The sequence below is a fragment of the Phascolarctos cinereus genome, unplaced genomic scaffold (genome assembly GCF_003287225.1).
Source record: "Phascolarctos cinereus isolate Bilbo 61053 unplaced genomic scaffold, phaCin_HiC Scaffold_5;HRSCAF=322, whole genome shotgun sequence".
Taxonomy (NCBI): Eukaryota; Metazoa; Chordata; class Mammalia; order Diprotodontia; family Phascolarctidae; genus Phascolarctos; species Phascolarctos cinereus.
In genome coordinates, this window is record NW_027555958.1 from 27,428,917 (window position 1) to 27,573,095 (window position 144,179).

At 44.2% G+C, this 144,179-nt stretch overlaps 1 protein-coding gene across 4 annotated transcripts; it reads left to right on the forward strand.

The window, feature by feature from the left end:
- Window positions 1-2,895: 2,895 nt before the first annotated feature.
- On the forward strand, window positions 2,896-121,233 carry TPST1 (tyrosylprotein sulfotransferase 1). Of its 4 annotated transcripts, none has more exons than XM_021007009.2 (6): window positions 2,897-3,118; window positions 7,668-7,710; window positions 46,136-47,081; window positions 80,509-80,707; window positions 107,470-107,520; window positions 120,647-121,233. In XM_021007009.2, the coding sequence occupies exons 3-6, from the start codon at window positions 46,237-46,239 to the stop codon at window positions 120,683-120,685; spliced, it is 1,134 nt and encodes a 377-aa protein (XP_020862668.1). In that variant the 5' UTR covers window positions 2,897-3,118; window positions 7,668-7,710; window positions 46,136-46,236; the 3' UTR covers window positions 120,686-121,233. The 4 variants fall into 4 exon arrangements, with proteins under 4 accessions (XP_078010857.1, XP_020862668.1, XP_020862667.1 ...); XM_021007010.2 differs by lacking the exon at window positions 7,668-7,710 and adding an exon at window positions 117,698-117,747 and having other exon boundaries at window positions 2,899-3,118; XM_078154731.1 differs by lacking the exons at window positions 7,668-7,710; window positions 107,470-107,520 and adding an exon at window positions 117,698-117,747 and having other exon boundaries at window positions 2,896-3,118.
- Window positions 121,234-144,179: the final 22,946 nt, after the last annotated feature.

A 144,179-nucleotide genomic window follows, 5' to 3' on the forward strand; every position in this document is an offset into this window, starting at 1 on the left:
TGAAAACCCAGAGAGGAGAGAATGAATATTTAGGAGGAAACAGTCCCTATTTGTAGCCGTGATCTCCCCTCCAAGCTGCCTTCCGACATCTCCAACTTTCTGCTATATACCTGGTTAAGGTGTAATTCCGGAAGTCTTTTATAAAATCTCTCTGATCTGGAATTTGGGTTCTGAAATGACAGACTCTAGATGCCTGTCTTTTTTAGCTGGTTTCACACCTCCTAGAGTCACAGTATTAAGGTCGCCAGAGCCTCAGACTATCAGCATATTCTGCCTTGAGGCCCTAACAGGTAAGTGAAAAATTTTTTCTTGGGGTTGGAGGTCATTTCAAAATTCTGGCACTGCTGGGTTTGGAAGACACGAGTTGCTGGAGGCTGATTGGAGCTGTGTGATTGGGAGTAAAATGCTTGGGGATCTCTTTGGGGGACAGGTGAAAGCTTTTAGGCAACAGGCTCAACAACATGGCTCTTAATTATTCTTCCAAGTCTCAGGTTCTGTGAGTCTGTAAACTCAATTTCAATTCCTGGTAAGATTCTAGAACATCATAGAACCTCTTGTCCAACCCATATCTTGAAAAATACGTATCCCTGCAACATACCAAAAGCGGCCATTCAGCCTATGTTTGAAGATGGCAAGGGAAGGGGAACCCTCTAGCAGATCTCAGAACATATTAATCCAAGCCCCATATTTTATAGATGAGGAAACTGAGGCCCAGGAATGTTAAGTGACTTAGGATCATAGATTTAGATAGGAATGGACCTTAGAATCCATTTAGTCCAGTCTCCTCCTTTTACAAATGAGGAAACCAAAGCCTACTAGAGGCTATAGACAGCTTACCCAAAGTCATACAGAGTGGCCATGATTTGAACCCAAGTCCTCTGACTACAAAGCCTGTTCTTTTTTCACTGTGTCATAGTTTCTTTTTTTTCTTCTTCTTTTTTTTTTTGGCAGTTGGGGTTAAGTGACCATATTGTTTCTTGAAGGCTCAGAGGATTCAAATTCCTGCTCTGACATCTACTGCCTTTGTGATCTTGGAAAAGTCACCTAAACTCTGTAAGCCTCAGTTTCCTCATTTGTAAAATGGGTGGGTTGGGCTAGGTGATAGAGAACAGCTGAAAGAACCTAGCTTTGGAGTTAAAGGATCTGGGATCAAATCTTATCTCTCATACTTATTACTTGAGTAGCCTTGGGCAAATCACTTGGCCTTGCTGAGTCTTAATTTCCTTAATTGTAAAAGGATGAGATTAGACTAAATGGATTTTGGGGTCCCTTCCACATCTAAATTTGTGATCAGATGCTCCTAAGTCACTCAAAATTCCTCCTCTGTAAAATGAGAAGTTTCATGAGGTTGTGGGTTCTTAACATTTTTGTATCATGGACCCCTTTGGCAATCTGGCAAAGCCTAAGGGTTATTTTCAGATGAATATTTTTTTTTTACATAATTGAAGGAAATGCTGCATTTCAGTTAGAGGTTATCGAAAATAAATATGTACTTTTTCCCCTCATCCAAATTGACAGACCCTCTGAAATCTACCCACGGACCCAGGGGTATACTGGAATCAGCTTAAAATGCATTGATACCTTGGATCAATCAGCAAAGGCCGTCAGTCAGAGCTTGATTTATTGCTTTGTTGATTGTCTAGACTTAAGAAAATGATGGGGAAATGTTAATGATGCATTTTAAACTAAAAAAAAGCATTCAGAATACAATTTTTTAAGACAGCCAGTTGTTAAACATTACCATCCCCCCCATCCCCCAACGTGGATCCCTTGGGGGAGGAGGGTGGGGTCTCCGGGCTGCAGTCTGAGAAGCCTTGTATTAGATCGGTTCTGAGGTCCTTTCATCTTGAAATGTACAATCCTGTGATTCCAAGTCACTTCACTTTGCCCGGTTTCCCTTTGCTCATTTGTAAAATGAAGGGTTTGGGCTAATTGAATTTTGAAGACCCTTCTGTCTCTTAATTGTAACTCCTTCTCTCTGCTGAATATCTCCAGTCTATATCTATCTTGTTTGCATGTTGTCTCTTCTATTAGACTATGAGTTACTCGAGAGCAGGGATCGTCTTTTGTCTTTTTTTTTTTTTTGGTGTCACAGTGCTTATTAACACAAAGCTTAACATTTGCTAACTGGAAATCTATGATCCTATGAATTTAAGTTACTTAACCTCCCCGGGCCTTGGTTTCCTTATCTGTAAAATGGATTCAATTCAATAAATATTTATTAAGCACTTACTATGTGCCAGGCACTGTGCTAAGGGCTGGGAAGAGAAATAAGAAAAAGAAAGACAGTCGCTGCCCTCACAGAGCTTACAATCTTAGGGGCCGCAACACACAAAAGGAAGCTGAAAAGTGTAGGAGGAGTGGGTCGGGGCTCCAGGGAATACCTGGGGTTGGACTAGATGGATTTTGAGGTCCCTTCCATCTCTGCATTTATGATCTTATGATTCTAAGTAAATTTTCCTCTTTTGGTCTCAGTTTCCGTCTCAGTAAAAGGCCAGGGTTGGTCACTAAAGGATTCCTAGGGTCCCTTTGTGCTCTACAGCTATGCTCCTAAGATCTCTAAACCAAGACTATCGGATTTAAGATAGGGGTCTCAGGGGAGAGTATCCCAGGGGGACATGACCCGACCCCAGCAGCCGCTGGGCTCAGCCCCTCCCCCCACCCGCATCACTCAGCATCTCTTCATCCCCCTCCCTCCTCCCGCCCCACTCGGTCCACTTAGACTCCAGGCTGGGCCGGCTTAGGCCCCGCCCCCCTAGGGCGGGCCAGCCAACCGGCATCCACGAATCAGCGCGGCCGAGACGTCCCGGGGGGCGGGGGCGCAGCCAATCAGGGCGCGCCTGTGATTTCCATGGCAGCCGGGGCGGGAGGTAGCGGCGGCGGTGCGAGCTGCGGGCCGGAGTCGCTGCTGAGGCGGCGGCGAGCGAGGAAGGGGTTGTGTGGGCTGCGTCGGCCGTGCCGGGCCGGGCCGGGCTGGGCTGGGCTTGGCCGGCGGCGGCGGCGGCGGCGGCGGCGGCGTCGGGCCGGGAGTCCCGAGCGCGGCGGCGTTTGCGGAGAAGCGGCTAGCGCACGATGCCGATGCCGGCGCCAGGGGGCGGCCGCTGCGCGTCCAGCCCAGGTGAGGGGGCAGCAGCCCGGGTCTGCCGGCTTCCCTGCACCCCGCCCCCAGCCTTGTGCTCATCCCCCCACTCATCTGGGCTCCGGGGTCCCCTTGCCTCTCATCCCTGGCTCTGCGTCCCTGAACCCCGCCCCCAGTCTGGCTCTCCCCCCAGGTCATTGGTACTTCGGGGTCCGTCTGCTCCCTGCCCCCATTCCTGTCTCCATCTGTGTTCCTGCACCCCGCCCCCAGCCTTGTGCTCATCCCCTTACTCATCTGTGCTCCGGGGTCCCCCTGCCTCTCAACCTCATCCCTGTCTCTGTGTCCCTGAACTCCGCCCCCAGTCTGGTTCTTCCCCTGTTCATTGGTGCTTCGGGGTCCCCCTGCCCCCGTCCCCATTCCTGTCTCCATCTGTGTTCCTGCACCCCGCCCCCAGCCTTATCCTCCTCCTTTATCTGTGCTCTAGGGTCCCCCTGCCCCTCATCCTCATCCCTGTCTCTGAGTCCCTGCACCCCGCCCCCAGCCTGATCCTCCCTCCAACCCCGTTCATTGGTGCTTCGGGATCCCCCTGTCCCCAGTCCTGTCTCCCTCTGTGTTCCTGCACCCCGCCCCTAGCCTGGTTCTTCCCCAGTTCATTGGTGGTCCGAGGTCTCCCTGCCCCCTGTCCCCATCCCTGTCTGCATCCCTGAACCCCGTCCCAGCCTTGTCCTTACCCCTCATTTGTGCTCCGGGGTCTCTCTGCCCCTCATCCCCATCCCTGTCTCTGTCCCTGCACCCCAGCCTTCAGCCTTGTCCTGCGCATCGCCTCTTCTCCCCCATTCATTTGTGTTCCGGAGTCCCTCTGGCCCTCATCCCTATCCCTATGTTATTTCTGCGTCCTTACATCCCCGCCCCAAGTCTTGTCACTGTCTTCTCCTTTCCCTCCCTCTGTGTTCCGGGGTCCCCCTGCCCCGCATCCCCATCTCTGCTTCTACTTGTGCCCCTGAAGTTCCACCTTAGCCCTTTCCTTCCTGTCTCCTCCTCACATTCATCTGCTCTCTGGGGTTCCCCTGCTCGCTGTCCCACCCTGTGTCTGCTTCCATCCCAGCATCCCCCTCCAGCGTTGTCCTCCCTATCTCCTCCGCTGCCCCACCCCCTACTCTGTGCTCTGGAGTCCCCCTGCCCCTCATCCCAATCCCTAGCCCTGTCCCTTATTTCCTCCCCTCTCTATGCCTGGGGCTCTCCCCAATTTCAGACTCTGCTCAGGATTCCAGCAGCTCATGCTTCTCATCTCCAAGTCTGGTTTGTTAAGTGAGCCACGTCTGTCCCTAAACCTGCCTAATACCTAAACCTCCCCCTCCAGTCATCCCCCTTTCCCCTCTCTCCTCCTTAGGAGCCGCTTGGTCCTTATCCAGATGTAGGGATATAGCCCTTATCCACTAGCACCCCTGATGTACATGTTCCTGCTCCAGTCTGTTCTTTGGCCTGCTCTGAGTTCACTCCTTCCTGAGAGCCCCCCAGGTTCTTTCCCCCTCCCCTGGTAGACCTGTCTTACTCCACCAGGGCTCTTGTCTTTAATCCTGTCTAACCATCTGTGCTCCATGTTACCCTCCCTGGTTCTTTCCAGGTTCCCTGCATCTGCCCTCCCCCCTCCCCATCTCTGTCTGTACCCTAAATCCTCCAAGCCAGGCTCTGTCTGGGAGGCTCCTCTACGTCCCCTCCAATCCTTGTACATGTCAGGGATATGCCTGTTATCCATTTCTACCCCTTGTCTCTGTCCCTTGTCCCTCCTCCCTGCCTCTATATCTGGTCTCTTGTCACTTTCCTTCTTCCTTGCATCCTGGTCTGTGCCCTGCGTCCTTCCCCTTCCACCCCTGGGCATGCCATATATGTCCCACTTCATCCTAGGCTCTGTCCTACACCCCTCTGGGAAGCCACGGGCCTTGCTCCAAGACTATCCTGTTCTGCGACCCATACCCCACTCCCATCTCTAGCTCTGTCCAAGATGCTCATGTTCCTCTTCTCCCAGCTCTGGCCCTTATTTCCATCTTGCGGGGCTAACTTCCCCCAGCTTATCTGTTCCCTGCACCCACTTTCCTGGCCTGTGTCTTGGATCCCTCCCCTTTCACTTCTTTGCCCTGCTCCGTGTCCCTTTGCTCCCACATCCCAGGCCCTTCCCCAGGTCACACCCCTCCCATATCAGTTTGTGCCTGACATCCCTTCTTCCCCACGATCTCTGGCTCAGTCACTGTCCCCAGATCCTTTTCCCAACTCCCAGGTTTCTTTTCATGTGCTAAGTCCCGACCCCAATCTGTTTCTCCAATCTCCCTACCATAATTACACCTCCCAATTATGCTCAGCATCCCTGCACCCCCCTTGCTTCATAGCTGTGATCCTATTTCCTTCCCCCCAACCTCCATCCAAGGCTATCCCTCTCATATCCTCACTCCTCTCTTCCACCCCATCCTGCTCCATGGCCTATAGCCCTTCTCTTCTCTTTCCCATGTATTTCTGCCCCTTGCCACCGTTCTTGTTCCAGCTGTCATGATCTGCTCCTCCCTTCTGTCCTGCCTCTTGGTTTCCTTATATCCTGGGCTGGTCCATATCTTCCCACCACTTGGTTTTTAGCTCCCTCTCCACCCTAACCAGCCTAGTCCATACTTCCCACCCCTCTATTCCTAGCTTTATCCCACATCCCATTCCACCCCTAGGCTTTGCCCTCCATCCCTCCTATCCTGGCCTGGAGTTACGGTTATCTCTCTTCTTTCACGTGTCCTGATCTCTGTCTCTTCCCGTCCCAGGTTCTGCTCCACAATCCGCTCCTCCCCCCCCAGCATCCTTTTCCTTCCTTCCCCAGGCTGGCCTCCCTGTCCCTCTAATCCCTGCTCTCATCCTGGGATTGGCTTCCTGTCTCTACCCTGTGATTCTAGTCTGTGCCCACCTTTCCTTCTCTGGGCCTTCTCTGGCAGCCCCTCCTCTCCCTCTATCCTAGGGTCTGCCCTACATTCTCCTGGCTTCAGGGCTCTGTCTAGCATCTTCGCCATCCCAGGCTGTAACCTGAATCCCACTCCCCCATACACATTGTTCCCCTTTCATTTTAAATTGTGTCCCAAATCCTATTCCTCTCCCCTCTGTTCCTTATCCCCCAACTTACCTATCATGATTCTGCTTCTAATGCTCCCCATCCCTTAGTCCTGCTTGCCCTTTGTCCCTTTCCCTCCTTATTATGTTAGGCATTCCACCCCCTTCATCCAGGAATATGCTCCTAATCCTCTATCCTGAGTTCTACTTCCATTCCCCTCTCCCAGTTTAAGCTCTGGCCTGCATCCCTCCCTCCCATCTTTGCTCCTCACTCCTGGACAGGATACCTCATCTCTTTCTTACCCTTGGCTCTTGTTTGAGCTCTTTCTTTGCCCCTGAATCCTGCCCTTCTCTATACATCCTGGCTCTGCCCTAATCTCCTGCCCCAGCCCAGAATAGAGGCATCATTTTCTGTTAATGGCCTCATATTCCTGTGGCCACCCCTTCTCCATCCCTTTAGCTTTCCCCTAAACAGGGTGCTGATCTCCATTATTCTTTGCCCAGAGGAGCTCCTCTCTTGTCCCTGTCTGCCTCTCCTTGGCCTTATTGTTGCTCTGTTAGTCTTCCATAATTTTTCCAGCCTTTTTCTTTCTTTGACATTAGGGTTTCTTTTTCTTCCTAGTAATCTTAGTTCTTCTCCTTAGATGTACCTCTGATCTGCCTGTCCCATCATGTTTGCCCCTTCTGTCTGGACTTCCTTGCCTCCAGACTCCTTCCATTTTGCAGTTGTGGCCTGGTTGGACTTGAGACATGAGTTTTCCTGTTTGCAGCTCAGCTTGGTGGTGGCTAAAACTGAACATTGAATGTTTTAATAAATGGACGACTCTGAACTAGACAGGAGCACTTGGGAGCCCTTGGTGGTGGCCAAAGGGTTAACTTTGCAGTTCATTGTCCATGCTGTTGTCTTTGACCTTGCTCTACATACCCTTTCATGTTTGTTGGTCTCCCAGTGGTTGCTGCTTTGGAAAGGGCCATGGTCACTGTTACTTCTTTCAGGAAAGTTGGTGTTGTTACCACCATGTATATTTGCCAGAGTCTTCATTGCATCTTTGGAAGAAAATTCCCCTGAATCCTCCCTCACCCCTGAAACAAGCTGTCAAGTCAAGATAACCACTAGATGTACTCTTCAGGCATATTAGATAGACAGAAAGGAGAGCTGAAAACCCCACTCATCCTGCTGGGCCCCTGTAAGTCAAAAGCAGCTATGTTTGGAAGCATCTTAACATAGTTGCCAAAAGGATTTAATTTGCTTAAGGGTCGTGGTTTGGGGGCCCTCACATCTTCTCCTCTAAGCCAATGGACAGAACGCCATACCCCCCACTTCTCCCTTCCCTGGCATCCCCACCTTTTCTTAGAAAGTGGGAAATTGATCCGGTATTGGATTAGTTAAAGTTAGTTGGAAAGGACCCTAACTAGACGGTCTGTAAGGTTGCTTTCCAGCTCCAGAATTCTAAAAGCTTAAGATTTATATCATTTAGTAAATATTGTAAAACCTCTCTTGAATTCACAGCTCTGAAGGCTGACCAGCTGCTCCTTTCTGGGCTGCTTTGCAGGTCAGTATTCTTACTTGCACTGTCATTCTTGTTTTTAAAACCTTCTTAAAGTTTTTATGAAACGGCAAAGACTTTTTAAAAAATTAAGATTATTTTGGCACAGTCCAAGTGCTGATTGATTTAAGGCTAAGGCTGTGCCAGTACTAGGGTCAGCTTTACTTAGGCCTTTACCTGTTAAAAAAATAAGTCGTTCATTGATTTTAAATATTTGGGATTTGGTTTTGTTTCCTTTTGCGTTTTAAAAGAAGGAGCTCTTATGTTAGTTTGTTAGGGTTAGGAATTTAAACATAGTGTTTGTGACCGGTTGAAAAGTTCATTGTAAAGTAAGACTTGGCAGACATTGTAAACGAAGAGGCATGATGTAATTATTTCTTCTAAACCATGAGATAAGTTGAAAAAATCGTGCATGCAATATGTGAGAGGCAATAGAACTTCATTGATCTCACCAGAGAAGGGTGGTGGCGATTCAGGGACACTGGTTCTGAAATTCTATTATTCTCGTCTCAGAAAATATCCGTAATTTCTCTTGTCATTGTTGTCATTGATGTAAAAACTTCCTAATCTCTCAGGCCTGTGATAGAAAGGATATCTCCTGGACGATTCTCTTTCTTCCTGTCTGCCTTTCTTAGCACGATCTTGTAAGCTGTTTTTCCCTTCAGTGGAGAAAAGGTAACTAGAAGCACCTCAAGATTTGGGGGGCCAGAAGAGTGCCAGATATTTGGTGTTGCCATGGATGCCTTTGATTTATTTGGTGAATATTTATGAGCATCCGCTTTGTTCTTTGTACTTCATTAGGCACTGTGGGATATGGGGAAAAGTATAAGACAGAATGGACCTCATAAGGAGTTTATAGTCTAGTTTGGGTAAGCAAATCTGACATGTGAAAAGTTCTGTTTATAATCAATTATGGTCATTAGACTTGGAGTCAAAAGCTGTGGTCTTAAGTATCAGTTTTACCATTTACTATCTGTATGACCTTGGACAAGTCAGCCTCTCTTAATTTCAATTTCCTGTGGAGGAGGTATAATGGTGCCTACTGCCCTTCCTACCTCCAAGGGCTGTCCTGAGAATCAAAGGAAACAATGGGTGTAGAAAGGCTTTCCAAACAGTAAAGTCTGTACAAGTGGAAAGTATGATCATTTGTTTCAGTCAAGTCAAAGTGATGTATATCAGATATGATTTTCCCGTAGAAACAATTTTATAATAGGAAGTTATATTGCTATATATTATTATATTGCACCAAGGATTTAGTGCCCAACTTTTTATAGGAATGATTGTCAGCAAACACTAGTAAACTCGTGTTTACTCGAGAATGCATTATCTCCACACTTTCCGATTTCAGTCAACACACCATAATTCTTCTGGCATCCCAGGTGCATGATCTCAGCATTATCTCTGATGCTTCATTCTCACTTACCCCTTGTATCCAGTCAGCTACCAAATCTTGTCCTTTCTAATTCCATGACATCTCTTGTACTTGCCAGTCTTTTCCAGTTCTCCAGCTACCATCCTAGGTCAGGCCTTTATCGTTTCTCACCTGGATTATTGCAGTAGCTTCCTGATTGGTTTTCCAGCCTTGGGTCTCTCCACTCTAATCCATCTTCCGCTCAGGGGCTAAAGTGATTTTCCTCATCATGTAGTTCTGACTGTTTACTCCCCTACTCAGTAGATCCCTATTACCTTTAGGATGGAAAGGAATAGCATTTATTTAGCCCTTACTGTGTGCCAAGCACTGTGCTAAGTGTGGAGGATAAAAATAGGAAGGCAAGACAGTCCCTGCTCTTAAGGGGCTCACAATTTAGTTGGGGAGTTAACACATATAAGAAAGTTCAACTTCATGACATGGAAAGGCCAGAGGTCAAAGGTCCAGAGGTCAAAGCAGCAGAGACAATGGTGAAGCTCCATGGGCCTTGGGGATCAATAGGCAGGACAGATGGTTTCTGATCAATGATTGTTGAGAAAGGGGTAGTGAGCCCAAGGGTTAGAGTGGAATGTGGCTGTGGGTCACTTCAAGCAGAAGTGGAGAAAAGTGGTTCAGTATCCAGCCAAGAGTGAGCATACCTGGGGGGAACTAGGCAGTGCCATTTGGGATGGAGAAGGGGAAGGGTTCTCCAAGTCCTGTTCCTGCTGATTTGTTGGGCCTGTTGGTGGATGGGGCTGGCGGGATCTTGAAGGGGAAGGAAGGTCCCTGGCTCCCGATGGGGTCAGCTGCTCCAGGGGGTTAGCAAGTCTTCCCTTTGGTGGGATCAAATATAACCTGCTTTGTTTGGCTTGTAAAGCCCTTCACGCCTTGGCCTCAGCCTGTTTTTCCTGCTCAGTTATACATATTCCTCTTCTTACACTCTCCAGTAGTCAGATTGGCCTTTTTGCCCCTTCTCCCACAAGACACGCTGTCTCCTATCTCCAGACTTTTGTACTGGATGCTCCATTCCTGGAACATACTCCATTCTTGCTTCTCCGTCTAGCAACCTGTGTTTCCTTCCACAGTCAACTCGACTACCACCAAGCTTTACTTGACCTTCCCTGACCACCAGCAACTAGTACCATCCTCCAGGTACCTGTAATGTGTATATATTTTGCATATGCTTGCAGGTACAAGTTGTTTTCCCTCATTAGAAGATAAGCGCCTTGAGGTATGGGACTTTCACTTTGTCTCCCCACCCCCTAGCATATTGTTTGACCCATTATAAGTATTTAATAAATGCTTACTGAGTGAATGACCAACTGCTTCAGCAGCTATAAGAGATATGTCTACATACTGTACAAGATACTAGTTCCTATCGTGTACCTAAATTAAACAGAGCGAAGCACTAACCATTTATGTCACAATGTACTTAATATGATACAGTATCTACTAGCCAAAGGACCTTTTGTCATTTCTGCCTTAGGGGTATTATTTTTATTGTTATTATTGCAACAGAAGGCCAATCAGCACTTTCATCCATTCAGAAAGGCTTCTCTGAGGAGATTTTGACAAGTATAATTAAAGAGACTTTGGGGAAAACTTAGGATCCCATTAGCTGTCGTTAGAGTGTTGGATCTGGAGTCTGGAAGGCATTAATTCATATTCTTCCTTAGACATTTACTAGCTGGGTGGCCCTGAGCAAGTCACTTAACATCTCAGCCTCAGTTTCCTCATCGGTAAAATGGGCATAATAATAGCTCACAGAGTTGTGTGAATCAAATGAGATAACATTCGTAAAGTGCTTTATAAATTTATATAAATATTATCTATTATTATTTTTGGCTTTTTAAGAAACAGATCTAGGGATGCCTGGCTAGTTGTCCTCTTTTTCTTTTACTTGAAGTAAGCACAGGCATTTAAGATGAAAGTTGTTGGTTTTCCTGCAATTTGAATTCTTGAAATTCTGTCTCAGAAACTCTGATAACTTTACTTTTTAAAAATTAATTTATTTTTAATTTTCAACATTCGCTTCCATAAGCTTTTGAGTTTTAAATTTTCTCCCCCTCTCTCTGTGCCTCCTTCCCCAAGGCAGCATGCAATCTGATACAGGCTTTACACATACATTCCTTTTAAACATATTTTCACATTAGTCATGTTGTAAAGAAGAATTAGAACCAACAAGAAGAACCACAGGAAAGAAGAAACAAAACAGAAAAAGAGAGGAAATACTATGCTTCGATCTGCATTCAGACTCCATGGTTCTTTTTCTGAATGTGGATAGCATTTTCCGTCATGAGTCTTTTGGAATTGTCTTAGATCCTTGCATTGCTGAGAAGAGCTAAGTCTATCAAAGTTAGTCATTGCATGTGTGACTGTTACTGTCAGCAATGTTCTGCTCACTTCACTCATCATTAGTCCATACAAGTCTTTCCAGGTGTTTCTGAAGTCTGTTTGCTCATCATTTCGTAAAGCACGGTAGTATTCCATTACATTCATATGCCATAACTTGTTCAGCTATTCCCCAGTTGATGAGCATCCTCTCAATTTCCAATTCTTTGCCACTGCAAAAAGAGCTGCTATAAATATTTTTGTACATGTGGGTCCTTTTCTCATTTGTATGATCTCTTTGGGATAGAGCCCTAGAAGTGCTATTGCTGGGTCAAAGGGTTTGCACATTTTTATAGCCCTTTGGGCATAGGGTAACTTCACTTTTGTTCTGGTCTTCTGTAAGGTATTCCTCCTGCCTCATCAGTGCCTGAATCAATAGTAATTTGCACTAAGATCCTCCGTGTTGTTTCACCGAATTAAGAAGCCTGAAGATTTTTGTTTGAATAGGGCGAGACCTGGAGCACACAGGGAGCTGAATCTTGTCACTGTGATCATCACCATCAAAGATGGATTGAGGGCCTACTTTGATCCTAAAGCCACCAGATGAGACATCTTTCCTTCTCAGCCACAAATCCCAAGCAGCAATTTCTAACACTGGACTGAAACCATCACTCGCTAGGGTGCTGATTTTTCCTTCTATCGGTTATTTTTAAGGATTGAATCCGGGGCAAGAGAGCATAATGAAAGGAAGGAAGCAGGAATTTAGGAATTTATTGAGTACCTACTATGTGCCAGGCACTGTACTAAGCACTTCACAAATATTATCTCATTTGGTCTTCACAACAACCCTGGAAAATAGGTGCTATTTTTACTCCCATTTTACAGTTGGGGAAACTGAGGCTGATTTAATATGCCTGATTTAGACATAAAAACAAATAATAACAAGAAAGTAGGTCAGAACGTATATATCTAAATAAGTGTCATTCCTTTTGAAGTGTTTACAACAGGAAGCTCTCTAGTTTTGGAACTTGGGTCTCTTTGGGGTATTGCCTTCAGGGTCCTAGGTGAGTAGCCAAGGAAGTCAGTCTCCACACTCTGTAGTCACAGGACACTCTCCTTCGGTCCATTGGATTTTCCTGTCCTCCCCTCCTGTCTCTCTCTGTTTTCCCATCCCCTTTGCATAGATCGGCTCTGCTCCTTCTAGCCTCCCACTGCCGTAGTGGCTAGAGGCCTTCTCCCGCACAGCTCCAGGGAGCTTGACCAACACTGTTCGGGCTGTGGAGGTGAGAGCAACAGTCCTGCAGGACGCGGGGCAGCGTGCTAGTTTGTTCCAAGTTATGCTGGTTGTGTTGTTCGTTGCTAGGAGCCTCGGCTTGCAATCACATGTACTTGTCGACCTCCTTACTCTTTCTGCCAGCATTGTTACCTTAAATAAGAAGACTTTACTGTGAACAAAAAAGTTTGAGAACCAAGAGATAGACTGAGGTTGGGAGGAGGAAGGGGGGCGTCTTGAGAAGTAGCTGGATCCAGAAATTGCTGTCAGATGTGCTTGTTTGCTTTCTGTCATATAGATGGGATCCGTATGAATGGAAATGGCTAGGAGTTGAATGGGGCAAGTGGAAGAATAGCTCTATGATTAGTTAAGTTCCATTTCACAAACATATATTAAGTACCTACTGTGTGCAAGACAGCAGTAGTTCGGTGGTGTAGACAGAGAGCTGGTCTAAGAGTCAAAGTTCAAGGACCACCTCTGACGCATGCTACCTGACCTCTTGGCGTTCCAGGGCAGCCTGCTCAACAGAATGGTTGCTGATTTGTTTTGATAGAGGAAATTTTCTCTCTAGTAGTTCCTTATATCACTGAAATCACAGATTTTATTAATATATATATTAATATATATGGCACTATGCTAGAGATACAAAGACAAAAATGAAATAAGTTCTGTGCTCAAAGAACTTACATTGTACTGGGAGATACAACACATACATGGGTAAATATAAAGTGTGTATGAGTTTGAATGAGTGAGAGAATACCAATAACTGGAAGGGGGAAGGGAAAGGCCCATTGTAGGAGGGGGCTCCTGAGGTGTGCTGGGGAGGAAGCTGGAGATAGAACAGGCTAGAGAAGAGAAGAGAGTACAGATGTGGGAGAGCATTTCTGCAAGGGCCCAGAGCTCCAGGAGGTGGGATTCCTTGTACAAGGAATATCTAGCAATTTGGCTAGAATGGAGTGTGCATGAAAACACGAAGTGTGTCTAGAGAGGTAGATGGGGACCACGTTGTGGAGGGCTCTAAATGTCAGGCAGGGGATTTTATATTTCATCCTAGAGTCAAGTGGGAGCCATTGATGATTTCTGTGACAAGGTCAAATATGTGTTTTAGGAGTATCTGTTTGGCAGCTGTATGGAGGATTGGTTGGAGAGAGGAGAAATTAGGCAGTTAATAGATTATTACAGTCATTCAGGCAGCAGTGGGTGAGGTTCTGCTCTAGAGTAAGGCTGTGTGAGTAGAGAGAAATAGATGGATATGAGATGTTGTGGAAGAAGGCTTGACAGGGCTGGGCAAACCATTGGATATTAAGGTTGAGTGAGAGGGACGGTTAAGGTTGACCAGAGTTGTGAATCTGAATAACTGGGAGGTTGGTGGTGCTATGAGACAGAAATATGGAAGAGGGATGGATTTGGGAGAAAGTATCTGTTCCATTTTGGCTATGTAGAAGACATCCAGTTGGATGTGGGTCTGGAGTTCAGGAGTGAAATTAGGTGCCAGATAGATCATATAGCTCATAGAATTATGGGAGTGCAGAGGAGGGAGTGATCTGGAGTTGGATTAAGCCTTGAATGATGGGTAAGACTTGAGTAAGTCCTAAGAGGGGAGATGGTATTCCAGTAACTTAGCAAAGTTTTTCGATTGAGTGGCAGATACTTGCAGAGAACTATACTAGGTGCACATAGGACATTAAAATAGGTGACTCAGACCTTTCCATTAACTCCCAAATATTCTATAAACTTGAAGGCACCAGAGAATAATTACAGAACAAAATATGTCAACTATACTGGATATTGTAAGTATAAGAACAGAAATACTGGAGGATGCAGACAAAAGTACTGATTTGCATTGGGATAATGGGGGAAGGTGAACCTTACCTGGTCTTCAGGCTTGCCATAAAGTTAGAGGTGGGAGGGGGGTAGGAATGTGTGTCCCAGGTGAAAGGATTGCCTTAACAAAAGCAGCTGGAATATATTAATATCTAATAATTATGAATATCATTGGGAGTGAGTGAAATGAATTTAAAAGCGGTAGATAAGCAATATATCAATGCATGGTTATTGAATTGGGCTGAATATGGATTTTGAGTTTAAATGATGAAATTATAGTCATTTCAAACCCAATTGGAAAGGTGGGGAAAAATTTAACATCTCTGCTTACTTTATTCCCTGAACTTCCTGCATACAAATAAATGGTGCTGATATTTATATGCTTTTTGCAAGTCCCTGAAAAATCAGCCCTGATGGGCTTAATTGAAAATGGACTCTAGAGTTGGTCTTAAAAGGTATTATACATAGACATCTTAGTGTTTGTAGTTCAGTCATTTCAGTGGAGTCCAACTCTCCATGACCCCACCCATTTGGGGTTTTCTTGGCAAAGATACTGGAGTGGTTTGCCATTTCCTTCTCCAGTCTCAGTGTTTAGGAGGGCATAAATCTACTGTATTTATTTATTTGCCTTAGTCCAAGTGTGTTGTCCCCAATAGTTGTGGTTCTGATGATAACTAGCATTTCTATAATGCTTCAAGGTTTACAAAGCACTTCTCATGCATTGTTTCATTTGAGCCTACTGACCCTTGGCGGTATGTGCTAGCGGTATTATTATTCTCATCCATGGAGGAGGATGTTGAGGCATGTGGAGATGAAATGAATTGGCCATGACCATTCAGCCAAAATGGGGCATTTTTAAAAGGGAAAAAAGGGGTAAATACATGGGAAGGCTGTCGTTTAGTCATTTTCAATCCTGTCCAACTCTTTGTGATCCTTTTTTTGGGGTTTTCTTGGCAAAGATACTGGAGTGGTTTGCCATTTCCTTCTCTAGCTTATTTTTCAGATGATGAAACTGAGGCGAACAGGATTAAATGACTTGCCCAGCAACTAAGTGTCTGAGACCAGGTTTGAACTCAGGAAGATGAGTCTTCCTGACTTTCAGGGCTGGTGCTCTATCCACTGAGCCACTTAGCTGCCCCAGGGAAAGTAATTATACACAATTACTGTATGCCTTTTCCCCCCCCACTGCATAAGTTTTGAAAGCATTTGTTTCAATTAAAACGTAGATGTTTTATTCATGTCATCATTTTCTCTCTGTCTTTATTGCTTTATTACTCTCATTTTCATTCTTTTGCTAACAACATGATATTGGACTCTTAATTAGGTACAAGCCAAATTTTGAAGGAAAATGTTATTTGAACCAATATAGTGAAAGACTCTGCGTTAGGTGCTGTTTGTTTTTCACCCCACCCTCCAGGTCATTAACTGATGAAAACAATATCAGGTGAAAGACAATATTTCTATAGAACTGGGAGTCCCTGGGTTCCCAAATCCATTATTCAGCTGCAGAGCTGCTCTGTTGAGATCCAAACCTTCCCTGGATTCCTGAGCATCGCAGCAGAGTTGTGAGAACTGGAGACAAGCACAATCTGCTTCCTGTTTTAGTGGCGGCTGAGAAAGAAGCTAAGGAAAGAGTTGGTTACTTGGGCATTTCAGTGTGTTAGTGAAGTGAGGAGCTCTTTCAGCACCAGGCTCACAGTACTGTGGGAATCTGGTGACTTGGCCAAAGCTGCTTGGAACTGGGCAGTGGGCTAGGGTCTGCTTTCCTGGAAACGTGACTGACCCTGAAGAAGGAGGCAATCATTAGAGGGTTATGATGGAGGAAGAGCAGGGACCAAAGAGGATGTGGTTTATGTTTTGGGTATTCCTGAGAATCAAACTCATTTGTTATAACCCTGACATTTAGAGACAAGGATAGCATTCATGTAACAGGAAACTCTAGACTCTGTGTGTGTGTGTGTGTGTGTGTGTGTGTGTGTGTGTGTGTGTGTGTGAGAGAGAGAGAGAGAGAGAGAGGGAGGGAGGGAGGGAGAGAGAGCGAGCGCACATGAGCTGGTCAGTCAACAAATAATTATTAAATATCTGCTAGATGCTTAACATTGTTAGGCATTTCTAGGGTGTATGTAGGGGAAACAGAAATATAAGATATGACCCTCAAAAAAGTTGCAATCTAGGTACTTGTAGATACAGTGAATTCAAAGTACTTATTGTCACTTGTCTGGCAATTAATCAAAGACTGCTTTTAAGTCAACACATATTTATAGTTTAAGGCATCTTGCAAGACTTTGAGATTACAAAGGCTAAAATGAAACAGCCCCTGCCCTCAAGGAACTTACATCTGAGACAGGTAACTATAATGCAAAGTAGGGTATTATGGGCACAAGGAGAGATCCTTGAAGTACTCTAGGAAAATTTGGGGAAGGATACTTATCTGGAGGAAATAAGAAAGTTTTCACGGAAGAGTCCTGCCACTGTCACCTTGGACAAGTTACTTAGCTCTCTGGGCCTCAGTTTCCTCATCTGTAGGATCATTGTCTGTCTTATTCCATATTCGTGCATGTATCCTAGGTCTCAATTCTACACCCTCTCCATTCCTCTCTTTATTTTCTCCTTATTGGAGTGTTCATCAGGCCCCGTGGACTCAACTATCATCTTGATGCAGATGACAACTAAATCTACAGAATCAAACCTGACTCTTCCACTTAAGTCCCACATCTCCAACGTCCTGCTGAACATCTCCCCCAGAGGTCCCATAGGCACATCAAACTCAAAGGGTCCAAAATAGAACACATTGTTTCTCCCTAAATTCCATATTTCTTTTTAAAAATATGTCTTTATTGCTTTTTGCAGGTATTTTTTTGCATCACCAAAATTTCTCCCAGTTTCCTTTTCCTTTCTCCTCCCTTTCTCCTTCTCTCTTAAAAAAGAGAAAAAAGGCTGATTAACACATTGAAAATATCCAAAAATACATGCAGTGTATCATAGCAGACTTCCAGCCTCTGCAAAGGAGTATTCTGGGGATGTCTTCTCCTGTCTCTTCTTTGGAGCCATGCTTGTTCTTTGTTAAATTCACATCATTCGCTGTTAATTATTTTGTGTTTGTTGTCTCTAACTACATGGTTGTAGTCATTGTGTATGTTAGGTTTTTTTGCCTCTGCTTATTCTGTTTTGCTTCTTGTGAATGATCGTGTCGGTCTTTTTATGCTTTTCTGTATTTGTCTTTGTCATTTCTTAAAGCACAGTGATACTCCATTACATTCATGTACCACAATTTGTTTAGCCATACCTGGATTGTTGGGTAGCCAATTTGTTTCCAATTCTTTGCTACTACAGAAAGTGATGCTAGAAAATTTTCTTCTTACCAATGACTTCTTTGAGATATAAGCCCAGTGATGAAATCTCTGGGTCAAAGAGTATGGACATTTGACCCTTTATTGGTATGCTTTTAAATTACTTTCCAGAATGGTTTTATTAAACCATTAAACCACCAACAATGCATCAGTGTGCTGATCTTCCCACAACTGCCTCCAGCACTGACTCTTCCTATCATTTGTCATCTTTGAAAATTGTCAGGGTGTGAGGTGAGACCTCAGAGTTGTTTTGATTTGCTTGTCTGTGATAATATTAGTAATCTGGAGCACTCTTTCGTCAGGTCATGAATTATTTGAAATTCTGCTTTTGAGAACTTTATTCATATCCTGTGACCACTTAGCTATTGGGGAGTGACTTTTGGAAATGTATGGATAGGTAGGTGTTTTGTTGTTGTTTCGTTGTTTTCCATTGTGTCTGACTCTTTGTGACCCCACTTGGGGTTTTCTTGGTAAAGATCCTGGAGGGGTTTGCCATTTCCTTCTCCAGCTCATTTGACAGATGAGGGAACTGAGGTAAGCAGGGTGAAGTGACTTGCCCAGGATCATACAGCTAAGTGTCTGAGGCTAGATTTAAACTTGGGAAGATAAGTCTTCCTAACTCCAGGCCTGGTATTCTATCCACTGTGCCACCTAGCTGCCCAGATAGGTAGGTAGGTAGGTAGATGGATGTAGAAATATCTATACATATATCTATATAAATATATACATATATAAATGTATGTATGTGGAAAGATACATATACATCAAAAGTCATATATCTAATCTCTATCTCTATCTCTATCTGTACACATACACGGATGTCAGTTGTTTGTGTATCTTCTATGCCCAGCCTTTATCTGAGAAATATGATACAAAGACTCTTTTTTTTTCATCATTCAACTACTCTTCTCATCCTAGGTGCGTTAATTTGTTTTTCAGGAAGCTTGTTAATCTCATGTAATTAAGCAGCAGAAAATCAATACCTGCTTTGTTGCATCTTAGCTTTAGAAGCTGCATTGAGTGTACGGTCATCTTTGAACAAAAAAATCGTGCACCAACTCTCCCTCCATTTAAGTCTTGGCTCGGAGCCTTTTCAAGTTAAACAATTTACCATCAGTGTAGTAAGTGGCCTTGATACCATTTTCATCTTCACTGAAGGCACCTGACAACATGGCTGAAAACATCATGCTAAAAAGCATGGGAGCAAGCTCACAGCCTTGCTTCACTCCACTGGTGACTGGGAAAGCTCGAGAGCAGCCCTCACACCAGAGGTACTAGTCTTCCCTGAACACACTCTACTGGTCAAACCCTATGTACGCATTAGAGAAATCACTGTGGCTGCTAAATGGGGGACGGGCCAGAGTAGGGTAGACTTGAGGTTGGGAGACCCCAGGTAGGCCATTGCAATCACCTAGAGATGAGAGGGGCATGTGTGAGTAAAGAGAAGGGGTTGGTTACAAGAGATGACATGGAGGTAGAAATGGCAAGATGTGGCTACTGACTGGTTATGTGGGGTCAGAGACAGTGAAGAGTTGAGGATGACCCGAGATTAGAAAACCAGGAGCCTAGCGAGATGTTGGTGCCTTTGACAGAAACAAGGAAGTTTGGCAGAGGGGTAACGCTGTCACCATGCTGCCTCCTGAGAGCACTGGCTTCTCGGAACTCCTCCACTACCACTGGCCTGGACTAGTCAGGTGGCTTGTCTTGTATCATCACTTAACTTTTCACGTGTCTATACTTGGTCCTCCCAACTGGATTATTGGTTCCAGTTCCTCAGTCTATGAGGGAAGGGATGGTGTATTATCTGTCCCCCAGAGTAAATGCTCAATACTTACTTATCTGCTGATGGTTGAAGTGACAGCTTGGGGGCTCAGTGCAGGAACACCAGGGAGGTGGCTATTTAATGACACAAATGGGCAATAGCGGCCAGTGACAGAAAGTACTTTGACACCAGGAAACTTTTTAAAAAATAAATTTGATCAATCTCTTTTCTTCTGACACCACTTACATTTCCCAACGTACACCTCCTTCTCCTCCCTCCAGAGAGGCATCTCTTATGACAAAGAATAAAAAAAGAGGGAAAAAAACTTTGCTGAATCTAAACAACAAATGTCCATGTAGTGTTCTACACCTGTGAACTGTCCCATCTGCAGAGAAGGTGGAGATGTAAATATCTCTGTGTATTTCTTCTCTGGGATGAACCCTGGCCATATAGCATTAGATTTTACTACTCTGGAAATGCATTGTAGAAGGCAGCTAGGTGGCACATTGGATAGGGACTAGACTTGGAATCAGAAAGACTTATCTTCGGGAGTTCAAATCCAGCCTCAGGTACTTACTGGCTGTGTGACCCTAGGCAAGTCACTTAACCTCTGCTTGCCTCCATTTCCTCAACTGTAGAATGAGATAACCCCATTTACCTTGCAGAATTGTTGTAAATCTCAAAGGAGATGATATTTGAAAAGCACAGTGCCTGGCACACAGTAGGTGCTACATAAATGCTTATTCTCTTCCCTTCTCCTCCCTTCCCCTACTTGTAATGCCTTTTGCTTTCAGTCTTTATTTAACTCTTTAACTTTGTCCTGTATTTTTCTCTTGTTTCTCTTAATTAGATAAGCTTTTCAAAGGCAAGGCCTTTGTCTCATATTTCATGTTTGGCACCTAGAGTAGTAAACTTTTTCACAGATATTTGTTATCTGCTCTCCTGTGGCCAGATCAAAGATCTGCCCACGTCTGCTTGGCTGTCTTCATTCTCAGAGGGACTGCTTTCTGTGGTTGGGGCAGAAACTGAGAGTAGGAGGGAAGTAAGGGCTAAGGTGGGAGAAGCAGGACACAGGGAGGTAAAGGAAAAAAGGACCTTTTTGGTAATAAAAGTTCTATGGACTAGTAGCAGTTAGCCCCGGCCTGGTGGCTAGGAGACACTTAGTAAGTCTTCGTTACAGTTAGGTGAAGAGCTTTCAGGGGCATGTGCCCCTCTCTGTTTCCCTTCCAGCCCAGCTCCCTGCCCAGCCTCTTAGGCCCCCTGTCTCCTGCCTCCTGCCTCCTGCCTTCATTAAACCCCAGTTGATAAGAGCTTTGACAACAATTGTTTCAGTGTCTTCGTTGGTAGGAGGGAGAGTTCCAAGGGTGAGAATGAGTGGGTGAGTGAGGGCGGTGACTCGAGGGTCTTAGATTTCTGAGCATTATAAGGGTCGTTCTTATGGAGTCAGGCCCTTCTGGTTTGAAGTTCATCCCTTATAACTTATGGCATTTCATTGGATTTCAGAGTGGATAGAAACAGAAACCCCACAGCTCTTTAAAGGCCAGTGGGGGAAAATCCCAGTGTTATGTCAGTTTAAACAGTTGTACTGTGCCCAGAAATAAAATGTAGAGCAGCAGACAAATGCTGAACACACTGAAGAAACCAGTTCTTTTATCCTTTTAAAAATGTGGGGCTGGGAAGGAAACTCTGGCTACATAAGGGCAATTCATTTCAGCCCTATTTCTAGGCCTGTGCTGAGGAAGACTGCTGGAAGCTCATTCTTCTACATACTTATTATAAGATAGTTTTTCTTCAATATTTATTTGTGTGTTTGATATTTGTGTTTGATAAATACATATTTACTTTAAAAAACTTAACAAGTCTATGGGAGTTGCAGCATGGTCGTGAACCAGGTAGTTAAACCTCCTTCTGGTAATGAGAGGTCTGGAGCCTTAGCATTAGCTAGCAAATCTGTTCCATCCACAAAACCCCCCTCCATCCTTGACCTTTTGGACTAACATTCCTTGTCACTTGCAATGACACCAGTGACACTCTTGGCCAAGGGAAGAGATGGGCATACTTCCTGCTCCCCACTTCTACTTTCAAACAATTCACCTACCTCCCTACCCCTCTATCCCAATGCCTTTCTTTGAGGTCCATGCCGTCCTTTTCTACAGCCCTCTCTGTATTGGAGTTACTCAGCCTCCAGCCTTCAGATACCCGACTTTCCCAAGAACTGGCTCATGGTCTTCCTCTCAATTCAGGCCCCTGCCACCAATACTTAGGGGCTTTGATGTTCATATTGATGACACCTCTGCCAACCTGATCATACCGATGTTTGAGTTCTTCAATTCAAAATGATCTCCTTTCCTATCCTACTTTATTCACATATGGCCTACGACACATTTTAGGCCTCAGCATCTCATAGGGGTAGAATAGACGTTAGAGGCCATCTCTTAGAACTTTGAAATGCTGCCCTCTGACTACAGCCTTTTCTTCTCTGACTTCTCTCCCATTGGCTCACTCACACTTTGCCCTTTGACCCATCCCTGTCCTTCTGTCCATTTGCCTTTTTCCCCATGACCTGCTTCTTGAGTGTTTCATTAGCTTCTGCCTAGGACCTTTTACCCCGCTCTGATCTTTGTTGACCTGTAAATTGTCACCTGTGAGCTCTTGGCCCCACTATCTGATTTCTCTACTCTTGTCCCAGGATTCCTGGGCATGGCTTATGGAAGTGAGCTTAGCTCATCCTCAGCAAACTTCCACCAGTCCTTTGTTAATGCTCAGTGGTTTGTCTACGCTATGCTTCCCAACTCCTTATCTCATTTCCTGCAGTTACTGCTCGAAACCTTTTCTTCTCTCCTCTTGCCATGACCCCCAATTTGTACCCAGATCACTCCCCAAATTCCTCTCAGCAGATAAGAGGAACTGAGGTTCAGGCATGAAATGACTTCCCCAAGGTCACTTGGTGACCCATTGGTGGACCTGGCACTAGAATCCAGAACTTCTCTGCATCATTGCACAAGCTTCTCTCTTTTCTTCCTTACCCTGGCCTGTGGCTGTTCCCCAAGGTTCTGTTGTTAACTCTTTCCCCCCCTACTCTTACACCTACGATGTCACTCACACCCACAACTTCAAATACCACTTCTATGTAAATGATTCCTGAGTCTGTATTTCTAGTCCTGACCTCTCTTCTTAGCTACAGAGTTACGCTTGCAGTTGTCTTCAGAACAGTTTCTACCTAGGTGGCCCAGTGGCATCTGTCCAGTCTTAGTTTATGATGTTTTTAGTGGTTGTGTGGGCATAGAGTCAAAAAGACTCTGGTGGCTGGGAGATACTGCTGCCTGATTCGTTTATTGTCTTTCTGACCACAGGCAAGTCACTCAACCTCTCTCAGCCTCAGTTTCCTCATCTGAAAAATGTGGATAATAATAGCATCCCATTTGTATGGTTATCATGAAGATCAGGTCAGATGATGTATAGAAAGTGCTGTACAAACCTTGTGGTGCTGTGTAAATGGTAGTTATTATTGTTGTTTGTCTTATTATTTCTCCCTAAACCTGGTCATTTTGACCTCACTATTTCTGTACATGGTACTACTATTATTAACACAGCCTCAAAGACAAACCCAAGGTTTTGAATGTGTGAATCTTCTTTCCTCTCACCTGGGGTTATCTTTGAGTAATCCTCCTTCCCCACTTCTTATCCAGTCAGTTACGAAGTCTTGTTGACCAGGCCAGCATCTTTCACTTTTGCCCTCTTTTCTTTATTCCCACTGTGACCATACTCTTACAGGCATTCATTTCTACCTCCCCAGAGTATTACAATAACCTCCTAACATGCCTTCCTGCCTCCATTTGGGGTCTTCTGGATGCTCCCTCATGTGGGTGATTGAAGAAACAAGTTTTGAGCGATGTGGAGCCAGAGGCAAAAACGCTAAAAAGCAGAGCTAAAAAAAGCCCCTTTAGGTCTATTGGTGTAAAATAGTTAGGCCTCACTTTGTAGAATGTTAGACCTGAATACAAGTGGCTTACTTTCCCTTAGCTTTTGGACTAATGATGTTTTTATTTAATAATCTTTTTAAAGGCATCTTAAAGATGTAGTTGTGGCATTTAATAGAGTAATATAAGCAAACTTCATTTTTTTTTTTCTGGCAATGGGTCTGATCTGGCTGGCTGGAAAGGAGCAGTCCTATTAATAGTAAGATTTCTGGCATCTCTTGTAGATGTGTTTATCACAATCTACCAGTCCTCCCTTCCCCCATTTTTTTTTTGTTGTTGTTCCAATGATGAAAACAAAAGGTGACTGACATGAACTCCCTAGAACTCCTTCTTCTCTGGCTCAGATCAGCAAATGCCCAGCCTCAACAGGTCTTGGTATTCCTCATTAGCACCTGCTCTGAAAAGACTAAAAGAAAAGCCCCACTGCACTGAAAATGATAGAAACACATCCAGTTTTTGTTACATTGGAATCTTTAGGTCGAGGATGTAGTCATAATCAACCTTTCTCTGTTCCGCAATGTGGGGAACACAAAGACGTAAGACGTGGTCCCTGCCCTTTGGGAGCTTCCAGTTAGCACAGGGAGAAACAGGCCTAGAATGAGGAAGACTTGTCTTCCTACATTCAAATCCAGCCTCAGACTCTTACAAGCTGTGTAACCCTGGGCAAGTCACTTCACCCTGTTGGCCTCAGTTTCCCCATCTGTGAAATGAGCTGGAGAGGGAATAGCAAACCACTCCAATATCTTTGCCAAGAAAACCTTGGATGGGGTCACGGAGAGTCAGACATGACTGAAATGATTAAACAACCACCACAACAAAAAATAATACAAGACAACAGTAGAAGAGATGCTACATTGGCAATAGATGATTAAATATCAGACGAGAGGTGCAGACAAAGAAGAGTTATAGGAGCTCCGAGGAAGGCGAAGTTGTGGGAACCACTGAGTGAGTCTTTATGGAGGAGGCCGGCAAAACTTATCACTGTAGGACTTGGATGGATAGAGGAGAGTTGGGGAGGGTAGAATGAAGAGTTGAGCTACTGGGGAAGGAATGAGAAGTAATTTTAAGAAATATCCTCAGAGAGGTACTAACAAGTAGGCTCAACAAGTTGAAGCAAAGGTGACTAAGACATTCTGGAGAAGCGCAAGTTCTCTGCTGTTTCTTTCTGCTCTTCCCTGATAGGCCCTTTACTTCTCTCCTACTTCTCTTGCTGTCAGAGCATCCAAAGTATGTAACGTAACTTTCTGCCAATGTTCCCCCCATCTCCTCCCCCCAGGATTGTGGGACCTGGAGCGCCATGATTCTGGGTCCCTTCCAACATCCTTTCATTCCACCTGACTTGGCTTCTGAGACTCAAACCAGGAATTCACCTCCCTCTCCCTGTTCCACTCTATGAAAGTGTATGCAAACCCAGTTCACCAAGCAGTTAAGCTAGAGGGAGGTTGTTTGCAATTAAAAGGGGGATACACCCAGCAAACAAAAGCATTAAGAGTAGGATAGTTGGTGTGGCAGTCTGAAGGCCTGAATTTAATGGTACCTCCATGGTACCGTTAACTAGCACTGTCCTCTCAGGCAAATTAGAGGCAATGTGGTATCATAGGAAGAACATTGATCTTAGAATACAGTTTTATATGATCTTGAGCAAGTCCCTTATCATATTTGGCCTCATTTTCTTTATCTGTGAAATGAGGGGCCTGGTCTAGATCTTCCCTAATGTCTCAAACCTTCACATCTAAGGTTATCTCATATGTATCTTGTGCATATCTATATATGCTTGTCTCTGCTGTTAGAATATGAGCTCCCTGAGGGCAGGCTCTCTTTGGTTTTCACTTTTGTATCTCCAGTGATTAGCACAGGCCTTAGCACATAGTAAGTGCTTAATAAATGCTTGTTGATGGATTTCTTCAAAATTCAACATGGTTTACTTTTCAAGAACACATATTGTGAGACAGTAGTGTTTCCACCTGAGTAACTGTATACCACAGAAGTAGGTGCCATGAGGCCTAGACTATTTAGTAACTATTCTATTTAAAGGAACATCATTGAGAACAACTGAATAAACCTCAAGATGCTGATTTCTTGACCTAATACTTCCTGTGTGTTAGAGTAGAAAAACCAGGATCCCAGAATCTTTATAACTGGGCCAGTGAGTTAGGTCTACTCCTAATGCCTATTTACACCGAGGTCTTTTGGAGGAAACTTACCAAAATAAACCACTGGTACACATTCCTTTTCACAGCTGTTGCTCAGAGAGTCAGGAGATCAGGTTTCTGGTTCAGTTCCTGCCTCTCTCTAGCTGTGCAACATTGAGTATGTCTCTCCTTTCTTGGGCCATTACCTTTCCTCCTCCCCAAAAGGAGCTGATTGTACGGGATGGTGCCAGGCGTCCTGTCCATCGCTAACATTCTGTAATTCTTGACTGCCAGCTTAGTAGTGGGGGTGGAGAGTTTGGATTACGATAGAAAGCAAAAATGATGAGTAACCATCAGATTCAACTGAGTCCCTACAGCTGGGTCAATGAATTAGGACTTTTCTTTTTCTTTTCTTTTTTCTTTTTCTTTCTTTTTTTTTTTGGCTAGGCAATGGGGTTAAGTGACTTGCCCAGGGTCACACAGTTAGTAAGTGTTATGTGTCTAAGGCTGGATTTGAACTCAGGTCCTCCTGACTCCAGGGCCGGTGCTCTATCCACTGTGCCACCTAGCTGCCCTTAGGATTTTTCTTAATGCCATTTTCACCCAGTGCTTTTGCAGGAAACTTACCAAAAGGAAGGATTGGATAGGTGTAAATTGCCTTTTACAGCTGCAGCCAAAAATGTGACAACAGAGGACTCCCACATTTGTTAGTCACTCCAGATGAACCATTAATCTTAATCATCCAGAACCCTCGCTACCCCGTTGTCTTTAGCCCTAGCTCAGCAGACACTTTATCTTCAGTGTTCTGTGCATGAGGAAGATTTCAAAGAAGCAATTTCCTTATTTTTGTGACATGGAACTTCAAATGACTCTTCGTTCTGAAGGTTATTATTATTATTTTTTGTTAGGAGTGGGTTAATTTGTCATCTGGGAAATGAATCGTTGACATTTTACCAGAAGTTGTGTCTTTTATGTAGGATGTTAAAAATTTATTCTGAATATGGAGAGAACCAAATTCCTGCAAAAAGCTTTTGTGTATTAGGGTGATTTCTCTGTGTGTGAATGTTAGTGATTACTGCCATCCCTCCTAGAACTTGTATTGTGCAACCTCAAACACAAATGGTACATGCTGACGGAATCATCACCATGTAATTAGCTCAAATGAAATCAGATCTTACTTGGAGCAGATGAACTCCGAGTGCATTTTTCTTTTCTCAGCTTAAGTGATTTTCTTTGGCTCACTTAGATATTAAATGCTTTTGATTTTCTTACCTCTTTATTAAAGAGAAGCTAGGAGGGAAAACCAGCATACTTTTCAGATGTACAGTTTCCTAGCCTCATTCCCTTGCCATCCTCTACAAAATGGGCTCTCCATCAAACCCATCCAATACCTCCGCAATTCCAGAATCCCTCACTGCTGTGTATTGCTGCATTTCCACAATCGATCACAAAGCTGCACCTTCTCCATTCTTGGCCGTCTCCTCTTCTCTAGAAAGTTCAGCTTTTTGAATACTCATTTGTTCTGCCCCTCCCAACGCTTCCATTTCTTGTCATGGTGCCCCCTCAGAATGTTACTAAACTGAGTTGCTTGTCTTTCTGAGGAAGGCTCTCCAGCTGTAGCTCTTGAAGCCTTCCCCTGGATGAAACATGACCCAAAGCCACCCAAATCCTTTTATACCCTCAGCAACTCTCCCCCTTCTTACTGTTCTCAGAATATCAACTGTGAGAGGAGCCTTAGAAAGCCTGTATTTCTTTTTCTCTTGGCTTTGAATGACTTTTTCTGCTCCTGTTTTCCTGTTCCATCACCTAGCTATTACCTACCCCTCTCACAAAACTCTCCCCAAACAACTTCTGGTTAACTTTCTAACCCAATCTCATCACAAACATCTCTGATTGTTCTCATGTTTTGAAATGCTGCCCTTGAGAACATTTGACCACAAGTAGAATGTAAGCATTGTAGGAAAGCTACAGTTGGACTTTAAAGGGTTTGTAAACTGCTTCCCACGCTTAGGGAGCTCTCAAAGCAAAGCATTTTAATTCTCCTAATTGGAGATTATTTATTTTTGGGAAGCAGAATGGCTAGTGGGTAAAGGGAGTCAGCACAGGGCCTGGGAAAGGCTGGGGTGTAGGTCTACCTCTGACATGTACTCGTTGGGTATTCAATCTCTCTAAGACCCTAGGGCAGTGCTCTAAGACCATAAGTTGCATCAGTGGAAGGAATTTCCACACTGGGTGAAATCACAGGTTCAGATCCCCCTTCTCCCTCTAAACAAAACCTCATATCAGTGTGTGTGTGTGTGTGTGTGTGTGTGTGTGTGTGTGTGTGTGTGTGTTTGTGTGTGTCTGTATGTATGTGTCCCATACCCAAGCATGCATCCTAAGGCATTTGATTACCTTTCTAGTAAGGGAAACATGGCTGGTAAAGGGCAAGAAATATTATTCTTTAGAACCAAAGAATCACCTTGAAACCTTCTTTCCTCTTTGCAAGGGCAGCCAAAGTTAGCATTCCAGATTTGGGCTGTTGTCTTAACAAGTGCTTTGAAAGGAGAAAAAAAATTCCTATCTTATTTTGAATTCCTAAACTCTCTGGCTCCCCAGCATGATTTGTTAGTTCTCCCACATGCTACTACCTACAGAAAAGCAGACATGGTGAGGTAGAAGCACTGGGGTATCAGCTTAAATCTGTCTTTTTTTTTTTGGCTTTGTTACAATAAAAAGTAAAAGAATTTACCAGTACTGTTGTTCTTCAAGCTTTAAATTCAAGATTTGGTGTGCGTGATCTGGGGACCCAGATTTGAAAAGTTCTTTAGGCATGGAGAAGTAGAATAAGGCTTTCAACTGCTGGATTATTTTCGAAACCATCCTTTGCAGAATAATTATTCAGCACTGTCCCCTTTAGCCTCTCCAGTGCTGGCTTTGTCTTCCATTTTGCAATTTAATATCTTGGCTTGCAGAGATGAGATTTAGATTTGAGAGCTGCCAGAGAAAGGGTCTTAATTTACTATGGTTTGCTCTGTGACTTTGGGAAAGGGAAAAGTTGTTTTTGGTGGGAGTGAAAAACAATAACTGACTCAAAAAGAGGCCTGATACTCAATAATTTGTCAATGGAGAACGGTTTATATTTTTACACTTAGTAATGTTTACAGTTAGTGAGGGCAAGTAGAATTGCTCAATGTTAGGCAAGTATGTTAGGTGTGGGATTTCAAGGAACATAGACAACCCCAGACCTGCCTTGAGTTAATAAGAGGATTTATTGAATATTCTATAAACCATGTAGTTGTACAGATTGAAAAAAAGACACATATACCTCATACTCTGCCATTCTTGGGCTTTGGATGGCCTCATTCAGAGAAGTGAAGCTCAACATATATATGGTTAAATCTCAGGCAACCAGGTTGGCTTAGGTTTTCCTTGGCCCACAGATATCAGGGGCCTGTGAGGTTTTGTATTGAGAAAACTGAATGTTCCAATGTCAAATGAGCAAGCCCTCATGCCTTTGAGAACACTCCAATTACGAGTAGGTCAAATAAGTCTAAAGCCAGGGGTTAGTAGAATTCTTTTGGGCCTGCCCTCATGTATATTCATTCATCAGTCACTATAGTGACCTCTCTCTGCTTATTCCTTTTCCCTTTTCTGGGTGAAGAGGCCTGATCTACCAACAGGCATCCACAACAGAAACAAGTAAGCATTTGTTAAGTACCTATGTGTTAACTGCTTCAGAGGAAAAAAAAATCCAAACAGTTTGTGCCTTCCCCAAAATTTGGGAGGAAAATTAAATACAAAATATATGCAAAGTAGATAGAAAGCCATTTTTAAAGGTACCAACCTAGCTACTAGAAAGAGCCAGGGTGGTTCCTGTAGGAGGCAGCAAATTCGCTCAGACTTCTGAGTTTTGTTAAGGAAGGTTTTCTTCTAAATCAGCAGACATTAGTGAATGAAAAAAAAATTTATACTTTCATAGTACTTCTTAGTTTCTAAGGGGTTCTCTTGACAACAGCCCTCCTCTGCCTTTGCTTGCTTCATGCCTGTATGAATGTGATCAAGTCATTTCATCCCTTTGGGCTTCAGTTTCCTGAGGAAGGGGTTAGACTAGATAACCTCTAGGGGTCTTTCCATCTCTGAATGAATGAATGAATGATTGAAGCTTTTGCTAAGGTTACTGTGGGCATACAAATAGAAAAGTAAGAGACAGTCTTCACTCTGAAGCAGCACATAGTCCAAGGAGGAGACGAAACTCATGAAAGGTTTCAGCTTCAAGTCAGATGGAAAGGTCCCATAATTCCTCTTTTTTTTTTAATATGGTAAAGATAAATGTTATCAATTACAAATGAAATTATGAGGAAAGTACAATGTACAATTCAAAACAACTGTTATTACAATGGATACTGTTACCAAGAAGCCTTCTGTATAACAAAGCTAAAAACTCTTCTCATGTCTCCAGAGGCTCTGTAGAAAAAATTCTTTGTCATAGCTCTAATTATAAAATGTACATTACATAATTCTGTTCAACAATGCTTTCTCTGGCCTTTGGCTACTTAATAGTTAACTCTATACAATGAAAAACACCTTATCTTGCTTTTCAGTCCATCAATTAGCATTTATGAAGCATGTACTATGTGCCAGGCACTGTGCTGAGCACTGGGGTTACAAAGAAAGGCCAAAAGAAAGAAAGAAAGAAATGAACCTCAGTTCCTTTTCTCAAGGAGCTCACAATTTAATGGGGGAGACAATGTGCCTTTGGTCGGTAGAGGGGAGAGAAGTGGTTGCTCTGTGCTACAGTTGAAATACTTATTCTCCTTTTGTCATATCTCCAAGAAGCAATTAAATTCCCCTTTTTTCTTCTTCCTTTAACACCCTGGCCACTGAAACCTCATGCCACACAGAAAGGCAGCAGTTGGCCTTGTAAGAAGACGTGAGTTCACGCCCTGGTTCTGCCAGCCATGTGACTCTGGGCAAATCGCTTCACCTCTCTGGGCCTTGCTTCTCTTAAGCATGAAGAGAAGGGCCTGGTGATTTCTAAGGTCCCTCCCACCTATGAGTCTGAGTTCATAAGAAAGTCTGGTGGTCAAGGAAGAGACGTGAAAGGCTGGCTAGCAGCATTGTTTCTGGCTGCATGCTACGAGGTGAGCATGTGGTTTCTGTCAATATATTCATTTAAACAAACTTCTGGTGAGATAACTAGCATGTAAAATTCATTAATAAGGAATTTTGACTAGAATTAATTTTTGAAATATTGATGATGTCTTTTGTTTTTATATGTACTTTCATTTCCCAAAATATCCCTTCCCCTGAACCTAGAGAACCATTCCTTTTAACAAAGAATAAAAAGGGAAGAGAAAAAAAAAAACCAGTTTAGCAAAACCAACCAACACATCAACCAAATCCAGTGCTATATTCAGCATCCCTCACCCATTGTCTCCCACCTCTGCAAAGAAGAGAAAGAAATATAATCTCATATCTCTTCTTTGGGGCCAACCTCCATAATTATAATATAGCAGTTGGCTTCATTTTGGTTCTTTCTATTTATGTCATTGTAGTCCTTTTGTATGTTGTTTTCCTGGTTCTTCTAACTTTACTTTGCATCAGTTCATATAAAACTTCCCATGCTTCTCTGTATGGTTAAACAGGGGTTAACCATCCCTAGTAGAATCTGTTTGGATCTCTTTAGAAGAAAGGTGTTTGTGGTGCTATGATTCTTGTTCACTCTGGCATTGCTTTGTATCTTTGACCATGGGTGTGTTGAGGATGTTTTAGTATTGAAGAAAGCGTGCTTGTTCATAATTAAAACCTTTCCTGGCCTCCTTAGTCCCATTCCAAGGGAGACTTGCGTGTTAAGTTTGAGGCACAGAATGTGGCACACAGTAGGTAGGCACTCAGTGTTAGAATGAGTAAGTGAACACTAGTGATCTCAAAGGTTGTGGCTGGGGGAGGCTCGTATGTTTCAGACTGCTTGTTATCTGCACATAGGGCATTATTTCTTTTGGGTAGGAGAGCCTCAGGAAATGACACTTTGGGACTTAAATTAGTTACGGTATTTAACAATAAAATCCTTAGAACAACTTCAGAAAAAGGCAAGCATAGCTGCTTTAGGGCTAAAGAGAAAAACTTCAGAAAAAAGAATTCCAAAGGCTAGATTCTGAAATGCAGATATACAATTCCTTTACCTCCCTCCCCAAACACCCTTCCCTGCTGCCTTCTGTGTTCTCCCAAGTCCCCACATAGGCTTGGGGGTGGGGAGGGAATTATAGATGGAGATTATTGCTAAAGGAAAAGTGGAGGGATAAGGAGAAAAGCATTAGGACAAAGCTAATTTATGACCCTCTCCTCTCACCCGGGCAGCAGGCACTCCAGTGAAACACCACTCTTATTGATGTATGGCTTTTCAAGTCTTGCAATAAAGTACCCCATTTTTTTCATTTTTTGTAGCAGAAACAAACTATGGTGCAATAAATTGTTGAATCATAGAAAAATTTTTAAAGTAAATTTTGTTGTTTGTTATTCTGAACTTGACAAAGAGCAGTTAACAGTCAAGGAAAGTTAGAGATGTAAGGGACTTTGGATATCATGGAGTCTGGAAAAGGAGGATGAGCAGAAGAACTGCAGCCGGATCAGGACATGGAATTGGGAAGGTAGGCTTGATAGCTTCGGGATTTGTGAAGAAAGGCAGAAAGTGCCTCTGGGGAAGGGAAGTGTGGGAGGATTTGAGAAGCTGAAGGAAGAGAAGAAGAAGAAAAAGGGGAAGGTTTAAGTTGGAGAAAGGGGATGGCTTGAGATGGAGGAGGAGAAGGGTTCTAGCTGAAGGGAGGAGTACATTGGTAATGTAAGGAAGTGGCTAGTTAGTTAAACAAGGGAAAGGAAGTTGGGTGGGTATGGTTGTTAGGTTGCTAATGAGGTCAGTGACAACTCCCATAGTTGAAAATCTCCAGGAGATATATTTTTGTAATGGATTTTGGGGTTTTTTTCTTACTTTCTCAGTGGGGAAGGGAAAGGGAGAAGGGAAGGGGAGAATTTAGAACTAGAATGAAATTTAGATTAAATTTTAAAAAAAGAAAAAAAATTTCTGTAGGAAGTTTATCATAAAAGTTGTCCAGGGATCTGTTAGCAAGAACCAAAAAGGACTGAGATCTCACTTCCAGCAGTAATGAGTTTTGTGGTGATCTGCATAGAATATGTAATGTTTGTATCTCTTCCATGGCCAAGTGACCATTTAAAATGTGGGCTGATCTCCAGAGACCCAAGGAATCCTCCTCCACTTTCCAGGTTCCCGGGGACCATGAAGTGTTCTTGAAGCTCACACATACACAAACCAAGAGGGTTTCACTGCTAAAACAAAGAAGGCTCAGAAGAGGCAAAGTAGGCTCCTGACCTTGACTAGGAGTGAGAGGATAGCCAAACACAAGCAAGAGCCACTGAACATTTGGAGCTAAGAGGCAGATAGGAGGATTTTCCTACTGGGGTAGGGGAGGGCAGTGGGGAAGAGCCGTGCCCTTGGAGGAAAAAAATTGCTATTTGTTCTCCAAGGAATGTCAGTGAGAATCCACTGGTGCTGCAAAGTGAAAAGTCCTCTAGTGATGGTTGGAGATCCAGAGGAACTCAGAGCAGTGGTTGGTGAATCCCTGCTGAGAGGCTCTGAGACAGCTCTTTGTGGTCCTGATGACAACAAGAGAGAGATCTGCTGGTTTCCTGGGATATTTATGCAGTGCTTGACCTCTCAAGAATTGTCAAACCAGATCACTGAGCACTCTTTCTACTTTGAGTTATTCATGTGGGTACAAATGATACTGCTAGGAAGACTCTGAAAGCATTGTTAAGATTACAGGCTTGGGCAGAAAACCAGGGCACAATCACTGTGGGTGACCAAGGCCAGGGCTTCAGAAGAGAGACTGGATAGATGGTTTAGCAGATGGTGGCTGAGAATAAATTTTGGGTGTCTGCACCATAGCTTCAAAGGAGCAAATGAGTGAAAGATCATTTATTAAGCACTTTCTATGTACTAGGAATACGAAAAGTGACAGTTCCTTCTCTCGAGGAACTTACATCCTAATAATAGGTGAAGATAACACATATAGGGGAGGGGCAGCCAGGGAAGGGAGTTTTGTTCAGCGGAGTTACAGGGATTCTGAGTTGATCCATAGGGCAGTCAATTCACACACTTCCTCTAGAAGCAATAGATGGTACTGGACTTGGAGTCAGGAAGACCTGAGTTCAAATCCAGCCTCGAGAACTGAGTAGCTGTGTGACCCAGGGCAAGTCACTGGTCCTAGCCAGAACACTATAAATATATTTGTTTATTATTAATTATTATGTTTATTATTGATAATAATTGAGTCACCTCACACCCTCAGAATGTCAGTAGGTGATTGACTCACTATAGATAATGATTAAAATCTCTTAAAGTCTCTCCCTATTTCTCTACAGTATTAGTCCTTTTCTTAGTCTGTTCTTCAATCAATGTAGGAAACAATCTTTTCCTACTAAGTTCCTCATAAAGGGACATTTAAGATACGTCCTCTAAGAAAGAAGTCCCTCCTTACCCTTCTCTCTGCTTTGCGTGGATTGTTGGGTGCTCACACTTCTCCATGATCAATACCCCTCCCCTTGACTCTGTAAGAGAGAGCAGTGCTTCTACACACAAAGCTATTTCTCAATTGTCATTTTCACTGTCCTACACAAAAGCAAAGATAGGTTCTGCCCAAAGGGGCTTGTACTGTTTTTGCTCTTCCCACCAACTTTATCTTTCTTTCTGAATTAAATTTTATTTCTTTTCCAGTTATCAAGCATTTGGCTTTTTTCTACCTCCCAGGCACTTTGTGATGTCAAACTACATTGTTAAACTCCCAGTTCATATGATGTTAAGCTACACTGAGAGGGTCAGCATTCTGTACTAGAGATATGGTAGTCCTCCTGTACATTGCCCCGCTTAGCCCACATTTAGAATATTGTGTTGTCTCCTGGAAAAGGGATCTAAAAACTTGTTTTGTTTGGCCCCAGATAACATAAATAGAAGCAGTGAATGGGAGGGAGTTGTGAAAGGGCAATCAGTAAGAGCTGTCCTAAGGTGGGACAGGCTGCTCAGCAGGTCAAGGGGCCCCCCGCCGCTACTCTGGAAGCCTTTAAACAAAGGCTCGGTGATCCTGTTCTGGGTAGTCAGGGGGATTCCTGTTTGTGTTTAGGTTTGACTAGATCATCCCTGAGGTCTTGCCTAGCCCTGAGATTCTGTGATTTGAGGAGTTTACCTCAAAATCTTTTACTTTTTTGAAGTACGTCCTGAATGCATTCAACATTGAGTTTTTGGCTTGAGTTACTCATTTGTATATTTAACAAGACATCTCCTTCCCAGCAGAGGACCAAAGAGAAATGAGATTATCTTCTCCAAACATTAGAAATGGGCTGTTATAATTCTGATAGAAATAGCAGGTTCCTATGTCATTGGTTTTCATTTTCTCATAAATTTTCCTAAAAAAGAAAAGAATGCCATGAAATGCCATGAAAAAAAAATCAAAGAAACAGGATCGGAAGGCACACATTCCCCATGCTGTCATTCTTTATTCTGTGCTCATAATGAGGAGTTGATGTGTATAGAGCTGGTGCCAACAGTCATCTGTACCCAGGATTAACAGGTTATATATACAGCCTCCAGAATTTCTTTTCATAGGATGTGGTATGAGTCATTTCTTTGAGACTCACAATTGAAAAATACCAAAGGAGAGCCAGTTACACAGAGCCAAATGCACATGGACCTATTAAGGTGTTTATCTTTAGTAGCTTTTTGGGGAGGGGGGATCATTATTGTCCAGTGCCTTGTACATCGTGTATGTGGTTGTTCAGTTGTTTCAGTCATGTCTGACTCTCTGTGACCCCATTTGGGGTTTTCTTGGCAAAGATTGTGGAGTGGTTCGCCATTTCTTTCTCCAGCTCATTTTACAGGTGAGAAAACTGGGGTAAACAAGGTGTAGTGACTTACCCAGGGTCACACAGCTAGTAAGTGTCTGAGGCTGGATTTGGGTCTTCCTGACTCCAGGCACGACACTCTTTCTATTGCACCACCTAGACCCTCAGTATTTGCAGATCTGATTGGCTGCTGCTCTCATCCACTAATATCAATGGGTCCTATCTTCATTATATTGGTCTCATGTATATGTATGTGTCTGTATGGTGCTTTATGCCTTACAGAATGTTTTTCTCACAACAAACAACCGCATGAAATAGATGATGATGGTAACTGGGACTGATCTGTTGCTTTAAAGTTTTGCAAAGCACTTGACATCCATTGACTCATTTGAGCCTTACAGCAACATTTGGGGGTAACTACTAAAGGGTTTGTTATCCCCATTTTATAGAAGTGGCAACTGAGGGAGGCTCAGTGAGAGTGTGACCTGCCCGGGTTGACACAACTTTTAAGTCTCAGAGGCAGAAATTAATTTTTAAAATTTTTTTTCTTTTTTGGTTAGGCAATTGGGGTTAAGTGACTTGCCCAGGGTCACACAGCTAGTAAGTGTCAAGTATTTGGTCTGAGGCCAGATTTGAACTCAGGTCCTCCTGACTCCAGGGCTGGTGCTCTATCTACTGCACCACCTAGCTGTCCCTGTTTTTTTTTTTTATTTTTATTTTAGAGGCAGAATTTAAACCTAGGTTTTTCTATCCCTAGAATCTCCCAGGAAGTGTTGGGCATTTGTCTTCTGGATGCAGGGCTGTTGTTCTCTCTACTATATCTTCTCCATCTTTCTGCTTCTGGGATCCATGAGGTGACAGAGTAACCATGGGCAGAGGTCACAGGCAAAACTGGAATCTCAAGTGGGCCCTTGATGGCTGTATGCTGTTGCCAGAGAGACATCTAATTTATTGTATCTGGGGCTTCTTATCAAGGATGATCTGGGGCATAATTCCTCACTTTTCCACAGTAGCAATGAGGAGGCTAACACTTAAAAATATAAATATTGAAAGCCAAAAGAGAGACAGCCTAGATTTTATTTTCCTCATACGAATATAGTTTAAGTGGATGTATTTTGGTAATTTCAAAATCCATTTACAGACTAAGTGACCTACAAGTTAAGAAAATAGAGTTCACATTATTATTCCAAGTTGTCAGAATGTAATTTTCGGAATAGCTCCATCATAATAGAAAACTAATACAAGGTTATAAATGGAATGTTCTCTCTCTATTTAAAGTGTTTGTAATTGTATCCATCTATTTAACGGTTTCTTAGATTTAGCAAGTCATCTTTGTGAATACATCATTTCAAGCAATTTCATAAACAAAATCATATTTCTCATGCCTTTCAAATCTGTCATTGCTTGTCACTGAGTGAGTAAAGAATTCCATGGAACAGGAAAATCAACATGTTGCCATATTTATCATTATCCATTGAGCTGAACCATTGACTCATCCCACTATGTACTTTGCTTCTCATTTTGGCACTGAGTGACCCATGAGATCCAATTTGTTCATTGATTGGTCATCCTTGACCACCTCTCAATCCTCTTGCTAAGTATTTCATCTTTAATACATCGATCACCCCAACTTAAGTGTATTGTGTATATCATATATGGTGTTCATTTTGTGTCCACTTTGAGCAAGGTTTATCTCTGAGCCACTTAGGTCAGTGGTCTCCAAAGTAGAGTGGTGAAGTCATGGCAGGGGGTGGGGGTGGGGGTGGATATGTTTACTCTAGGGGATTATGTGATCAACCCTATTGGAGGATGGGAAGATAGGTCACTTCACCCTATGCAAAGATATCCAATTATAATTATATGCACCCTTATCCTCCAGTACTATACCATTCCACTCCCTCCCTCTGTTGTGTAATCTTCCAGCCCCTCCCAATCTGAGCCAGCCCTTCACTCTTTAAGGTTAGTTACTACCTAAACTAACCACCCCAACTCCAGATCACCTTAGAGCACCCCTGAGAGGAGCAGCCTCTTTGCTCTAAGGTATTGACCAAGAGTTAAAAGTCCTGCCTGTTTCCCTCCCCCACTTTTTTATGGGAGTATAGAACAGAATAAATCACAAAGGATGAGCCAGCATGGATGGATTGTGATGTGGATCTCAGATATCCTTAGATCATCTTTCCTTCCAACTCTTCTCCACCCCCCCATTTTTCACAACTCCACCTCTATTACTGTCAAGGGCACCAGCACTCCTGTACTTGCTCAAATTTTCACGACCTCATGGGCCATTTCTCCTCACTGCCCCCAACCCCAGCCAGCCAATCACTTGCCAAGTTTTGTCCATTCTGCCTCTCCCGCCTCCAGCTCCTTCTCGCCACACACCCAACCCCTACCCTACTTCAGTCCTTCATCAGTCCTTTCCTCTGGACCAGGGGTGGAGAACCTGTGGTGACCTTAGTCTAAGTTTTACAGAACAAATCCTTTTATTAAGGGGATTTGTTGTGTGACATTTGGATTTAGTCAAAGGGCTGCACTTGAGGACCTACAGGGCCATGGTTCTCCACCCCTGGGCCCTGGACTATTGTAACAACCCTCCATTTAGTCTCCCAGCCTCCAGTGTCTCCCTTCTCCACTGCCACTTCCGTCCAGCTGCCAAAATGATTTTTCCTTCCTTAAAGCATAGGTCTGACCATGTCTCTCCACTTCTCAATAAATTCCAGTGGCTTTCTATTGACTCTGATATCACGTATTATTTCATCTTTGTTTGATCCTTTTAAAATGTCTGTTTTTTATGTTTTATAATGGCCATCCTTATTCATATAGTGGCATAGGAGCATCTAGCTTATAAATAAGTAAGTATGCACACGTTGGGAGTGCTTGCTCTACTTTATTTTTAGTGATAGAGGCAAGATCAAAAAAGTTTGGAGACCAACTGAGGGAGCTGTTTGCCAGCCATTGTCCCTCAGTTTTTCCTGTCCAGGTGTCAGAAAGTGCCTCCAAGGTAACCAGGACTTGTTGGGGGAGATTGTATCTTCTTATCAGATGTCTTTGTGGATATTGATTTACCCTGGCTTCACTAACAATTTGATTTCATTTCTGCATCTGGTGTTTGCCTGCTCAGTGATGTAAACATACACAGGCTTCAGTACCCCATCCTGCGAGGAGTTCGATACTCTTGTGATTTCCCTTGAGTCAGATCCTTTTTTCTAGTGCACAGATGCACTGCGAGACCTTGATGGTTTTTGTATTTTTCTCAAAGTTACCAGATGCCATGTTTGTGATCAGTGGTTGAAAGGAAACCTGACTGCTGTCACTGGTAGAAGTCTCTAAGTCCTTCTCAGTTGGGGGAAGAATATGATTCATGTGAAAAGCTTATAGCTTTACCAAAGAAGAAAAAGAGAGCTAATTTTCAGGATTTATTTTTCAGAAGTAGGCTATTTCTGGAGATTTTCTATGGAATCCCAGAATCCCAAGATCAGAAGAGACTTCAGTGGTCGCAGAGTCCAACCTGTGGTATTCTGGTAGTGCCCTCTGCAGCATCTCTGAAAAGTGTTTGTCCAGACTCCCCTTGATGCTTGGGGGGCGGGTGGTGAGCAGGGAGGGAGTCAGTTACCTCCAAAGATCACCTATACCTGAGGGTGATGGCCACTGTTGAGGTACAGACATGGTACCTCTCTGAGTGCCAGATGAGGACTATTTGAGAGCCGGCCAGTCTTCAGAATGCATTGATCTTCTAGGGACACAGTGCCCTAGCAGTTTATTTTTGGTTCTGTGACTGCAAGATGCTCTGAGGAGTTTATGATCTATAAAACTCCTAACAGAGCTCCCGTTTAAAGATCTCGAGGCTGAATTCTGTTTTAAAGCCAGGTTCCTTCTATAATATTTACTCACTTATTGTCAGTCATAATTGAGGCTTTGAGATATTTAAGATTATCTTTAGGAGGGGCACATCTGTTCATCTCATTTTAAAAGCATGAAGGCCAACGTCTTCCACTCCGTGCTGTTATGATGCCTCATGGAGGTGAGCCTGGCTTCTCCAGGGTGTGCCAGCAAAGTGTGCATGCTGGCAAGGTCCTGCCATGTAGGAAAGGCTTTGGTTTGGACACAGTGATCACCTGTATGCTTGCCATTAATCTGCCAGCATAGTTAGGTTTGAAGGGGCATATCACCGGGTTGTCCATTGGGTGATAAATTTTTAGCCATAGTAACCCTTGAGGAAAGTCTGCTGAGTCAGTGGTCTTCAAACTTTTTTTAATCAGGCATCCCTAACAATACATTTTTTTTCTTGGTGGGTATTCTGGTGTGTGTGTGTGTGTGTGTGTGTGTGTGTGTTGGGGAAAGTGATTTTTTTCAATGGCACTGCACAGTTAATGCAGTTGGAGTTAGGTTACAACTAACCCAAGGGGGCCAGTGCCTAGATAGATGGAGGAAGGCTGGGGACTTTCACAGCTGCTGGAGCCGGTGGAGTAGGGGAATATTGACTTGAAATGGGCAAAGAGTAGGTATGATTGTGTTGGAGATAAGCCCCATGGTTGACTATAGTGGAGAGGGAGGCATGTGACCCATCTTCCTACTTTCTGATTCTGATTCATGCTCCCACTCATTGGGATCATGCCGTGGTCCTCCAGGGAGTCCAGGACCCACTAAGGAGGCTGTTGTACTAACATACCATGTGCCTTGGCAGGGGGTGCACCCACACCGATGAATTCACGGATCCTTAAAGCGTTGACGGGCTATTATTATCTTAAGACAGAGTTTTATGAAATCATTCTATAAATATTTAAGTTTTGTCATACTTCCTTTCCAGCACTACATTGACTCACAAAGCCTAGAACTCAAAATCTGGCCTTCTCTTTCCAATCTCAGGGCTCTTTCTGCTGCAGGATCAGAGTATAAGACAGGATCATTGCCCAAGGCACTTAGCATCCAGTTCGAGAAACATGAGAGCTGTATCTGACCCAGAATTGCACAATACAAGCATAATGTATCACAGAGTGCTAAATTACAAGGTCTGTAGGCTGTAGAAATCCAAAGGAAAGTGATCTGCCCTCTCGTACACAGAAAAAGCTAAGTGTCCCCATTTCCAGCCTGGTGATGATTCTTTGTGGTCTGCTAAAGCTGTAGGGCTGCCCACTTGTTCAGGAAAATGAACAACCAATAGAGTTCTAATTCTCTTTCTCTACTCTAACAGCCAGGAACAGAAAAATAAGTCCAGACCTGCTCTTACGCTTCTTTCACTTAATGCGGTCTGCACATGACTTGTTTTTACTTGACTACTGTTCCCTATGTGCTCCGCTTAAGAGAAAGAAAGGGTAGGTAGATGAGGAATGAAGTTCTGTGTACTCAGCCACAGGGGAGGGATCTGTGGGGGGGGAGGGAAGTGGAAGGGGAAATTAACTGGTAAGTGACAGCAATCGAAAAAAAAATCAATAAAGCGTTTTAAAGAGAGAGATAGCCTGCCATCTGTGAATGGCAAACCCTGTTCCTGAATGCCCTTTATATCGGTGCACAAATAGACTCAGCAGTAATGGAGTGTACCTATTGCTCCTGCAACGTCTTCCGTTGTACACTGTCCAGTTGAGATTGGGGCAGAGCTAAAACTGTTGTCTTATTGCCCAAAAGCTTCCCCGTGGTCATTTTTTTTTGCTATATGTTTATTTTATTTTATTTTATTTTATTTTTTAGGCAATTGGGGTTAAGTGACTTGCCCAGGGTCACACAGCTAGTAAATGTCAAGAGTTTGGTCTGAGGCTGGATTTGAACTCAGGTCCTCCTGACTTCAGGGCTGGTGCTCTATCCACTGTACCACCTAGCTGCCCCATGGTCATTTTTTTTAAGGGAGCTTGAATGGTGCTCAGTCAGGCAGTTGTTTTCCCTTAGGTGTTCCGAATGAAATGTAAAGGTAACCCTTACAGGTTAGGATGTAGTCTGATAATGTAAGTGATCCGTTTTTTAAAGGGAACACCAACTTCTAAGCCATGTTGATTATTACCATTAAAATGCCGTTAAATAATGGCAGCCTAGGCTAGTTGAAGTGAAGAGAACTGTTTCAACCTGGTAACATAGCCTCACTGTCCACAAGAGAAGATTTCAATCTGTTGATGTCAGTTCACCAACAAGCAATTTAGTAAGCACCTACTATGTGCCGATTCCTGTGCCTCAAATACTCTTTGCATCTCAGTTCAACAAACTCCTCGGTCAAACACAGGGATGGTCATCTCCTTTATCTCATTCCCCCCACTCCCACGTCAGTGTGTAATTCTGAAATTCCGTTATCTGACTGTCATTTCCTGGTCCTTACTCTCTCCCAAGGGCTCACTCCTCCTAACCCCGTTCTCCATCCCAATCAACATCTCCAGTCACACCTCCCCAGACCATCACCCCTGCTCTGGCCTCACTGACCTTCAAAAGCTTGACCCTTTTAGTTTCCAGTTCAAGTCACCACTGTCTTCTTCCCGGGAATCCCTTGCTTCCTTGGCCTGGTGATGTTTGGCCCTTTCCAAACGAGTTGGACATTGATCAAACATTGAAATCAAGGTGGTGCACAATATGTGCATGTGTGTCACTGTCGATAGTCAGACAACCCCCCCCCCCCCGATTGTTCTCACCATCCACCCTCACTGCTTTTGCTTTAGAACTGTGGAACACTAGTCCATCAAGTCCTACAATCATTCTGACTGGGCCCACTGAGACTTTGTGACTTAATGTCGACTGAGCCCTCGCTGCTGCCCACCAGTTCTTTCATTCTTCACTGGTTTACTTTCTAGCATACTTTCATAGGTTCTATTCCAAACTGTCTCCCTTCATGCCACGTATAGCACCCCTCCCCCTCCCTTTCACCGAAGGGCCTAGACTCATACTTCCCTGAAAATAACGAGGCCATGCATGAAAGCTCCCTGTCTTCTGTGTTTCCCCATTTTGAATCATCCCAGCATCCTTCTCTGCTTCTTGGCTCCAATCTTGGAGGATGAGGTGGTTCTTTCTCCTTGACAAGTCACCTCTTCTACTTGGGCCCCTGATCCCAACCCTTCCTGTCTACTCCACTAGTTTGCTCCTTCAATCATCCCCTTTCCTCTCCTATTTTTTAACTATTCCTTTTCCACTGGTTCCTTCCCTACTGCTGTCAATCATGCACTGATCTCTTCTATCCTTACAAGTTCTTCACTTGGAGTCAGGAAGACCTAAATTTGAATCCAGCCTCAGACTACCCATGTGATCCTGGGCAAGTCACAGGACTATTCTCAGCCTCGGTTTCCTCATCTATAAGAAGCTCTGAAAACCTTGAAGTGCCATGTGGACCACAGTGACAGAGCTGGGGGTTAGCTATTACCATCTCCTGAAGCTGTCATCCTGTGTCTTCTCCTTTTCACAGCTCCTCTACTCATTGCTTCCACTTTTTACCTTCTACTGACTTCTCAACCTATTTCAGTCTGGCTTCTGTCCCTTCTACTCATCTGAAAGAGCTCTCTCTCCAAGAGCATCAGTGATCTTTTTATGGCTACATCCGATGGTCTCTCCTTAGCCCTCATCCTTTTTGACCAACCATAGCCTTTGACACAGTTGAGAACGCCCTTCTTCTGGATGCTCTCTCATCTCTTTTCTGTCGTATTTAACTTCCTCTCTGTCAGACTGATCCTTCTTAGTCTTCCTTGCTGGTTCATCATTCCTGGTCCCTGTTTCTGTACTCTCTTGGTGATCTCATCAATTCTCATGGACTTCTCTGTGATCTGTCTGTGGATGAAGTCCCAATGTCCACATCCAGAGCTCGCGTGAGCTCTCTCTTGAGCTCCCGGTTTACATCTCCAGCTGTCTGCTGGACATCTCCACCTGGATCTTCTATTGGAATCTCAAATGCAGCCTATCTGAAACAGAACTTATTATCTTTTGCCTCTTCCTAATTTGCCTATTTCTTTTAAGAATACCACCCTTCTCTTTGTCTACCAGATCTCACTCCCCGTCTTTATTCAGTTGTCAAGTCTCATAAATTCCTTTTCTACTTATGTCTCAAATCCTTCCCCTGACTTTTACTCATACCCCAATTCCCCCAAAACCAGGCCTTCATTATGTCTCCTTGGGACAGCCTCCTCATCGGTCTCCCAGAATGCCGTCTCTCCCCTCTCTTGCCTGTCTTCCGCAGAGTTGACAAATGGATACTCTTAAAATTTTGGTCTGACCATGTTCCTCCTCTGCTTATGAAGGCTCAGTGCCTTGTGTTGCCTTTAGGATAATCTACAGATTCCTTGGTTTGGCATTTCAAGCCTTTCCCAACCTTGTTCCCGGCTCTGTGTCTAGGCTGATTACACGTTACTCTACCACACACGCGCTTGGCCTTACAGCCAGATTGGCCTTCTTGCTGTTCCCTCTACACTCTGTTCCATCTCTTTGCAGCCTTGTCTTAGCAAAGACTGTCAGGCCCGCTGTCTTTAGTCCCTTCCCCCCTTGGAACTCTTAGATCCTTTCCAAGCTCAGCTCGAGGCCACATCCTCCAGGAGGCCTGCCATAATTCTCCTGTTGTTAGTGCCTCCTCTTTGTAAATAGCCCGTATTTACTTACCTCTAAGAATGATTGTGGGTCTTGAGAGTAAGCCAAATTCCTTCTGCCTCCACCCCTCTCCCCCACCTCTGCCAAGTAGAATATGAGCTTTTTGTCTTGGTGTGTCTAGACTAGTACCTGCACATAGTAGGTTCCAATAAATTCTTGTTGATGATTGAATAAAGGTTACCTGGGTAGCTTTTGAGCAAATCTCCTAACATTTGCAGATATCAGTTTCCTCTGCTGTAAAATGAAGAGGTTGAATGGGAAGATCTCTAAGATCCTTTGTTTGTATAAGAGGTGTAATTCTCTGTTTTATATTTTCAGGATGATTTTTTTAAGTACTAAGGAATTGTTGGATGGATACTGTTTTAAAGTAATATTTTTAGATTATATTCTGTGCAGGAAATCTTAACTTCTTTGTTCTTCCTATTACCCGCAGGATCAGATAGAAAATTCTCTGTTAGGCTTTGAAAGCCCTTCCCCAACAGGAGTCTTTCTGCCTTCTCAGCATCCCTCCCTCCCACCTGCCATATGAGCCAGTGACCCTGGGCTCCTCGCTGTTTCTTTCAGAAGAAAAGAAAATCTTCACGTCCTGACTGTAGGCATTTTCACTGGACATCTGGTGGGATGCTCGCCATTTCTTCCCTTTGGCTTTCTTTGCTTCCCTCAAGTCCCAGCCAAAACCCCACCTTCTGTAAGAACCTGGAGTCAGAAGGACCTCAGCCACTGACTAGCTGTGTGATCCTGGGCAAGTCACTTCATCTCTCTTTGCCTCAGTTCTCACATCTGTAAAATGGGGATGATAATAACGGTCCCTACTTCCCAGGGTGGTTGTGAGGATCAAATGAGATGATAGTTATAAAATTCTTAGCACACTGCCAGGCACATAGTAGGAGCTATATAAACATTTGTTGTTATTCTTTGTGCTGTAGACTACAAGCAATTTCATGACAGGGGTCAGTAACTAGGTAGAAAACATGTCCTCTCCACCCCCACCCCCGAGTTTAGGGGATATAGAAGCTTAGATTTTTTTTTTTGCATTTATCAAAATTGATAAAAGTGATTTTTCCTTGGTGTAGTGGGAAAAATATATTTGGAGGCAGCAGACCTTCATTAGAACTCCATATGTAGTATTTACCAGCTAGGTGACCCTGGACAAGTCACTTTTACCTCTGGGCCTCAGTTTTCTCCTCTCTGAAACAATGGTCCTAGAGGAGATGTCTTTTTTTTTCTTTTTTTTTAGGCAGTTGGGGTTAAGTGACTTGCCCAGGGTCACACAGCTAGTAAGTGTCAAGTATCTGGTCTGAAACCATATTTGAACTCAAGTTCTCCTGACTCCAGGGCCAGTGCTCCATCCACTGTGCCAGAGATAGTCTTTTAAAGCCTTTCCAGCTCCAACACCTAGTGATGCTGGCCTGTTTCCTCAGGACAGTAGATAGCCACATGTCTCATAATGTCCATAGCATTTTGTGGAGGGTCTGTGTTTCCTCATTTGTATTTCATTCATCTTCCTGGGCACTTTAGGTGATTAGCTTAGCTTGCTACAAGGCAGTTGATGTGTTTTGTGTGCATGACCATATGTAAGTTATGACCCCATGCTATGTATACATGTAGCTACACAACACACATACATGTATATGTGTGTATGTGCTGGCACACAGTTTTCGATTTGTCACATGAAAACAGCTTCTGATTATTGTGAGTTACTCCATTTTTGCAAAGGTTTATCTTGGTATATTTTATATGGAGCCAAGAATATTGCAACATTCAACACTGTTTCAGTTATTCTCCACCTGAAATGATGCTGGTAACAAATGTAGCATGGTATGTAGCATGGTAGTTGGCCCACAGTTGGCATTTAATAAGTGTTTATTGATAATTAATTGAGGCATGCTGATCTTAACCAGGTGGTAAAACTGATTTTTTTTTCTTTCTTTCTTTCCAACAGATGTTGATCATCTTCACAAATTAGAGTCTCCATGGCCCGGACGTTATCTAAAAATCATTTTGAGTAAAAGATCCATTGAGTAACGTGATCACAGCATCAAGATGGTGGGAAAACTAAAGCAGAACTTGTTATTGGCATGTCTGGTGATCAGCTCAGTGACTGTGTTTTACTTGGGGCAACACGCCATGGAGTGTCATCACCGAATAGAGGAGCGCAGTCAGCCAGTCAGACTGGAGAGCGTCAAGGCCACCGCCAGAACTGGCCTGAGCCTTCAAACCAACAAGACTGTCACCTACCACAAGGACATGCCTTTAATCTTCATTGGGGGAGTGCCTCGGAGTGGGACCACACTCATGAGGGCCATGCTGGATGCCCACCCCGACATCCGATGCGGAGAAGAGACCAGGGTCATCCCTCGAATCCTGGCCCTCAAGCAGATGTGGTCCCGGTCCAGCAAAGAGAAGATCCGGTTGGACGAGGCCGGCGTCACCGACGAAGTGCTGGATTCTGCCATGCAGGCTTTCTTACTAGAGATCATTGTGAAGCATGGGGAGCCAGCCCCTTATCTGTGTAACAAAGATCCTTTTGCCCTAAAGTCATTAACTTACCTGGCCAGGTTATTCCCCAATGCCAAATTTCTTCTTATGGTTCGAGATGGGCGTGCATCTGTACATTCCATGATCTCTCGAAAAGTCACCATAGCTGGATTTGATCTTAATAGCTACAGGGACTGTTTAACCAAGTGGAACCGTGCCATCGAGACCATGTATAACCAGTGTATGGAAGTCGGGTATAAAAGGTGCATGTTGGTCCATTATGAACAGCTTGTCCTGCATCCTGAGAGGTGGATGAGAACTCTCTTGAAGTTTCTCCACATCCCATGGAACTACTCCGTACTGCACCATGAAGAGATGATCGGGAAGGCAGGGGGCGTGTCTCTGTCTAAGTGAGTAGAATGTGATGCTGGTGCTCCTCGCCTGGGAACCAGTGAATGGGAGGGGATCTGAGAGCCTCTGCAGTGCAGGATCCACTGGAACCCGACCATGAATCCCCCCTGACACTTGACAGCCTTGTGATGGCGGGCGAGTCTTTCTGGGCCTTGCTTTCCTCCATTAGTAATTAGGCAGATAATACCTGCAGCACCCGTCCACCTCACAGGGGTGTAGCGAGGATCCATGAGGTAACACAGGCTGAGGGCTTTGTGTAAAAAGATCCCATGGCTCTGGTGCTACTTATTATTATTATCACTGGCCGTGGTGGACACTGCTTATTGTTGGTAGAAGGCCCAGCTGTTGTTTTCCTAATAACAACAACAACAATAATAATAACTGACATATAGCCCTTTAAGGTTTACATAGTGCTTTCTATACATTATCTCATTGGATCCTCACAATAGCAGAGTGAGGTAGATGCCACACCCCGGGGCAGTGCTAGCCCCATTTTACAGATGAGGACACCGGAGGTCAAAGAACAAGTGACTTGCCTGTGGTGACACAGCTAGTCAGAGTCAGAAGCTGGATTTAAAGCCTGGTCTTCCTCTAACTCCAAAGAAGGCACTCCTGTCCACTGCCTCATGCTACCTCACTGATGACCCTGTTCACCTCATTCATGTCTGAACATTTTTGTGAATTAAGGCCGTTAGTTATTGTCCTTTAGTGTTACCGTATCAGGAAATATGCCTAGTCTGGTGTTGACATACAGAAGGTACCTAGAAAACACTGACTAATGGAATCATGAGAATTTTTACACCTGGAGAGAGCCTTAGAGATTATTTAATTCAATTCCTTATTTTTTACTGCTGAGGTAACATAAAAAGGCTCAAGAGACATAATTTCTGGGTAATTTAATCATTTTATTAATAAGACCAGCCCATTTAGTAGTGGTCTCTTAGACCAAAGACAGTCATGGCAGTGGGCTCCCAGTTTATATGCCCTTCAAAAGTAGGTGTTCCCCAGGGTGGGAATCAACCCTGATTGATTAACGCTTAATGAGAGAATAAATATTAAAATGAGGGTCTGGAACTGAACTTTGATCCTCTATTTCTAAGTTCCCCCAGTCTTGGGCAATCTATTCAAAGAATTTATGCCCCACCCAGGCCTGAACAAAACACAATGCCTACTCAGCCTGGGTGGAGTCTGAACAAGAAAGTTAGTCCAGTCTCATTAGCAGCAATGTCCTTTAAGAAACTGGGCCTTTTAAAATCAGGACTTTAGGAAAAGGGAAATCCTTGGTTATTAGTAATCATTTCTCTCGCTGGAGAGGAAACTGAAGTCCAGTCACACACTTTGTCCAAGTTGGGACTAGAACCCAGGTATCTTGTCTTCCAGTCCTGTTTTTTCCTCCATGCCACGAAGTCTTTCTGGAAGGATTGCTTCAAAGATCCAGCATCCTCTGGTATTGAGTCTTTGAAATGCTTGAGGATTCCTTTTTAAGAAGACAGCTCCAGATTTTAGAGGTCTTTTCTACACTGGAAAAAGCTGCTTAGAATCTAAATCCTCTTAGAGTCATGACATTTTGGCTCCTGTCTTAATGAAGTGACCATCAAAAGGTCCTTGGATTGCTCAGATAATCAGTTATGGTGACTTATGCTTCTCTACATTGAGTCCATAAGAATAGAAGCAATTTAAAAAATGCATCCTATGTCTCTAACCCATTCTCAGTGCCCTTGGGGAAAAACGTTGGCAGTTGCTAAATTTCAGTTTTTAAATGGCCAGAAACCCTAGAGGGACTATTGATTGCTAAAATTGGTCATCTCAAAGGAACAGCTGGCTGCTTCCGGCTAGCTGTGGGTTATTGATTGTTAGAAATGATCAGAAATCATCACTTGAGTGCACCTAGGTCAGAATTGTCAGACCAAACACGGAGATTTACCTGTCCAGAGTCACAGCCTGTAGGGCAATCCAGACCATTTTGTATTTTCCTAACAAAGCAGAACTTGAACTGTCCATGGCTGGTCTTCAACACAGGGTACTCACAGGGCAAGGTTTCTCCACAGGAGATTATTGTTGCCTCACATCCACGTGTTCATCTTCATGGAAGATCTAGATGTAGAGTCTGTGCTTCCCCTGTAGAAGTAAGAAACGTGCTCCTGTTCAAATGCAGAAAGCAGAAGGAAAATGCCTCAGCCAAGTCATTGTAGTTATTGAGCAACTGCAGGAAAGTATAGCATCTGATTCCATGCTTTTGCAACTGGGAAGATGGATGCTGTGCCAAGGGGAAGATGGTGTCATTGACTCTCAGAGCTAGAAAAGACAGCGATTATCTGAACAGAGAGTCCCCATCCCATCACTGGCTACATGCCCATTTAGCCCATTACGCCTCCCCTTAAAGACCACACTACATTCCACTTTCAGACAGTAACAATTAGATTTTCTGTGACTTTCACCCATTGCTATTGGTCCTGCCAACTAGGTCTTGACTACTCTTCAGATATTTGAAGACAGCAATGATACCCTGTCCTCCCCCCAACCCCACCTCTCTCTCTCTCTTCTACCTCACCATACCCCAGTCTTCTCTTTTCCAGGCCTAACTCCCCTAGGTCCTTTGATTACATGGTCTCCAGTCTTCTCATTCTCTGAAGGCCAGAGGTTTAGTGGTTTGCCCAGGAAAATACAGCCAGTGAGCGTGTCAGGTAGGATTGGAATCCAGGTCTTCCTAACCCCAATTCCATGTTTCTCTTGGTTCCATTACACTGCCTTCACCCAGTATATCCTTCTTAGGCAGGGTAGGGACTGAATAGTGGAGTGGAGTAGGAGGTTGAGGCTGAGGAATTTAGACTTTAGCCCATAGGTGATGCAGAGTCATAGAAGGGTTCTGAGAAGAAAATTGGGTGGTAATGTGGTGCTTTGAGAAGATCAGTCAGGCAGGAATATGTGGGCTGTACAAGAAGGAGGAGGGAGAGAATCATGGAGGCAAGTTAGGAGGCTTGTTATGCTAGTCCAGGGGCTGGAGCATGGTGGTGCTATGGTGGTCACCTGTCTTCAGTCTTTGCCTTCTTGCTCAGTTGTCCAGTGACTGCCACAGGGATGGGCCTAAACCACAGATTTGGCTTTTAACTCCTCATTATCTCCATCCGGCATTGCTGTCACACTGGGCTCCCACTCTTGGCCGTGTGTTGCAGTTAGGCTCCCGTTCTGTCTCTGCCATGCCTTGGCATCTTCTTCCTAGAATGCCTCTTCCTCCTGCCTCTGCCTTCTCAGGAGCCACCTCTTCCAGGAGGCCTCTTCTGGTCTCCCTGATAGTTCTCTCCCCACAAGAATTATTTTCTCTTTACTCATGTAGATCTTGCATATAATCTGTGTACATTTTTCCTGAGTAGACTTCATGATCTCCTCAAGGGCAGGAACTGTTGGGTTTTTGTCTTTGTCTAGTACACAATTTCTAGCATGTAATAGGCACTCGAAGTGCTCGTTGAATTGTATTGAAAGAGATGAATTCCAGAAATATTGAGGAGAAAGAAGTGATAGGTGACTGTATATAGGGTAACAGAGGAGGAAGAGAATGATGGAGACATTAGCAGAAAGAGAGAATACAGAGAGAGGAGCTGAATTAGGGAATGAGGTAAAGACAATGAGTCAGATTCAGCAGGTCTAAAACCTTAGGTAACAGGGTGACAGCTACCTCGAAGCTGTCCAGCAAGCATTTGGCCTTGTGGGACTGGGCTTAGGAAAGAGGTTAGGGCTGGAGATAAAGATTAGGCGTTGTCCACATGGAGGTGATAGTTGACCCTGTGGGAGTGAGTGATATCTCAAGGGAGACAGGATATAGAGAGAGGAGAAGAGGGTCAAAGACAGAACCTTAGGGAACTCATATCTGGGGGTCAAGGAGAAGAACTAGCAGAAAAGATTGAGAAGTCTCAGCCGGGGCTGTAGGAGGAGAACCAGGAAAGCTGATGCAGCGTCATAGGAGTCAAGGTGGATGAATCAGCAGGGCCGCATGCTACAGAGAGGTTCAGATGGATGAGGACTGAGAAAGGGCTACTGGATTTGTCCCTTGCTCACTTGTGATCTCCAAAAGAGTTGTTTTAATAGAATATTGGGCACAGATGCCAGAATGCAGGGGGTCCTCAGGAGAGTGAGTAGTGAAGAACTAGAGGTAGTGGGTATAGACTATTTGAGAAATTTGTAGAAAAGAAAGAAGAGGAAATGGGAAACAGGGCAACAAAGTTAATTGGATATTGGTAAAGGGAGCCATCTTGGAAAAGTAGGTGAACCTTTTCCAAGAGGACCTGTTTATTCACTGGCAAAATTACTAAGATCTTTTCCTTGCCTGCCCTTTCCAATAAAATTTTCTCCTAGGGGAATTTTCTCCCAGGGCTTTGGGTTCCCCATCATACCACTGACCACCAGATAGAAAAGAAAACATCAACTATCTAACTAAGGGTAGGGTTATTGTATATAGACCTAGCATAATATACCAATCCAATATGTCCGTGGATCTAGGCTCTTCTTAATGTGGGCTCTCCGTTGCAGGTTGCAGCCCAATCACACCTTTAAATTCGGGGAATGTAGCTTATGTCCCTGTCCTCCCATAATTCCCCATAGGGGACCCCCTCACCTTTTGGGGGTCTCCTTTTGGGCCTTTTGACACTCCTTGGGTACCAGTGTCACACATGGGCTACTCATCCTTATTCCTTGCCCTTGCTCCATGACCAGTCATCCATGCCTCGATGCCGTTACCACTCCGTTGACTATAACTCACCATCATTGGTGTGGCAGTGCCTTTTTTATGCCCCACCACACATCTTCATTGTCCTTTGGGTGACTCAGTTCTGATTCCTTGGAGATTGCAGTATTCCATCATTTGACTTTTTGAATGGTATGATATTAAATCCAGAGGGCTGGTGCAGCCAAAAGCTATTAGCTATCTGATTCATCTTTTCTCCCTGCCTCCTCTCTCCCCTTTCCTCCCCAAAGGGTGCTGCTTCTGGTTTCATTAGGGAGATCATATTTTCTACCCATTTGTTCATGGCGTAGATGGGAGCTTGAACAGCCAGCACTCAATTGATTAAAATATTGAAGGGATGAAAAAGCTACAGAAAAGGCTGGTGAGTCACCAGGAATATGGAGTTTCCAGAGCACTAACCCAACCCAAGAGCATTGCTTAGCCAGTAAGCCTCTATTATTATCTAGAAAGCCTCCAGAGGAAGGTTATAAAATTGAGTTAAGGTTTTCTTGCCTAGAGCAGTAATTCTAGCTGTTTACTGGATTCATTGTGTGATTCTGTGATCCTTTACCACCCCACCCCACCCCTACCAAGGTACTGTGTTGTATTTTAAATACATAAAAAATAGTTTACTTTGAGAATTTAAAAAATTTCAGTATTCTTGAAATAATTGGAAGCACCCTGAATCTTACAAAGTCCATGTTCAAGAATTGTCAAAGTTGAGTTATGTGCAGTGTGGAATGTGTGTCTAAGAAAACTTTTTCTCTGTAAATGGTCCCCTATGTGTAATTTGAATACAGAGAATAGAACAGAGTCATAGAACAGGCAGGAGCTGGACCTTTCATTTAATTCAGCTTCTTCATTTGACAGGTCATAGGATCATATAGTTTAGAGGTTAAGGAAATAAGCTCATGCAATCTCCTTAAACTAATAGAGGTGAAAACCGAGTCCCTCAGAGGTGAAGTGACTTGCCCAGGGTCTCACAGGGAAGAAGTAACAGAGCATGTTTTGAATCCAGGTCATCTGATGCCAAATCCAGAGTTCTTTCACTATTCTGCACTGTCCAAAAGACTGTCAGGATATACAGTTATATTGTATGCACACAGTTGGAGAAATCTGTTCTTTTTTCAGGCCAGATAAACAAAATTATGGACTAGAAGTGGAAAGAAAATATAACAATGATTATGTAACATTGAAAGAAGGGAGCAGTAATTTTGGACACTTGGGGTACCAGATTACCTTCTGCAAAAGTTGTGGGAAGGGAAATTGAGGTCATCCAGTCCAGGGGTGGGGAACCTACGTACTTGAGGCCACAACATGTGGCCCTCTAGGTCCTCAAATGTGGCCCTTTGACTGAATCCAAACTTCACAGAACAAATCCCTTTAATAAAAAGATTTGTTCTGTAAAACTTGAACTCAGTCAGGCCACACCCAAGAATCTAGAAGGCCACATGTGGCCTGGAGGCTGCAGGTTTCCCACCCCCGATCTAGTCTAAGCCACCTCATTTTCTAGATCAGGAAACTGAGACCTGAAGGCAAAAGTGGCTTTCACAAGGCCACACCCAGTTAGGAGGCAGCAGAGCCAAGATTCAGATCTTCTGATTCCATGTCTAGTGCTGATGACAAGTGCCTTTGCTCTGTCTTCTCTGAGAGCCTAATGGATGTTCTCAGCATAGTCCTTTTTGTAGGGGCAGGAGGAGATCTTCTCTTATTTGTTGAGTCCTCACTAAAAGGCCATCCTTTATCTCTTTGTCCATCTTCTGTACTCCCCCAGCCTGTATTCCTCTTCTTACCATCGTCCATATGTGCCAACTGTATCATCATATACATGCTCAACTGGTGCTTCCTCTTTGGCATCGTGCATCTTCTGTCAAGCAGATGTATTGTGTGCTATCCTTGTTTCATCCTTGACCAGTGTCACACTCCCCCAGTGCCAACATTTCCAGGGCTGACCACCCCAGCCTGCCTTTCTGCTTGTTCAAGTAAACAGTCATACCTCATGAAAAAAACCATTAGCCTCGGCTTTGGAAGTATTCCTGTGACTTTCTTGGACTCAGACAATTCAGCAGACCTAGATGATTTCATGGTTTTTAGGAACCCAGGCATCTGAAGAACTGTGCAGATCATATTTCGACTGTTATATTGGGGGGTTTTTTGTATCTTATCATTTTTGAACCTTCCCTAAACTGTTTCCATTTTAATGGCATGAATCATAACCAGTATCTTCATGACTTGATAAGAAATGAGTTAAGCACATGCAGGCACTTCCTTTCTTATCTGGGTAATTGGTTGTCAGAGTGTCCCTTTGCACCAAGGCTGAATTTGTGCTCTGAGAATTGATTTTTCTTCCTGAGCTGACTTTGTAATGAATGCAGGGAGGCTGGTGCTGCAGTGAATAGCATCTCACCCCTTAATCCTGTCAGCCTAGCCCTGGAGTTAGGAGTCTAAACTACGGTGGATCAGGAAAGCAGCTCTAGTTATTTTGCCCCCCCAGGCCTGATACCCCCCTGGCTGAGGTCATCCCTAAGTCAGAGGGGGTTCTGTGGCAACTCCTCTAGCAGTGGGGAGAGGTTGGGATCTAGCCGAGTCACAAACTCCCTGTTTAGCCCAAACCAGATCTGCACTTCTAGGATGACCTTGAAGGTGCACTGGCTTCCCAAGGATCTCTCAGACCAGGGGTGATCCAGACTCTATTCCCAGGAACTAAGATGGGACGGAATCACCTGGGCCAGAGGATGCATAGTAAGAGATCAGTCACCGTCGCATTCAGCCTCCTTGGCTGCCTCCCCATGGTGCCATTTTGTGGGATGACTGGAATCCTCTGATTTGGACTTTGTTACAGTGCCCAATGAGGCAAGTAGGTGGGCAGTGGCTAAAGCAATGGGCCTGGAGTCAGGAAAACCTGAGTTCAAATGTGGCCTTAGACACTCACTAGCTGGGTGACCCTGGGCAAGTCACTTTACCCTCTTTAGCTCAGTTTCCTCATCTGTAAAATGATCTGGAGAAGGAAATGGCAAATCATTCCAGTATCTTTGCCAAGAAACCCCCAGTGGGGCCACAAAGAGCGAGCTAGGACTGAAATGGCTGAAGAGCAACAGCACAGTCCATTAGCAGTAGCTGAATCACTGTAAATGTTCTCGAAATCCAATGACAATGAGTGATCAGGTGGTATAAAATCACCAAATTAGATGATGTGTCCTCTTTGAGTAAGTTGCTGGTCACCAGATAAGCTCACTGTCATGCTTCGTGTGTGTTATTTCAAATTGCATTGTCATGTTAAAGCCTTTTCATTTCAGCAAATCGGGCAGATTTTGAAATCCATATGCAATCTCTGTTGCTTTTGTTATTAACGCTTTATGTCAGTTAGTTTTCAAATGAAACTTTCTGTTTGGGCTATATGTAGTCCTATCCCCATGATGCCTAGCTGTTGAATAGCATTTCGAGATGACTCTGGCATCTTAAATTTCAGTCCATTTAGAAGTGAAGAGTGGCTAGAGTGGAAGGGACACTAGAGTCCGTCAGGAGGCCACAAGGCCTTGGCCCTTTCATTCTTGGGGCTTTTTTTCCCCTTTGGTTTGACTTTGTGACAAACAGTTGAACTTCTCCAGATGTTGGCCTTTTCTTGTCTAAAGTGAAGGAACTGCACTAGATCAAGGGTTCTTTACTTGGGGGTGGATGGACAGATTTCAGGGAGTCTGTGAATGTGGTTGGGGAGAAAATGACATCTTTATCTTCACTGGCCTCTAACTGAAGTTTTCACATTTCCTTCAATTATTTAAAAACTTGTCTCTAAGCAGGGCTCCATAGGCTTTACCAGACTGCCCCAGGGCTCCAGGACACAGAATGGTTGAAAATGTCTGGTCTGAACCACATCTGAAGGCTCTTCCAGCTCTAAATCTGTGACCGTATGGCTGGCTCATTGCTAAAGTTCTCCACTGGCTGTAAAAGTCCACGTTCTGTGTGATTCAGCCAAGAGCAATGAAGTTTCTTTTGGAACCTGTCAGATGAAATGGAGTTCGGAGGCTTGCTCCAAAATGTTCCCTCATTTGTTTTTGCTCTCTTAAAAATGAAGATAATCCCTTGAATTTCAACCAGTGATGTATAATGATAACAAAATAATAAGGATTGCATTTCTGGAGCACCTGCTAGGTACCAGGGGCTGTGTGTGAAGCACTTTACAAATATTATCTCATTTGGTCCTCACAACAATCCTGAGAGGCAGGCTATTATTATCATCCCCATTTTACAGAGGCAAACAAGTTAAGTGACTTGCTCAAGGTCATATAGCTAGCAGGTATCTGAGGCCAGCTTGGATGCAAATTAGATACGATGCAAAATTAGTAGCTGAATTAGAATGGGACTGATGTTTGAAGGACCTTCACCTGGCAGGGGGATGGACTTCCTCTGTTTCTGGAGGGCAGAATTAGAATCAGTGTCTAGAAGCTGAAGACAGGTCGATTATGGATTCATAGAAGGAGCTTTCTAACAACCTTCTGGTTAGCTGGAGCTGTCCACTAGTGGCTAGTCGACTCCCAGTGACCAAGATGCTCCAGGAAGACCTGGACTTTTGCCAGAAGGGCTGTCAAGGGTTTTTCTGCATTGGGTCAGGGGGCAGCCTGGGCAGATCGAATCCAGGGCTCTGAGACAAGTACCAACCAACTAAACTTCGTGTGTGGATTTACTAACCTCTACTTACTCATTCGTTCAACAAGCGTTTATTGTACATCTGCTATGGGCATAGCATCGTCCTGGTCGGCTCTGTCATTTGCTGTGGCTGAATGTTCCTTTTAAAGATATGCAGTTAAATTCCTGTCTAGTACTTGTGATTTTATATGAATTTTCCTTTGGTCATAAATCCTATTTCATATCTGACATGTCAGATTGACCTGAAAGTATAATAATAACTAGAAAGGTCGTAAAATGATACTGTTTTGGAAAGAGCTGAGTTTCTAAGAGGTGCAATTCATTACCACACCGATGAGGTTTATGTTAGGCCTTAGAAAATAAATTTGACCTGGCGTTTATCAACTGTGGCAAGCCTTTTATACAAGATGTTATCTCTTATTGGTCTACTAATCCTAATGATCTTTTGATGAAGAATAGAAAGCCAGATGGACATTTCTACCCAGTAGAGCACTTGGCTTCAGCTTTTATTTTCCCTGACTTCTCTGTCCCAAGCTAGAGTTTCTTCTGATGACTGCAGCTGTCATGAAAATTTCCCTAAAAGGCACCATGCACTAGTAGCCAAACAGTGCTCTAACCTGTGGTGACCCCACAATAGTGAAGAATTCAGTTTTACAAGTTTGGCAATAATGCTTATATTCATATAAAATATCGGGTACCCAAAGTGAAGGCAGTGTAGTTTGGTTTGGGCACCTAGGTGGCCCACAGTGCACAGAACTTTGGGCCTGGCGTCAGGAAGACTCGTGTTCAAATCCAGCCTCGGACACTTACTGGCTATGTGACCCTGGGCAAGTCACTTTACCCAGGTTGCCTTAATCCACTGGAGAAGGAAATGGCAAGCCACTCCAATATCTTTGCCAAGAAAACCCCATGGACAGTATGGTCCACAGGGTCACAAAGAGTTGGATGTGACTGAGTGACTCCACAACAGCAATAGTATAGTTTGGCAGATATAATAATAATAATAATAACAACGACGACGACGACGACGACGACGACGACGACGACGACAACAACAACAACAATAGCTAACATTTATATAGCACTTTCAGGTTTTGAAGCACTTTACATATATTATCTCATTTGATAGAGAATGGGCCTGGATTCAAGTCCTGCCCCTGACACACCCTTGGTATATAGCCATGGGCAAGTCACTTCATCTTTTAGGGCCTCCAGGGAGCCCTCCGAGACTCTTAAGTTAGGAGAGTTGCTGGTCTGCATTGGTGTAGAGCATGGCTAGGGAACCTGTGGCCTTCTAGGCCCTTGGGTGTGGCCATTGACTGAGTACGAGTTTTACAGAGCAAATCCTTTTATTAAGGGGATTTGTTCTGTGAACTGTGAAGTTTGGATTCCATCAGAGGGCCGCACTTGAAGACCTAGAGGGCCACATGTGGCCTCGAGGCCGCAGGCTCCCCACCCCTGCTGTAGAGAGTTTCCATAATAGGAGTTTCCACACTTATGAAATGATCACAGGTCTGGATTTTAAATGAAAAAAATTAAAGTTCCCTGTTCCCCCAACCCCCAAAATGATTGAAGCAGATTCAGAGTGCCACATAGCAAACAAGCAGGACAGGAAAAACCCCCAAAATCCAACAAGCTAAAACAGAGAGCAGTTCATAGATTTTGAGGTCTGATAAAGGCCTAGAACTCCTCTGATCCAGCCCCTACTCTTTTACAGATGAGGAAGCTGAGGCCTAGAGAGATTAAATGACTCACCCCAAATGTTCCGCTTCTTAATCTGCATTTGTAGGTGGGCACTGGGCAACATATTGCAATAACCTGACACTGAGGGCCCTAGTGCCACTGAGTGGGCATTCCCCATTGCAGTAAGCTCTGCTTGCCACCGAGTGAGGCTGTGCCTGGATCTATTATAAACTAAATATATAAACCCACATAGCTAATTCCTTCAGGGGCTGCATTCATGTTTCCTTCTGCCTGTGTTCCATAGTCACTATTTTAGGGAATCACTTTCCTTCACATTTGAACCGAATCCTCTGTATCCACTATTTTGGGCACCTCAGTCTGTGAAGCGTAGAGAGATAGACTGTCCAACATCTGCCTTTTGTGGCAAGGATACGGGAAGCTTTTCAAAGCCCCACTTGGTCATTCCTAAGTCCTTTCCTTTGCTGGTGTTTCATTCATCACCCTCTCCTAATTTAGAACCAGGTTTTCTATCTGGCCCCATCCATCTTCCTAGTCTAAACACTGCACATTTTGATGCTTTCTTCATCTACTGGGGAGAAAAGACCGTACCTATGTATGACAAAAACACTGCCCTTCCCCCCCAAACATGTGGATTGTGCATGCCTGTCTGGCTGCAACAGCAGTGATGTATAGTACATGTGGGCGCTTTGAATGTTAATATTATGGAGAAGGAAACAATACTGAGATAGCCAAGAACAAGCTGGATTCAGTGAGGGATACGTGTGGGACATAGAGGTTCCTCATTGATGGGGGGAGAGGTAGATGCTTAGGATAGGGACACTGGGTTGAGGGCGACCAGGCGAGGGATGGAGGAAGTGGGAGAACAGAGAGCACTGCCTGGGTGGCTAGTCAAGGAAAGGAAAAGAGGAAAGTTAGTAAGAGTTGGCAACTGGGCAGAGTGCCTGGTGCCCAGCACGAAAGCAAATCTAAGGGATTTCTAAGGGCAGAGTGCAGAGCAGGAGTTTAGGGGCCGTCAGGGAAGCGTTTTCAAACTAGGATTGAGCTGCCAGTCCAAACTAGAGACTACTCAGAAAAGGGACTTGTTTCTTAACTGGTCACAAGAGCTGAGAGAGAAAGAGAGAGAGAGAGAGAGAGAGAGAGAGAGAGAGAGAGAGAGAGAGAGAGAGAGAGAGAGAGAGAGGAGGAAGGAGAGAGAGAGAGAGAGAGAGAGAGAGAGAGAGAGAGAGAGTGAGAGTGAGAGAGAGAGAGAGAGAGAGAGAGAGAGAGAGAGAGAGAGAGAGAAGGAGGAGAGAGAGAGAGAGAGAGGAGAGAGAGAGAGAGAGAGTGAGAGTGAGAGAGAGAGAGAGAGAGGAGAGAGAGAGAGAGAGGAGGAAGGAGAGAGAGAGAGAGAGAGAGAGAGAGAGAGAGAGAGAGAGAGAGAGTGAGAGTGAGAGAGAGAGAGAGAGAGGGAGAGAGAGAGCGCCCTCCCCTTGAACCTTTTCTTACAGATTGCCCTCCATCTCCATGGTGCAGTTTGAGCATCCCTAATTATTGTCTCCCTCATCAGAATAGAAGCTCTATGAGGCCAGGGCCTGGTTGGGTTTTGGTTTACCTTTCTTAGTATCCTCCATGCTTAGCTCAGTATCTGGCACACAATAGAGACTTAACAAATGCTTGTTGGCTGAGAAAAAGAAAAGCAAGTATAGTCGAGCTAATAGGAAAGGATCACTTCCCATGGACCGTGCCAGAAGGAGGATTGGCCTGGGAGAAAGGACGCTTAAGTGCTGCTCCTGGCTGTTTTGCAGCTTCTCTGACCTTAGAAAGTCCCTTCACTCTCTCTCTTTTTCTCTCTCTCTCCTCCTCCTCTCCTCCTCCTCCTCCTCCTCTTCACTCTCTCTTATCAGCCAAATATCTATCAAGTGCATAATTTTCATGAGGTCTGTTTCCTTCTCCATAAAAGAAGGGGGATGACCTGATAATCACTGACTACTTCCCTGATCCAGTGTTCTGTGTCTGCTGGAGTCCACCTCAGAGGTGGGCCCAGAGGAACATGGACCCGGCTGGGGGGTGAAGAGATCAAATAATGCTTCACTCCTAGTCACATTCACGGGGTGATGAGAGTCTGTAAGCATCAGCGTGATGGAGTAAAAAGAGAACGAGAACTCGCGTTAGAAGATCAGCTTGTACCACTTAATGGCTGTAAGTGATCATCACACTTATGCAAGTATACGTGTGCGTCATACAAAGAGCGTTTAACCCTCTGAGCCTCAGTTTCTTTATCTATTAAGATGGGATGATAACATTCCTACCTACCCCCAGGTTGTTGTGAGGTATGTGCTTTATAAACTGTAATATATTTCTGTGTGTGTGTGTGTGTGTGTGTGTGTGTGTGTGTGTGTATGAATATAATTTGTGTAGTATGTAGGTTTTAATGTTTTATTAGAGGGCAGCTAGGTGGCACTGTGGAGAGCGCCAGGCCTGGAGTCAGGAAGACATGAGTTCAAATACGGCCTTAGACACTTGCTGGCTGTGTGAACCTAGGGTGAGTCCCTTAACCCTGTTTACTTCGGTTTCCTCATCTGTAAAATGAGCTGGAGAAATGGCAAATCTTTGCCAAGAAAACTCCAAATGGGGTCATGAAGAGTCACACACAATTGAAAAAATGACTGAACGACAATGTTTCATTGTGCTATGGAGGTGGGGTACTGGCTAAGGTAGATTCTCCGATAGTGGAAAGATATTAATATTGGCCTGACAGCAGACATCTGCTTTCTGAGGGCAGCCTGGTTCAATATGGAGATCCCCATTTTATGGTAGGCTGGCCACTTTGTGAGGGATTCTTTGACCTCAGCAAACCATGAAACAAAAGTATAAAATGGCCCTTGGTCCCTTCTATTTCTGCCGTGATAGTGGCAAAGTTAGGGAAAAGAGGATAGAGGCTACTAAGAATCACAGTTTTTAAAATATCCACACACATTAACTTAACTCTTGGAACTCAGAACGTGGGGTTCTTGTCCAGTGGCCATCGAGTGGACATACCATCGGAGGCACTCACTTTGGTCAGCCTTAGTATTCTAACTGGAGAACAAAAGGAAGTTATAGTTAAATAGAAGAACTTGAAGGTTCTCCTTGAAGGGGCAAAAAAAAAAAGGCATTGGTGGACTTGGTTTTATCATACTTTCAAAGGCCTTAAAGGCCACAAAAGACATGTGGTTGTCCTGCATTTCAAGTGCATAGGACGAGCATTGGCAGAAAGACCGTTATCAAGAGAATTTAGTGTTGTTTCTTGCAGAGGATGAGGGGGTGAAGGAGCTCCGTGAAGAACTCTATAAGACCCTCAACTTAAACGAACACATACGTTAATAAGTGGTGACTTCAGTGCAAACAATGGGATGGTGAAAATCACATTTGAGAACACAGCCCAGGTGTAAGAAATGAGAAAGACCGAAGGCTTATAGCAGTGACATCAAACTCAATAGAAATGGGGGCCAGTAAACCATATGAAAGGATCCTTGCAAGCCACATATTGGCTTGGTTTTAAAACATAATATTGTCGATGTTTATAGTATTTTTGTTATATATATTTCATGATATAATATGATAATATGATAATATAGTATTCTTTTGTTATTTATTTCCCCATTGTGTTTTAATCTGGTTCAGGCTGCCCTTTGCTTTGTGGGCCATGTGCAGGATCGGACACGTCTGACTTACACTGTAGAGACCACGTCTTGGATCCAAGATTGAGAAGGAGTAGCAGAGCAGGCCATGTTGTCTTGGGAAATTGATGGCCCCTGAAGCAAAGGCCCATCTTTGTCATCTCAGCCTTTTGCTGGGTATTCTATCTGGCCATAATTCATTGAAAATCACCATCGCCAAAGAATGAAAGGCACAGGTTTCCCGAAGCTCAGTGGAGAGGTGAATGGTGGGTTTGAGGAGCTTGTAACACACAGGGTGTCCCAACATCCTGGGGCTGCTGTAAGCTTTAATAGTTGAATAGTAGCTAATTAGTAATGCCTGTATTACTAACAAAGAATTGCATAAGAGAAGCACTATAATGGACATCATCAGAGGTGTGTGAGCAGAAAAGGAAGGGAGTCCAAGCATGCCGTGAGAGCAAAGGATAACAGTGCACAGCCTAAGTCTTACAGCAGTATCCATGCAATGTCAAGAGATTTAGAGGAAGGCCCCCATCGTGTGGGCGAATCTCCTGTGGAATATGTATGGGAGGTAGGAGAGGATAGGGCACCATCTGTGTTGTTAGGAGGAAGATGCGCACCAAGGAGATCACGAAATCATTGATTGTGGTGTTAAAGTATAAATGTGAGACTCGATTGTTATGTTCAAAAAATGGTGGAGTTGAAAGGTCATGAAGAGATCACCTCAGCCAAATCTCTCACTTTTAGGCCTTGCTTAAGGCCACCTGGCCAGGGAATGACAGAACCAGCATGTATTAGAACCTGGCCTTCGGGCTCCCACTCTTTGATCCTTCCTCTGCCCTGTGCCTCCAGAACCTGTTTTGTTTGTGCCCTGACCTAAAGGAGGTCCTTGGAAATCTCGCTTCAAATCCTCTGCGACGCAGGGCTACCAGCATCTTTGTACCCAGAGATTTGTACCCCTTTAATGGCTGACGGCGTATCTGATATTGCACATGAGGAATGAAAGGGGAGAAGCCAGGAATCCTAGGAGTGTGAGGAAGGAACCTCAGATTCCCTGGTTGGAATCAGTAGGAAAATGCCCAGGTGGTAGAAAGAACCAGGGGAGAGGCCAGGGAGAGCCACGGGCCAGGCCTGACCGCCGGACAGCAGACTCTACTTCTTACACTGTTGTTTTGTTCTCTTTATTCCATCTTCAGTGTCCTCTGTGACTAAATCTTCAGTTCAAAATCAACTTCAAAACTAGAACATGGCAGTTATTTGTAACTCTCCCAGGTTAATGGCCAGGGATGATTCTGTCACCAAGCTGTGGCTGGGCCTCTAATTTGATTTTGTTTTGTGGCAAGGCACCTGAAACAGAGCTGGCCCTCATCATTACTCTGCTTTGACCTGAACTTCTCCTTGTAGCAACTGAAGGAAGAATGTATTGCTGCATGGAGTCCTTCTAGTAAGATGCCCTTGGCTTTGACCATCTAATGGCAGGTGACTAACTCAGGAAAGAATCTCAATCTCTTCTCTCTCTCTCTCTCTCTCTCTCCCCTTTCTTCTTCTCTCTCTGTCTTCCTCTCCCATTTTCTTTATTTCTGTCAGTCTTTTTCTGTGATGTCTGTCAAATATTTATTAAGTGTATAATATGTGGAGGGCACCATGCTAGGGACTGATAATACCAAGACAATATCAAAATAATCCATTATACTCTAATGGGGAATATGGCATGAATATAGATAAATGTAATTCAGGAAACACAGTGAGAGGACAGAGATGAAAAATTTTGAGAAGGTATTAAGGAAGGCTTCACAGAGGAAATGGTGCCCATCTGAGCTGAGCCTTGAAGGAAGAAGGATTCTGAAAGGCAGTGTTGAGGGTATAATTCAAACGTAGTAGGCGCCTGGTACAAATGCTCAGACTCTGGAGACCACACACTGCATCTGAGGAACAGCAAATGGTATAACGTCTCTGGAATTTACAATGTCTGAATGAATGAATGAATGAATGAAGAAGCATGTATTAAATGCTGTTTGTCAAGCACTGAGCTAAATGGTGGGGTACAAAGATAAAAAAAGCCACCTCCTGCCTTCAAGGAGCTCACACTCCAATCCCATAGTATGGGGAAGGGGCCCTAAGAGCACATGAGTAGGGTGAAGAGCTGTGGGTCCTTAGGGTGCATCAGCAGGTCAGCTGACAGTGCCCAGGAGCCTAAAGGACAAAGTAGCAGGGCTGATGGTGAGGCCTAGAAGACCTTAGGGCACAGTGGCAGAGCCGATGGTTCTTCATCTTTTCTGAAGGATTGTAGTCGATGACTCAGTGCTCTTCCAAACTGATGAACAGCCATATCCCCTCTGCGGAGAAAGGAGTGATGTAATAGAAGGCTAAAAAGGGATATTGGAACCTGATTGTTACGCCTCTAAATGCCTGGATGAGAAGTTTCTATTTAAGCTTTGAAAGAAAGGCAGTGTGGGATACTGGAAAGAAATAGACTGGAGAAAGAGGACCTGGGGTCAAATCCTGCCTTGGACACTACTGTGTTACCTTGGGCCTGTCATTTGACTTCTCTGTACCTCAGTTTCCTCATCTGTAAAATGAGGAGTGGACTATATGATCTCTAAGACCCCTCTCCCCTTACACACACACACACACACACACACACACACACACACACACACACACACACACACAAGCTCTGAAGATTTTTACAAAGTCAAGTCAATAAGCATTTAACTCCTTATGTTGTACCAGGCACCGTGTAGAGCAATGAGAATGCAAATACGAGCCCAAAGAGAGACTCATGGGAGCTTACATTCTAACAGGGGCAGACCACACATGAAAGGAAGCTGGAAATGGGGTGAGGAGAAGTTATCTGCACAGGAGAACAGCAGAGAAAGTCCAGAAAGGAGTGAAGCCATGGCTGGCCTGGGGCTTTCCTTAACGTGGAGCTTCTGTGAAGAAGCAGCGCATTGTAGGAAGGCACCAGGGGGTGGAGTGTAAGAGTTATCTGTCCAGTGTGAGAGGTCCAGGAGCAAAGTGAACCTCCAGGGTGAGGAGGCTACTGTGATATAGTGGAAAAAGCCCAAAGAAGGCTGAAGACATGGTTCACCTGGGGGCTTTTTTGAAAATGGAGGATCTGAGGGGAAGCAGCCAATGAGAGGAAGAAGAAGGGAAGTGGCATGTTCAGATCTATGTCATAGCACGGCTGTTTTGGCAGTTATGTGCCGGATGGATTGCAAGCTAGAAGAGCCTAGAGGCCAGTGGTCCAGGTGATAGATGCAAGGGCCTGGGAGGAGGTGGGGAGGGGAGGGGGCTGCAAATGAAAAATGAGACAGATGTGGGTGGGGTTTTGGAGACAGAATTGACAGGTGTTGGTAGCTGTTTTTACTACAAACAGCATTCATAACCAATACCAATGAACAATCTCTTGATCTTATAGAAAAGACCAAATATCACATACATTTCACCATTTAAAATTTAAAAATTTATTTCTGAATTTAAAAATTCACAACAATATCCTCTTGGTCTCCATCTGAAGCTCTTTGTATGTTTTTTAAGCTCTCTTGCCTTCTGGGTTCTTACATTGTAGTCAGTGTATATGTTAGTTTTTGTTCAGCTATTCTATGTCACTTCATACATGAAAGTCATTTCTTGTTTCCCTACATTTTCTGTATTATATATACTCACACATATATACATATGTGTATGTATAGTGTCCTATGTATGTCCTTTTCTCCCCCTGAGGAATAGATCTTCTTAGCAGTATTAATTCCTTATAAATTCTCAATGTCAGAATTTTATCTGATATATTTATGACACATTTTCTTTTAGAGATATTACTTTTTATCACACAAAATCTTTCCTTGTTGAATAAGATCCATTGTTTTTTGTTTCTATTTATTTTCTATTTGTTAAATTTTTTTTCTTCTCCACAGTTGAGAGAAATGGCTCTTCTTTTTCTTCTACTTTCTTATTGTCATTTTAAATATTTAAATCATTTATCTAAATGTAGTTAGAGCTTTTTGTAATGTATGATGTGAGATATTAACCACCACCCCACTTTTTACCATCCTCTATCCAGTTTGACCAATGGTTTTCTGTATCTTTGTTTTTACCTAGGTATTTTAAAAAAATCTCTTCCTTCCTTCTCTTTGGCTATTTTTTTACAAAAAGTTTTAGAGCTCATATTGCTTCTGGAAGAAAAGGAAAATTAAAGAGAAATAAGAATCCATCCTTTTAACTCTCCATATTTATGAAGGAGCAGAAATCTAATGGTTCTGGTTCTACTGTCAAATCAGAAAGAAAATCAGGACCATCAAGTACTCCTATGAATAATTTTACACATGGCTACATCTGTTTTAGAGGAAAGTTAGATCAAATTTAATATTCAGTAACACTTCCTTTTTTTCTCACACTGGAGAAAGTTGTTATTTTGTATCAGTGAATTTTCTGGATAACTGAAGCATGCCCCTTTAAATACCAAAACTTTTTATTCTTTTTTTTTTTAATAGAAGTCTTTCAAAGGTAGATTGATTGCACACTTTCCCTCCTTAAAAAGAACATTCTAGATACAATTTAATCTTTACTTAGTGACTTGGGACCATTATTGTTATCATTTGTTTTTGTGAACTCAATAAATATCCTCACGCATGAACATTTCAATCTACAAAGACAAGAAAAGGAAAATAGTATATGAAACTGTGAACTTCTATTGTGTGCAATTTTTAAAAGTATATAATACACTTAATATGCTTGTATCCAGCCTCTCTTGCTTATCTGTATCCCTTCTGAACTTTTTTCTGCTCTCTAATGTAATTTTTCTCAATGTTTCATTGACATTTTTATCTTTCTTGTCTTTTTAGTTTTGCATCATTGTTGCTACCCTTCCACTCCTCCAACTTCCCCCACAAATAAAAGTCTTCTGTCATAACAAATATAGTCAAGCAAAACAAATTCACCAGTTAACTATATCTGAGAATGTTTGCCTGACCCTGAACCTCTAGTCAATCACCTCTCTGTCAAGAGGTGGGGACTATGCCGCATCATCAGTTCCTATGTTGCTATGATTTGTCATCTGAATGGTCAGAGTTTCTAAGTCTTTCAGAGTTGTTTTCCTTTATATTCTCATTACCATCATCACTGTATAAATTGTTCCTCTGGTTCTGATAACTTTACTCTGAATCAGTTCAAACAAGTCTTCTGAGGTTTTTCCAAATCCTATCCCATTCATCATTTCTTGTAGTTAAGTAAAATTCATTCCATTTATATTTCACAGTTTGTTCAGCCATCCCCCCAGGAAATGAGCAGCTATTTTATTTCCTGTTCTTTGCTGCAACAAAAACTGCTGCTCCAAATATTTTTGTACATATGAGCCCTTTCCCTCTGTCTTTAGCTTCTTTAGAATATTTTTAGAACCATTATTACTTATAGAATCTTATCTCTAGAGGTGGTGGGATACCAAAGGCCAAGTAGTCCAACCTCTTCATCTTACAGGTAAGAAAACTGAGTCCCGGGCAGAAGAAGGGATTGGAGGACCTTTGACCAAACTTCCCAAGGTCCAGGATCTCATCTGGTGATATCCTCTCCCCAGTGCATATTGCCACCCACCTGAGGGGACGCCTTCACAAGATGTTGTTTGGAATTTATGCTCAAGTACCGTGTGTATGTGATCCCTCCGCTGTAGTGCTCTAGTGCCTTACTGTGATGTGAAGGTGACCCTGGGCTCTCGAGGATCATGTCAGCAGAGAAGTCTCCCAGAAAGGTTTTCCCAACAGAACTGAGGCCTTGGCTAATTTTGGAGAAAGGGTCATCACCTTTGCCACTAGTGGATGAGTTGTCTTGGTTCATTCCAAGCAACACCTGTGAAGGTGTCCACTCAGGTGGGTTGTGATCCCTGTTGGGGGAGAGGGTACCACCAGATGAGGTCTTGGATGCTGGGAAGTTTTCCCAAAATAATGTCTGGCTGTGACAGTTTTTTTCCTGAGTTTCCCACAATGGCATGCGGCTGTGATGGCTTGCTGCTGTTGTCAATGTGCCTTCCTCTGGTGGCCGGTTCTCACCCTCTGATTTATTGCTTCAAGCATCTTGTGGTGTTTGGAAAGCAGATCCCAAGTTTGTTAGAATTGTATGAGAAGAAAAGACATCTCTGAGGATCTGAGTGGAGTCAAGTCAAGTCAGCAAGCTTTTATCAAGTACCTACTGTGTGCCAGGCACTATGCTGAGCTCCAGGGATGCAAACAAAGCGAAAACCGGTCCCTGCTCTCAAGGATGCCACAGTCTCATGGGAGAGAGCGCGTGAGCTTTTGTGTAAGGACTTCCCATGATGCTCCGGGGTCTTTTGTGTTTGTTTTCAAGCTCTCCATGATGTGCTGGATCACGGAGATTGTTGGACAAGGGACTTCCAGATTAGTGATGTGTTAACTGTATCATGCAGCTGTCTTGTTACAGCTAAAAAGTGCAGTAGGCTAATGTGTACACCACAGAGGAAGAATGAACCATACCATGAATAGATTTTGGCTCATACTTTCATTATGAAGTTTGAAGTAGCCATCTCTTTGATGGCAGTAATGGTAGGTTGGCATTTACCCTTGGGGGAACACTGCCCCCTTCTCGACCCTTACCTTGTGACACCCTCCTCCCCATCCCCATCTGTTCATCAGTCTTCCATTGAGCCTCTACCAGACCTTCTGGAGGCCTTCCTCTGATGCTTTTAGCCCTAGAAGGCATCTTCTGTTATCCTTCCCTTTGCTCTGTGGCTGTTCCAGCTGTGCACTTTGCCAGTCAGACATTTATTTTAATGATAATTTTTTTTCTTAATATAAATTTATTTATTTTTAGTTTTCAATATTCACTTCCACAAGTGTTTGAGTTCCAAATTTCTCACCCTTCCCCCCACTCCAAGATGGCATGCATTCTGAATACCCCTTCCCCTGGTCTGCCTCTCTTCTATCTCTCCCCTCCCTCTTCTCTTATCCCTTCCCCTTCTATTTTCCTGTAGAGCAGGATAGACTTCTGTACCCCATTTCCTGTATTTCTTATTTCCCAGTTGCATGTGAAAACATTTTTTTTAAAACATGTGTTTTTAAAACTTTGAGTTCAAATTTTCCCTTCCTCCCTCCCCACCCACCCTCATTGAAAAGGCAAGCAACTCAATATAGGTTGTACATGTGCAGTTATGCAAAACACTTCCATAGTAGACATGTTGTGAAAAACTAACTCTATTTCCCTTAATCCTATCCTGCCCTCCCATTTATTCAATTCTTTCTTTTGACCCTGTCCCTCCTCAGAAGTATTTGCTTCTGATTACCCTCTTTCCCAATCTGCCCTCCTCTCTATCCCCCTGCTCTCTTGTCCCCTTCTCCCCCTATTTTCCTGTAGGGTAAGACAGATTTCCATACCCAATTGAATGTGTATGTTATTCTCTCCTTAAGCCAAATCCTATGAGAATAAGATTCCTCATTCCCTCTCACCTTCCCCTGTTTCCCCTCCACTGTGAGAGACTTTTCTGTTTTTTTTTGTGAGATAATTTACCCCATTCTACCTCTCCCTTTCTTCTCCGATCATCCTCTCTCATCCCTTAATTTTATTCTCCAGATATGACCCCTTAATCTTCAACTCACCCTGTGCCCTCTATCTATCTATCTACATATACATACATTAATTTTTTTCCTCAACTACCCTAATACTGACAAAGGTCTCATGAGTTACAAATATCATCTTTCCATGCAGGAATGTAAACAGTTCAATCTTAATAAGTCTCTTATGATTTCTCTTTCCTGTTTACCTCTTCATGTTCCACTGAGTCCTGTATTTGAAAGTCAAATTTTCTATTCAGCTCTGGTCTTTTCATCAGGAATGCTTGAAAGTCCTCTATTTCACTGAATGACCATTTTTTCCCCTGAAGGATTATACTCAGTTTTGCTGGGTAGGTGATTCTTGGTTGTAATCCTATCTCCTTTGCCCTCCTGGAATATTATATTCCATGCCCTGGTCCTTTAATGTAGAAGCTGCTAAATCTTGTGTTATCCTGATTGTGTTTCCACAGTACTTGAATTGTTTCCTTCTGGCAGCTTGTAATATTTTCTCCTTGACCTGGGAACTCTGGAATTTGGCTACAATATTCCTAGGAGTTTTCCTTTGGGGATCTCTTTCAGGAGGAGATCTGTGGATTCTTTCAATTTCTATTTTGCCCTCTGGTTCTAATATATCAGGGCAGTTTTCCTTGATAATTTCTTGAAAGATGATGTCTAGGCTCTTTTTTTGATCATGGCTTTCAGATAGTCCAATAATTTTTAAATTCTCTCTCCTGGATCTATTTTCCAGGTCAGTTGTTTTTCCAATGAGATATTTCACATTGTTTTCTAATTTTTCATTCTTTTGGATTTGTTTACAGTGTCTTGATTTCTCATAAAGTCACTATCTTCCAATTGCTCTATTCTAATTTTTAAGGAAGTATTTTCTTCAGTAATCTTTTGGACTTCCTTTTCCATTTGGCCAATTTTTCTTTTTAGGGCATTTTCTCCTCATTGGCTTTTTGGACCTCTTTTGCCATTTGGGTTAGGCTATTTTTTAAGGTGTTATTTTCTTCAGTATTTTTTTGGGTCTCCTTTAGCAAGCTGTTGACTTGTTTTTCATGATTTTCTTGCATCTCACTCTTCCCAGTTTTTCCTCTACTTCCCTTACTTGCTTCTCAAAATCCCTTTTGAGCTCTTCCAAGGCCTGGGACTGATTCATATTTTTCTTGGAGGCTTTGGATGTAGGAGCTTTGACTTTGTTGTCTTCTTCTGGTTGTATATTTTGATCTTCTTTTTCACCAAAGTAAGATTTATGTCTGACTCTTTTTGCGCTGCTTGCTCATGATCCCAGCCAATTACTTGAGTTTTAAACTCTTTGTTAAGGTAAGAGTCTGCTTCCAATGTGGAGAATGTATTGTCCCAAGCTTCAGGGGTTTGTGTAGCTGTTTTCAGAGATACTTGTAGGGACCTGTAAATTTTCAGTTCTTCCAAGGTGGTATGATAAGGGGTGAGGTGTTTACTCCTTTCCTGGCCTGTGACCACAGGTATTCCTTTCTGTCCTGTAACTGGGAGGAAGGGTTCCTCTGCACAGCCGCTGCAAGCTCTACCACGCCAGTGTTCCTCCTCACCCCAGCACCGCCGCCCAGAACTGTGACCCAGATCCAAACAGGGGCAAAGCAAGAGATTCCTGCCTCAGCACTGGCAAAGAGATCCCTGCAGTCCCTCTCTGATCAGCCACTGGATTCCCCCTCAGTCTGTGGGCTGGAAGCTCGGGAAGCAGCTGCCCCCCCAGGGCCATGCTCTTGGGGAATGGAGCTGAAACCCCACCTTCCTGTCTCATCACCGACAGAAACAGACTTTTCCCACTGACCTTCTAAGTTGTGTTTGGCATTCGTGGATTGAGGAGTCTGGAAACCTCCACAGCTGCCGGCTCCAGATTTGCTGCGGCCTGCGCACCCACGCTGCGCTGAGCTCCCAGCCCGGCGCAATACACCTTTCTGATCAATCATCCAGTCTGTCTTGGGCTGGAAATTTGTTTCACTCTGTCTTTTTGTGGGTTCTGCTGCTTCGGAATTTGTTTAGAGCCATTTTTTATGAGTATTTGGAGGGATTTGGGGGAGAGCTCAAGCAAGTCACTGCTTTCACTCTGCCATCTTGGCTCCGCCCCCTTAATGATAATTTTTGACACTTCTCAAATGCACATCACTGCAGGTAACATTCTGCCTCTGCTGATGCAGAGCTTGTATGTTTTCTTTGCCTTTTGAGTTGCCTGCACCGTTGGCACCTCTGAGATTGTGATGCGCCATGATTCATAGCTATATAATCTCACCAGGAGAATATTAGATAGGCATGTGAAGCAGGGAGCAGCTTGGGATCACCAAAATCACTGGACACCTTCCCAAGAGAGATCTAGCCCCAGCTTTTCCTCCTCCTGTTTCATTATGGACCCAACTCACTTTCAGTCTGTCTGCAGCATCTGTCAGCAAAGAGACATCATGTGATCATTAGACTGTGTGAGCTCCTTGAGAGCAGGAGCTGTTTTTTGTATATCTGTGTCCTCAGCACTTAGCACAATGCCTGGCACATAGCAGGCACTTAATAAATGCTTGATTTGACCTGGCTCGTATTCTTGGGCTGCGAGGTGGTGCAGGGGATAGAGCATCAGGCCTATTAGGAGTCAGGAAGATCTGAGTTTAAATCTGGCCTCTGACAGTTACTAGCAGTGTGACCCTGGGCCAGTCATTTAACTTCTTTTTGTCTTGGTTTCCTCGACTGTAAAATGGGATAATAATAGCATCTACTTCCAGAGTTGTTGTGAGGATCAAATGAAATAATGTGTATAAAGCACTTATCAGAGTGCCTGACACATAGTAGGCTCTTAATAAATGTTAGCTTTTACTATTATTAAATATTCTTTTATTTCTTGGGCCCTTGTGTGACTATGAAGGCATGGCCTGCTGTAAAAAATCGCCTTCAAAGTCCCTTCCAATTTACTTTTTCTGTTTATGTGCAGGATGCCTTCAATGCATATGCCAACTATCCTTATAAAGATTTGACCAGAGATGAGAAGGTGGGCAAATGGGTCAATATTGGCTTCAACTCAAGTTGAACTTTCAACTATTTTTGGTAAAAGTATTATTCATTTTCTTTTCTGTTCTGGAAATTTCCACTCTTTCAGATGTCTTGAAAATTAATAGCCAAATGCTTTTAAAATCATGTCACCTGCAGCACAGATTCCTGCTATATCTATTTGGTCAGGTGTAAACATCTGCTTTTCCAGGCTTCATGTTGTGAAGTTCCAGTTGCCCCTGCCTTCCATAGTGTGGCAAAGTCCAATATGGCAGCACCATTCTCATCAGTAATCAGAATAGGAGGAGTATAGAAATGTGGACAGATCCCTTTCCTTTTCATCTGTCTTCCTTCTAGCTTCATCCATGTTTCCTTAGCTGACTGTCACATCAAACCCTTTGCAGGATTTTTTCCCTTCAGTTGTTTTTTCATGGTTTCTCAAAGTAATTATACCTCACAATCTTCTGTCATCCTCCTCAATGTTTCGCATGATCTTAAAGAAAATGTTCTTAAACACTTTAAAAATGGTTCCTACAAAACCCTTTTTTTGGTGTGTCTGGATAGTTTAATGTCTACTCCATATCTGGATAATTCTTCCATTAGCCAGTCCGCTCCGTTGGCTAAATTTTATGTCACACCTTTTCTAGCTCTTTGGTTTTAGCTCCTAAGGATTTGGTTTCTTCTGGCAGTTTCTCCCTATCATAACTCAGACCTGTGGTTTGGCAATATGACTGACTTTAGCATTTAGCAAAGATGCATGGGAGGTCTGTAAGAATAATGAATGACTTATAGGAGTAGATTGCTCTGAACTGCCCCTCTGGGTCATTCACTGAAACAATTTGTTTCCCTGGTAAATCCTTAAGAGATTGACCTGCCACTTTGAAGGTTGCAAAGAAAGGAGAGGGAAATTTTGTTGACTGGGAGTTCTGTTGAGGGATTGGCTCACTTATTAATAAGGCAATGATGTCATGTGAATGTTACTTCTATATCCCTCTCAATTAGAGATCAACTCTCCAACTAGAGTGTAAGCTCCTTGAGGTCAAGGACTGTGGTCATATATTTTTCATGTCTACCATAACCTCAAGTTCAGTGCTAAGTGTTGGGGACATGATCCTGACAATTCATGATCTGGAAGGGGAGAGTCACAGATGCGCGTGCGCACACACACACACACACACACAACTAAAACGAAAATCATCATAAGGGCATAAGAAGCTGGGTATCTCAAGATGCACAGGATCCCAACTAGCAGAGATGGGAAGGGGGGGACAAGAATGAATGATGTGTGCAAAGACAGAGACAGCAGAATAGTGATACATAAAGAGAACAGCCACAAGTCCAGTGGTCGGATTGTAGGAGATATAGAGGAGATTCATGTTAAGGATGCCTAGAAACACAGTTGCCTAGAAGTCTGCTGCCAAGCTGTAGCCAGGCCAAGCCAATTCAGTTTTGTTCAGTAGTCAGTGAGAAGCCCCTGAAGGATTTTGAGCACAGGAGTAACGTGATTAGGCCTCAGTGTAAGGAGGGATGGATTGAGGGGAGAAGAGCAGGTAGGAAGCTATTGCAATAGTCCAGAAGTAAAGAAAGAGGGACTATGCAAGGGCAGCAGTAAGAAGAAAAGGCCCCCTGTGAGATGTACTGGAGATAGAATCAGAAGAATCTCATTATTTGCTTCTTAACTAATACAGTAAGTGTGAAGTTCCATTTCAATTAGCTTCAACAATAGATGTCTTTAGAGGGGATCAGCTCCCTTTTAGTCTTTCTTTTCAAACTAATTGAACAGCTATTAAGTGCATCCTTTATTAGCACTGCAGATACAGAGATAGATATGGCACAGACCCTCCTGTCAAAGAGGAAGAAGCATGTCTACAAATCATACAAGGGAGACGGAAGTAAGAGCAGAGGAGAGGAGGTGCTGGCAATGTTAGGAGAAAATCTGAGAAGAGAGATCACTTTCAAAGGTTCAGGGAAAAAGTTATGGAGGAAGAGATAATGGAATGAAGCCTTGAAGAAAAGAAAAGGAGAACTCTATCTAGAGACAGAGATTGTAAGGAGGCCATTCCAAGTATGGACAGTGACAAGATGAGTACAGGCCACAAAGAGTAAGCTCCCTGAGACCAGGGACTGGTTTTCTTTTTGGCTTATACTCACAGCACGTAGCATGGTGCCTTGCATATGGCAGGTGCTTAATAAATGCTTGTTGGAAGGAGTGACTCAGTTTGGCAAGGACATGGCACACTTGAAGATGACTTTTTTTTTTTAGGCAGTTGGGGTTAAGTGACTTGCCCAGGGTCACACAGCTAGTAAGTGTCACGTGTGTGGTCTGAGGCTGGATTTGAACTCAGGTCTTCCTGACTTCAGGGCCAGTGCTCTATCCACTGTGCCACCTAGCTGCTCCCTTGAAGGTGAATTTTGTAAGGCAGGAAAGGTCAGTTGGAGCTAAATTTGTGGAGGGCCTTCAATGCCTTTGGTAAGCAGTGGAAGCCATGAAGCATTTTGAGCAGGGGAGTGGCAGGATTGGAACATGGAAGGACTATAGCAACAGGGTGAAGGACAGATTGGCACAGGGATAGACTGGGAATCAGGATGATCAGTTAGAAGGCCATTGCAATAACCTGGGTGAGAAGAGACAAGGGCCTGAATTCGTGGATACAGTTAGAGTAAATGTAAGATATGTCATGGAGATAGACTCACTAGGCCTTGGCAACTGATTGGATGTATAGAATGAGGAAGAAGCAAGGATCAAAGTTAGACCAGAGCTTTTGAGCCAGGCTGACTGATAGAATGGTGATGCCTTCAATACCACGGTGGATCCCTGGATCCTACACCTTTCTCATCTACGTGGTGACTTTTCCCTTGGTCTTTAACAGAAATAGAACACGTGGGGAATGGTCAGGTTTTTTAAGTTAAAATCTGTTTAGTCTTGGACATGTTGACTTTAAGGTGCTGGCAGGACACCCACACAGAGAGAATAGGATTGTAAGATCTCAGATGTTGAACTGGAATATATCTTTAGAGGTGTTTGGGCCCAACCCTCTCTTTTTACAGATTAAAAAACAGAGGCACGGAAAGATGAAGTGATTTGCCTAGAGTTGCCCACCTGAGAAATGTCTGTGGCAGGATTTGAACCCAAGTGTTTTTTACTCCAGGTCTAGGGCCCTGTCCACTAATACAGGCTGCCTCTCCAGTGGGCAATTAGAAATAAAGAACAGAAGTGTTAGAGAAGATTGGGGGTTGAAATAAAATTTGAGAGTCACCTGCATAAAGATGATCATTTTACCTAAGGGAGTAGTTGAGAACTCCCAAGGGAACAAGTATAGAAAGGGAAGGCCAAGAACAGAACATTGGGGGTGGACAGGGCTCTCATTTTTAATTCCAGGAGGAGGGAGATCCAGCAGGAGGGGAGTGTTCATAGGGGGAGAATGATGAGCACGTGGAGAATTGTGTTTTTCAGTCTTCATCTCTAATTACAGATCTGCTTCTTACTTGATTAATGACAGAGTAGCCCCAATCATTGTTTCAGAGTGATCTACCGAGATTTCATTCATTCAACAAGTTACCCATGAGTGATCTCGGAATTGCCGTATCCTGTGCTCTTTTCTCAGTCCTCATCCTGCTTGACCTCTCTGCTGCATTTGGCATTGCTCAGCACCCTCTTTTCCTGGAGGCTCTCTCCTCCCTGAGTTTTCATGACACCACTTTTTGCCTGGTTCTCTCTCTCTGTCTCTTCCTCTGTCTCTCTCTCTGTGTCTCTCCCTGCCTCTTCCCTCCCTTTCCTTCTCCCTCTCTGTAATCTAATCAACTGACATGGACTTAATTGTCATGTCTATGCAGATGACTCACCCATCTATATATCCAGCCCGATCACCAACTAATTCCCTATTAGCTATTTCATTCAGGATGTTGTGGAGACATTTCTGACTCTCTATGTCCAGAGCAAAGCTTGTTTTCATCCTGTCTATCACATCATCCAAATCTTCGACTCAACCAGAGTTGCCTCCTTTTATCAAAGCTATCAGCATCTCACAAGCCTACGAGGTTCAGAGCCTTAGTGTAATTCACTGAGCCAGATAGTCGCCAAATCTTGCCATTTCTACCGCCACACGCTTTCTCTTTACTCACACAGCTCCTGCCAGTGTTAGGTCTTCATCCCTTGTTGCCTGGACTGTTACCACAGATGCTTAGTAACCCATGTAAAGCATGCTGCCATCCTTAAAAGTGCTATAATAAATAAATGTGCCTTTAAAGGGAAAGACTCTTCTCCTCCCATCTCAGTCCCCAGAAGTTGTACATAGCAGGCACTTAGGAAATGCTTATTGAATTGAATTGGAGTATAGTAGAACTAAGTGCATTTTTCCTTCCAGGAAACAAGTAACAATCAGAACTGCCCCCAGCTGGACCAGCTTGCCTTGGGACGTATTGGGCGGCCCCTCACTGGAGGCTCAAGAGGGTTGGATGAGTGACAGTTGGGTATTCTTGGTTCAGGCTTGTACATGCTGGCCTAGGTGGTCTTGGAGGTCCTTCCCTGCTCTGATTCTGAGAAGAGCTTCCTGGGAGGCCTCTGTCAATCTAAAGGCAAAGGCTTCTGAGGAAGCTCGATGGGGACAATTCCTCGTTTTTGCTTCAGGATACTTTTCTTGGTGGTGTTCAGTCCCTTTACTGGGACATGACAGGACATCCCATACTGATTTCTCTTGTCTCTGAGCTGCTGTCGGTCTTCTTGCCCTCAGTACCCATTCATTATGTGCTATTTTAAGATGCATTTTATTGATATCTTTTGTTTTCACGTTACCTGTGTTTCCCACTAGACCCCTCTCTCACCCTCTTGCAGAGAATCATCCCTTCTAAGAAGTATTCATTTTTTGAAAGTAAAAAAAAAAGTTCAGGAAAATAACCACCATATCAGAAAAGTCTGACGTTATATGCATGTTCCACGCCCTTGGTTCCCTCCCTCTGCCAAGAAGGGAGGGAGGAAGATTGTATTTCTTCTTTAGGGCCAACCGAAGTCATTCCAATTTTGCAGCCTTTGGTTTTGTTTGTTTTATTGCAGTTGTCTTTCCATTTGAATTGTTGTAGTTGTGCAGATTGTTTTTTCTGGTTTTGATTACTTGACTCTGTATCAATTCACTTGTCTTCCTTTTCTCTGCTTTTCTGGCCAAAGTAGAACTCATTGCCTTTCGCTCTTCTAAACTTCCCTGTTCCTCCAGAGGATGTGACCATCTTCTTCATCATCCAGGTTTACAGCCTCAGTGTCATCCTTGACTCCTCACTCTTAGCCCACATAGCCAGTCTGTTGCCAGATCTTCTTTGTTCTACATTCACAACATCTCCTGTTTTTTATGTCCCCTTCTCTTCACTCACACAGCTACCACCCTCGTTCAGGCCCTCCGCCTTCTAAAATTGGGCTCCCTGCCTCTCAAAGCTCTCTCCACTCCAGTCTAGAAGCTGCCAAATTGATTTGGTCTGACCATGTCATTCCATGGTTTATCGACCATGTCAATAAACTCTTGTATTTCCTTATTCCTTCCAGTCTTTCTAGTCATTTCTAGTCTAGTCATTTACTCCCTTCGGGTGCCCTGAAATCCAGCTACACCGGCCTCCTCAAGGCTTCTTGCACATGACAGTCCACATGTGTGTGGATCCTTTACACCGTGTGATTATGTAATGTCGTATACACGTAAAGATGCATAAAATCAGAGAGTTGGTTGGCAGAAGCAACTGATTCAATACGACTGGTTCTATAGTATTTTCACATCTATTAATCTCCCCATTTAGACTATGAGCTCCTTTGAAGGCATAGGCCATATCCTCTATATCAAGGGTGCTTAACCTGGGGACCGCGAACTTAAAATATATATCATTAGGCATTTTATTATTGTTAAATTGGTATATGAATACCAAGTAAGTATTTAATTTAGTTCATTATTATTAAATATATTTGGTTACTATATTTCAAAATAATTGCATTCCTTTTATAATACTATGCATTTTATTTAATGCATTTAAAAACATGCTTCTAAGAAGGAGTCAATGGGCTCATAGACCAGACTGTCCACCAAAGCAAAGGGGTGCAGGTAGGGGGCCCAGGGCTCAGAAAAAGTTAAGAACCCATGCTCTGTAGAAGGAGGCAGTGTGGTATAGTGGCTAGAGAGCCAGCCTCAGAGTTAGAAAGTTCTGGGTTCAAGTCCTACTTCTGACCCACTTGCGTTGTATGAGCCAGCTGGGTCCTTTAGCCTCTCAGTCCCCCCAGGACACTCTCCAAGTCTCAATGCCTGGATGTTGCTGAGCAGTTGGTAAAGGGATTTTCCGTACTGGGAGTCCCCACACCAGTGAAATCACAAGTCAAGATTAAAAATCCCACAGTAGGCCTACAGTACAGTGATCCCATGGGGGCTGAGAAATATTCATGTCTTAGCATTGGGGGTTATTCCCATGGGCACTGAAATGACCCCTCTGGAGCCCTGGTGGCTTTATGAACTGTGTACTGCCCTTTGTGGGGTACTTTCTGCCCCATTTCTTCCATTTAATCATTGTCTGGTGGAAGTCCTCTCTGGGGGGAGGTGCACCGGCTAATTTTATAGAGGTGTTTTTCCTCCCCTACCAGTTCCTGGCATCTTCTTTTCTCTATCGCTCATTTTTTATGAAACTCTTTTAAAGAAAGGCCTTGTCGGAAAGGCGTTAATGATTACTAGCCAAGGAAAGGCACAGACTTACACCAAATCACAATGTCATTAGCTCTTAACAGAACATGTCTTTGAAATGAATCTTCCTGTTTGTAGGATGGGATGAAGTTCTCATTAGCACCCTCTGTGTATTCACTGTGTCAGGGCCTCCGCTCTCCAAATTCTTCTCTGCCCCCTCTGCCTTCCTTCACAGAGGTGATCCCCCAACTCAGCAGTTTTCTATCATTAGGTTACTAAGCTACTGGATAAAATTCTATAGTCCTGGTTCTAACTGGGTGCAAAGGGAAGTCATTGTACTGGGCCTCCGCAGGATGTAAACATCAAATTAGCAGAAACCAGCCAACTCTGAATCTTCTAATTGGCTCTGACTTTTCTACCTTAGGTAATGATTGCCCGAAGAAATATAGCTATAGAAATCTAGCAGAAGGAAGGGAATCTGCAGTTTTACATTTGCAGCAGAGTAACCTGGTGTTTTCATTAGCAACCTTATCTATTGTGCTTTGATTCTCTAGATATAATTAAAATGTCAACACAGTTTGTGCAGATGTTTTTACTTGTTACATTTTTCCTGTTTCTACAAGTTTGAGATTGCCAACAGCTTCAGTTGCTCATTTCATTTTTTGACAGGCCCTGTGATTTTCATCAGTGTAGGAAGCAGTGTAGGGAGAAGGGTGTCTACCAATACGGAGGGGCACTTTCTCTGCAACTGGTAGTCTTAATGGAGGTGCCCAGAGCACTGAGTGGTTAAGTGACTTGTCTAGAGTCACACGATCAGTATGTGTCAGAGATGAGACTTCAGCCCAGAAGTTCTGACACAGAGCTCTCTTTCCACCAGGCCAGGGGTTCTCCAATTTGTTGGTCTCAGGATCCCAAAGGGTTTTTGTTTATGTAGGTTAGATCTATCAACAATTACCATATTAAAAATTTAAAAGGATGCATTTTTAAAAGAACAATAATAAACCCATTACATAGCAACATAAAATATGTTTATGAAAAATAACTATATTTTCCAAAACAAATTTAGTAGCATTGTTTTACATATTTTTGCAAATCTCTTTAGCATATGGCTTAACAGAAGGCAGCTGGATTCTCACATCTGCTTCTGCATTTGGTCTGTTGAGATATATTGTGGTTGAAGTATATGAGGAAAATCTGGTCTCACACAGATGTGTGGTTGGAAAAGGGAGGAGTATTTTACTAGGTTAACTACCAACTTAGTATCATTATAAAAACAGCTTTCACCAAGTGAACCGCCTGAAAACGGCTCAGGGATTGTCGGGGGTTCTCAGACCATGCTTTCAGAGCTGCTATACTCTGAATGCCATGTTGCCTATCAGTTGGCCTTAGGACATTTTCAAAAACAACCAATAGCTGACTGGTTCGGTGCCTACGTTCCCCATAGCTTAGTAACCAGTCATTTCCCTTTGATTTTTAATGTTCCAAACAAACATTCATCCATGTTCTTTTGTTTTCAGGGTAGAGAGGTCGACAGACCAAGTCATCAAACCGGTCAATGTGGCAGCACTATCAAAGTGGGTTGGAAAGATACCCCCGGATGTCTTACAGGACATGGCGGTGATCGCTCCCATGCTGGCCAAGCTCGGATACGACCCACATGCCAATCCACCTAGTTACGGAAAGCCTGACCCCAAAATTCTTGAAAACACAAGAAGGGTAAGTGAGACTTGAAGAGTTTTCTGAGAGGTTCTATCTCAATGTGGGCCTTGAAATTTCTCCCTGTTTTGTTTTATAAAACCGTACGCTCATCTTGACCAGAAAATTACATTTGTAGAATGACGTCTTGCAGGAGAGCTCTCATTTCAGTTGGAGGCTAATTCTTCTGGGTCTCTGAACCCTTAAGAACTTTCCCAAGAGCCTGCCTTCCATCACTCCGTGGCTGCATCTTGTCAGACATCTGGAGAAGCTGTACACCCCAAGAAGTTTGGTAAAGAAAAAACCTGCAGTGACCTTTGCCCAGCTCCTGGCAGGGGGGCTCACTCTGAAGGCCATGTGGTCAGTGTCATGTCTGATGCATCATCAGTCTGCATAAACATCTGGGTTGGGAGTGAAGCCCTTCTCAAGTGCAGCCGCTGCCTGGATTTGACCGCCTAGTTATGGTGTTTGCAGGAGTATAAGACACTCATGTCAACACCTGGCAAGAGAGGAATGACAACAAATTGAAATCCCACTCCCCTTTCTTTTACTGATTCATATTCATGTCTTTCCGAAAAAGTACTTTCATCTTGGTTCTAGGTAGCTAGGTGGTGCAGTGGTTAGAGTACTGGGCCTGGAGTTGGGAAGACTTGAGTTCAAATGCAGCCACAGACACTTACTAGCTATGTGACGTTGGGAAAGTCATTGAACCACTGTTTGCCTCAGTTTCCTCATCTGTAAAATGGGGATAATGATAGCACCGCCTTCCCAGGGTGGTTGTGAGGATCAAAAGAGATAATATTTATAAAGTACTCAGCACAGTGCCTGGCATGTAGTCGGCGCTGTATAAATGTTAGCTACCATTACAAATGTCAGCTACCAATGGTTACTTTAGGAAGGAGACAGTAGTTCCTGGGGCAGAGCAGTGAGTGTGATTTAGCTAGACATCAGTCTAGGTCTACCAAAGTTCTGCTTGATTAAAACATTCAAGATCCTTGGGTTTTGCCATTGTTTTCTTCCTCATGCGTATCAGCACCTCACCTTTTCTCACTGTTCTCATTTCTCTTTGTTCTCCTTCCTTTTAATTCCTTCATTTTAACCACCAAATACATTTCCATTCTGAAAGGTTAACACTATTGCTTGGCAGTGATGCCCTTTTCAGACTTGTTGCTCTGATTTCGCTTTCTCATTATAACCTTAGGACTGAAGGGGACGTTCTGACTCCTTTTTTTCTCTTTCATGTCATCTCTTTTGTAATAAAGGAAGAACTTTCATTCACCCTCTTCCATGTACCTGAGTCAGACTTTTTCTGCCAATCTCTGGAGACAGAGATGCTCAAACCCATGGGAGAGGGTGTAGGAGAGGCGAGTGGAAGGGCTTTCTTCAATATGTGAAAGACAATATGCTAATTTATTGCAACTGTCTAGTCCCCAGCCTTGTGAATGTCAGGAAAATTGGTAATTCATAGTTTTCTCCTTTGCACAATAACCAAGTTAGCATTTTGTAAACCGAGATTCATGTGCAAATGGTATTTTGAGGTTCCCCAAGCAGTTGACATTGCATTTTTTCCTACATTCTGCTGAACAAAGTAAAGCAAGTCGCAATGTTCTTGGCTTCCTTGGGAACGACTCTGTGGTTTGACTCCATGTGACAGTGGCATTTGCTTCTGTCTTGCTTTGTGGCTTTGGAAAGGATTTCAGAAGGCACAAGCATAGTGCAGACAAGGAGGTTTTCTCTCTCTGACTGTGGCTGGACATGGCAGATGTGGCATAAAATCATTCAGGGAAAGAAACAAGAAAGAAATAAGTGTGAGAGCTGTCGTCCCAGTCTAGAGGCCTGTGCGTTGGCGAGCTCTTTCTTGTCCCTGGGTGCGGCCTCCTTGGCTCTCCTGATCCCGAGCTCCCCCCATTTTGAGAAAACTGGGAGGCATGCCTCAAAATTGCTGCCAAGGATTCATGCGGCCACATGTGAAACGAGGTGCCCGAGGAGCGCAGCCCTGGGAAGGGGCAGGAGGAACAGTTCCCCTCATTCCTGGGGGAGTGAGGCGTTCTGCAGCACCCAGGATGGGTGCAGCAGGCCTGGAGGCCGGCTCTTTGCACAGTGAGCCTGAAAGTGTAACTGCCTGAGTCAGCACATTGTTTTTGAAAACCTCAGCTGCCTCAGACCGGAGCTCACCTCATTTGACTACACCATCATATACTTCATGACTGCCCATCTTCCCAGGGCATACTGGAATTGAAATCCACGTTTTCTCCCAAGGCTCCTAGAATCTTACAGTTGTAGTACATTAGAAATAAACAACCCTTAGATCCAGCAACTGGAAAACGTCCCCATGTTCTCCTTATTGCTTAATCATTACACCCCGATACGAGATCGTGACAGAAGTGGTTACTTCCATTAAATATGACTCATCTCACGGAAAATGTGGGCAGTCTTGGGCTAACCCCTCATTTCCTCCAGACTTGTTGGCTTTCACTTTTGAAGAGCTTTCAAATTCACCCGGTCTGAGGAGAAGAGGACTTGAGCCATTCTCTAGATTGGGAAATCTCTCCCAGGTGTGGTAAACAAGGGCAAAGAACAGTTTACAAGGAACAAACAGTGTGGTTTCTGAAAGAGTATGAGCCCTGTCCTAGTTACGGTAACCTGAGGGTTGGACTTTCTCTCTGTCCAGGGTGTCCTGGCTCGAAAGCACAGCCTACACGGAAGTGTCCGGAATGGTAGGTGTGTGTTTGCTTCTCTTTACAGAGAAGAAATCTGTGGGAAGTGCTGGAGTTGAAAAGTTGTCTGTTTCTCACCGTGTCTCGCCCTACTCTCTTTGGCAGCAGCCCCTCCAATCTTTAGTGACAAACGGTTGAGTTTCACTCATCCGGCAGCTGCGTGCTGAGGGCCTGCACCATCTTGGTGCTGTGGATGTTACAGAGGTAGAAGACACAGGCTGTTACTTCAGGGAATTCAGCTTAGTTGGGGACATAAAGCACATGAGAAGTTACTAAGCCCCACAAGGCAAACATAGAATTGAACTATTAGACCTGTTTCTGTTTTTGTAAGATCAATGAGGTTAAGCACAGACATTGTTATATCAGGTCAGTCCCATGATCTACATACAAGCCAGGACCCTTTTGCCAGCAGAGGCCCCAAGGGAAGTGTTTGCCGTAGGGTTAGCCTCCCTAGCAATAACCTTTCCTCATCTTTGGTCTGGGCCTGTGAGAGTCTGGCAACTGTCAGGGTGGAGACTCCCTCTGCCAGGGTAGGACTCCTTGAATTAGAGACGAGTTATACAGCTAGTTATGTGATGAAGACTGAACTTGAAGCCAGGCTGGCCAGCCCGCTATCCGCCACGTCGGTCAGCTGGCTCTTACGGGGTACCCCAAACGTCTCGCCACAGTTTCCAGCTTGAATAGCTTGGGTGGCCTCAAACTGCATCACGGCTTTTGGGAGCACCTTGTACACCCCAGCTTCTCTCCAGAGCCATTGAGGCCTCGTCTTTCCTAAACTTGGCCAGCTGCTTAAAGGCAGTTGTGTTTCCTGCCATTAATGCCTAGTGCATGGGATCATAGAGCTTTTGAGAAGACCTTAGAAATCCTCCAGCTAGTCCCTTCATTTTTCAGAGAAGGAAATGGAGGCTGCAAGAGGTTCCTGACTTGGCCAAGACCACACAGCAAATTTCAGACCAGCTTCTGGAACTCACTGGGCCTCTGTAACAAGGAGCTCCCTGTGTGCTGGACGGCTTTCTTTTATTGGGCCAGGTTTCCAAGGGGCCCTTTGTCCTTGTAGTTCTGGCTGTAGTGGACAAATGCATGCTCATTTTTAATAGATTTTCACCATTTCCTCCCCCGCCCCACATTAAATTCAACAAACACATCTGCTGATGTTCCTTGGGTAGGCCCAGAGGTCCTCTCACCCTCCCGGTTAAAGCTCTCCTAGAAGCAGCTGTTCATCCCCTGTCATCATTTTCCTGATAACTTTTCTAATCATGGATGCCTTTGGAGGGCAAGCAAATGGTGGATGTGACTGAGTTCCAGCTCACTCTCTTTTCCTTTGGAATTTCCAAAAAGGTGAACATCTTGACTGTACCCGTGAGTTGCCGCTTCCATTCGTTCTGGTATGTGAGCATCAAAACATGCCAAAGCTGATTCAGCCCGATGTGGGTCTTCACGTTACTCAAAGAGAACAACTGATCTCGGGTCCCTTTACATAAGCTCCCTCTAATATATTTAAGAGAGAACCAAGCATACAACTTTTCCAAGAACACCTCTATTGTGTAAATAAAGTGACTGCCAAATCCCGGCCAGGACAGGTTTATTTATTACAGGACTCAGGATACTGTGGAGGCATCAGCATAGGCCTTCAGGAGGGTGTGAAAAGGAGAAGACGATTCATGGATTTATTTAGTTTAGAGTCTTGTGTGGAGGCTGGGATTTAATCCTAGACAGTCTTTGCTTTCATTTCACCATAGCAAACACCATTAGTCAGTGTTTGGCTTCTCTGTTGCTCTAGGTCACTTGGGCTCTGGTGGATGAAAACTGAAAATTGGTCAATGATCATAGAATAAAATCCATCACTGTGGCAAAGTCCCTTCACAGTGGGCCAGTGGCACTTTAAGGTCCAGTCTGAGCAGGGTCAACTGTTGGTTTACAGATTCAGTAGGAATTCACTTGACTTGGCTGCTTTTTTGTAGAAATGTGTGCTGGAGCAGCAGGCAGACCCATGTATAAGGTTTTCTGAATGATTATTTAATGATCGTGAAATATTGGGAGATGGATGGGATGAATTTATCCAAATGCCCCAGTCCCACTTCATCTTTATTGCAAGAAAGGAAGGTCCCTTGGTAACTGCTTACCCTGTGTCAGCAGCGTGTGTGTGTGTGTGTGTGTGTGTGTGTGTGTGTGTGTGTGTGTGTGCTGCAGCTAGCCCCACCTATAGCATGGTGCCCCACCTATAAATGTATCCTCAGGATTTTCTTTGGTACCTGCTTAGGGTGGAATGAATTAATGGACAAGGTCTTATTTTCTCTTTTTGCTTCTTTTGGCTTCCCTTTACTGAAGGAAGAACATTCTCTGTGGAGACTTTGGAGGTTTTGGAACAGGAGGAATGTGGAAAAATACTGAAATTGGAAGGTCCCCCCGACTTTTGACTGGTGGATCTTGCATGGTGAACTTGGCCAACAGCTCCTTCCTTTGAGGGGCCTAATTTTTATTGGCAGAATCAAGGGAGAAAATGATGAAAGTGTCCTGTGTTCATGCCTCCAGGCCTAAATTTACTACCGGGTGATTAGAAAAGAAATACTTCCTTATCTTCCTCATGGGATCTGACTATTTTATATTTGTAGCACATTCTGAAAGGATTTTACTCTTTTAGTCAACATCCTGGTCTTTGGGATCATTGTTGGAGTGCTGAAGACCTGGTAGGATTACTTCTTTAAAAAGAGCTCCATGGGCCCGGTGTGAATGAATTATCTCAGGCCATGGCATTTCAGTATAAATAGTAACTTCAATTGAGTGATTTTAAACACCCTGATTGTCAGTGTTTACCTTTGACAAACAGAAAGAGGTGGGATTTCAGCTTTGGTGGGCCCTTAAGTAGTAGCCCCAGCTGGGCCAAGCTGGCCCTCCTCCAGAGGTCAGAGGTGGGTACAGACCTCATGGCCACTGTGATTGATTGGGAGCAGCAAAGCCTGGGAGGCATCACCATCTTTGTAGGTAGGCTCCTCAAGTGTCCTCTTCACTAGGCTGAGGGGACGATGTCACAGAGACCAGGGCGTGACACAGGAGTCCTGGGTTGTTGCTCCTGACGCCATCTGTTCTCAGCAAAGTATCTGGTACGACTCATTTATAACTTCATGAGACAGTGTGTCATTGTGTTCTTTCTTTCAGTGGAATTTGCATCTTAAATCTGATCTCTCATTGTGAAAATGACTTTGATCCTCTACCGAAAACTCTTAGAGGTCACCTAGTCCCAACACTGCCATTTTTCAGATGAGAAAATTGAGATGCAGAGCAAGAAATGATTAGTTCTTCAAGGTTGCTCAGATAGTGGCAGAAAAGAGACTAGAACTCAGGCCAGCTGTCTCCCAGTTCAGTGCTCCTTCCCCAATGACAAACTACATTTGCACCTTGTAGTAAAGGCAGCCTCAGTCGGACATGCTACCAGCTGCTTTTGCAAGGCCCCTACCTCCATGCTCCTGAAAGTGCTTTGTTTTCAAGATGCTGAGTTACCTCTGGAAGGTTTGTTATTTGTTTAGTTTTAATTACCTTCTCACCTTCATCCCCAGAAGAAAAACAAAAAGCAAACATGAAACACCTTAGAATCCACAGTTTTGGATGTCAGAAGTTAAGAGTGTTTCCCAGGAAACTGTAAGACAGAGTGGAAAGCCGCTGCTTTAAGCTTGGTTATCCAGGGCCTGGAATTAGGTGGCTATATGGGGTTTGCATAAATTATAATAACTCATGAAAGCTTTAGAAGAGACCAAGGAGAGGTCCAAGTGATGCATCACTGCCTGAAGAAAACACTCTGTGTTATGTCCACATCATTTTTGTAGGTTTCAATTGTCAAAAAGCAAACGATCTGTTCAACATGGCAGGAGAACTCCCAACAGTTGGGATCATCTCCCCGGAACGCCAGTCAAGCTTATGTTCCTCCTGTCATTGGAACTCCAGTTGAATGCCTCTTGACTGGAGAGCTAGCCAGCCGACTCAGCCAGGACTTCTGTGCACCTTTGTAGAGCTCCGTGGGGTGGACCTTAGAGAGAATCCCCTCCAGCCTCCCCACTTCACAGATGACCTTAGGAAGGCGTGTTGCGCTCGGCTGACTCCGCCAACATGTTAGCTCAGGCAAGCCAGGGGACCTCTTTGGCCTTCAGTTTCCTAATCTACAAAATGAGGGTTGGGTTGTGTGATCTTTCTTCTACTGACCTCTTGATTTTTGTTTAAACACGCCTCCTTCTTCTACAGGCTGGACCAGTAGTGTCAAACGCAACTCAGAATAAAACTGTACATAAAGATTCCTGGGGGCCACGTATTAACTTAGAAAACCACATATGTCTTATATGTGTATATATATATTTATATATGTATATATATATAATTAATACATCAACACATTGAAATCTGATAGGAACTACATTTTCATCTGGTTTGGGGCCATATTCGGGGCCCCATGTGGGCCACATGTGGCCTGCTGGCTTCATGCTGGACCCCTCTGGTCTAGGCTATGCAGATTTTTGCTGAGTAGCTGGATGAATGAATGAAGAAAAATTCTTATAATCCAAGGTTTCTCTTAAATTAGTAACCACTATTCCACGAGTTCTGACAATGTCAATTAAACTACCCCATTTTGCAGTGTAAAATAACGAACACATTACATACAATGTCATTCCTACCATAATGAGCTATAATCCTCATTAACTTGAACTGGTGGCTAAATGGTCTCCTAGTCTGTCAATTACCTCTAATTAGATTTTCCCATTTGCACTATCATATAATTACCAGGGCTTGCTGTAGACAGTCTAGGACATGTTTTGACTTCAGGCTCTCTTTCCAGAACTCAAGCCACCCCCACCCCCCCCCAACAGACTCCAGTGTTCATATGTTTACGTTTCTTTTAACTCTCCATTTCATTTTAAAACACTTCTGAGCAGAAACGAAAGGACAGACATACAGCTGTAGCTCCATGTTGTACATTGTCCGCCCAAGAGTAACGTTAGTATCTGAAAAATGGTCCTCTAGTTGACAGCAAGAAGAAATGTGATAATGTGCCACCATTGTAGCTAAGGCTCTGGTCAGTGATTCTAAGCACTGATGACTTTATCGTTCCATAGATTATAGAGGAAGTCAAGGCTACAGCAGCAGCAGATGCCCGTTTCTAAGTTAGTCACTACATCTTCCCTAGAGATGTTTCCAGGCAAAGGATAACTGCAGTTTTCCCAGGAGGAAAGTGAATAATTACTGAGCAATTATGGGGTGCATACAATAGATAATTTATGTCTTCAGTGAGTATTTGTCTTTCTCTTCCATCTAGGGGGCCTACTTTGTTTACCTTGTGATAAAAGCCAGCCCTTTGGAGAACATTCTGGATAAGTTTCCACCCAAGAACCCTGCTCCTAGTAGGCAGTGAGAAAGGAGGTCAGGTGCTTGTAATCCTGGGCATCACAGCCACGTAGCTCTAAAATTGGAAGGGATCCACTGAGCCCCAAGAGATTCTTCACCTTTTTTGTGATAGACCGGCAAAGCCTATGGATTCTTTCTCAGGATAATGTTTTTAAATGCATTAAGACACGTAGGATTACTAAGGAAACCAATTGTGTTGAAATAAAATTGTCAAAATACATATTTTTAAAAAACAAGTTCACATGCCCTAGGTTAAGAACCCCAATCTAGTCCAACTCTTTTTATAGAGGAGGAAAGCAAGGCCCAGAGAGAGGCCAGTGTGTTTTTTTTACTGGGCCATCCTGCCTCACTCATCAAGGGGTGATTGGAAGATGAAGGTCTTGACTCTGCTATTAATGGCCATGTGACAGTGGGCACATTTCTTAACTTTCCTGAGTTTCAGTTTCCTTATCTACCAAAAGAGGTATATTTTTCCTACCTTTGCCACAGGGCTGTTGTGAGGCTGAGATGAGATATGTGTAAAGTATTTTATACCTTAAAAGTATCTTATAACAGGAGCATAGATGATGGGGTATAATGGAAAAAGTGCCAGATACTGAGTCAGGAAATTTGGGTTCTAGTCCAGGTTCTGGTCACCTCTGGTCTCTCAGCTGTGGTTTCTCATCCTTAAGAAGAGTTACGCTAGAATGAGCTCTTAAGACCTTTCTAGCTCTGAGAGTCTACTGTGGTTATTCCATTCCATCGCATTCTGTTGTTCTTGGATGGTGTTGGCTATTTCTTCTTAGGCATTATATACTTTCTTTTTTTTTTCTTTGCTTGTTTTTTTGGTTAGGCAATTGGGTTAAGTCACTTGCCCAAGGTCACCCAGCTAGTAAGTGTTATGTGCCTGAGGCCAGATTTGAACCCAGGTCCTCCTGACTTCAGGGCCGGTGCTCTATCCACTGCGCCACCCGGCTGCCGTGGTGTTATATACTTTCAATTCAGTTAGCTGCTTCTATGGGTACCAAGATAGCTTGAGTCTGGTTGTATAATAAGTTCACCTTTCTTTAGGCATAGGTAACTGAGAGTACACAAGTCAGCAAAAAACCGGACCGGTTCTTCTGTAAACATAGTTCTTTATTAATACACTAACACAGATTATTTCTATTTGGGGGCAGCTGCATGGATTCTAGACAGCGGTCACTAGTTCCATCCTTCCTTTTGGTCTTACTAAAGCGAAACTCTAGAGTAAGATGCACGGCTGGTGTTAGCTGCTTAAAGGCATGATGGGTATCAGAAGGAATTTTCTCACTTTAAACCAAATAGCCGTTCCTGGGGAAGTAGCTGCTGGTACGGAATTAGAATAGCTTGAAAAACAAACTTGGCCCAAGGACTCTTACTGGCTGGCTGGTTGGCTAGCTAAGACTGTGAATCTGATTCACAAAAGAACTAAAATAGGCTCAGGGCATGGACTGCTCATAAAAGAGCTCCTACCACTCTCCTCAAAAGGAAGAGACTACATAGCAGCTGTGTTTGGTTCAACAAACAACCAGAGGGTAACTGGGGCAGGGAAAACAGCTGAGCAGATGACCACCAGTGACTTACAGCTCCGTTCAGATATCGCCAAAATAGTAGCTTTGGAGGCAGAGAAGTGTTCAAGCTGGAATGCAGATCTAGGACTGTGAGTTGTCCATGTTCCCTTTCCCTCCAAGGAATCTGTGGGAGAGTCTGTCAGTCAGAAAGTCTTTATTAAGCACCTGCTGTGTGTCAGGCACTGTACTAAACGCTGGGAATGCAAAGAAGGCGGAAAGGCTCCCAAAGAGCTCCCAGCCTGAGATAACAGGTGACCAACTACATTCAAAGATCTGGGATCAGTTGGAGAGAATCAACAGAGGGAAGGCACCAGCACTGAGTCATGAGGACGGTGGGACTTTAGCTCAGACGGGAAGAAGGCCAGGGAGGCCAGGAGGCAGGGATGAGGAGGACAGTTACAGGTATGGGAGACAGCCAGTGTAAATGCTTGGACTCAGGAGATGGAAGGTCTGATTCAAGCCCAGCAGTGAGGCCCGGTGTCACTGAAGCAAAGAGTACTTGGGAGGGGGCAGGGTGTAAGGTCCGAGAAGACCAGAAAGGTGGGAAAGGGCCGGCATTCAGAACCAAGTAGAGGATTTTAGATTTGATCTTGGAGGCTAAGAGTGAAGCTGACAGCATAGGTGAGCGGCAGCAGACTTGAGCTTTCTTTCACATGCCTCTATGTGTCTGAGAGAAATTTTCTTTGTTCCTTACCCTGCTATTCTATTTTAGTTCCATGTCTAGCCTTGAATTGATTTGCCTTCTGATTTTGTCTGGTAAAAGAGAAATATCGGTGAAAGCTTGTGAGCTGTGGTTTTGAATGGATGATGACCCAAATTGCACCTTAAACTTGGGTGTAGCTTTCAGTGACTCATGTTCAAGGGGAAACATTTATCTCTAAGAGCTAAAGAGAAAAACAGGATATACAGATGAGAGCAAAATATAAAGACATGTGAATACCTACACACAGACTGGTAACTTTTTCATTAAAACTCTATCAGTCATTATTTAATTTTTTTTTCTATTTTAAAGAAACTTCTTGTCTTCTTTTACTTACATGATTGTAGGCAACATGGCCTAATAGAAGTCTGGGCTTGGGGGTCAAGAAGAGCCAGATGTATACAGGCTAGCTGTGTTACCATGGACAAGTTACATGGCCATCAGGGCCCAGTTCTCTGAGGCCACAGAATTCAGAATAGATGCCAGTCTGCACTGGTAGAGGGAATTTCCTCAGTGGGAGCTCCTCATGCTCATGAAATCACAAACCAAAAAATGTGTTACTATCTGAAGACAGGCCACTTAATACTTGTTATATTCCAGCATTTAGCAACCCAGCCTATTCTCTGGGCCAGTAGATATCTAAATTCCCAGAATTATCCTACCCACTTTATTTATGGGCTTATAAAAGTGAGGACATTTCATAATAAAAGGTTTTACGGGCAGTTGGACCCTTTATCTGCCATCACTTGGTCCCTCCGGAGATCATCTTGCTTAGCTCCAGCTCTCAGTCCTATTTGCCCTTTCAGGAAGAACAGAATGACAATGGAGGCTTGTGTCGTTAGCGTGACTCATCTGTAAGTTAATCAGTCGACAGGCGTTTATTAAGCGCTTGCTTTGTGCTGGGCACACTGCTGATTGTTGGGGATGTACACACACAAAAAGGGTGAAAATGGTGCCTGTCCTCAGGGAGTTCACAGTCTAATGGGGAAGACAATGTTGAAGTAAATAGGTACCTACAAGACACACGTAGAGGAGGTGCAAAGGGTAACCTCAGAGGCAACTACTCCTGCCTTTGCCTCTGAGGTTGCACTTTCCATTGGTAGTTGGGAAAGCCTCTATCAGAAAATGGCAGTATTCAATTATTTCAATAAATACGCATCAGTATGTTGCTTATCTGCAGTTTTAAATTCATTTCACACACTCCCGTTGGTGTGCGTGACAATCACATATTCACATATTCCGGCTGCTTTTACTCATGCCCTTCCTTTAATGGGAAATGCTCGTTCCCCTGTTTGGACGGGATGGCTTCCCAGATCTTGTCCATCTGTGATGCTATAGTATCGTAGGATGCTGTCCTTTCTCTACAGTATTCATAGTTATCCCTCCTAACCCTCCCCCCATCCTGATTCATGCTGTGTTACCATTATAAAGCAGGCTTTCCATCAGTTTTTATGACATGCTCCAGATAATTGGTGAAATATCAATTCTTTCTTAAATGGGCCACATGCTTTTTTATTTCTGCAATTTAAAAACACAACTGAACAAGACAGAGTATCTGTTTTTAGGGTAATACAATGGTTTCCTTGTAGGAATAATGAAGAAATCTTGGATTTCAGTTGTCAGAGTAGGATTGTAGGTAGGGAAGAATGCAGCTACATTAATATCTTATAGCAAAAGCAAAAGTGATGGTCCCTGCTCTCAAAGAGTGTACATGTTACAGTGTGAAAATAAAACAGGAGCAAAGTAGTCTCCAGGGGCATGGTGTTAAGGTCTGGAAAGTCAGAACCAGAACCAGAGCCAGGAGGCAATGCAGGTAGGCTTTCTGCCTCCCAGCTCACGAGTGGGAGAAGGGGGTCAGCAGGGGGAGGTCCTGGAGGGCTGAGGAGCTGAGAGAAGTTCCAGGGTGAAACCGTGGCTGAGGTTTGGTGGCAAAGCTTGGAGAGTCAGAACCGAGCCAAGAGGGTGCCTTACCGTGTCTTCTTTGAGGCCATGCTTAGTCATTATAATTTCCCAGCATTCAGTCCCAGTTTTGTTCTTCTTTCAGTTTACGTTGTTATTGATGTGTATGCTGTTTTCTTGGTTCTGCCCACTCCACATTGCATCAGTTCAGAGAAGTCTTTCCACGCTTCTCTGCATTCCTCTTTTTCATAGTTTAAAGAACAGCAATATTCCATTACAGTCATAAACCACAACTTATTTAGCCATTCTGCAGCTGGTATGCATGAACTTAATTTCCAGTTCTTTGGTACCATAAGAAGTGCTGCTATAAATATTTTGGTGCATATAAGGCCTTTCTAGCTTTAATGCCTTGAGGAATGTGCCTAGCAGAAGGATCTGGAGGTCAAAGGGTATGGACATTTTAGTTACTTTCTTGGCAACGTGCTTTCTATTAGGGTTGGATCAGTTCACAGCTCCACTAACAGGGTATTAAAAATTACATTAAATGGTCAAAGGATCTGAATAGGCAGTTTTCAAAGGAAGAAGTCAAAGCTATCAATAATCGTATGAAAACGCTGTAAGTCAGTTTTAATTAGAGAAATACGAATCAAAGCAGTCTAGAGGTTTTACCTCACACCCATCAGACTGGCAAAACCAACCACAAATGTGAGGGGGGTTTTGGTAAAATGGGGACCGTGGTGTATGTACTCTTGGTGGAGCTGTGAATTGGTGCAACCCTTCTGGAAAACAGTTTGAAACTGCCCAAAAAGTTACTCGGCTGTACATACATACCCTCTTATCTAGCTATACCACTACTAAGCTTATACATAACACCAAAGAGATTTTTTTTAAAAGAGAAAGAAGGGATCTATACAAACAATAATATCGATAGCATCTTTTTTGGTAGTAGCCCCAAACTGCGAAGTAAGGGTGCTGACCTGTTGGGGAATGGCTAAGCAAATTATGGTATGTGAATATAATGAAATATTATTGTTCCAAAAGAAGTGATGACATGGACAGCTTGCTAGGAATCTGCGAAGACCTCTGTGAGCTGATGCAGAGTGAAGTGAGCAGAACCAGGAGAATGACATACGGTGACAACAAAGTTGTAAAGAAAACAGCTTTGCAGGTTAGAATTCTGGCCAGTACAATGATTAACCCCTAGTGCAGATGAAACACCCCCCCCCCCTCCTGCCAGAGACTGATGAACTTAAAATGCAGAAAGCATTTCCAGGTGTGGCCATAGTGGGGTTTTTTTGGTTGTTCATGGAGCAGTGGGAGGGGCATATTTTAAATCCATGTAAGACAAATGAACAAAACAAAAAATTATTTTAGAAAAGAAAGCTTGGTCTAAGATGATTTTTCTTTGAATACTCATAGGGATGGATGACTTAGCAATCTTTTTAGGTGCTATGTGCTCTGTGGTCACAGGAAAAAGTTTCTTTGTCATACTCCTCACAAGGCGTTTTTAAAGAAAAGCCTTCCTGACCTTTTTGGTTTTAATGTTTGCCTTCCAGTAACTCTACAGTGACCCACACGTTGGGGGGTTTCCTTTTTAGGAATCACAGAATAAATTGCTGAGTTTGGACTGGAAATTCACATTCCAACATACCATTGTGGAAACCTCATCCAAGGGCCAGGACATGAAAGATTTCTAATTTTTTTTCTTAGAAAACACTGCTGAAATAGGCCATTCTGTTGCTGGGCTGCTTATTCTGGCATTAGATGTTATCTCTGCCCTTCCTTTGAGAAATATTAATAATCGCAAGGCACGGCTGTAGCCTTTGGAATTTGAGATGAGTTTGAATCTCAGCTCTGACACTTAGCGTGCCCGAAGGCAATTTACTTAGTTTCCTAAAATGGGAATAATCTTTGTACTTGTAGTCACAAGGTTGCTGAAGGGAAGTAGTGAAACTTCAAGTGCTGCAGAAAACGGAAAACGTTATTACTGTCACTCACGACCCCGGACCCAGGCCCTGGGCTCAGCACTGGGGTGAGTAAAAGGGTCCTAGCTCCCTCATTGGCACTTACGGCCACAGTGTGCATCAGGTACCACCCAGCCCATGTGTCACCCCACAGAAAATGCATAACACCACAGAGGACTCATAGTGGCCCACAGTGAGTCCCACCTTCACTTCAGGGACCTCTGCAGGCCTCTAGACTTATAGCACTACCCCAAGGGCTTGAACTCTCCTTGGAAGAGACAGGCCAGCCCTCGGCATTCTGGGGAGTCACTTCTTCACCCTAGGGACCCTTGCAGGCCGCCAGCTTTATGATGCTACCCAAGGACTCCCCGACCAGGTCCCCTAAAATAAATTAATCTGGCAACCTCTTGCCCATTAAACCTGCCCTGTCCAAATCACTCCTAGCAGTAGCAGAGAGGGAAGTCCAGCATTGGTTTCCTCCATATGGTGGTGTGGTCCCTTCCTGCTCCAGTTCTGGGGGCCCACATGCTAGATCCTCAATCCAGAAATTCTTGGGATTCCTCCAAAAGGCTGAGATTCAGGAACTCCCAGCTCCCTGCCACGTTTCTCTTTTCCTGGGGCTGTGTAACTGTGAGAGCATGTGCTGCAGTGACTGTCTGCCCCACGTGGCCATCAGCCCCCAGCAGAGGCCCGGCAGCTCCACACGCCTTCCCCCTGCCCCCTCTCCCTTCCAATCCAGATGTTCTGGTCTCTAGTCTGGGTTTAGGGCTCTCTCTGGATCTCTCCTAAAAGGACTCAGAGGCTGAGCCCCACCCCCACCCCCATCCTAACAGCTGGAGCCCAGCAATCCATCCTTAACTGCTAATCCTCAGTTGTTCTTCCTCAATGAGGTGTGAATGAGCACACAAGTTCTGTAGGGCCAGTCTGAAATACTCTCAGGGAAGTGTCCGAGAGTAAGTGCCCGCCTCCCCTTAGGGAGGTACCTCTCCTGAAGCCTCATCGGGTTGATCAGGAGACTTTATACACCATATAAATGTGAAATGGTATCATTTTGTGTGTCTGCTCAAACAGCATTGTAAATGCAAGTCTCTCGAGTGAAGCTGGCAAAGCAACCAAAACATTGTCAAGGCCAGAGAGATTATGTAAGGGTACGTATTATCAGTGCATATTGTCATGTTTATATCTTGGAGACAGTGAGTCACTGCAGGCCTCTTGGGGCCCATAAGGGACTGAAAGTTTCAAAATCTGGATTCCATCCTGCATCATGAAGCCTAATTGGACTTACTTGTTTTCTCATCAGCGAAACCACCAAGTCATCTAAACCTTGACAAGAAACCCTAGGAAAGACGCTGGCACACCCAGGTTTCAAAATGAGGTGGTTGTCTCTTTATTTTGCTTTAAATACATCATGGGCGGACTTCAGTTTGGACACTGGATTCCATATTCATTCATTTGTTCAGCAGATATTTCGTGAAAGGCAGCAGGGGACGGAAAGAATACTGAAAGTCCTGGGTTCAGATTCCAGCTCAGCCACTTACTGCCTCTGTGGTTCCCTCAGCATAAAAGAGAGAATTTGATTGGAAGGCTTCTGAGGTCCCTTCCCGCTCGACATCGATCATCCTATAGCTCCCCAGACTTGTGTTCAAATCCCAGTTCTTCTACTTACCGGCCAGTGACCCTTGGGCAAGCCCGTTTCCTCACCTCTAATTTGTGGCGTTCTGATCCATATTTGAAGTAGTTCTATCGCAGGGCTGTTGTGAAGCTCAAGTAAAATAATAATGATAAAACATTTTGTAACCATAAGATACAATATAATGTGACCCTGCTGTTCTTGAGCACAAGCTATACACTCTGAAGGAGACAAAGCATTATGAGGGTCCTGCCCTGTTTCTAATCCAATTGCAGATGACTGCTAGGCCCTAATGTCAGTCAAACTCAAGACCACCGGGTTAAATCCCAGTGTTTTTACCCCCTGTAACTTTATGTGTATTTTGGGGAAAACTGAGAGTATTGGGGCATGTTGGAACCTTTTAAATTTTGTATTATTTTGAAGGATGGATTTTAGTGAAGGCTGCAATTTCAATCCGTTCACAGATGACATGATTGCTTTTTTATGTGTCCAGTCTCCTGCACTTAGCTTCGGGAAATGTTGGTGCATTTATCATGTTGAAATTGGAGAGATTTTTTTGGTTTTTATTTTTAAAAATGTGGGCAGTTGGAGTGCATTTAATCCCTGTTTCATTTACAGGGCTCAGAGATTTTGTGGTTTATGTAGCACATATAAGGAAGCTCAGCCAGGCCTCATTGGTTGGTGACATTGCCCCTTAAACATCAGAATAATTCAGATGGTTTTGCTCTTCGAGACCAACAGGTTTCCTCATCTACAAAATAAGGGGATCAGACCAGCCGAGCTCCAGGGTCCCTTCTAGCTCTGAAGTCTTAGGATCCCAGGTTTGGATCCACTAATGCTTCCGTCAGATGCCCCTGTGACTCGTAACTACAGTAAGAGCTTGGCTGTCTGTAATCTCCAGGGAATGAGTCATTCTAGAGGGCCTCATTTTCTAAATTGCTTTATGCTTCAAGACTTTTAAGACACTTAGCTGTCCTGGATAGGAATCTTTATAAAACCCACTGTACTATTCCTTGGCTACTTAAACAGCGGATATGAATTGTGGTGGGATGAAAAAAGTTGGAGGACTTGGGTTTGAATGCCAACTCTGGTACCTTTGTGACCTAGGACCAATCACTGTGCCTTCCTGGGCCTTATCAGTGATGTAAAAGTGTGTCCTGTTCAATAATAATAATAATAATAACAGCTAACATTTATGCAGCGATGACGGTGCTGGGCACTGTGCTAAGTGCTTTACAAAAATTATCTCATTTGATTCTTGCAACCTTGGGAGGTAGGTGCTGTTATGATCCCCATTTAACAGCTGAGGAAACTGAGGCAAACAGTGAATAAGTGACTTGACTAGGATCATGCAGCTAGTGAGTGTCTGAGGCTGGATTTGAACTTGGATCTTTCTGACCCAGACCCCAATATTCTATCTACTGCCCCTGTTGTTGTTTAGACTAGTGCCAGTCAGAAGGAGCAGAGATATTGAAATGTAAAAAAGCTGAAAAGGAAATATCCATACCTGAGAAAGGATCAGAGACTTGCATGGCTCAGTCGCATATGAAGAAGGCACTGGGGGCCACGAACTTGCTCTAGGCCTCTGACCCTGGCCACTCATCTGCACAAAACCCAAGGGGAGTCTGGGAAGCATAACTGACCTGAGCACCATAAGTAAAAGTGAAGTCCCCCACTGAGAGATGCTTCCTCTGAGCCAGGAAGTATTATTGAACTGGCAGGACTAGACCTCTCTGCCATCCTGCCTGGATGTGAGGAACCTCAGAGCTTTAGCTAATCCTACGCTAAAAGTTGTTTTCCTTGTTGAAGAGAGCACTGTAGGGGAAACAGTGAAGGCTTCAGTTTTCCCTCAGAGTGTGAGCCCAGGGAGTCTAGTGGACTGGCCTGTTCAGCAAAAACACCCCACCTGGTGAAAAGGCCACCGACAGAGTCCAGCTTCCTGGTTCAGCCCAGCAGTGGTGGGGAGCCAACCCAATCGAGCAGTAGAGTAACTAGGGAACTCACCACCACAGATGCCGTACCCCACAGGGAACTTTGTGAGGCCCCTCTAGGAGAAGACAGGACATCATCACCCAGGAGGTATGAGTTGTCCATTCTGTGCTTTTGTGGGAGAGTGCACCACAGGTTTGGGAGGGAGGAAATGCTTCATAACCATTGTTGGTACTGTGAAATTTGAGTAAACCTCTTGCTAAGAAATATCTAAGTGTACTGGCTTCTTGTTAAGGGGGACTTGTAAACAACAGGGAATAAATGAGTTAGCTGATTAGTCACCCACAGGATCACCCCTTAGAAGTCTGAGAGTTTCTCCCTCTGGGCATTATTATCACAGTGCTGGTACAAGCTAGAGGGAGCCCAGAGGGAGAGTTAGAGGAAGTGATGTGAGATGGTTTCTGTGATCTCTTCTATGTCCATCTCTATGATCCTGTGAGCCTACAATGTAAACATTTGGTGATGATTTAGGGTCCTCATTAGGCCATCAGTATACCTTGGAGTATAATAATGCTCTCAGGGCCTTCCCTGGAGCATGCAATGAAGGCCTTTGCCCCTCCACCCAATGGCTCTGCCCTGATGTGCTGTTGGAGCTTTGGGGTCAGCTTTATATAGTGTCTTCTCCTTCTTTTATTGGTGACCAACGTCTTTCGCTGCTGTCATCATGTCAGTCTTAGCAGCATCTCTTCCCTCTTGTCTTCCAGAAACCAGACCACCGAGTTTGTTAGAATTACACAAACAAATACAGATCGAGTCTGTGGAGGACCTCACCTGTGATAAATGTGCAAGCGTGCATATTGCGACATCTAACTGAGTGATATTGGGGGTTTTGGGTTTTTGTTGTTGTTGTTGTTTTGGCTTTACTCTTGGTACTTGACCATGAAGACTTGGATTTCAAACCTGGCTCTGTCACTTAAGAGCTTTGTGATCTTGAAGAAATCGCTGACCTTCCATAGCCCTTCCTTCTCCCGGGCTCGGAATTTATAGGCATATAGGTGAAGGTTGGAGGTCATGCCGAGGATGCCCACGTACTCCCTAATGTGCCAACTCCCGTACTCTCTCTGCAGCCCACCTTGCCCTGTCTGGTGGTGCTTCTTAGCAGAACCCATTTCTGATAGTGGTTAGATAGGTAATCTGCCCTCCTTTCTGCCACCAGGAATCCTCTCCCCACCCTCTCCTACTTGGGAACTGCAGTCTGGTCAGAGAAAGTCAGCTGGACATCTCTGCACACCCCTTTTCCCTGACTCCTCTGGCCACTTTGTTTTCCATGGCTTAGCCAGTAATACATGACTCTTGTTGGTAATATCATACTAGTAACACAACTGCCTTTTATATAGTATTTAAAGTTGGCAAAGCACTTTACATATGCTATGTCATTCAATCTTTGCAACAACCGTGTGAAGTAGATGCTATGATCCCTAAGACAGGGATATCTTATAGACAAGGAAACTGAGGCAGACAGAGGCTAAGTGACTTATTAAGGGTCATACAGCTAGTAAGTGCCTGAGGCAGAATTTGAACTCAGGTCTTCCTGACTTCAGGTCCAGTGCTGTATCTACTGGGCTACCCAGCCGCTCAAGCAAGGTGTAGGCATAGAAAGGAGAAAAGTTAAAACTGAAGCACTTCTGAACACTAATCCTTAAACTTCACTGCATGTCCTTCATGGCAAAGTACAAGGTGGGGGAGCACATGGTCCAATTGGGAAGCAGCTTTTTTAGCCAAGGATATAAGGCTGAAAAAATTAATCATTTTAGAGGATTTAATTAACAGATGCCTTTGCAAAGTTTGTGTTTTTAAAGCAAAGTTAGTTGTAAATTTTTTAAAATTCAGTTTATTTACCTTATGGTTTCATTAGTTAATGAATAAAAATAATGTCCTTAGTAACTGGTTGTTTGCCTTTCATTAAAAAACAGTCTCCTGGCTACACACTCCAGTGACATGTACTGTGCACACCTGGCAATAGCCATGGTTTTCCTGTAGTTATAAGAGAAGCTATCAGAGAAAATTTTGCATCAGCTCGTGGGATCTGAGGACTAGACATTGAAGCTGGTTAGCCTACCTTCGTTTTCAGGACGAGGAGATCCCGATGTATTTGGTTGGAAAATACTTAAATTGGTTTTGTCCATAAAATGGGAATGCCAAGACTGGCCTTCACGAGATGAAGCTGTTGTGAGGATCAGACATGAGCTAACGTATGGAGAAGCTCTGTATAAATATGAGCTCTTACCAGGTAACTGTGTTCTGTGTGAGTGAGGTGCTTGGTGAGTTGGAAACTGAAAATGCCCAAGTCATCCTTTTTGGGGCTCACTTCTAGAGGCCCCTCCTCAGTTACAGAGGCCCCTTGGACAAACGTTAGAACAGCTTGTGACCTGGTTGCCTGGCCAGTTCCAGGCTGTAGGGCTATGGTCAAGGCTGGAATTAATGACCCGGTGCTCCAGGAACTCCAAGCCGATTTCGGCTGCCAAACATAAGGGCGTAGAATGACCGGATTTGCTTTTTCTATCAGCCCTTTCTTTCCAAGTATTATCTGTTGCCAGCCAAAGCTTCTCAGATGGAAACATATGGTCAGTGCCACATACAAAAGCTTCCGGAGGGAGCGTTCCTTTTCCTGTGGCCTTTTCTTTTATGGTGCTGCTTGGTGTGGACTCCTGCTCCCTGGGAGGATTCAGAGCAGCCCTGTAACCTCTCTCTGACCTCGTTAGACAAAAGCCCGGCAAGCCTGTGAGAGGAGGGAGTGGGGACCTGAAGAAAGTGCCCCTCCTGATGCTCAGGCACCAAGGTTCTCCCTCCACCTGACTCCTGCCACTGGCGATAGTGAAGCCAGTTAATGGAAGGCCGGCCAGTGTGCGTGTGGACAGAGTGGGGTCGGGAAGACTGGGTCTGAATCCCACCTCCAGCTCTTACTCTCTGTGGAGCCATGCTTGTTCACATGAATCTCTCAGATGAGGATGGCGGTCCCTTCTCTGCCTCCCCCATGGCTGTGGAGTGGGGATCAGTTGAGATGAGATTTAGGAGAGTCTTGAAGACCTGGCCTCATGGCCCACTGTAAGACATCACTCTTGGGGCAGGGGGAATGTGGAATGCGATGCTGCCCGCTTGGCTTAACTCTGGGCCATGGGACCCAGAGAACTCTTTCTGTGTTGTCTAGAATATGCTTTTTGTTTTGTTTTGTTTCCTCCCTCCCTTCCCCCACCTGGAGAAAGCAGTGGTTTTGGCTTCTTCCCTTTCAGGAATGCAGGGTCTTTGTCCAGTTCTTTAGGTTTTAGAGCTGGAAAGGATCTTAGAGACCACCATTGGATAGGTAAGGTATAAAGAGGTCCAAAGCGGGGAAATGTCCTGTCTGGGATCACACAAGATTGTAAGTGGTAAAGCCAGCATTCAGACCTCCATCTTCTAATGCCTGATGTGGCCTTCTTTTCACTCCCCCACGTGAAAGCCTGTTAAATGTTGTTATTTGAGCCACACTATCTTCCCAGTACCTGGAGTTAGCAAGGTTTCTGCTGTGAGACACAGATGTAGAGCTCAGCTATGTCCAGCTAAGCTGTTCTTTTAACCAGAGAAAATACCATCCATGGCCTTCCTGTTTGGTTAAGCCCCGGGTCTGGTTTCTTGTGGTAGCCACCAGCCTTGTCACTGGAATGCACCCGTCTTCGGTGGGAAGAGCAGTCCCTGACTTTTAAGGCTGGCGCACCCCCCTGCTTCTTATCCAGCTAAGCCTTTTGGGCTGTTTCATGCATGCATCGGACACCAAACATTTGTCTTGTTCTCCTGTGAGCTCTGCCCTGCTGGAGCTGGCATCACGAAGGAGCTTATGCTACTTGATGCTGCCAATGGCATCCTTTTTCGTGCCGCTCTCGCCTCAGTTGGCTGGGAGTCCAGTACCTCCTAAGGCTGCCCATTCCATTTCTAGACAGCTGTAATCTTTAGGAAGCCTTCTCTTCCAATGAAATCTGCTTTTCAGCAGATTGCTCAGCTTCTCACTCATTGTTTCTAGTTCTGCCCTGGGGCCAAGCAGAAGAAATCTAATCTCTCTTCTCCATTACCCTTTAAATACTTCAAAGATAGCAGTCCTGCCCCCACTCAGATCTTCCCTTCTTTAGGAGACTACACAGGGTATCCCCAAAATCTTAGGGTAGCTTTAAGCTGTTAAAGGTCGTGACCACTTAAATATGCTGCTACAAGATAAATCATTTAAATTATTCCACAGAAATCAGAGTGAGAGGAATAATGAACCTAGCTCAAGAGTTGTGGAAAAAGGTTTTCTGGCTCCCAAGATGTGTACTTCTTGTCTTAGGGCCTTCCTCTATCCCTTCCCAGACAAGCAGCCTGCCCTGCACTTGATAACATGCTTATGCCATGACCGGCATTTAAGTAAGGCAGATGTTGGAATCTCAGAGTTTATCCGGACTGCCATGTCTCCAGATGTAATTACTTAGGTATTTTCCCTCCTCTCTACCACTACTATTCTTCTGAATAGAATTATACATATTAACTGTTTCTTAAATGAACACTGTTTCCTTTCAAAGGCTCCTGATTACATACGGATTAGAAGTAGACTTTAGCCCCAGGATGTTTTTATCACAAATCCACCCATTTTCGTTCTCTTAGGTCTTTCATTTTGGAAAGGCCTTTTCTTTTTAAATTCATTGACAAGAATAATGATGAAATGTAATCTAGACAGCTTTTTATGACATTTAAGAATAGCACTTTTGTTCCTTGAGCTAAAAAAAAAAAATCAAGAGATACACCCGGGAAAGATGTAGTTAAAACAGATGGCTGAGCTAAGGGTACAAAGGAAGAGAAGGTAGAAACCGAAAGACAGAAAGAAGGGAGCACTTGGTATGCTTGATGGCAGGACAGAGCATTGCCTCTGGAGGCAGATCACCTGGGTTCAACCTGTGACCTTTGGTAAGTTTCTTCATTTGTAAAATGTTGGATTGGCCTAAATGTCCTCTGAGGCCCCTTCCAGCCCTAGAGTTTTAATCTTGTGGTCTACCAGATGGAAGAAGTATTTGGATTCTCATTCTTAAGAACGGGAATTCATTCCTGGGTTTTTGGACAAAGCTACCATTGTTTTCTCTTTGCATATGGAGGCAGTTTGGTCTAGAGACCAGGGTGCCGGCTTTGAAGATGACGACCCGGTGTGACTTTTCCTTCTGCTACTTTCTTACCACCAGTGGGATTTGGGACAAGTCACTTTACTTCCCTCTGCTTCTGTTCCCAAATCCATGAAATGAGTAGTCAGACGGCATGCCCTTCAAGTTCCTTCCTGTCAAAGTGCGATGAGATGCTGGGCCACCCTGGGAAGAGGTACATCACTCATTCAGTCAGCAGGTGTTAACTGAGAGCTTACTGCATTCACAGCACCATACTAGGGAGACCCTGGGAGGTCCCGGCCCCCAGGGAGCAAGGTCTCCTTGAAGTGTAGGCCAATTGAGGACAGACAAACCAAGTTCCTCTCGGGAGACATCAGTAATGACATCACACTCTCTAAGTGGGGCCCCACCTGAATTTCACCTGGGAACACTAGCCTTTTGTTCATTTCTAGCTCTCACTTAGGTGTCTTCACACAATCAAAGTTACGTACAGCAGAGAATTCAAAGAGTTCATGCTGGAGTCATGAAGAAAAGTCAAGAAGGCTTGGTTATCTTGTGAGCCCTATGTTTCTCAGAAACCTATCCCATCATCCAGACTTATGAGTGTTGCCCAGGGCTTGAAGCCCTTTCCCCAAGGGAAAAGAACTCAAGGCTGGTAGAGAGTCCAGCATCCCTCACCTCCTTCACGACCCCCTTCCTTTGCAACCTACCAGGATGCATGACTGATAATAGCAGCAAAGGTAAAGGTCTGGCTTTACCTGTCCACATCGTGGTTCTATGCCCGAGTGCTCCTCACTTCCACCTTTCACAACTCTTCATCATCGTCCAGGAGCTCTCTTATTACTCTGCGGCTCTGACCAAAACCCCCTTCTTGTGAGATTGCTGCTAATGCTGTTCCATTCCTTTATAATTGCCCTCCTCTGCTTCCTTGGAGAAATGTCTCAACTCTCTTAGAATAAGACTGGCTGGGTCAATACACCTCCAGCTCTGTGTTATAGGCTTGCCTATCAGTACACAAAAAGGCCCAAATAGACAGCTGTCAGGACCTGCAAACTTGCCTTACTCAATAAAGGTTCCTCATCCATACATCTAGCTTAAGTAAGATGACTTAATTCTGTTTTCCTATTTCCTGATTTTGGGTGAAGCCAATATGCTCCCTTCCCATCCACCTCTGTGACCGTTCTCTCTCTGGACATTGCCTTGAGGCTCCAGAAAGAAAGCACCAGAAGACCGGTTCTTCAGCGTTTTAGTGTCATAAACCCTTTTAGTGTCATAAACCTATGAGTCCTTCTTCTTTTTTAAATGTATAAAATAAAATACATAGGATTACCAAAGAAAATGATGCTATTGAAATAAAGACGTATTTTTTAACTCTACCCTTGAAAAGAAGCCCTGTACTAGAGACATTAGGGGGAGAAACCAAGTTAGCCATTTCCACTAGCATTCCTACCCCCTCAGCAGAGGGCTGAATCTTTTACTTTTTACTTATTAATTTCTCATATTATTTGGAGAGAAAGAGAGAAGACGTCCACGAGTGAAAAGTTAATTAACTATATACAAGATATAACGCTATAAAAGCTCTTCAGTAGCAGGGACCCTGGCTTATACATTTCATGCTTCCCCTCTCTTCCATCCATCCACTGTACACAGCAGACATTCCGGGCTTGTTCACTAATACCCCAAGGCAGTCAGTGCTAAATGACAAGTGATCAGTCAAGATGAGAGTTCAGAAAAGTGAGTGGGACCGGTCAGAGAAGGGACATGAACGGGGCCTCAGGGTTTGAGTCTGAAGCTGCTGGAAGCTTGGAGTTAGCATGTTCCACTTCTCTGTAGAGAATTCTAATTCCCTGCATTAGTGCTGGCCCACGTCCAGCTTTCTGAGCTCTGATGAAAATAGCAAGGCCTCCGAGTTTTATTGGGCTGGAAAGCCGTGTTTGATTTTAAACTGTAATTAATCCCTCCGAGATTTGGAACATTGTCTTGTGAATTATTTATGATATATTCCAGTAAATGTTGAAGGAGAGGGCTTCTAATTGCCAGATGAGGGAAAACTGTTTAATTTGAGGAAATAACCATTGTGGAGATTATATATTGAATTGTTTTCATTCATCCTTCACAGCCCCACTTTGCCACTATGTGGGGAGCTTTGGAGGTGACCCTGGGTCTTCAAACTTGGGTCAGTGAAGCACAAGTCATGGCAGGGAGATCTCGGGTTTAGGCTGGTGTCTGGAAAGCCACCTTGCTAAGTTTATGGAGGCTCCAGCAGGTGGTGAATTTGATCCTCCACAGCAACTCATAAAGGCCGTCTCCTAAGGTGGAGTTTTCCACCTGGTGAAGCACATCCTCTCCTTGGGGAACATGAGGCCCTCTAATGTGTCCTGTAATGCAACGGCCAAAATTATTGGATATTTTTAAGTGCAGCTTACTCCCCCATCAATAAATCCACTTTGTTCAGTGGAAAAAAATTGGAGTCAATAAAAACGAAACTGACTAAGCAAATAGGGTCCAACTAAGTAATGTGGTACAAAGGAAATAGCATTGACTGGAATCAGAGAACCTGGGCTTAAATCCTTTCCTTCTCACTGATTTTCTGTGTGATCTTGGGCAAGTCACTCTCTGGGCCTCAGTGTCCTCGTCTGTAAAATAAAGGTTTTGGACTGGATGACCTCTAAGGTCCCTTTCAGCTCTAAATGTCTGATCCTGTGACAATGAATGCAGTTCAGTGATTGTTTAACACAGTATGGGCACAAGGTTACGTCTGACCAGTGCTGGGAAGACTCAAGACACAGATGACTTGTCAGCTGCTTCAAACTGCATTCAAACGTGCGGTTTGTAAACTCTAGATTCCGCGGTTTTTATGTGGAAGTTAAAAAGTACCATCTTTTACAATCTACTACGTTTCTCAATGCCATTCATTTTGGTAAGTGCAATATAATTATACTGTTTCCCAAAACTGGCTTTCAAAAAAACATAGCTTTTTAAAAATTAAGATGAGAATGGTTGTAGATAGTTATGAGAAATGTACAGTAATTAAAATTAAATGGTATTTTATTTTTATTGTGAAGGATTTTTATCCACAAATATCTGTTTATGTTTTTTTTTCATTGTATGGCTAGAATTTATTTGAGTGTTTTAAAATTGTATGAGATTTCTAATTTCATTTGAAGAAAATGCAAGATAAGAACTATTTGTTTAGGTTATTTTATAAAAGTAGCAAAGCACAACTTTTTTTTATAGAAAGGTGGGGTATCATTACATGAAGTTTGGAGCCCGTTGTACTAAGATGTCCAAGGGCTGTGAGTTGTGTTGGGGCAGTGAAGTCATAGATCCTTAAAGTACTGACACACGTCACCCATAATTTCAGCAGACATAGGAGTGTCGGGTAAATTGACTTTGAAGGAAAGAACCTCCTTGTCAGAAAGGTCAAGTTGAATTTAAACTAAGCATCATAGTTTCTCAGTGTGGAGAAAGAAGCTGCTGGAAATCTGTCCTGAAGCTATCGATTTGTACTTATTTCATGGCAAAGACTACCCAAAGCTGACTTTCTTCCTTTGGCAGGCTTGATCGGAACTCGGGTTTGGGAGCGTGGGGTTTTCGGACACTGGGAACTCTCCCGGCCAGAAGTGGAGCCAGAAATGGCGTGGGAGGGAATTAGAGTTGATGGGAAGCTAGCCCAACCTTTTCCATCTGCTCTTCTAGGACTCCAAGCCCTTGAGCACCAAGCGTGGACCTTGGCAGGCCTTGGGAAGCGAGAGGGGCTGCTGCCACCCAATACCGGCCCGTGATCCTCCCAACATTGTCTAAAGTGTTGCCCACTTTGTTTTTTCAGGTCTATAAAGGAGAATTTCAGCTACCCGATTTCCTTAAAGACAAACCACAGGTATAGTATCCACTTCCACTCTTTGATGTGTGACAGATGGATGCTGTGATTGCCCACCAGAGGTGATGCTGGGTGGTGGTGGCGGACACTGGTGCTCTGCGTGTAAGCGCTGAAGTAATACGCCCTAGCCAGCGGTGTCATCTGGGTTATATCCTAGAGCTCAATTTAATGGAAGTTTGAGCTTGACTTGATTTATGGAAGCATGACACTGCCGTGAGCAAACCCATGTCCATCCTCCCTAAGATGAGGAGAGAGGTTGGGATGACCGTTGTTATATAAACCTCCCGGCCCTGACTGTCAGTGACCTCATGGACGCCACACCCCTCTGATGCTTCTCTGTGTGTGCCTCATTAGGGAGTGTCTATACAAGAAGCACCCCTTACACACACATCCTGGGGAAGGGTGATCTGGTGCAGTGGAAAAGACGAAAGAGCTCAGGATTTGGAGTCCTGGATTCAAATTTCAGTTCTGACATTTCTTACCTTTGTGACCCTGGAGAAGTCTCTTTGCTTCTCTAAGACTCAATTTCCCCACCTGTAAAATGGGAACAGTATATCCCCTGCCCCACTCCCAGAGTGGGTGTGGGACAATTGTAGCTCCCTAGGCTTGTGAGCTGCTGCTTCTTCCTCAGCCACTGCCACCATCATCATCCTCCACTCCCCAGATTGCTGGAGAGTGCAGAGCTTGTCCTCTGTCTCGAGTCACGGCAGACCCACCATTGTTCCAACTCGTGTGCCAGCCCCAGAACCAGAACTCAGGAGTGCGGCCACAGCTCCCCCTCTGTGGGGTGGGCCAGCCCCACGAATGTGTGTCACGAAGGGGGGAGCACCTCATTGATATCGAAGATAACTCATTGAGCTAGGCTTCTGTGCACAGGCCTTGGGGGGCCATGAGACTCCCTGGCATCAGTGGAACAGGGGGCTCTGCCTCAGAGACCCCATGGAAAACCAACCTGCAGAAAGTGAGGATTAATAGGTCCATAGATTTAGAGCTGGAGAGAAACTCAGGCCAGATGGGCCAGCCCCCTCTCCCCTCATTTTATCAATGAGGAAACTGAGGCCAGAGGAGGGAAGTGACTGGCCCATGGTCACACAGGTAGTGACAGAGCAGAAGCTTGAACTCAGCACTGTTTTCTGGCATGCCCCATCCCCTCTTCCAAAGGAACCAGCTTCACTAAGGAGAATGACCCAGGATGGGGTTTGCCTTCTCTAAGCATAGGCTGCTTTACTTAGCTGGGAGAAGGGCTAAGAGATGCCCAGAGAACCCAGAGAACCCAGGCCTAGGGGTTCTAATGACCTCCAAGACATTTTCTGACTGACACACAGTCATTCACTAACCCCTTTTGTCCTTCTCCATCGAAAAAGCAGTCTGAAGTATTTTTAACTAACCTCTTTGGGTCTGAATACTGCGTTGTGGAATCATTTGAAATGTTAAACTGATATGAGAGGAAAAACTTCTGAGATTTAGTCACTGAGCAGAAAAAAGCCGTATTTCTGCCCTACTCCTTTCAAATACTACTAATAATGACAACAGGGGAAGCTCAGTGGTGCACTGCTAGACCTGGACAGAGGCCTGGATAGAGCTCCGGGCCTTGAGTCCAGAAAACTTGAGTTCAAGTTCAGCCTCAGACTTACTAGCTGTGTGACGGTGGACTGAACCTCTGTTTGCCTCAGTTTCCTCATCTGTAAAATGGAGAAAATACAGCACCCACCTCCAAGGGCTGTTGTAAGGACAAAATAAGGTCATGGATATAAAGCACTTTATAAACCTTCAAGCAGCCTGTCAATGCGAAATATTATTTCTACTACATCCTTTATTTTGTGAATTACTCATATTTTCCAAAATCCTAGGATTTCCTCCTATCCCCTTGCCTCTGCTTTCCCATGTACTGTGTCCCTTCCTTCCCTACCTCCAACTCCTTCAATCACCCAGAACCCTCCTGCTTTTGTCTTTTTTTTTTTTCTGCTTTCTTCTTACCTACCCTATAGAAACCTTTTCTCAGGAAAGGCTCTGATATCAGTCATTTATACTTTAGTATGAAATGAATCTAGTACTGCTTCACCATAGGAATATTTACACTTTCTGCAGTAACTAAGGACAGTACACGTAGTCTTTGTTCACTATCAAAGGAATTTCAAGCATCCTGGAGCCAGATAAAAGAAGCTTCCTGGCTCTCTGTTCAGAGCTACACCTAAAAAAAAAAAAGCCTTCAGGACAATTTAGAATTTCATCAGTCACCAGATTGGATGGTACTATTAAAAAAAAATTTGCTGCCTATCTTGGAGGCTGATAAAAGAATTATAAAGTGCAGAGTCAAGATCCATTGTCCAAATCATTTCAGAGAGCAGGGACCATCAAGACCTAGACAGTTTCAAGACATCCCTAATGAAATGTTTTTGGACTATGAGCAGGGCGGCCTGTAAAATGATGGCACCATGTGAACAGAACCCTCATTAGCATGGACAGAACATATTTGCTCCCCTTTTCTCACAAAGCCCTTGTTGCAGTGCTACGACTCACACCTCACTTCAGCCTTCAGCTCTTGGTAGAATTTTTAAAAAGAGATTTGACATAAATCTTCACCAACCACGTGATTGACTAATGAATGCCAGAGGGCTGGGGATTGTGCTCCGTTGAAGTTCTGGCCTAGACTCTTTTGGCTGGGAGGCAAGGGGTAGAATTTGGCTATGGCTCGTTTAAAATTTTTTTTTAATTATGCAATTAACTGTAAACAATGTAACAAATGTGGATCTATTTAATACTATTCATACATAAAAGGAATCCATCTAACATGTCCATAACAACTCTTCAGTTAGCCCTTCTGTTTCTACTGTTTTCTGTTCATTTAGCTTTGTATTTGTATCTGGCAGTGATGTATTTCCTTTCATATGGTGGTAGTCAGGGCATGGACTGTTCTGGGTCTGCTTTGTTGCTTTGCATAATGTCATCTAAACTTTTCATAATTTCTGTATTTCTTCACATGTAGTATTTTAATGGCATCGTGGTTTTCTATTACATCATTATACCAGTGTTCGTTCCCCTGTTCACCAACTGCTGGATATCTAGGTTATTGACATTTCTTTCTGTAATCCATCTGTTGGCTGGGCACTAGCACAACACTGTGGACCAGATTCTCACTGGGGGGCTTTTCTCTCAATAATCTCTGTGACACTGGTTCCCATTTAATATTTCTCCTGGGAATAGCAGAATTGATCTCCTTTCTCTCTAAGGACCCTTAGTTCTTCGGCAAGCATTTGGGCTAACAAAACGTTGGACATACGACAACTTCTTCCCCATTTGGGCAGTATAGTGATCTCTCTTCAAGTAGAGGTGAGACTGGACCTCTCCTTCTCTTTGCCCACTTTTTGTCATAGAAGCCATAAATTCCTTTTTTCTCTTTTGTCAAGAGTCTGTTTCTTTTCTCTCCCCTTTCACATCTGACTCTGCTTCCTAGGGATGGTAAATTTGTCTCCTTCTCAAGGCCACATGAATGCAAAGGCTTTTGGCCTGGTCACTGTGTACCCTTGGTTTGTACATCTTTTCTCTCTTAGGAGGGGCTCTCTGGAGCATCCCCTCTCCTTCAGAGGCTCTCTTCTTTCTCGTGGTCTGGTCTGTCTTCACTTCCTGTGCCATTTCTTTTTGGGGAGGGTACCCTTTCTCCTGTAAGAAGCCAAATCAAAGGCCCAGCACAAGGGGATCAGCTTTGCCATCCATGTGCCATGACCCCAAAGCTGTGAACAAAGCCTCATGTGGGGCAATGAGAACCTAGAATGGGGAGAGCCATACCTAAGACAGAAAAGAGACTTACCCTACTCCCTTGGACACACAGCTGGGCATGCCCACAGGTTTGCATTTAGGAATAATTTTTTTTTTTACTTTTCTTTATGAACCTCTTAAGGTCCAGCCTCCATACTGAAGTTATTGGGTGCTGGGACTTGTTTGTGACTGCATACATCATCACTCTCTTGGGGCTGTTTTCTGAGGAGAGCCAATGGGAGTGAATAGCCCCGTGCCCAGTGTTTGGTCCCAACCTCCACATGTGTTTTTTCCTCCTTCTTTCCCTGATTGTGGAGAAGGGTGCTTCTATCTAAGATGGTGGACTTCAAAAGAGGAAAGTATAAGTGTTCCAAATCCTCCAAACTCAGAGGTGGAAATGGCCATAGAAAGTGGGGAGAGGCAGAGAGTTATCTTTAATTTCCCCCCAGAGCAGCTACTGTCAAATTTCTTGAGAAGTGCCTGTTTGTTGAAAGTTCCTATAGCACTCTCATCTTCCATTGACTTCTGAGAACCAACCCCTCGCCATGAGTTAGGACGCCTGCTGTCCAAGAAATCTTTTGGACAACTGTTTGATTTCATCATCACATGATCTGAGGCAGGATATGTAGACTCACCAGGTGATGTGGACCGAGGAAGGTGGCAGCCTATAAATTATAGCCGTTCAAGAAAGTCCTGCTTTTCCAACTTCAGTAAGAAGAGTAAGTCTCAGAGGTGGTATTTCCTTCTTTGTATTATACCCTCAAACACATCTAAAATCAGCAGGCATTGGGAGAGCCAGTCATATACATGGTTCTCTATCCATCCTTTACAGTGGCGGTCAAAGTAACCTTCCTAATGGGCAGGTTTGACCTTGTCACTCCGTTGCTCAGGAATCTTTAGTAGCTCTCCAGTGCCTTTGGGATGGAATGGAAGGCTCTATACAAACGGATTCCATCCTTATTTCACTTTAGGTCTCCTTCACACACTGCTTCCCAGCCTCAAAATGGCTCAGTGTAGGATGGCCCAGTGCCTCTTTCCTACCTGTTAAACCTGTCATTTTCCTTCAAAGGTCAGCTCAGGTGCTACCCCTTCCACAAAGCCTCTCCCCTTTCCTCCTGACTGAGAATGTTTTCCCTCAGCTTTTCCTAAAGGACTTTGTCTGACTCTCCCCTCCTACCACTCTCCTTAGACTTGCCTGTGGATGGGTGGGCTGCCCCACCTCCATTAGAGGGGCAGGAGACCGTGTCCTTTTGCACCTTTATGTCTCCAGCACTGATCACAGTGCCTTACACAGAGTAGGCACTTCATAAGTGTTTGGTGACCTAGACAGGAGGATGTATAAATGCAGGTCCTCGAGCTGACCCTTGGTGGAGGTATTGGGGTCCCTCAGAGCAGAACTTACCTTTCCAAACAGGGAAGACTGGATGGTTTCTGACCTCGTTGTATTGAACACCTCCGTTCTCCCTGGGAAGTGCTCCCTGTTATTGGAGTGATTGTCACTTGCCTATTTCATAAGATCATAGAGCGGAAAGGACCTTAAAGGCCATTTAGTCCGACCTTTGCATTTTTATAGCTAAGGAGACAGTGGCCCAATGAGAAAAAGTAACTCACACAGGGAGCTCCCTGGCAACAGAATCAGGATTTGAGCCAGCCCTCTGATTCCACAGCCATTGCTACTGTACCATGTCGCCTTCACGCTGTTATACAAAACAGTTGGTTTCCATCACTTCTTCCAGACACAGAGTTGATTTCAGAACCAGCAAGAGCCTCAGTACCAGAAGGTCCTGTTCTCTGATCCTCCACGTCCCTGGGATTGGGCCCTTTGGAGGAATGCTGAAATCTCCGGGGATTTGACCTTAATTACCATTGACTTTCAGAGGGAGTTGTCATGCAGCCTCTCCCCACAGGCCTGGTGTCCTTCTTCCTCTTTCACTATATTTCTGTTAAAACCCTTTAGACCTTTAGCAAAGACATGGCTCTGGCAATGTTAGAGAGTCTCTAGGTGACTGCAGGCAAAGCCTGCTTCCCTCTTCTTGTCAGGAAAGGGGGGACTTCAGGTGGGCAGGAGGCCTGCATTGTCAGAAGGGTCTATGTGTCCACTTAGATTTAATGACTGGGTTGCTTACCTGCACCTCTTTGTTACAAGGCAGGTGTAATTGGCAAATGAAGCAGTCGGTTTAAAAAAAAAAAGCTGTAAAACACTAAGACAACAAACAATACAAAATGTTAACAGGCCCAGGACAGAGTAAAATCACTCATTAATATGAATCATCATTCAGCAGACGTGGCTTCTGAGAAGCCATTAGAGAAATGCACATTAGAACAACCCTCAGGTTTCACCGCCCAGCCAACAAATTGGCAAAGATGACAAAAGAGGGTAATAGGTAGGGCTTTGGGGGGTGGGTGGGAGGTGGGGGGCGGTTATAGAAAGGTAAGTTAGTAGAGCTGGAATTGGCCTGACCTTTATGTAAAGCAATTTGAATTTGTGCTAAGAAAGTGACTCAAATACCCCAGAGATGCCGCTGCTTGGCCCCTGTCCCGAGGGGTCCATGTTAAATGCTTGTTGTGGTTGAAGAGAGAGGCCCTGACCCTCCAGCACACTGATAGCAGCACATGCTAAGAAAGCAGAGACCTGGCAGTGAAGGCGCTGCCCATCGATTAGGAGGCAGGCACGGTGAAGCTGGAGGTGGTAGCACCATCTGTCCTATCTGTCTCCCCACTAAGAACATTTATTTTTATGTGCTCCCATGACGCTAACCCTGGGCTTCCTGAGGTGGCGGGAGGAATGTCACTTAGCTCTCCTGCTCCTCCCTGTAACAGCCAGCCACATTCTACAGAAGCGGCTGTCAGTCGGCTGCTCGCCGACTGGTGTTGCCAACATCTGGTGTTGAAGGTACTCCTTAAGGAAACAGGAGCAGCTACCAGGTGGCCATTGCTTCAGGGGCCCCAAAGTAAGACCAGCTTCTGCTAATAGAATATGACAAGCCTGATTCTGTGAGTGCTTCTTGGGAGCAGGGCCTGCATTCCAGTGGAAATTCTATGCTATGCACTTGTTTTGCAAAGCCAGAGGGACTCTGGCTGGAGAGATAAGACATGGCAGCTGACATTTTTATTGGGGGCAGAGGGAGTTCTACTGCTCCATCTCTCCTCCTCTAAGGGGCCATATTTCTAGAATAAGTTGTCTACCCCCGTGCTTACAGTGACTCACCACCGATGCTTTTTTTTGCAATCCTGATTCCACCTGTACTACTCTACTGAAATTGCTCTCCCAAAGAGCATCAGTGGTGTTCTAATTGCCAAGACCAGTTGCCTTTCCAGAATCTTCATCCCCAACTTCTTGATCACCTCCTCCCCTCCCTTGGCTTTGGGGATACCACATTCTATTGGTTCCCCTCCTACGTCTCTAACCTTAGCTTGTCCATCTTTACTGTCTGCTCTTCTTCTTCCTGATCTTTTAGTGAGGGCATCCCCAAGGTCATAGCCCCCTTCTCTTTCCATATTTCTTTGACAATCTCCTTCATTCCTACATCTTCAGCTACCACCTCTGTGCGAGTAACTCAAATCACATCTACATTTGCAACTGCCTACGGTGTATAGCCACCTAGGGCCTTGCCCATACCACAGACTCACTGTGTTCAAAATGTTTATTATTTTAGGCCTAAAACCTGTTCTTCTGACTCCATTTTTTCTGTCAATGGCACCATCATTTCCCCAGTCTCCTGTGTTTGGAACCTTGACTCTTCTCTTTCTCTTGTACCTCCTGTCAATCAATTACAAATACTGTTGATTGTACCTACACAATTTCTCCGTCCTGTCCCTGACCTGTCCATTTCCACTGCTATCATTCTACTACAGACCCTCATTATACCCGTCTGGAATCTTGTGTTAGATCTGGTCATATCACTCTGCTCAGCCCTCTTGAACGGCTCCCTCTTCCCTTCCAAGTCAGATTGAGTCTCCTTCAGCCATCATTAGAAGACCTTCCATAATCTGGCATCCTGTCTCTCCAGACTGATCTCATATTCTTCCACTCCACATACTCTGCAGTCTAGCAAACTGAACCACTTGCTATAATTTGTGCCGTGCCCTGAATTTGCCCACCTCCATCCCTCTGCTCATATCTATCATCTCATCTCTTTGCCTTTGAGTTTACCCATCCCTTAAAGCTGCCTCCTCAGACTTCTCTGATCTCAGCCACTTATAATTTCCCCATCCTCATCACTTCTCACTTATGTATATATATTTTTTCTTTTGTGTTACAGATATCTGCATATATGTCCTGTCCCCCATTAGTCAATAAGTTCTATGAGGGCAGGGACTGTCTCATCTCAATTTTATGTCTCTGCCACTACCTAGACCTTGCTGTCTACTCTGTGAGTGCTTAGTAAATACTGGCTGAATTTGAATTTTATTGCCTAAAGATCTTTAGCTTATTATGAACCAGCTGAAATTTGGGTTAAGGAGGCCTGGCTTAATCAAATACATTTTTGTTGGTGAGCTCCAGTTAAGGTGTTCACCCAGCTCTTTGTATGTGGGACTAATCGGAGGTAATCCTGAAGTCTGAACATTGTTTGGTTTTATCCTACAAATCATTTAGGTTCCTAGAAGAGCTGTTAGGATAGAATTGGTGTCATAGCCTCCCTTCCCTTGGGAGGAAGTGTTAGCAAGCCTGGCATAGGAGAGAGCAGCCTCAGAGCCAGAAGACCTGAGCTTACATCCTATGACAGATGCTGACTGTAGGACCCTGGGCAAGTCACATAACCTCTTAGTGCGGCAACTCCCAGAGACCCTAAATTGCATAGAAAGTGTATTCCCGCATGGATAGAGGGAATTCCTTCAGCTGGGAGCTCCCTTTACCAGTGCTTCTCTAGCTTTTCGGTCTCGAGCCCCATTTACACTCCTAAAAAGTATTCAGGACACAGAGAGTTTTTGTTTATGTGCGTAATATCTCTTGACATTTGCCATATTAGAAATTAAAATTGATAAATGTTTAGAATACTTATTCTAAAATAATAATAATAAATCTATTATCTGGTCACATAAATTACTTATTTTATAAAATATGTATTGTCCAAAACAAAAAAATTAGGAGAAGAGTGGCATTGTTTTCCATGTTTTTTGCAAATCTGTTTAACGTCTGGCTTGGTAGCAAACATCTGTATTTTCATATCTGCTTCTGCATTCAGTCTTTTGCTGCAAAATGTTTGAAGCATATGAAGAAAACCTGGCATCACAAATACATGTGGCTTGAAGAGGGAGGAGTATTCTAAGAGTCAAATAAGATTTTAGGATTATTATGACAATAGGTTTGACTTCACAAACTCCCTGAAAGGGCCTTGGGGACCCCCAGAGTTTCTGGGACCACACTTGAAGAGCCAGTGCACCAGATTAATGAAATGACAGGCTTAATCTCTGTCCTTTGTCCTGTTAACACGAAAAGGAAAATGTGGTTTGAAGGACACCAAAAAAGTCTGATCTGGAGGAGATACCAAGGAAATGGGGGTGTGTGAGCTGGGGGCAGTACGAAAGAGAGCTTGCAGGATAGGGCTGAAGGGGGACCACAGCGGCATCCCATTGTAGGTGCATAAACAACAGGCCCTGTCATCTCATGGCAGTCGGATCTCTGCCCTCTAATCTTATTTACGGGGTTGATTTGCTTTGCCAGCCCTTCATCACTCGGCAAGGCGAAGGTCAGCCTAGCCAAGGCCTCATGCCTCAGCGTGGCATCTCAAGCCATCCGTCTGACTGCAGTCTGTCATTTTGGATTTAATTCCCATTCATCTCTGCTCCACACACTGTATGCCCCAGCCGAACGCGGCCGTAATCTGGCCTGTGGGTTCTCCGCCCCCGTGCCTGGCTGGTCCCCTCGTCTAGTATGCGTCCCCTCCTGCCCTCCTCCTCTCACAGTCCCCAGCCTCCTTCCAGGCCTGTCCACCTCGTTCCTCCTCCTCAGACTGTCCTGTGGCCCCTTGGCTATTGACTCCTTTCTGTCTCCCAGTACAGTATCAGCTCTTTGAGGAAGAGGGACTGTCTCAGGTTTCATTATGGGGGCTCAGCAAATGCTTGCTCAGTTGATTTGAACGCCTGCAGCTTCCATTGGGGCTTAGCCAGCCAGGGTTTGCTGCTTCCTGTTGGAGCCTTCCCTGGGTTTGAATCCTGGCTCTGGCATTCGTTAGCTGTGTGGCCTTGGGTAAGTCACTTGAGCCTTCTCGGCCTCAGTTTCTTCATCTGTTAAAAGAAGTAGATGAACTCTAGGGTCCCTTCCAGCTCTAAATCTGCTTTGAGCCTTTGATCGTTGCCTGGGCCGGATGGCAGACATGGTGCCTGGCTTTCCTGGCTGCTGCTGCTGCTTCTCTGGGGTACCAGGTCTTGCACCGATTGACTGAAAGGTGTTGAAATTATTCTCTGCTTCCCTTAACAGAATGAACCCGGCGAGTAGAGAAGAGTGGAGACATCTCCGTCACACCCCAGGTGATGGTCAGAGGCCCTGAGGGTGCTTTGTATTTCACTAATTTGGGTTATTTGAACGTGATAATTATTAGCAGACAGTCCAACAGGGCTGCTCTCACAGACTTGGGGGATCGGACTACCCCGGCTCCCACCTTTGTGACGGCTCCAGATTAGACACCGAAGAGTGTTAGATCTGGAAGGGACCTAGACAACATCTGGCCCAAGCTACAGCAAGAGAAGAGACCTGGGTTCAAATCTCACCTCCAGTCCTTGGTAGCAGTGTGACCCTGGGCAAGTTGCTTAACTTCTCTGTAGACCCTTAGTTATCTCTTCTGTAAAATGGGTATTGGGTAATACCTGTAAGACCTGCTTCCTCAGGTGATCATTGGATAAGGTTACCTAGTCAGGAAACTGAGGCCTAGTAACAGCCTAAGATTGTGCAGGTATCAGGCCCAGGGCAGGGGATCAAAGCCAGGTGCTTGGGGTCCAGGGGCAGCATCCTTCCTCTGTCACTGTTACCATCCTGCTGGTGAGGAGCAAGTGAGAAGACGTTTGGAAAAGGCCGGGCCCCCAAGCGTCCTGCAGAGAAGCCCGTGTTGGCGCTGTCCTCTCGGAGCAGAACTGAAGGTCTGAGGGGGCTCCCAAGGCCTCGGCCCTGCAGCCTCCATCCTGGAGTGACAGCTGGCAGGCTCTGGCTTCAGCTTTTTGGATTAACTTTTCAGAATCATTTCTCCCCCCAGCTTTAGCTTGTGAACTGCCCCGTGCTAATGAGTCCCATGTGAGGAGCCAGTGGCCACACATTACTTACTGTAAGGGAGTGTATGCATTCAGTAATAAGCCCTCCTCGGTGTGTGCAGCAGCGTCTCTTAGGCAGTGGGCTGGTTCCTCTCATTTTGCTGTGGAGTCTGTGCTCACCCTTATTATGCAAGTACCAGATCTGTCCCCAAGTAGGGGCAGGGGGCTGGAGGGCTGGCTTTTTACAGTTTGGGGGCCAAAGATGAAAAGTCACCCCCACTCAGAGGCCAGGAGTTCTGGGGGCCCCACGTTGAGTAGGGGCGTTTTTGTTCAAGATGGTGCTGTGAGAGGCGGGCCCTGGGCATGGGATCTGAGGACCTGTGTCTGAATCCCTGGGTGACCTGGAATGAGTGACATCCTTCTAGCAGAATGAGGGGTGTGGACGAGATGATCCCCAAGTACACTTGTGGCTTGAAGCCGTGTGATCCTCTTTTCCTGAGTGCCCCGGGGTGCCCAGCCATACCCACTGAGAGGGAGGTGGACAGAGCCCAGAGCAGGGCTTCCTTCTTGGCTCTCTAGACATCCCACAAGAAGTTGGGATGGGCTGAAGGGGACTCACAGTGAGGAGACCCCTCCCCCAGGGCAGCTCAGCACCTGCTCTGCAGTGTGCATCTCAGAAAGCTGCCTAGGCCACTGAGAGGGCTCATGGCTCCCCGAGCCAGGCAGAGGGAAGATTTGAACCCAGGATTTCCTAGATCCAAGGCCAGCCCTCTGCTCACTCCACCAAGCCGCTTCTCTGGGAGGCTCGTTCTCATGGCAAACTAGGGCATACTCCAAGCTAACAGTGCAATCAGAGAAGTGGTCCCTTGGGTGAAGCAGCTGGAGGGGCGCAGGGTGGGCTTGGCAGACCACGAGCCGTCCTTTCCTAGGCCATATTTGAGATGATTTGGGGGGCCAGAGCTGTGACAAGCCCCAGCAGGTACTGCCAGCTCTCCTGGAACGTTTTCCTTTCCTGATTATGACCTGTCCTTTGGAGATTTTCAGTAGGTTGGTGCACCCTTACTGAAGGCTGGGCCTTCAAATAACCAGCCCTGCAGAAGGACAGAGGAGAGGGGCTCCAGGGGTTCTTGTTGAGGCTGTCAGGGTCCCCACGAACCGTCTGGAGGACTGTTAGACAGCCCCCAGCTGCCTTCCTGGGAGCTTATCCAGCACATAATAATATGTGGCCATAATGACACGTGGCCGAGTGACTAAAGGCTCAAGTAATGCCTTCCAGCCCTGCCACGTTTCCTAGATGAGGGAAACTGAGCCTTAGATGACCTGCTGGGGTCAGCGGTGGAATTTATACTCAGGTCTCTCCTAACTCAGAGCTGAGCGTTCTTAGAGACTATGAAATGGACGACACTGGGCAGGATTTGGAGTTAGTCCCTTCCAACTCTGCAGTTCTGTGATTCTCAGTAAGAAACGGTTGAGTTCCACTCCAACCCTCGTGACTGTGTGGCTATGAATAAGCCCTTAGACTTGGAGTCAGGAGGACCTGAGCTCAAATCCCGCCTCAGATGTGCTCAAGCTGCGTGACCTCGAGCAGCTGTTTGCTCATCTGTAAAATGGGGATGATCATAGTACCTGCCTCCTAGGTTGTGGTAAGGATCAAGTGAGGTAACATATGTAATGCAGAGTGCTTTGTAACCCCCTGGGAGCACTCTTAGTATCACCCCCGCCCCTCTCAGGCCAAGTATCTCTAAGCCTCCAGCACTGCTGTGTTCCCACCCCCTATCTGGGCATGGTGTGGGGGCGTGCCTTGGCCCACGTGGCCCTGAGGTCCCTGCCGGCTCCCAGGGTCTGTAACAGCCCGGTAGAGCCATCGTACAGGGCTGCAATGAGACCGAAATGAGATTTTGTGTCTAGGTCTGAGTCCAATCCCCTAAACGCTTCTTAAGCGCCTACTGTGTGCCAGGCATTAGGCTAGGTTCTGTATGTTTGTATGCACTCATATGTGTATGTATTTTTATTTACACATGTACACATACATACATATTGACAAACAACGTGCTTTGCAAATCTTAAAGTACTCTATAGACTTCAGTTTATCATCTTTGCGGCCCCCTTTATTTCCCTGCCTCAGCTGGCTAGGTTGCGGGATCTGGGCATCCCTGTAACGATGTTCTCTCTCCTCCCACCCTAGGAAGGAATTCTGCCTTTTCAGGGGATGGGCGATCTCTAGGAATGTCCATCTGTCCGTCCATCCGTCCATCCAGTGGCTGAGACTTCCCCACCTACATCTTCAGCCTCTTTCTCTCTCGTCCGTCCCCTTCCCGTGCGTGGTTCCATCAAGCGCATTTCAGCTGTCACAAGTGAGTTATTTCCCTACCAGGACACTCGTGTGCCTCAGTGGTAGCAGAGTAAGCTATTACACAGGGTAATGATATTAGCAGGGATAAAAGGTCAGGAGGGAAAAGACGCCCACCTGGGCCAGATCTCTGCAGCAGCTGCTCGGACCCATGTCTTTCCTTAATCTGATTCCAAACCTTCGACTTGTAAAATGGATTTCTCTAAAGAAGATTGAAGGAACTTTTGGAGCGGGTGGTCTGTGCTCGTCCCGAATAGTTTGTAGAACAGTTGTTCCTGTTGAAACCTTATTGATGTGGATGATGTTAAATAGCTTAATTATTTAAAGAATTATGTGTTATTTCTGAGAGGGTGGGGAATCATGTACATTACAATTCAAGGACTTTTGTATTTTATTTTTCAAAATAAAAGCTTTAAATGTGAGGCTTTCCAGTGGCGTCCATCCCTTCTTTCTTACGCGTTGTGTAATGCCAGGGCGGTTTTGCACCGATCCGAGCAGAGCCATGAGCTTTCTCTCTCCTTTCCCAGCTCTGTGTCTTTGGGATGCTTCCACACGAGTCTGCCGTCTTGACCTGAACAAGTCTTCATCTGTTAAACAAATAGCTTGGTTCAATGTGTACTTTTTTTTTTTCCTATTCTTTGATTTCCTAGGACTCTGTTCTGAGCCAGAGAAGTTTCCCTTTACCAGCTGCTGTCAAGGAACAATCTTGACCAGCCAGATCATGGTCTGGCAGACAAATTTAAAGACTTAATTTTGACCAGCACTTTATTTATTTATTTATTTTTATCACTCCATGTGAGCCTGGACTATTCCCTTCACTCCATCCAGTTAATCTTCCTAGAACACTGTCTTCATTGTGCTAGTGCTCTGCTTAAAGGGTTCCATGTTCATGTCTACCATGACGTGTCTAAACTCTGTTGGCATTCGAGGCCCTTCACAATGTGACCCCTCCTATCCACCCAACCTTATTTCCTACCACTCCCCAAATCATGCCCCCTTGCCCACCATCCTGGACATTCCTGCCTCATTGCCTATGCCCTGTTCTTCCTCACTTGAAATGACCTCTCTTTCATCCATCTGTCATCCATCCATCCATCCATCCATGCATCCATCCACATTTAATCCATCCCCGCAAGCCCTACTCCAGTTACACATCTTCCATTAAGCATCTAATTATCTCTTACTTCCTACTTTTCTGAATTCCTATAGCACATATAGCCTGGAACCACTGATGATGAGAAGGTTCCATTTACACATTGCTTAACCAATTAAGAGCACTTTCCTATGAACATTCTCATTTAATTTACTCAGCTATGAAATGAGGGGCTAGATTAGATGGCCCCTCTAGATCTCTTCCTACTGCAAATCCATGATGCCATGTCACATCTGCCCCCCTGGGCCTTAGTTTCCCCTTTTGTAAAATGATTCAGTTGGACTATGGTCCTGAGATCCTTTCTGGCTCTCAATCTATGGACCTATGACCCTCACAGTGACTGTGTGAGATAGGCAGTACTTTAAACATCAAGGATTTCATCAGTGTCGCTATTTCCTCCGTGGAAGCAGATTGCAGCTTCTCACACCTTAGTGGACCAAAAGCTTTGTGTGACCAAAAAAATTCAAGGTTGGTGGTCAACTTTCTCCTGGTGAGCTTCTCCACACTTGACTAGGCTGGCCACCAGTAAGAGCCAGAGGCCATTTCGGGGCTGTCCTCCAGGTCTTCCTCTCTGGGAGGACCTTGCTGGAGCTTACACTCCACTGGTATAAATGTTCAGCACTTGGGTTCCCATCCACACCAGCTTCTGTGGAGTAGTAAGTAAGGGAGTGATTCTCATTTAAAAGATGAGGGATGGTGTGAGTGAATGAAGGGCTTTGCCCAAGGCAAAGGAAATGGCAAACCCAGGCCTTCTGACTCTAATCCCTGTGTGCTTTCCACTACACAAAGAATGTGAGAAATAGAAGGGGTCCATTGGACCCTCTGGGCCAATCTGTCCCCACTAGAGTGTTTTCTAGAAAATCCCCAGTGAGTGGTCTCAGTTCAGTCTCAGCTCCCAAGGCAGCTTACCCCATCCTTGGCCACTCTAATTTTTGGGAAGTTTTCCCATCTATTGAGCCAAATCTACCTGGCCACAATTTCCACCTGTAAATACTTGCTCATTAAGAGGTGGCATCACATGGCAGAATGGCCATGGGATGAGTCAGTGAGCTGGATTGGTCAGCAGACTTGGGAGGGAGTCCCAGCTCTGCCACTTACTAGCCATGTGACCACCATGGGCAAGTCACAACCTCTGTGAGCCTCAGTTTCCACAGCTGTAAGATGAGAAAAGTGATCCCTGCACAGAGCACTAATACCTTCTGGGGTTGTGGTGAAGGTCAATTAAGATACTCTATTTAAAAACACTTTGTAAACCTTAAATCTCTCTATGCACACATAGAGTAGATTTATATTATATCAATGTAATATTAATGCCATGTGACATGTTATATGTCAAAAGTCAATATGTCACATGAATATGAGAAGTTGGTTGATATACTGGTTAGAGAGCTAGCCTTAGATCCAGGAAAAACAGGGTTAAAACCTCACCTCTAACCCTTACTGGATATGAAACCCTGAGTAAGCCACTTAATCCCTCAATGCTCTCAGCAACTCCCCTAGACTGGAGGTTGCAGAGACAGTGATGATTTGGATTGGGAGAAGGAGCTTCCTTACCTGGCAATTCCCCATGCCATTGACTACCAGGTCTAATATTAATATATATTGATACATGTATCAAATGTGTATGTGTATAATAACTAGCATTTCTAGAGCAGATTAAGGTTTGCAAAACACTTTATAAATGTTATCTCATTTAATTCTCTTAACTACCCTGGGAGGCAGGTAGGTGCTACTATTATCCCCATTTTACAGATAAAGAAACAGAAGCACGGAAGGTTAAATGACTCAATCAGAGTCACACAGCTAGTAAGGGTCTGAGGCAATATTTGAACTCAGGTCTTCCTGACTCCAAGCCTAGTGCTCTATCCATTCTACCACCCAGCTACCTCTGTATTCAAACCTAGGTCTGTTATACCAAGAAATTAGCAAGTTAGACCCAGACTAATTTAAATTGTGGATTTTATTAGCGCATGGCTGCCAGGGGTATTCACATCCAAATCAAGCAGCCCCCATCAGGGGTCGAGCTAGGGTTTATATAGGGAGTATACAGGACAGGGAGGGGGATGGATCTTTGAAGTCTGGCAAGAGGAAGAGTTTTTGGGCTGGTCAAGGACACCCCTCTCCCTCTGTCTAGACATGGTAATACTCTGCAACAAAAGAAAAAACTTTCTCACAATGGAGGCTTCCAGAGATATGATCTGAAGGCTGGGGCCTGAGCAGCCAGATAAGGGTCATGCTAAAGAATTTGGAGGCTTCCAGAGATATGATCTGAGGGCTGGGGCCTGAGCAGCCAGATAAGGGTAGTGCTGAGGCCCATGCATGAATACTGCTAGGCACTGTGTCCTTGGGCTGGGGAGTGGTTGTCAGCGATAGTGTTTCTGAGACTAGGGAGGCATTTTGGGGGCAAAAGTATAAGCACAAGCATCCGAGCACCCCATCATCACAGGTCAGGGATCACACAAACCAGACCAGGTGTCCTGGCTTCTGGTATAAACATAATTATCTAGAGCCATTATATTGCAAGTTTTCTTATCCATTTGCATTGGAGGTATGGGCTGTGCTTAAGCTATGCAAGAGTACATTTCACTATTGTTTAGATTTAGGAGGAAAGAGGTCTAGGGCAAGATTAAGCAGCAACTTCTGCTTTCCATGGCCTAAAGGGTCCTACTACCTAAATGGTAAAATAATGTTCTGCATTACAGGTCAACCAGTGCTGTTCCACTAGTATCATATTGCCTCCCAAAAGAGCTCGGGCCTTGCCTAGTGGTCTCTTCCAACTCTGACATTCTGTGTCCCAATGGTTCACTAAGAAAAATCAGAGTGCTAAAGCTTGAAAGCCCCTTACAGCCTATCTCCTCCCACCTTAGAAAGGAGAAAACCAGCTCCAGAGAAGTGAGATTGATAGGATCATATTATGTCAGAGATGGGGAAAGCCCAGAGGCCATTCGATCCAGGGGCTCCTCACCTTTTTTGTGTCCTGAACTCCTTGGACTAACAGTCTGGCTAAGCCCCCAGGCCCCATCTCACAATCATGTTTTAAAATGCATAAGGCAAAATACATAGAATTCCAAAGGAAGCACATTATATGGAAATTGTATTTATTGTATTTTTAATTGTATTTTTAAAAATTATTATTCTTTAGGGGCACCTAGGTGGTGCAGTGGATAGAGCACTGGCCCTGAAGTCAAGAGAACCTGAGTTCAAATCCAGCCTCAGACCAAACACTTGACACTTACTAGCTGTGTGACTCTGGGCAAGTCTCTTAATCCCAATTGCCTAAAAAAATAAATAAATAAAAATAAATTATTCTTTAAAGTTCACTGAATCTAGGTTGAGAATTCCTGATGTAGTCCAGTTCTTTCCTTTTATAAAGGAAGAATGTGAGGACCAGGGAAAGGCAGTGACCAAAATCATACAGCAAGTTAGTGATGGAGTGACAAGAGTCAGTGACAGAGCTAGGATGAGGACCCGGGTCTCCTGACTTCCTGTTGCATGTTCTTTCTCTGCTGTTCCCTGATAAACAACCGAGTTCATAGACCAAGAAGTGACTGGACTTGGGGGCTTCTAGAGGAGATAGACCCTGCCCTGTGAGGTCAGGATAGCAATTCTCATGAGAACACCTTTTTGTCCAGGCCTTCCCACTGGTGGAGCCTTGTGGGAAAAGCAGTCTGAGTTCTCTACTCTCCAGTCTATAGACCCCAATGAGGGCCCCCAAGTCATTGCATGGTGGCAGGGGAAGTGACGGTGAAGTCAGGAAGCCATACGTGGACAATGACTTATAGAGTTGATCAAGTTATCCATTCCTTTCCTAGTGGGTGGGATAAGATGCCTGGAAAAGATGTTTAAAGAATTAAAGTCAGCATTATTTCCCCATAAGAAATGATGCAGAATGAATGGGTGTAGTCCTATACCAGGCTCATATAGTTTAATGGTAATTAAAATATAAATATAGCCACCCACACTAGGAAAGAGAGATTAAAGATATTCTTTTTTTTAAGTTATCTTTACTTTTTACTGATGCCATTTTTTTACATCACATTAATTTCCAGATATACCTTTTCTTCCTTCCTCTGCCCAAAAAACCATCCCTTGTAACAAGGAACAAAAAAGAGAGAGGGAAAAAAAAGCAGTTTTGGCAAACCAACCCATTGGCTGTTTCTAACACTATAATAACATTCTAATACTATAATGATATCCCACTCCCATAGTCCCTTTCCTACAGAGAGGGTGGACTTGTTCAGTTAAAATTTCCTTTTTAATACGAACTTAAGATCAGCAATCATGGACATTTCAATATACAAAGTGAATAAAATATCTATGTGGACTTGTGTCTTCATTAATTTCAAGGAGAAAAAAAAGAGAGAGAATGAAGAGGTAAATTTTACCAATAAGTTGCAAGATCTTTCAAACCAAGCCAATGTATACCCAGCCTTCAGTGACTTCAAAATGAAGATGGATAGAGGAAAGAATTTCAAAAAATATGGAAGGAAATGTGATGCAGAATTAAGAATCAGAAGATGCCCAAGGAATTCTCCAGCCCATGGGTCATTGACGTTTTCTTCCAGAGGAGAATGAGAAACATTGGATGAGCCTAGCACCAAACCCAACAACTCATGAAACTGACAACTAACTATTTTAAGCAGGAGAGAGTGGTTAAATGAAACAATATTAAAAACCAAACCAAAAGAACAGAAAAAAGGGCTGTTTGTGAAACCGTGAACATCTGTTAATAGAGGTTGGAGATTTTTTTAAAAGTGTGTATTAAGTTTAACACAAGTAACAAAATTGTCCTTCTTGTCTGGGTCCCCTTCTGACCTTCCCTCTGCTCTCTCCTGAGTATTTTAATTGATACTCTTTTCTGTCCTTTCTCCTTTCCTTTATGTGACCATCCCTCCTTACCAACTCTCTATCCCCAAATAGAAGCCATCCCTTGAAACCAATAGCATAGTCAAGCAAAACAAATGAGCCCAATGGCCACATTTTTGTATACCCAGGGTTTTGCACACAGTAAGCAATTAATAAATGCTTTTTAAGTGATCAGTTTTCTGTGCCTTTAGTCCAGGGGTTCTTGACCTGAGGTCTATGAACTTGTGAACTTTTTTTTTTTAATTTTGAAAGTGACAATTCAATCTAATTGGTTTCCTTTGTAATCCTCTACATTTTATTTAAAAACATGATTCTGAGAAGGGGTCCATAGGTTTCCACAGACTGCCCAAGAAGTCCATGACACAAACCAGGTTAATTCTATTGGCTTTCTGTCAAGAGGTGGGAGACGTGGCTCCTCCTCAGTCTTCAGAAACCATGAGTGATCTTTGTGTTGTTCAGAATTCTTGGGTGTAGTATATTGTGTATATGCATCGTATCCCAGTTCAATGTCCTCAGGAGTGTAGTTCCAAATTGTTTTCCAGGACAGTTGGAGCTATTCACACCTCCTTCCCAATATATCAGTGTGCCCATCCTCCCACAGGCCCAGAGAGATGAGCCTTCTCACTTGGTCTCCAAAGACAAGTTTGATCATTATAATTACGTATTTTTTCTGTTTCTGCTATTATTGTTTCCATTTACATTTTCATAAGTACTGTATCAGTTGTTTTCCTGATTCTGCTGACTTCATTCTTCATTAGTTCATGTCTTCAAATTCTTCATGTTTGTCATTTCTTAGTATTCTATCACATTCATGTTCCACAAGAGATAGTCTTACATGTCTGATACATACATATATATGTATACACACATATACATACATACATACATACATACATACATACATACATACATATATATGTATATATAGCATTCTTCCTCCATATCAATCAACAAGGTTTTGAGGACCTCCTGTGTATTTAGGCTGTGTATGTTATGAACAAGTAATAGATATGCCCTCTAGGAAATTACAGTCTAGTTGGGGAATTGGGAACCACAGAGCAACAGCCAGCAATGTCATACACGCAAAGATCTTAACTTAGAAACCAAATAAATTAGTTGGGGTAAGTGTTTAATAAAGTCCTGTTAACTGACTGATTCATGCTTGTAGAGGATGTGAATAAAAGATAGCATCACTCTGATGTGAGTAAGAGAACCCTCAAGCTCTTTGCAAGCACTCAAGCTAACGATACATATTGGTTATAGGACAGTTTTATTTCATCGACCCAGACAACGGAAAAGACAAAGGACTCATTGAATGAAGCCTATCAGTGAAGACAAACTATTTCTTCATCTCATTAGTCACATTTTCCCCCACCCTTATCCCTGCTCTATACAGTCCTCTAGACTCATGGAATACCGTACGGTTAAGACATTTGGGTTGTCAAAAAGTGACTGCTTCATTTTCTAGTGAGTATCCCATATCCCTTAGGAAATTACACAATCTTACAAGCATATAGCATTGTCCAAAGAGGCTCCTCCAAAAGGAATTTTATACTTGGAGTTTCTAGAGAAGTTATCCCTTTCCCATCTAGTTGACTAGCCTTTCCTGATAAAGAATCTGAGTTGTAAGGGTCCAACCCTTCCCCCCCACAAGGAATCTCCACAATAACACACCAGATAGGTGGGTGTCCAGCCTCTCCTTAGAGACCCCCAGCTAAGGGAAATCCCTGCTTCTCAAGGCATCCCATGCCACTTTGGCACACCTTCAATTGTTAGGAAATATTCTTCACAAGCAGCAAGGCCTAATCTGCCTCTTTGAAATTCCAACCTATTGTCCTACCTCCACCTTTTGGAAGACAGCTCTCATGGCCAATTAAAGAAGACAATACAAGTCCCCAGATCCTCACTCCTTCACCACCATTGTTTAACCAGACTTTTGTAGTCACACCTTCTACATTTTATAGAAAAATTCTTTGCCTAATAAAAATTTTTTTTACCATGAATTTGCTCCAAATGGCCAGCTCTCCCTGCAAATTCAGATTGTGTCGATTGGCAAAAATTCAATTCTGCAACTTCCAACACACCATCTAAGGTCAATGGGGGTTGTATTTTGTGACACCTTCCTAGTCTGTCAGCATGATTATCAGTGGAAAGAGCTTAATCTGAGAGTCATATTTTACAGTGTATTTGGTGAAAGCAGTTTCTCACTGTAAAGTCCTTGATGATGAGGCTGTGACATGTCTCACTCTATTAAGTGTGATCTTAGGGGGCAGTTCACTCAGTCTCCCTTTATACTTGGTTTTTTTCTCCTGTAAAATGAGATCAGACCAGCCCTGATATTCTATAGTTCTGTAATTCTGCCTTTGATGAAAAAATACATCTTTTCCTCAAGGACACAACAGAAGTCTGTAGATGTTGCCTAAGAGACTTCAGCCAAGAAGAAACAAAATAGGTCTATTTTCTGGTTTCCTTGTCCTCCCTATGCCCCTTTCCCAGGAGCCAGCTGCTTTGTGAAGTTCAAAGAATTCCCCTCATGTAGCTGGTGTTTCTATGCCTTTTCATCTCTATGGGGACCTTGGGCCCCCAGAAGTTTTTATAGAGGGAGGCAGAAGGGAGGGGGTGCCTCTCCCCACCTCAGCTGATCCAGGCACAGAAGACTCAGACTGTAATCACAAGGTATTAATGAGGTGTCAGACTAACTTTTAAAAATGCATCTCTGTTCTGCTCCCTTTATGAGTTGTAAATACCTCTCCAATTGGTTTAAGAAGGGAAAAGTGCGATTGGCTGGGGGCCTCTAAATAGTTAAGCATTTCAGCAGTTCAAGTTTGGGAGAATGGAAGAAATTGCAAGTTTGTGGCTGCCTGTGGATGAAGTCCTACAATCGGTAGGGCAGGGAAAGGAGGGAATTTCCCATCAGCCATGTAGCTTTGAAGGCAAACTATTCTACTAAACACTGGATCTTTTACAAAATGCAAATAGGCCAAGATCTGAAAGGGAAACACTCTTATATCTAAATCTCTCCTTTACCTTCTTTCAACATCTTATAATTTCATCAAGTAGATTGCCTTGTATCAAGCCCATTGATGAGCCCATCCCCTGCCTCCGCCACTGCACTTATCTGTGTAGGCTTTGTTTTCCCCTGATAGAATGTAAGCTTACTGAAGGCAGGAGCTATTTAATTTTTGTCTTTGTAGATTCAGGCCATGAGACAGTGCCTGGAACATAGTAGTGCTGAATAAATGCTAGTTAACTAATTGATTGACTGAACTGGAAAGAAATAATTCTAGTGAAAAAAAAATAAGAAAATGTTTGAAAATTAGAATCAGAAAGAAAAAAATCAGGAAAAACTTCTAAAAATAAAAATGTAAGTCCTTTAGGGCATCTGATTTTCAAGTGTATGGAGGTGGGGTTAGCATGTGTGTGGGGGGATGCTATGTAAGTATAGATATAAAATATGTAAATACTCCGTAATTTCAGCTGAGTCAAGAAGGGCCTCCTATATAAGGTGATACTTGAACTAAACTCTGAAGAAAATTAGGAAGAGGTTTAGATTTTTATATTTTTAAAATTTAAATTCAACCAGCGGGATTTTCCTCCCTCATGACTGACTCATTAGTCAGAATAATTGTATCTCATAGGACTCCCGATGCACTGTGCTTGTGACTTTATAGATAATTAATACCTTGTGTCTATTCCCTCCAGAAGCATCTTTCTACTGATAATCAGCCCAGCTGGACGTCCTGTGCTGTGGATAACAGAGTGTCCATTTGCCTGTGTCTTTAAATCCACCAATTTGATGTCGCTTATCTTTTCATATGCTAATTGTTGGCTGTTTGCATTTGCATGTGTTTTACAAAATGGTTGAATGGCACTGCTTGCTTTTTACAGTATTGCTTCTCAGAATACAATTTTAACTAGAATTCGAGCTGTTAGGCTAAAACTCTAGAAAAGTTATGTGAATGTGAAGGGATAGTTACAGAAACACAGGGGTCTTTCAGGCTAAGGGTAGCCCCTGAGAATGTAAAAAGGAAGGATACCAAAAATCATTGAAAAGAGCGATGGGGGATTTGGAGAGATGTGCAATGATCACTGAGTTCAAACCAGGAAGTACCACCCAACCCATTTTTGTGTGTGAATCACCAGACACAATTGATTCATCCAAAATTCCTGATGCTGGGATAGTAGGACGTAGTAATTGGAGGCTGATGACCACGCCTTCCTTCTGAAGAAGAGAAACTGATTCGAAGACTGCAAATCTTAATGGGGCAGAAAAGCTGAAACGCTTGCTTAAACCTGGAAAAGATGCTTTACCCACACACGGTTAGTGCTGGGTCCCAGGTCTCCCACTTTATGGGAAAATCATGGGCCCAAGTTAAGAATCTTCTCTGGAGAGAACCCTTCTTCTCCTGGGGAGCAACCAGTAAAGGTCTGAATCAACCATGCAAGTCAATTACTACAGTATTGGCGGGCCCCAGAGCTGGAAACAAATCGGTAATCTGATGGAAAGCATCAAAGGGGCCAAGCTTTTGTATTCAGGCCTGTTTTAAGATCAGCACATTGCTGAAAGTGGGGTGAGCAAGATCAGAATGTGAAGTCTAGGAATGCCAAGTCAGTGCAAAAGGGAAGAGCCCCCTGACTGTGATACAGATGGACAGCCTATGACAGAATGGCCTGAAGAAAAGGACAGGGTCAGCCTGAGAGAGGTAGCCAAAGGCCACCGAAATTTACAGGGACCTGGGTTTGAGTCCTGATTCTGTCACTTAGTACCTGTCACCAAGACAACTTACCCCCTCTCTGAGGGCCTCAGTTTCCTTATCTGTAAAATGAAGAGTAACCTCTGTGGTCCCTTCAAGCTCTGAAAACCTCAGCTCTGCATTTCTAAGAAGCCCCAAATGTGGAGACCATTCCATTTGCCCCAGTCAAGCCATGTTACCTATACCTTCTAACTGGGCCTTCTTCCATGGCCTTATGTCACTGGGAGATGTGAACCTTCAAAGGGATGTGAAATGACTCCCTGGGAGACACCTCTCTGGGCCTCAGTTTCCTCACCTCTAAAATGGGAGGGTGGGCCTAGCTGGCCTCTGAGGGCCCTTCCAGCTCTAAAGCTACAAACCCATCCAATCTTCCTCCCAACACGGGCGCACATTTCTGAACAAAACCCAGGGAAGCCATGTTTTCATTCTTATGGGAATGTGGGTGAAGGAAGCAAATTGGATCCCTGGAGCTTATAGTCCTGGTCAGCAGCTGGTTATTAGGTTCAACGCTGACACGTCTGGCGACCTCAAATTTTCCTTTAGCCCCAGGGAATTGAGAGTGAGCCATTTTAACTGAGGGGTCGACCCTGCCTCCCTATTGGGCTCCTGTGGAAAAGGCTTCATGCGTTTTGTCCATAAAAAGAGGTCCTGGGGCTCCCTCTATGGGCAGCCAATGGAACAGCTGCCCAGCAGACCAAGAACTGTGTTTGACCAGGAAGACTCTGAATTACATTGAGATCATAGGATTCCACGCTAGAAAGGAGCTTAGACACCATCTGATTCAGGGCCTCTCTAGTATTTTTGCATGTCCTGGACACCTTTGGCAGGTTGGCAGGACCTCTGAACCTGTTCGGAGAAGAATGTTTTTAAAGGCATTAAATAAAATACTCAGGATTATAATGCATTGAAATAGTTTATCACCTATCTACCTATCTATCTATCAATCATCTATTTATCCACTCATCCATCCATTCTATCTATCTATCCATCCATCTATCTATCTATCCATCTATCTATCTATCTATCTATCTATCTATCTATCTGTCTGTCTGTCTGTCTGTCTGTCTGTCTGTCGGTCTGTCTGTCTGTCTATCTATCTGTCTATCTATCTATCTATCTATCTATCTATCTATCTATCTATCTATCTACCTACCTATCTATCCATCTATCTACCTATCCATCTATCTATCTATCTATCTATCTATCTATCTATCTATCCACCTATTTACCTATCCATCCATCCATCCATCCATCCATCTATCTATCTATCTATCTATCTATCTATCTATCTATCTATCTATCTATCCATCTATCTAAAGATCTATCTATCCATCCATCCATCCGTTTATCTAAAGATCTATCTATCTCTATCTCTCTATCGCTCTATCTACTTATCCTTCTATCTCTCTATCTCTATCTCTCTATTGCTCTATCTACTTATCCATCTATCTATCTATGTCTATCTGTCTATTTATCCATCCATTCTATCTACCTATCCATCCATCCATCCATCTATATATCTATCTACCTATCTATCCATCTATCTCTCTATATACTTATCCATCCATGCATCCATCTATCCCTGTCTTATCTATGTATCTATCATCCAACTATCCATTCTATCTAACTATCTATCTGTCTATCTATCTATCTATCTATCTATCTATCTATCTATCTATCTATCTATCTATCTATCTATCTTTTAATAACAAGGTAAAAACCCCTGATCTAGTCCACCCTCTTCATTTTACAGATGAGGAAACTGAAGCCCCCAAACTTGCCCAAGGCAATGGTTTGTGCACTGTGGCATACTACCTATTTTATAAGGTTCCATTGTTTAGTCCTTCTTGACCAAAACAAGACAAAACTCAGAAACATTAAGACTTAGTGCTTTGCTGTTTTTCATGAATGGCTGAACTTGGCTTGGGTGTGGGCCAAATCCAGAATCTCAGGTACCTCAGCTAAAGTTCTGTAATGCCTTGCGACAGCCTGGAGGTGACCCTGACGCCTCAAAGGCTGACCCAGGGCATGAGCTCCTTCCTCACACCAGAAAGGCTTTGAGCTTCTGACAATGCTGCTGCCATGACTCCCTTACAGAGGACTAGTAGGTGTTCTTACCATAAGCTTGGACACAGTTTGTGAAAGAGAATACTATGAAATAAGGGTCCTGCCCAGACCATGAAGTAGTCCAATGGGTCTGCAACAACATTATGTGTTCATAGAACCAGCAGGTGAGCAAATTCCACGGGGGGAGCCTGCCAGTGAGAACTGATATGGGTCCCTCCATGGAATGTAATCATTTCCGTGGTTCTCCGATCTAAGGCTTTGTTCTTTTGGGGCTGGGCCTGCCTGGGGCCAGTTGTCTGGTGGCTGAAGTCCAATATGCTGGAGGTGAGAGTCAGGATCCAGAGTCTAGCCTCAACAGGCTAGAACATTGGGCCAAATTGAATAGGAAGAAATTTAATCGGGATAAATGTCAAGTCTTATACTTGGGTTTAAAAAATCAATTTCAAAAGAACATGATGAGGGAAGTATATCTAGAGAGAGCTTACATGAGGAAGATCTGGGGGGCTTATTGGACTGCAAGTTTGACAAGGGTCACTATTTTGAGATGGCAGCTCATGAAAGGATTAGGAAGGATTATAAAAGTAAGTCATCATTTCCAGGATAAGGGAAGCACCAGGCCTGTTGGACTCTGTCCTTGGGAGGCGATATCTGGAATATTGCACTTGGTTCCAGGTATCCCATTTTAAGAAGGATGTTGATAAACTGGAGAGCATTCAAAAGAAGATGGTGAAGGGATGATGAAAGGCACCAGTTCACACTGTATGAAGGTCCAGTGAAGGAACTGGGGGGTGTTCAGGCTAGAAGAAAGAAGTTTCTACCCCATGTCCACAGATTCTCTGAGTATAGGAAGAACTAATTCATATGGAAGAAGAGTTAGACCTACTTTCCTTGGCTCTATAGGGCAACACTAGAACCAAAGAGTGAATACCAAGTGGTACCAAGAGGTGCCAAGAGAGACAGCAGATTTAGGCTGGATGTAAAGAAAAACTTCCTAACATTTAGCGTTGCCCAAGTGGGAATGGGCTGCCTTGGGAGGTAGAAAGCCCTCCTTCCTTGGAGATCTTCACGTAAAGGTGAGATGGCCACTTTTGGAGTATCTTGTCTGAGAGATTCGTGGTCAGGTAAAGGGTGGACTAGACCGTGGCTGAGGTCTCTTCCAACTCTGAAAGGCTGTGATCCCACAAAACAAAATCACATCTGAAAAGTGCTTCGTAACTCGTGGAGTGCCATATAAATGTTCACTATGGCTGCAGAACTGACGTCTTCTCCTGCTCATCCTTGACCTCCCAATCCAGCTGGGCAATGCTAATGTCTTTATCAGATTAGACCTTCAGAGGCCTGGCATTTTGCTATAGATGGAAGGGCATGTGTGGGACACTGTGCTCCAAGCCCAGCACAGGCAATGAAAATACACTGTAGCGCCTTTTGGCCTTTGCAGCCCTGCTCCTCCATACCCAACCCTCTCCTCCCACCATCTTTGTGGATTCAGTTTTGGCCTAGTGGGGAACACTGGACTTGGGAAGATCTGGGCTCAAATGCTTTCTCCCACAGTGACTGTCTGTGTGGCCATGGGCAAGTGACTTAACTGCTCTGACCCTCAGTTTCCCCATCTGTAAAATGGGAATAATAATCCTGTAATACCCCCCTCTCAAGACTGTTGTGAGCATGAAATGGGATGATGTAGGGATGTAGATGTCATAGTTTCACAGAAACCTCAGGCATCATCCAATCTAAGTGTCTCAGAAGGATAATGACTACTTAACACTTACTAACTGCGTGACCCAGGCCAAGTCACTTAACCCCAATTGCCTAAAAAAAATTTTTTTAAAAAGAAGGGTAATGACTTCCCAAGGTCACACACTAATATGGAGCAGAGCCAGGATTCAACTCAGGTCCTGTGGAAGGCAGCCTGGTATAGGAAAAACAATGTTGGATTTGGAGTCAAAGGGCCTGGTTCTGAACCCGGGCTCTACCTGGGTGGCCTTGAGCAAGTCTCTGGGCCTCAGTTTGCACACCTGTAGAATAGGGGGAGGTTGATATCTAACATTCCCTCTAGCTCTCAATCTATGATCTTGTCACTCCATCTCTATGGGCCTCAGTTTCCTCATTTATAAAGCAATCAGTCCATCAATTAACAAATATGTATTAAGCACAGACTATGTGCTGCACGGGGGATAGGGAGACCCCCAAAAAGAAAACCCAACTCATGAAATAGTCCCTGCCCTCAAGGATCTTACATTCTGCTCTGGGGGAAAGCATTAATTAATAATTAGTCATTGATTAATTATGTTCCAGGCATTGAGGGAGGCTCTAGGGACAGAGGCAAAATCTAAAAAGTCCCTGCCCTCAAGGGACTTGCATTCTTCTTTGGGGAAGGGACATTAAGTTAATCAATTGACAAGCACTTATTAACTGCCTGCTATGTTTCAGTCACCATGGGAGGTTCTGGGGACACACAGCAAAAACTGAAGAGTCCCTGCCCTCAAGGAGCTTACCTTGTATCAGAGGAAACAGTGTGTGCCAAAAAGTAATTAGGTACTAATAAGTAGAAGGTAATTGGGGTTGGGGACTGGGAGGGCACTAGTAAAATGAGTGGGGTAGACTAGATGCCTCCTTTGGAGCTTTGAAGCTCTGCTTCCAAGCACAGGGCTCTTCCCCTCACGTCATACTGCTCCTGACATCCAAAGCCCACTTGGTATCTCCAAAGGACCCGCTAGAACCCATGCCCAGCTGGGACAGCCTTGGAGAGCCCAGGGTCAAGCACAGGCCTCGATGAGGCCTCTGGTCACCGTGCCACAAGCCGGGGCCTCCTGCACCCCTAGGGTGAGGGTGTGCTGCCATCAGTTCCATGAAATCACAACATCCCCAGGACTTGGGGCAGGGACCACTTGAGGCAGCCCAGGCTCTCCTGCGGGAGCAGGTGCTTTTCACATCCTTTGCATCTCTCCGGCTTCTTTGTTTCTCTCTGCTCTTGCTAGCTCCCTTGACCTTGTCTGAATTGGTCGCCATCTCCTAAAAGGCAAGTCAGCACGCTGCTGTGGCAGTGGCAGGACCCTGGTCAAGGACTTGGGCTCCCTGAGGAGCAGAGGTGGGCGCGGGGGACTCTCTGTTCTGCCGGATTCTGGCCTGGAAAGTCCAGACTCTATCCAGCTGACCTTACTGCATCTGTTCTTCTGGGGCCTCCTTTATTTTCCATCTTTCCTAAAGCCTGGGGTGAGTCCTCTCCTCCTCTCCCCAGCTCATCCAGTTAAGTAAGCCTGCTGGCACATCTGGGCCAGGTAGATCCCCAAGGCTTGTTTCAGACTGGCCTCGGGGGCAGAGCAGGCACTAGGAATTATCAAGTGGAGGACACCACTGGCATGAAGCTCCTCCGCCCTGAGGGTGGAGGGGAATGATCCCACTATCCTTAATCTTGAGTTGACCTCAGAGGGCATCAAACTCAACTGTTTCCTTTTACAAATGAGGAAACTGAGGCCTAGAAAAGCAGAGTGATTCAAGAACATAGCATCATAGATTTAAAGTCGGAAGGGACTTCAAGGCAATCTATTCTAACAGCCTCATTTTACAGAGAAGGAAACTGAATCTGGAGGAGGGGTAGTGCCACTCCATCATGGCCACTGCTAGAGAACACAGATGGGGAGAGAGGTACTCAGCCCAGCCCAACATCTGGTAGCTTCCTTTTATTTCCCTAAGATTTTAACTAACTTTTTTTGTTACTACAAACTTGATAAGTGTCAACAAACATGATTATTTCCATATACAAAGAGCAGAAAAAGTTTTGGGAAATCACAAATCTGTTACCTACAGCTTCTTTTTCCCCTCTAAGTAGCAAGTTCAACACATGCTGTTCAAAGCTGTCCCATCTCCCTCCGGATTCCCTTCTGTTTTCTTCTGAGCATTTTTTTAAAAGGTTTTATTGACATTCTTTACTTTCCTTTTCTTTCAGCGCCACTATCGCCAGACTTCCTGTCCCTTCATCTCTCTCCTCCCCCCCCCAAACCCTGCCCCTGCCCTGACAAATACACGTAGTCAAGCAAAACGCTCCACTCAGCTGCCACATGTGAAAATCCAGCTCTCATTCTGGAGCGGGAGTCTACCACTTCCCAACTAAGCGTTGGGAGTAGCTTCCCATTTTAATAAATAAGATTTAAATAAATCTTGATGACAAGATTCTAAGCTCTGCTGTTTCCACGTTGCTGACAGGCAGCAGTCAGAAGGGTGCAGGGGAGAGCGTGCTGGGTTCGGATTCCCAAATCCAGCCTTACTATATCTGTGAATTTGGGAAAGTCACCTAGCTCCTCGGGCCTGGGGTTTTCTCATCTGCCACATGAAGGTGTGGGACTTAATGACCTGTAAGGTCCTTAGAGCCTACTGTGCTGACTCTCTAAATCTGGTATCCTGGGCCAAAGTCCCAGTGGCCATTTCCTAGTTATAGTCCAGCCAAGGGCAGCCCCCCTCCACACTCTTCAGCCTCGAAACTCAAACTACAGAGGTCAGAGCCCTGAGTTGGAAAATTCCTCCTTTGGAAAATCGACTTCCCCATATAGTCCACTGCAGCCTTTGCAGGGAGACACGTTCCCTCCCCCTCCTCCTCCTCCTCCTCTTCAGCCTAGAAGCCTGGCAGCAGGCAGGTGGGTCAGGGATAGCTGCCTTCCCCGGGGAGTCTCCTGGGGATCCCTGACTAGGGAAAGCACTTCAGATATGATGGGGTAGGGAGTTCTGGGAAACTTTCTTAGCTGCGTACCTCCTAACAGAAAGGGAGAAGAAGCAAGCTCAAAAGCAGCCTTTACTGCTGGACAGATGTCTTGGCTGTGCTGTGATAGAGCTGATAAGTAATGCCAGTAATTGGGGCAGCGAGGTGGTGCAGTGGATAGAGCAAAGGCCCTGAAGTCAGGAGGACCTGAGTTCAAATCCGGCCTCAGACCAAACAGTTGACACTTACTAGCTGTGTGACCCTGGGCAAGTCACTTAATCCCAATTGCCTAAAAAAAAAAATAACAATGCAATCAATCAATCAGCATTCACTGTGCACCTACTATGTGCCGGGCACTGGGTCTAGGGTGTAGGGGGTTCAGGGAAGAGTAGTACCTCTGGTGTAAGGGCTTACTGAGCCCTTTTCAAGGCTGCTCATCTACCTTTGGTGTCCGCCTGATTCACCCAACTCTCACTTGGGACTTCAAGAAGCCATAGTAGAGGGGCAGCTAGGTGGTGCAGTAGATAGAGTTGTAGCCTTGGAGTCAGGAGGAACTGAGTTCAAATCTGGTCTCAGACACTTGACACTTAGTAACTGTGTGACCCTGGGCAAGTCACCAAAAAAAAAGCAAAAAACCCAAAATACTAAGAAGCTGTAGCAGATGCAGTGCCCACACACTGGTAACAAGGTCTCTGCAGATGGGCTAAACCAAGTTAAGGGTAACCTGGGGGGTCTCAAGCCATTAGTGAGTTGGGGATGTCTACCCCAAGCATGTGAAGACTTCTCTCAGCAGAATGGGTGGACGAGGACCATTTTTTCCAATGGCCATGAAGCAGGTGCTGTGGAGCGCTTGGAGCTTGATTAGACAGCAAAGATGCCAAGGTGACCCACTGCATCCCAGGCCATCGCCAGTCATCCTGATTTGTGTCTTGCCACTGGACTTCAGTGACTCCAATAAACTCTGGCAGAGAGAGTGAGGTCCGTGACTTCATACAACTCTGCCCCATTTAAATCTGATTTATTTATGAATCGAAAAGCATTACCAAGTGATGTCATTTTGTCCTCTTTGAGAACAAAGGACAGCACCCACCAGGCACTGGGCATACAAAGGCAAAAGGGAAACCATCCCTACCCACAAAGAAGCACATTCTACAAGGGATCACAGTGTTTCTTGTCGTTGTTCACTCGTGTCCGACTCTTCATGTCACCATTTGGGGTTTTCTTGGAAAAGATACTGGAGTGGTTTTCCATTTCCTTCAACAGCTCATTCTTACAGATGAAAAACGGAGAAGACCAGGATCAAGTGACTTACCCAGGGTCACACAATTAGCGTCTGAGACCGGATGTTAACTCATGAAGATGAGTCTTCCTGAGTCCAGTCCCAGTGCTCTGGCCACTGTGCCTTCGGTGCACCTGCCTGCCTTCTACAATGAATTTCCAGAGAAGTAAAATCCAATGCTGTATGGCCAGGGTTCATCCAGAGATAACTATGTTTCCAACTTCTTTGCAGATGGGACAGTTCATGGGTATAGAACACTCCATGGACTGTCAGACTTGGGGGGTTTGTCGCTTTGTTGTTTAAATTTAGCAAAGGGCTTTTTTTTCCCTCTTTTTTTATTCTTTGTCCTAAGAGATGCCTGTCTGGAAGGAGAGGGAGGTGCACATTGGGAAATGTAAGCAGTGTCAAAAGAAAAGAGATTGATCAAATTTTTTTTTAAGTTTCCTGTCATGATGGAAAATGCTGTCCACATCCAGAGCACGAACTATGGAGTCTGAATGCAGATCGAAGCAGACTATTTGCTCTTTGGTTTTTTTTCTTTTGTTTTTTTTCTTTCTCTTGGTTTTTCTCTTTGGTTCTAATTCTTCTTTCACAGCATGACTAATGTGGAAATATGTTTAATATAATTGTACAAAGTATGGCCTATGTCAGATTGATTGCCATCTTGGGGAGGGGGGAGGGGAAGGAGAGGGAGAAAATTTAAAACTCAAAATCTTATCAAAATGAATGTTGAAAACTCAAAGTAAATAAATAAATATTTACATAAAAGTTTCCTGGTTTGAAAGCACTTTCTGTTGTTGGCTGTTATTGTCCGTTTATGTCCTTAAATAGCCACCTCCCTGGTGTTCCTGCACTGAGCCCCCAAGCTGTCACTTCAACCATCAGCAGATAAGTAAGTGTTGAGCATTTACTCTGGGGGACAAATAATACACCATCCCTTCCCTCACAGACTGAGGAACTGGAACCAATAATCCAGTTGGGAGGACCAAGTATAGACACGTGAAAAGTTAAGTGATGATACAAGACAAGCCACCTGACTAGTCCAGGCCAGTGGTAGTGGAGGAGTTCCGAGAAGCCAGTGCTCTCAGGAGGCAGCATGGTGACAGCGTTACCCCTCTGCCAAACTTCCTTGTTTCTGTCAAAGGCACCAACATCTCGCTAGGCTCCTGGTTTTCTAATCTCGGGTCATCCTCAACTCTTCACTGTCTCTGACCCCACATAACCAGTCAGTAGCCACATCTTGCCATTTCTACCTCCATGTCATCTCTTGTAACCAACCCCTTCTCTTTACTCACACATGCCCCTCTCATCTCTAGGTGATTGCAATGGCCTACCTGGGGTCTCCCAACCTCAAGTCTACCCCTACTCTGGCCCATCCCCCATTTAGCAGCCACAGTGATTTCTCTAATGCGTACATAGGGTTTGACCAGTAGAGTGTATTCAGGGAAGACTAGTACCTCTGGTGTGAGGGCTGCTCTCGAGCTTTCCCAGTCACCAGTGGAGTGAAGCAAGGCTGTGAGCTTGCTCCCATGCTTTTTAGCATGATGTTTTCAGCCATGTTGTCAGATGCCTTCAGTGAAGATGAAAATGATGTCAAGGCCACTTACTACACTGATGGTAAACTGTTTAACTTGAAAAGGCTACAAGCCAAGACTTAAGTGGAGGGAGAGTTGGTACACAATTTTTTGTTTGAAGATGGTTATATACTTAATGCAGACTCTGAAGCTGAGATGCAAGGGATTGATTCTCTGCTGCTTGTGCTAATTTTGGCCAACAATCAACACCGAGAAAACGCAGGTGCTCCACCAGCCAGCACCACACCATTCATATATGGAACCATCAGCTACAGCAAATGGAGAAGTTTTGAATACTGTGGATAAGTTCATTTACCTTGGTAGTGTACTTTCCAGGGATGCACACATTGATAATGAGCTGGTGCATGCATTGCTAGAGCTAGCTCAGTGTTTGGGATGCTCTGAAGGAAAGTGTGGGAGAGAGTAGGTATCAGACTGACTACCAAACTGAAGGTCTGTGGAGACATTGTGCTCCCCTCATTGTTGTATGCCTGTGAAACCTGGACAATATACTAGCGCCATGCCAGGAAACTGAATTGCATCCATTTGAATTGTCTTAGGAAGATTCTGAAGATCACCTAGCCAGACAAAGTACCAGACACCCAAGTCTTTTCTCGAACTTAACTGCCAAGCATTCAGATCTACCGCAGAGAATGCAACTGTGATGGGCTGGCCACGTTGTTCAAATGCCAAACATATGCTTGCCTAAAAGACTATTTTATAGAGAACTAACACAAGGCAAGCACTCACAGGGTGGTCAGATGAAGCGATACAAGGACATTCTCAAGGTCTCTCTGAAGAACTTTGGAATTGTGTGCCATAGGAGATGCTGGCAAAGGACTGCCCAGCATGGCACGCCCTCATCTGAGAAGACACTGTGCTCTATGAGCAAAACAGAATTAAAGTAGCTCGAAATAAATGCGAGATGCACAACTTTAGAGAATCCATCCCAAGTTTTCACGTGGACTATTTGTGCCTGACCTGTGGTAGAACATTCCAAGCTCGTATTGATCTGATCAGCCATAGTCGGACACAATGATCCCAACATAGTGATGTCATTTTGATCCTTTTGGAAAACAAAGGCCAACAGCCACCAACCAGGTTTCACCATGTCACCCCCTACTTGATAAACTTCAGGGACTTCTGGATGCTCCTAGTATCAAATATAATCCCCTCTGCTTGGCCTTTAAAGCCCAGCACAATCCAATCACATCCTGTCTTTCCATCCTCGTTGGCCATTACTTCTCATGAGCTCCTTGAGAGCAGAGATTATTAAGTTTTTTAGCCTTTCTTTGTATCCCAGCCCTTAGCACAATGCCTGAAATGTAGTAGGCTTTTCATAAATGTTTATTGACTGACCTCACACTCTACAATCCAGCCATACTGGCTTTCTCTCTGTTCCACGTGTTCTCTCCGTGGTTTGTATTGGCCGACTGCCAGACGCAGAATACCTTCCTTCTCCATTTTCACTTCATAGAATTCCTCTATTCCTTCAAGATGCAGCTCTAGTTCTATTCAGTACATATAGCCTTCCCCTGCCTCCCAAACTACCTTACCATTAGTATATGAAGTTTGAAATACTTCATAATTTGCATTTATTCTCTTTATATTTATTATATATATTTGTGTCCTTGATGTTTTCCATGTTAAAATATAAGCTCCTTCAAAATAGATATCATTTCACTTATTGTAATTATATCCCAAGGATACACACACAGTATCCTGGCACAGAGTAAACATTAAATAAATATTTTTGATGGATTGTTTAATTGATTGACTAAAAGAGTGCTGGCTTAGGAACCAGAGGACCTGGGTGATACTTTCCACCTGTGTGAAATCACTTAACTAACCTCCCTGACCCTCAGTTTCTTTATCTATTAAATGAAGGGATAGAAGAAAACATCCTCCAAGGTCTTTTCCAGTTCTCAATCTGTGATTCGGTGATCTCTATGGTCTGAGGGGCTCAGGGAAGGCTCCAAGGAGGAGATGGGAGTTGAGACATGCCTTGAAGATTGGAAATGATTCCGCTGGGAAGGCCAAGCTGGCTAAAGAGTTTTTTGGGATTTTGCCTGATCCCCTTAGTTGGTAGGCTTTATCCTTCTTAAAATTATCTTCTATTTACTTAGCTGCATAACTGATAGAATGCAAGCTCCTTGAAGGCAGGATCTAGCTTTCCTTTTGTCTTTGTATTCCTAGCACTTAGCACGGTGCCTTCTGCATTCTTCAGGGAATCTGTGATTTTGAATGTAGGGGGGATTCCCTAGAAAGGACAGAGTCTTAGAGAGTTACCTGAGGATCCCAGAGGACTTTCCCGTGGTTACATAGCCAATAAATGTGGGAGGCAGGTTTTGAATACAGGTCTTTCTGACTTCAAGCCCAGTACTCCATCCACTTTGGTACACTGTTCCACCTGGTATATATGCCTCACACATATAGTAGGCACACATTAAGAAGATTCTTAATGGAAGCCTGCTCATTGAATTGGGGCTCAGAATATCCTATTTTTGTGTAACCTGAGTCCCAGAGCCAGTTGGTATGGGACTCTCTCCTCATTGGTGGAGATCAGTGTCCCTTGTTGGTGGGAGGGGAGGGGCAGAGTTTTTGAGACAGGAGAAGGGAGATTCTGGTCCCTTCATTACTTCCAGAGAGAAAGAAGATGGACAATGCCAACCCCTCTTCAAGTTGCTGAAGGGAGAAAAAGACTCTGGGAAGAAACCAATGTGAGAGGAACTGGCAGTCTCCATCACATCCTTATCCCCAAATTGCTACATTAGAGACTTTATGGAAATTTCCCCTTTTGGGTGAGATGTGAGACTCTCTGTCTATCTGCCTGTCTCTCTCTCTGTCCCTGTCTTGTCTGTCTGTCTTTCTCTATCTGTCTCTCCTCTCTGTCTCTGTCTCTGTTTCTCTCTCTCTCTGTTTCTGTGTGTGTGTGTGTGTGTGTGTGTGTTTCTCTTTCTCTCTCTGTTTGTCTCTGTCTCT

Bases quoted from the DNA above. Each gene is read 5' to 3' on its own strand.
- TPST1 (XM_021007009.2), top strand. From the start codon at position 46,237: ATGGTGGGAAAACTAAAGCAGAACTTGTTATTGGCATGTCTGGTGATC. The intron at 80,708-107,469 runs GTAAGTGAGACT...TTGTTTTTTCAG, and splicing joins TTCTTGAAAACACAAGAAGG to GTCTATAAAGGAGAATTTCA. The intron at 107,521-120,646 runs GTATAGTATCCA...CTCCCACCCTAG, and splicing joins TCCTTAAAGACAAACCACAG to GAAGGAATTCTGCCTTTTCA.